Genomic DNA, 144,179 nt, shown 5'->3' with positions numbered 1-144,179 from the left:
TACATTTCACACTTCTTACTTATTGTATTCATCAAGAGAATGTTAAGTGTCAAAAGCACAACTCTAGTCAAAAAGTGACACATTAATACAAAAGTGCAAGAAAGGAAAGCACGGACAATTCATTTGTACAATGATGACAAAGCTCAGGGCTGGACAGGTTTACAAATTGTGACTTGTCTAGATAATAGATAAGGTAAAGATATGTAATGTCACACATTTTTGTACTGCATAAAGAGCTCCGTAGAAGACAATGTCAGGGAATCAGAAAATTTGGACTAAAGTGCTCAAAACCCACCCCTAGAAAGCTGCTCTAGTGAAATTTTAAATATGAATGGTCCGACTACTAAATTTAGCACTAGAACCATAAAAAGACAAAATCAGATCAACCAACTACTGTATCCAAGTAGTTATGGAAGAAAGCAAACGAACTTGAATCCAACAGTGAGGTTTTCAAAGAATTTTTTTGTGAATTCCCCCTCAATGAACAAACGTATTAAAATCTTATGCAGTCCAAAGGAGAAATCCTACTTTTTAAGGTGGCAATATTGGGAAAAAATTATAGCTCACCTCCTAAAATTATTAAAAAAAAAAAAACCAAACCCAAAAACCAAAAAACTCAATCATCACTTAACAGATCAATAAAATGTAATAGTGTCTGTTCAACACCCTAAACAAAATAAATACTGCCTCACAAAACATTCTACTTCTCCCTGTTATCCTGTACCTCACCTGTACCTCACTTGTCAACAATTTACTAGTTTATTTTCTTTGGGGGTGATTGGGGCTAAAGCTTCCTTTAAAAAGAGAGAGAGACGGAGGGAGGGAGGGAGGGAGGGAGGGAGGGAGAGAAAACAAAGTCTTTATAACTTATGTGGGCATGAAGACAACCATGGCTATAGTGGCAAGTGTTGTGATGCCTTTCCTGAGAAAGTAAGCATAATTTTCAGTCTCGTTTTTTTGTCGCTGAAAGTCAATTATTGTTTAACCCAGGAAAAATTTTAAATAGCTTTTTAAGGGAATCACAGTAATTGATTTCCTTTTAATATCCATCACTAAAATGTAATGGGATATGTTTGCTGGCAGCACAAATGTAATCGTGGAATCAGAATGCCCAAGCAGGTTTCCTCTTGGGGCCTCCTAAAGATAACATACAGAAACAGGGCTTTAGATGCACGAAATACTGGAATGGAGGCCAAAGCTCTATGTATTGGAACTTTTCAATATGGATGCCTTCCTGCTTTTATATTTTATTACCTCTTCCAAACCATCTTCCTCCTTTTATATTCAAAGACCAAAAAACATGTTGCTAGATAATGTAAATATTAGGTTTATTTTAACTCAACTACTGAGCTCAAGTGGCCACTTTAATAAAACCAGACAACCAACTACTGGGCTAATGTTATTGCCCATTTGGTGAAGAAATAAGCAGAAACTTACATCATCAACATAATTTTTTGTTAGAACGACTCTAGGGACTACAACTGAATTCAAATAACATTAAAAACATGTACAAATTCAGTAGGTTGCTAACAAGGTAATATTTAAAAAATTGGGATGAGACAAAGAAAAATTGGTTGATCCTGCTATATAAAGGTTAATGCTCATACTAATGGACTGTTTTTATTTTTCTGTAAACTCTACCAGAAGGTTGGGTGGAGAAAAATACTCCAAAGACAGAATATTTTCTGGAAGGGGGAAAAAAAAATCTGACTTACCTATATCAGTTTTAAGCCCATCTCTTGCATCAATAATATTGACTCTAAGAAGGGGCTCATGCATTCTGCAGTATTGGGCAGTCTATATTAATCAAAGTAGAAATCTGAAAATAACCTCCACACCCAATCCAAAAAGATTTTTGAGAATTTAGAAACTCAAATTTGCTATAGTGAACAACTTTTTTTGGCTTGCTTAAAAACAAGACTAAATGAAAACAAGATCTAAAATTCGATGTAATCCATACCCCAAAAAACTAAACTGGATAAAACACTTAAAATTCCTAAACACTAATCACTATCCCTTCTAGAAAAAATAATGAAATACAATTATGTATGAAAACTGAACATAACACAGAATGCTAAGGCTCTAAAAATACTTCTCTTGGGCAAAATGTTAACTATGAAAATGTTAATATTTATCAATTAGGTTTTGGGCTTTGTTAGAGATAAAGGGGAAAGGTGAATGCTATTAATTAACATCTCACCATCTGAATTCCTCTTTAAAAAAACCGTAGTACTTACCTTGTTATCACTTGTAATTTCAGTTTGAAAATGCCACCTTCTAGTTCCAAACAACATTAAAAACATTCTTAGTTAAAACCAAGAAAAATATTCTTCAACCTGGTTTTTTCAAGAGACTCATACCTAACCAGACTCACAGTGAAACAATGCAAACTATTTCCTTTCACTTGACATTAATTCAATCCTTTATTAAAGGAATGTGGTGCAATGGCTGCAATTCTTTAGAAAGAAATAGATTCAGATGGTTCAGTTTTTGGAAATCAGAATTCAGAGTTAGGGGCCAAAAACAAAGACTACAGAAAGACAACCCAAGATTAAGCAGAAGAGAAAAACTGCAGAAAGCTGAAAGGCAGTTTGATGGGATGGTATCTGGATACTACTCATCTCCATAAAGAGTAAGTCTAGATAATGTACCTACAGTGCAAACATTATTTCTACATTAACTATAGCCAATATTCTACCAGAATATGTTCTTGAACTGCTTGCTATTGTAATCTTGACAGCAAGGCAGAAATTAAAACCACCTGTTCATATAATAGTGTTCCCTTATTTAGTTTCTGGATTCTCTAAGTATAGACTTATTTGTAGAAACTAAAAAAATTACATTCATTAGGAAGGCAGAGCATTAAACCAGTGTCAAGACCAAACACACAAACATCGCATACTCTAAATAGAATACTATGACCATTACCAGGCCTTAAAGATTACCCGCCTCAATACTGCTATGCACCTACAAACTAGCCACCAACAACTCTTTTTATGTTATTTGTCCATATTATGACATAACTGCTAGGACTTTTTGCAAAGGGGCTGACTGGTCAACCCTTTTCCCAAAAATATTTGCCAGCAACTTTTGGAAAGTACTGGGAGAAGTGAATTTGGAGATGAAAAGTATTTTATTTTGCACAGGTTTGCCTACATCAAATAAGTTAACTCTAGATAGAAACAGACTTTGAGTTAAATCGATCACATGAAAAAAATCTCACAATAAAGGTAAAAGCCACTCTGCTATAATAGTGTGACATGAACCACAAAAATTCTGCAACGTACCCTAATTATGCATTTAAAAGAAGATAAAAGGACACACTGAACAACAGTTCTGTTCGTATATTCATTCACCCAAGTAAAGCCCTATGGGTGACCAGATGGAGGACAATTTATCACACGCCTACAGTCTGTTTAGGAAAGAAACTTCTGAAGTCTAAAGGACTGGGGGAAAAAAAACTTCCAGAATTATGCTGGGGATATGGGAGTGTCTGGATTCTGGATAGCTAAATGAAGGGACAGGCTGGGGATGGGTGGGGTTCCAGCCAAACTAAAGAGATTTGTATTTTAAGCGATTACATTAACAATACAGATTAGGCTTGTTTTAATGATTTACATTAACAGTTTGAAATGTTTGAGGGCCTAGAGCTGAATTAATTTTTCAGGCTTCAGAGAAGCTATTCATACCAAACATGTCCAAGATTATTACCCTGAATGCAACTTTTTCACTGCTTTCAGGCACTGTCAAAAGAAGGGTTTTTTGTTTTTTTTTTATAGCCAGTCAGACCTACTATATACATCATCATTTTTACAGCATTATATCTAATCTGTTCCATTAAGCTTCAGGGTTTTTGCCAGGCACTCTACGAATCCAAACTTTTTTTTTAGGCCTATTCTAACCTCTTCAGTTTCCAATTCACCAATTGCAAAGCAATCTACACACAAAACAAATGCCAAACAAAACAACATAGAAGTATGCCACAACTTGAAAGTTTAGAAACCTTTCCAGGATCCAAGACTCTTACGTAAGAAATACATCCATTTCTAACATACAGCTTGAAATTATTTTGTAACTTTCCTTCCATAAGATTTTGGTGAATAAGTCTACATAAATAAGATTATAGAAGAAAACAGATGTTCAAAAATGTCAAATTATTTGGATGACAACCTCTCTTGAACGGTCTCAAGCCAGGAACCTACTTCCAACAATTGTTTCCTCCCATATGTAAAATATGCTCAAATATTATTTTGGGGCAAGTTTCGTCTTCACAAGCACATGATTACAAGTAACATTAAGGTATGTTCAACTGAGAGCTTTTCTCAGAAACCGGCCATTTTGCATCTTCTCAATAGTGCAAATAGTACCCAATAATTGTTCAGAAAACAAAAGACTTAAAGTCATCATTTGCTTTCCAGTCCAAATACAGTTCAACAGTGTAGTCAACCGGCAGAAATCAGAAATCACAGCTTTAACCCTTTGTGCGCTCACTCCAAACTTTCTAACCATAAGAAAGCAAAGGTATAAAAATAATCGTACACGTTTTGGTAATGTTGGGATCAAAAGCCTTAGGGAAAAATGAAAAAAGCTAATATTCCTCTGAATAGGGGGTCAAGCCTGATTATCTCAGACCAAAATCAGATTTAGCTCCCAAGTTAAACAGTAATTTCGACAACGTTCCAGGAGCTATGATAGAGGTTTCTAGAAATGCCTTTCTAATGAAAGGCCCCAAATCTTTTTACAAGAGTTTGCTAAGATACTTGAATAGATTTACCTGACGACTGTTACGGAGGTCTTACGATGGCCCTAGAAGAAAAAGAAAACCTACCAAACTGTAAAAGCACCCCCACGTATTCCTACCAAGTAAAAAATCAACTTCCTTCTTCAATAAAGTTCTCCACAACCTCGAATGTTAAGATTCTGGCAAGTTTTCTATTTTTGCATCATTGTTAGTACCCACAGCCTCGCAACCAGCTTTACATCACGTTTTTTAAGCCCGGAAACGGTCTTACTCCTCCAGTTAACATTCACCCAACTCCACATGAGAGGTGGAGGCTTTAAAAAAAAAAGAAAAAGAAAAAGAAAAAAAAAGTGTACCAACAGAGTAGTGGTTCACAGATTTAGAATGCCTCAAAACAAAAGGAAATAACGGCGCCGCAAGTTGCCCGCCAGTTTCTCCTACACAATCCCGTGAAAAATACCTACTCCATTTAAGAAGAAAATCTCAGCGGCCTCGGGGTCTAGTCTATTCGGATACTCCGATAATGACTTTTCGTTTGAAAGCACTTTCGGTATCAAAGAGAAACACTCCATTTAGGCCGAACACAAAGCGCGCGCGAAACCACCTCTATCGGGCCCAGAACTTGACTACCTCGGATTAGTTTCCCCCACCGTAAGAGAGGTCCCAAGAACTTCCCAGATTCCATCACTTCGGGGTCCACAGACGATCCTTTCTTAACCTAAACGCCGGGCGAAAACCCTCTGAGTAGGTTGCCCCTCTTTCTCCCCGCCCCACACGGCCCACTGAGGCGCGGGCCCGCCTTGGACGCGCGGCTTCTCCGCCATTTTGTGCCTCTGGCAGCCCGCCCGGCCCGCCAGCCCAAGATGGCGGCAGCGAGGCTTCGCAGGAGAGCAACGGCGAAATGAGATACCGCTCCCCTCCCCCAACACCGAGGGGACGCAGCGGCCATTTTTAAGCTTTCCCCCTCTCGTAACGGAAAAAAAACCGCCGTCTTGGGTAAGGAGCTACATAACCCCCCACGGCGGCCTCCTTCACGACTAAAGACACTCCCCGCAAGGGTTTTTTAGACCCAACTCCCTTCCTCCCCAGCCTCAGACTTCGGAGCCTAAATCGCCTGTCTCCAGGTCTGAGGCCGACGGGCCTGGAAGAGAAGCAAGCTGGGACCACACAGCCGCCCCCTGCACCATCTCTACGTACCCGCTCGCCGTAATTCTGCTCGCCGCTGTCGCTCATGACTCCTAGCTGCTATCGCCGCTCGACGTGCTTCAATCGAAGCTGCCAACCTCTTGCGCCTTCTATATAGAGGCTCCGCCGCAGCCTCGTAGAACGCACAAGTTCCCGAGCCGCTGAGTATCGAAGCGCTCCGCACCGCCTCCGCACGGGCTCTAAGTCTGCCGGACGTGACGCGGCGCTCCTTAACCCGGCCCCTCCCCCTTTCAGAACGCGCGCTTTCTTGGCTCCGCCCCTCCGCGCTCTGCCTCCTCTTTCTAGCGTGCCGCGTCCGGAACCGGACGTGACGTAAGTCCCGCACCTCGCGCGGCCCTACCCCTATCTTTGGGTCTCAATGAGGCGGGAAAGTGAGCGCGCTGGATGGTCTGACCAAGAGGTGGTCGCCAAGGGGCGCAGTGACACCAGCCACGCCTGAATGTTCTGGAACCTACCAGGGAAACTGTCGTGGCGGTGGGAGGGAGGAGATGCCCTCCTTTTCGCCCATCCTTGAGTCCTTTCTTCTGCTTTATGAGTTTTTGTCTTTTATTCTGCCTTCCTTTGGTTGGAGAGGGTGGATATCCGTATGCTAGGTTCCTTGCTTTACTTTGCATTTATTTAGCTTCAATTGTAGATGTTTTCTTCCTGAGTAAACTTTCATTTGAGCACCTATTAAATGCCAAAGGACTTTATCACATCTTGATGTGATGAAATCAGGCACAATCTCTCTATTCTGCAGAAGTTAGTGGTCTAGTGAGGGAGAACCGTTAAACACGTTTGTAAACTATGATTTTAAGTGCTAGAAGCATGTAGTGCTATAATGATGTAACAGGAGGGAAGATTAATTCTGCTACCCCCCAACAGCATGATCTACAGTTGATTCTTTTTTTTTTTTTTTTTTTTTTTTAAGTTTATTCGTCTTAGGGTGCCTGGGTGGCTCAATGGTTTAAGTGACTCTTGGTTTCAGCTCAGGTCATGAGCTCATGTTTCATGAGTTCCAGCAGGCATTGAGCTCCATGCTGACAGTGCGGAGCCTGCTTGGGATTCTCTCTCTGCCCCTCCCCCACTTGCTCTCTCTGTCTCAAAATGAATAAACTTAAAAAAAAAAAAACCCTACGTTTATTTGTTTTGAGAGAGAGGGAGCAGAGGAGGGGCAGAGAGAGAGAGACAGAGAATCCCAAGCAGGCTCTGTGATGCTAGTGAAGAGTCAGATGTGGGCCTTGAATTCTCAAACCATGAGACCATGACCTGAGCTGAGACCAAGGGACTGACAATTAACTGACTGAGCCACCCGGTGCTCAGCTAATTCCTACAGTTAATTCTTGAACAACATGGGTTTGAACTGGTCGGGTGCACTCCTAACTGGGATTTTGTTTTTTAATTTTTTTAAATATTCTTTTTTGAGAGAGAGACAGAGACAGAGCATGAACAGGGGAGGGGCAGAGAGAGAGAGAGAGAGAGAGAGAGAGAGAGACAGAATCCAGAGCAGGCTCCAGGCTCTGAGCTGTCAGCACAGAGCCCTAAGCAGGGCTGGAACCCATGAACCATGAGATCATCACCTGAGCTATGGTCCAACGCTTAACTAACTGAGCCACCCAAGTGCATATAAATATAAGTAAGTATAAATATAAATATAAACAGTACTGTACTGTTCAGACCTTACTCACTGCACCTGTCATTCCCCCACCCATTAAAAAAGAAGTATGGTACCTGGCTGGTGATGCATTTTGATACCTGTAAGACCTGTGCACAATTCAAATGTTTTTTATTGTATTTACAGAACTGTGCAATCATCACCACAATTTTAGAACAGTTTCATCACCCCTGGAAAAAAAAACCTGTACTCACTAATAGTCATTGAACATCTTCCTCTCCATCCTCCTGCATCCCTCCCAGCTGTAAGGAATCTGAAATCTACTTTGCCTCTATACATTTGTTTATTCTGGACATTTCATATAAATAGAACCATATAATATGAAGTCCTTTGTGACTGGCTTCCTTAACTTAGTGTAATGTTTTCAAGGTTCATCCATGTTGTAGCATATCAGTATTTCATTCCTTTTTATTAGTGAATAATATTTTATTATATAGACATAATCATGTTTTTTTATCCATTCATCATTTGATAGACTTTTGCACCCAAAAGTGCACTTTTCCACTTTTTAGCCATTGTGAATAGTAATAGCTGCTGCTATGAATATTCATGTACAAGTTTTGTCCGAACATAATTTTCAATTATTTGGGGAATACACCTAGGGGTGGAATTGCTAGGTTGTATGGTAACTCTATGTTTAACTTTTTGAGCTACAACATGGATGAACCTTGAAAACATTACACTAAGTTAAGGAAGCCAGTCACAAAAGACTTCATATTATATGGTTCTATTTATATGAAGTGTCCAGAATAAGCAAAAGTATAGAGACAAAGTAGATTTCAGATTCCTTAGAGCTGGGAGGGATGCAGGAGGAGGGTGGAGAGGAAGATGCCATTTAATTCTAGCCACTCTAATGAGTGTGAAATGGTATCTCTTTATGGTTTTGATTCGCATTTCCCTAATTATGACGTTAAGCATCTTTTCATGTGTTTATCAATCATGTGTAGATTGTCTCTGGAGAAGTGTCTATTCATATACCTTGCCCGTTTTTTTAGTTGGATTATTAATATTTTTGTTATTGAGTTGTAAGAATTGGCAATTTGATTCTTGCTTGGTACAGCATCAGTATTTAAGGCACCTGAGACCCAGGGGTTTGGTGATGACTCAAGGTGACAATTGTCCTCTTTTTACATAGTCTCCAGGGTCACCCTCATCTGCTTTCATAGTTTCAATTGGCGACCTACATGCTGATGGTTTCCGATTTTAAATTTACACCTTTGAACGCCCTCCTCAGTCTTGTGCTTAAATTCTTGTTGCCTGCTTGAATTTTTACCTGGATATTTCAGAAGCTTATAAAAATTACCATGCCCAAAACTAATCATTTTAATAATCTGTTCCTCCTCTGCCATCTAAATGTCCCTGCTAAAACTTTCTTCTCTCTTCCCCTCCTTATTTAGTTAACATAGTTTGTCAATTCTACTTCCTGTATAATTTAAAAAATTTTCTTTTCTTCTCCAGGTCCCTTGCCACCATTTATCAGGGCCTCATCAACTCAGTTAGCTAGAGAGTTTGTTTTTTTTTAATTTTTTTAAATGTTTATTTATTTTTAAGAGAGACAGAGACAGAGCGTGAGTAGGGGAGGGGCAGAGAGAGAGGGAGACACAGAATCTGAAACAGGCTCCAGGCTCTGAGCTGTCAGCACAGAGCCCAACGCGGGGCTCAAACTCACAGACCGTGAGATCATGACTTGAGCCGAAGTCGGACGCCCAACCAACTGAGCCACTCAAGTGCCCAGAGAATTTCTAATTATCTTAAAAGTGAGTTGGTGTTTGGGCATTTTCACAGCTTTAAACACTTTATTTCTAATTCTAATAAGAGAAAAGAGTTACAAAAAGATTCCAACCATTACCTTGGAGCTGGAGTCATAGTTCACCAATTTGAAATGATATAGGGTGTACCTGAGAAAAAAATTCTAGTACATTTCCCCCCAATAATTATTTCAAATTTTGCAGATAGCCCTTGTGTTTTTGTGCAGTTATTAATTTCTAGTCATTTTATTGGCTAGCCTATACCATTTCTAAACTTCCTGTATTCTCCCTGGGAGGAAGAGGTTAAATTTCTTTCTCCCTTTTTTAACACCTAGATACTTGTCACTGTGATGTAACTTAAAAATTAGGTCAGGAGCAAAATGTTATAAGTGTTCATTGTACAATTCTCTTCACTATGTTTGAACATTTTCATAATAAAATGTTGAGGGAAAAAAGTAAGTCAGGTCATGGTAACCACATGTTCTGGAACTATCAATGGATTCTCTTAACTTCCAAAAACCTTAATACAAGTTGCAATTCTCTCAAGATCTGTTCCTTATCTGCCACTCTCCCCCTTGTTTGCTATGCTGTAGACACAGTTTCTCACACTCTTTGTATTCTCAATCTTAGACCTTTGAATGTCCTTCCTGGGACATTCAACAACAGCTCTTTCTCCCAACACTCCCCTAAAGCTGGGCTCCTACTCAGATCTCAGACCTTGCCTTGCTTCCTGGTTTAGATTAGATTAGATCTCTTGTTTACATACGCTTATAAGCACCCCTCATATCATTCATAGCAGTTGCAATTAAACAATAATTATATAATTACTTTTGTGATTTTGGCTTTTATATCTCTTCTTCATTAGACTAGATTCCTTGAGGACAAGGCCTATGCCTATATTATCCCCTGCTTTATACCTAGTACCAGCACTTGGCATGTAGTAAGCCTTTAGTAACCCTTGTTGAGTGAATGAAAGACAGCAAAGTGTGAATTTAGAAATGATTGGGAAGGCAACGAGTATCTTTTTAGGTCCCTGAGCATGGGACTGACTTACTGAAAGGGGGGAATATTGTCCTGGCAAAGACATTGAGGTCAGTCAATGGAGGGCTTATGTGCCATTCATGTCTATATCTCCAGCATCTAGTAAAGGGCCAGGCTGTTGAATGAGGGGCCCTGTGGGATGTGGTTCCTGTACTGCAAATACAACGTGGAAAGCACTGGACTCCAGTGACAGAAAGAACAGAGAGGAAACAGTAAGTGAGTAGACTGAGACGGTAGACCTGACTGGTCTTGATGATGGGAATATGTGGAGAAAAGACAAAGAGATGGGGAAAATGACCATAAAAACTTTGTCTCGGTAGGGGAAGTACATGCAAGAGGAAATAATGTGCCTGCTTGGGGGTGCCCTCTTAACTGAGGCTTAATCTCATAGCATAGAGAAAAGCAAGAAGCTGCCCCCAAATTTGATTATTGTTTCTCCTTAGAGACTAGACCCTCTTCCTCAACATATTTTTTTGTTGTTGTTGATATTCAACTTCTGTCCTGGAATTCATGCATTCATTCTTTCTTTGATTTATTGTTTTGTTTTTATTCGTTTAGTCATTCAGTAAACTAGAGAAGAAAGCAAGGGGCAGATCACACAGGACCTTGTATGCCTTTTTAAGGAGTTTAGATTTTATTTAGTAGGGAATAGGGAAGTATTGAAGTGTTAAGAGGTGAGTTATATTGTCATGTTTAGGTTCTAGAAAAATGTTGGCAGTTTGGAGCATGGATTTGAGGAGTGATGTGGCCAAGAAAGACTGGAGTCTAGGGACAGATGAGGAACAAGATCTCTGCTGTCAGCTGTGCAGGGCATACCTAGCAAGGGTCTGTGAAAGCTGAGACCCAGGCAGTGTGCTTTGTACACCCAAAGGAAGGCCCTACTTTTGCAAATTCACACAACATCATCATTTTGGCCAGGGGCAGCCAAGCCAGAAGACCAGTTTCTAGACTCTTCCAATGTTCCAGACGAGGAATAAAAAGAGTGAGCAAGTGAGTAAACCTGAACCAAAGCGGTGGCAATGGTGTTAGAGAAGAAAGAATGGACATGCCTTCCTGTACTAGTTGCCCCAAATTCATCCTTCTTGCCTGCTCCCGTGAAAATAGATATGGGCCCTTTAAATATATATATTCTTTTTGCCAGCTGGCACTGAAGCTTTGTCAGTATAAGGCATTATGCAGGTGTTATAGGAGGAAAGGGTTTACTATGTTCTAGAGTGTTCCGCAGGCTCCTGCAGCACATGAAGCTTCCCTGGTGACCAGCTCCTACAGACATTCAGCTCTCTTCAGCCCTGAATTTCTGCAGTGTGTTGGCAGCGTCTCCAGATCCCAGCTCCTGCAGTGCATGGCTTTAAGCAGCTCGTAGCAGCCAGCAGCTTCCTTTCAAGCACCCACTCCCACCCCTAAGCAGGTCTTGTAGCAGAGGCCTCTGGCTCCTGCAGCATTTGCAGCTTCTCCAGTGCCCTGCCTCCATAGTACATAGCACACAGCAGCACCCAGAGGCTTCCAGAAGCTGGTGGCTTGCCCTGGCACCGCCATCAGGTGGTTTTGTGGGTGAGACACTGTCCCCTGAACAGCTTTCCCTGGCATTAGAGAGCCAATTTCTGAAAAATTCTAGAGGGCAAATTTCTGTTAAGTTCTGCCAGGATGGCACCTCAGCAACATCTGACATCCAGAGAGCCACAGCTGTGCTCTCTGTGAAACAGTCTGGACTTCAGCTCTTGAGGAGAAGAGTGTCTTTTGAGGGGACTCTGACAGACCTAGGGGTAAGGCTTCTCCTTATATCTGCTGTTCCTATGTTCTTCAGAGATCCCTTTACTTCTTACTAGTTATTTTCTCATTGCCTCTATCCCCAGTTATAGTTAATAATTATTTATATTAAAAGTTTGAGATCAGAGTGAAATGGTGTCAGAAGATGTCATCCTGCTGGCTTTGTAGATGGAGGAAGGGGCCATAAGCCAAGGAACATGAGTGGCCTCTAGAACTGGAAAAGAATCTTCTCGAACAGATAGGAAGTCAGCAAGTAAGGCTTGCTGCTTTCCTACCTCAAACCCCATGGTTTCAGGGCTTGGCGTGACTCAGGGGCACAAACTGTGGAAAGTCTGCCCTGGAGTGTGACTCAGGAATTCTTACTGGTCTCACTTGCATGTATCTGAAACTGGGAAGTTTACAAAACCCAAAAGCTTTTATAATCAGAAAAGATAAATTCCCTATAAAGAAGAAAAACACAGCATACAATTCCATGGGAAATGTTTGAAATTGCCTTATTCTTGTATCAGGAAGAAGGTCAGATGTAGCCAGATGGATATCATGGCCGTATTGCTGGACAAAGACTGTCCTTCTAGGAAATAAACACCTACTAGAGAGTGACTCTGGTCATTAAAAGTTGTTTGAGAACCACACACAAACAAAAAATTCCCTGTTCATGTTACCATGTGGTTTATATCTCCTCATTAGACCCTGACTGATTCAGAAGTGCTCCCAGGAGTGGTCCCCTAAAATTCTGCTGGGGCGTGGAAGTGAAGGCAAGAGAAAAGCTACACCAACTTTTAGGTTTAGCGTGGGTGACAAGGTGGAAGGACAATGGTGTCATTAGGAAGGAAAATAGGGTCAAGTGGGCAGAATGATGAGTTCAGTTTGAGACATGTAGAAAATGAGGTATTGCTGGGACATCCAAACAAAGATGCCCAGTGAGTACTGGTTATAGCAACCTGGGACTCAGAGGAGATCTGGGTAGAATATACAGACCTGGAATTACCAGTATAGCAATGGTCACAGAAACCTTACATTGAATAAGCAAGATCCTTAAAGGAGTGATGTGGGGATGTCCTCGGAGAACTAATAGTAGATTAAATGACTCAACGCCTGTCTGTTGCTTAGAAACATGAATGTGCAAGTCAAAACTTGGAGACTTAGTTAAGGCAGATTTTCATGAACCAGTTTAGAACTGAGAGGAAATTACGAAACACTTACTGTGATGACTATGGCTGTATAATATAAATAACTGTGGTGAAGTAACCAATCACTTTGGAGTGTCCTGAGCACTAAACAAAAAGTCAGCTTAAAAAGTAAAATAATTAGAGACCTTCTCCAGCTATCTAGAGAAATCTGGGAAAGAAATAAAGGTAGCAAAAATTAGAATACCAAAATAACAAAATTTAGAACTCAGACATTTAACATACAAAGAAAATGTTTGTATTAGAATTCTTTTTTTTATGTGTATTTTTTATTTTTGAGAGAGAGTAAGAGAGCACACGTGTGTGAGTAGTGGAGGGACAGAAGGAGAGGGAGAGAGAGAATCCCAAGCTCGAACTCATGAACCATGAGATCATGACCTGAGTGGAAGTTGGATGCTTAACTGACTGAACCATGCAGGCGCCTCTGTCTTAGAATTCTTATTATATAAACAATACAGGCTGAAGATTAAAAAAAAAAAAACCCTCAAATCATAAGTGTGCAACGTAAAAAGTGAAAATTCCGGTTTCCCCTACCCCTTTCTTTCCCAGTTTCACCCCTCACTCTCTCCCACTTAAAAATTTAGCATATAAACATTTAGACCTTTGATAGATTTTTTTTTTTACAAAATGCATGGAATCATGCTATCCATATTCTTTTAACATGATATTCTGCAACTTGCTTTTTTTTCACTTAGCAATCTAAAATACACTGAATATTTTTCCATATTGGTAAATATAGATTTAGCTCATATTTTAAAAACAGTTGCATGGTATTCCATTGTAAATATATGCCATGATCTTTATACCATGCTCTTTTTATAAAGATGAGAAGCCAGCTGTTTATTTATTTTTAGTTTTTATTTTTTTTTTTTAGAGAGAGAGAAAGAGAGCACATAGGGAAGAGAGACAGAGGGAGAGAGAGAGAATCTTAAGTAGACTTCACACTCAGCATGGAGCCAGATGCAGGGCTCAGTTCCATAGCCATGAGATCATGACCTGGGGAGAAATCAAGGGCTGGATGGATGCTTAACCAACTGAGCCACCATGGGATCCCAAGAAGCCAGCTGTTTTAAAGAGCAAGAAACTTGGTTATGCATCCAATTTTTTATTTCAGCTCAGGTTGTGATCTCACATCAGTGAGACTGAGCCCCACATCCACATCAGGCTCTGCGCTGGCAGCACAGATCATACTTGGGATTCTCGCTCTCCCTCTGTCTCTGCCTTTCTCTCAAAATAAATAAATAAATAAATACATGTTAAGAAAAAGGTGGGGGGGGGCAAGAAAGCAGTGTTCCTAGGAAGGAATCAGCCAGGGCACAGAGGCATTGAGGTGAGAATGTTTGGCAGGTTCTAGGAGCCTAGAGACCAGACCATGGGATATCAGTGAGTACGTCAGAGTACGAAGAGGGCTTGGTGCCCAGAGCCGATCTACCACATGAAGTAGAATCCTGTCTCCTTCACGACTGACTGAGAGACCCTGGACAAGTTTAACCTCTGTACTTCATTTGCTTCATCTATAAATTAGGAGTTATAAGGATACCTACCTCACAGATTTGTTGTTAGGATTCCATGAGTTAGTAAATATAAAACATTTAGAACAACTGTCTAGTCCGTAAGTTAGCAAGTATTATGTAGGTCATAGAAAGGATGTCAGATGTTATTTATATGCAGTGTGGAACCCTGCAGGGGAATGGCTTGACTCAATTTTTATTTTTATAAGATCCCATTCCCCGTTGGGTGGAGAATGGGATAGAAGGGGGGGAAAACTAGACCAGTTAGGGAGCTGTCACGCTGGTCCAGGAGAGAGACCATTGTAATAGGGTGGTAACAAAGGAGATGGGAGAAATGGACAGATTTTAGATCTATTTTGGAGACAGAATTGAGTTGCCTTGGAGGGTATGGGGATAGGGATGTCAAGAAGGACTCAAGAAGGGTGGTGGTCCTCCAGACATAGGAGGAAACCTGGGAGACAAGGAATTTAAAGGGGGTGAAGAGAAGGGATAAGGGTTGAATTTTGAACTGAGTATGTTAGAGATGCTATGAAACAGAGTGGAAGCTGTCAAGTAGGCAGTTGCATATAGTACAAATTGGACACACATTAAAATCTTACAATACATCTGGTATTTATAAATCATATTTGTTTTCAATCAGGAATTTTTATTCAGCAAGTTGTAAGTAAACAAATTATGCACTGAATACTAAAATATCTTGTTGGCAGTTGGAACATTTTAATTGGATTCTTTTCTCTGATTATAAAAGTGATGTTACAGCTTGCATGTATACCTACTGGCTGTATAATATTCTACCATATGGCTGTACTGTATATAATTTTTTGAACAACTTTCTATGTTTTTTTCCCTATTTTTTCAACATTTCAAATAATTCTTCAGTGAATAGTTTTGTTAATAAATCTACATCTGAATTTAAATTTTTTTTCTTTTGCTTGCTTAAGATAGAGTCCTAGGAGGAGAAATACTTTGTCAACAAGTACGATCTTTTTTAGGACTTTTTTTTTTTGAATAGTACAGTGTCATTGTCTGTATTCATTTACTCTACATTAGATCCCTTTTCCAGGACTTTTGAAACATAATGTCAACTTGCTTTCCAGAGTTGAATTACTTTACATTCCTAGTTCCAATCTACAAATGTTCATACCATTGCAACCCCAATGAAGAACTCTGTTAATCTAATAAGTGAAACAGGACGTCTGGAAGCCATTTAATTTAATTTGCATTTCTTTAACAACCAGTGATAGAGATTATCTCTGCTAATCTGTTGCTTTTTTTTTTCCACGTTTTATTTTTGAGCGAGTGCAAGTGGGGGAGGGGCAGAGAGTGGGGGGACAGAGGATCTAAAGCAGGCTCTGCACTGACAGCAGAGAGCCCCGTGTGGGGCTTGAATTAATGAACTGCGAGATCATTACCAAAGTAGGACGCTCAACCCACTGGGCCACCCAGGTGCCCCTAATCTGTTGCTTTTACCACTGACTGATGGCTGTGGTTCTCCTGGCCTACAGTGCTTTCTCTGCCCCCACCGCCCCTTTCACCTGGCTAATTCCTACCCAGTTCTTCCCTCCACCCTACCATGCCTCCCAGTGACTGACCTCCTCCTCCTTCTTGCTGCTAATATATGTCTATTTTCTTTGAAATATGTTCTCAGAATCAAGTTCCTCTCCTTCAGAGAACTTATTTCTGTTTGTAATTATATATTAGTGGAGGCAGTTTATCAATGCGTTGACTAAAATGCTAAGCTTCAAGAAGACAGGAATATTTTGCTCATTACTGAATCCCCACTCAATAAATAGTTATGTAATGAATGGAGAAAAAAATGAATAGGAAGTGAGAGGAGAGAGGTGCTATGATTGGCTAGCTTGGGTCATGTGCCTGTCCCTTTCCCGGGGTGCAGCTCTTTTACTGGAAAAAGAAATAATGGAACAAACATGGTCAATAGGAAATCACTGTTAGCTCGGCAGCTATCTCCATGTGCGTGGACCACAAGAAATTCTAAATTTTCATGTAATCAGAGCTACACATTTTCTTTGTTAGGAATTTTTTTAAATTATATTTAAGCTGAGAAAATTCTTTCTCACCCTAAGATGAATGTACCCTTACATGTCCCTCTAGGTTTTTCTTCTCATGGTTTCTGTTAAACATTTGACAGCAGTTGTAGTTTTCTTATGAAAACACAGGAGGAGGGGCACCTGGATGGCTCAGTCCATTAAGCGTTTGATCTTGATTTTGGCTCAGGTCATAATCTTATCCTTTGTGCTGACAGCACAGAGCCTGCTTGGCATTCTCTTTTTCTGCCCCTTCCCGCCCCTCTAAAAATAAATAAATAAACCTTAAAAAAATGAAAACACATGATGAAATATAGAAAACAGGGCGTGGCACGCAGGAAAAATTTTCTGAACAGGACCGAAGTGAGAGAGAGGGTTAAAACTCTCTTTGTCTTCTGATGTTTGTCTATTAGACAAATCTGATATGAGAGATTCTCTTTTGCTGATTTGCTATGGAGAAGATGAGTGTCTTAATGTTAATAACACCCTCATCAGAATATTATAGGGCCAATACCATTAAAATTGAGCAGATAGAGTTTTTTAAAAAATTTAACACAAATCTTCCCAGACCACATCAGCATGGTATGGTGAGAGGTCGAATGATCAGTTACAACACAGTAAAAATCTCCAGCTAAATCTCTGGAACCTTCCCTTCCATCCCCAGTCACTCCTGATTTAGTCCAAGAAGGCCCTAAGAGGGTGTCTGTCACTTGCTTCCTCCTTGTGGCATTTCTCTACCACTCCTATCCAGGACCAAGGGTATTCAGGGCTCTGATTTAGGCTGCATGGCTTGTCCCTCAGCATCTGATGGAGATTCTGGTGCTATAGCTCTTTCATTTGATATGATCCCTGTTATGGTCTTAAACTGGCTACCAGTGTACTGAGAAATTTTATTTATGAAGCCTTTCCTTGATCATAAATTATAAAGATATTCTATACTTTGTTCTGTTTACTGTTTTCATTTATCACATTTAGGTTAAATTCCATGTAGAGTCTACTTTTGTGTATGGTGTGAGACATAGATCATTTTACTTTTGCCCATATAGGTACCTCCTGCTTCCCCAATACTGGGGGAAGCACATTAAATAATGTGTTCTTTCCTATGTGGTACTGCTTCCATTGTAAATTAAGTTCCCATTTGTATACAGTTTTATCTTGGAGCTGCCATTGTCCCCCATCCAGGGTCAGCAGTATGGGTGGCTCTAAGCTATGGTGGCTGTGCTCAGGGACAGTAGCCCTTGTATCTTTGCCACACCAGTTCTATAGCATCATTTTGAGGCATGTTCTGACCATTCAGCTTCTGAGTTTGTTCTCAGAGTTTCTGAAGAGTCTAAAATTCACTGATATCTTTTATTTTTATTTTTTATTAAAATATAATTTATTGTCAAATTTGTTTCCATACAACACCCAGTGCTCATCCCAACAGGTGCCCTCCTCAATGCCCATGACTGATATCTTTTGAATAATTTCCATAATCAGTGTCTATGGTTTGCAAATGAGAGTCCTGACAAATAAAATCCTGAATATACTAACATGTTTTTATTAGATTTTATTCATCTTTATTTTTGTTCATCTTTATTTTACTCCTTAATAGCTGTCAAACTGTATGTAAAGAATTATCTCGGGGCGCCTGGGTGGCTCAGTCGGTTAAGTGGCCGACTTCGGCTTAGGTCATGATCTCGCGGTCCGTGAGTTCGAGCCCCACGTCGGGCTCTGTGCTGACAGCTCGGAGCCTGGAGCCTGTTTCAGATTCTGTGTCTCCCTCTCTCTGACCCTCCCCCGTTCATGCTCTGTCTCTCTCTGTCCCAAAAATAAATAAAAGTTAAAAAAAAAAAGAATTATCTCAACTATATAGAGAAGAAAATGAATAAAAGATACGGGGCCAAATATGTCAAATGTGGCTCCCTCAAGGAAGGTAGTGATAGTTGGGGGAAAGTGTTCCTAATTTATACTTACTAGAATTATCCAAATCCTCTTCAGGGGAATGCATTATTTGATAAACAGGAAAAAAAAAACATTAAAATCTGAGAAACAAAAACAAAAGCAAAGAGCTTCATCTAAACTTTTTCATGCTTAAAGTAGTCATGGGCTTGTAAAGCTTTTTATTTTAGCAGGAGTATCTTTCGTAGCCAGTTCTGCAGTCCTAATTCCTATCTAAACTAGCATACCATGCCTTTCATAAGTATTTCCCTTGTTTTTTCCCCTTAACCAGCTTCTCTCCAAGTGATAAGTAATTTTTTCCCTTTTGAAAAGTCCAGCAATTTAGCTTAAATTTACTGTAGTATTGAGAAATTCTTGAACAGTTATCATGTCCTGCTTTTAAAAAACATATATTTTATTTACTTTTGAGAGAGAGAGAGAGAAAGAGCAGGGGAGGGGCAGAGAGAGAGGGAGATACAGAATCTGAAGCAGGCTCCAGGCTCTGAGCCATCAGCACAGAGCCCGACGCGGGGCTCAAACTCACGGACCGCGAGATTATGACCTGAGCCGAAGTTGGATGTTTAACCAACTGAGCCACCCAGGTGCCCCTATCATGTCCTTCATATATAGAAAGGGAGGCAGTGTATTTATTGAAAAGAGCGCGGGCTTTGCAGCTAGACAGAAAGAAGAACTGAATTCTAATCTTGGCTCTGCCAATTACTAGTTCTGTGGATTTAGACGAATCCCTGGAATGTCTTTGTAAACGCACTTTCCTCATCTGAAAAGTGAAGGCAGTAATACCTAAATGACAGGGCTAATGTAAGGGGCAGATATTTTGTTAATATGTAACATAGTGACTGAGATGGAGTAGGTATACAATCTGTGACAGCACTGAATAAAGATGTCTCAGCTGTGTAGACTGTAAGTAGATACTTACCCAAGTTAGGCCAATCAGATTGACTCCCCTGAGAATTTGTCCCCATTGTCAGGGGTGAGGACACACACACACACACACACGCACACACACACTCAAGGCCGGTCTGGGAAATGCAGGACACCGAGGCTAGTCTGCTCCAAAGGGAACCTGCAGAATGAAGGATCCTAGGCCAGGCTCCTACACAAAGGGAGTCAACTAATTTAAAAGAAAATGACACAAATGTGTTTTTTACTAGAGAGCAGTGAGTGGCTGCCTTGTGTAAAATGTGAGAATTTAAGATGCTCTGGCGTCCTATACTTGCTAAGGAGACTTGGCCTCACTTGCCTCACCCTAATCCTGGCCTTATTGGATCCAGTCTTTATTGAATGTTTTGATATATTTTCATCATGGATTTGGGGGATTTTTTTTTATTTTTAAAAGTATCTATCTTTGGGGCATGTAGATGGCTCAGTCTGTTGAGTGTCCAACTCTTGATTTCAGCTCAGGTTGTAATCTCATGGTTCATGGGATCGAGCCCCATGTTGGGCTCCACACTGAGCATGGAGCCTGCCTAAGATGCTCTCTTTCCCTCTCTGTCTGCCCCTTTCCCCACTTGTGCATTTAAACATAAAAAAAAAGTTTTTTAATTAGAAAAAAAATTTTTTAATTCCCCTAAGCTTCAATGTCCTCCTTTATCAAATGGGGGTTATAATAGTGTCTGCCATATATAGGTGTCGTGAGGATTAAATGAAATCAAGCTGCTTAATCTATGCAGTACAGTCAGAAGAAATTAACTGTGTTTATCTCTCAACTGGTGTCTCACCATCAGGATAGTTGCTTCCCCACAACCTGCTCCCTACTGCAGTTCACCTTCCCCACTGCACTAAACGGATATGCGCTCAAAGAACAGCAGTTGGCTTATCAAAAAGGAAAGTATGGAAATACATCTGCCTGGGGGTGGAAAGGTATAAAGCACATCCCAATCCCAATGGAAAAGATTGAGCGGTTAGCCCAGTCTGGGGGCTCCATTTCCCCACTCCCCACCGCAGTTTCTCTGGAAGTCTGAGTGGCAGACTGGACTCTACCCTTTTCCTCAAGTCTTAATAACACCATCCAAGGAAACAGAAGCTTGGGGTTCTGGAAAGGGTGTCTTGACCAGGGTGAGGCAAGTGAGGTACTCACCTCGGTACAAAATTTAAGGGATTGCCAAAACTCCAGGATGAAGATATTTATCATTTTTTTTTATTTTTAGAGAGAAAGAGAGAGACAGAGAGAGAGCAAACAGGGGAGGAGCAGAGAGAGAAGGAGACACAGAATCCCACTTTACAAATGAGGACTTCAAAGCTCAGAAAAATTAAACAACTTGCCTAAAGTCATACAGTTTACAAATAAAGGATCAAGATACTTTAAAAAAAAAAAAAAAAAGAATCCAAAGCAGGCTCCAGGCTCTGAGCTGTCAGCACAGAGCCTGATGTGGGGCTCAAACCCACGAACCTGTGATATCATGACCTGAGTTAAAGTTGGATCTTAACCGACTGAGCCATGTAGGTACCCCAATGCACAGAGGAATTTTGAAACTTGTCTAAGCTCACACAGTCAGGAAGGGGTAGAATTGGGTGTTAAACCAATGGAGTACTACGTGGCAATGAGAAAGAATGAAATATGGCCCTTTGTAGCAAAGTGGATGGAACTGGAGAGTGTGATGCTAAGTGAAATAAACCATACAGAGAAAGACAGATACCATATGTTTTCACTCTTATGTGGATCCTGAGAAACTTAACAGAAACCCATGGGGGAGGGGAAGGGAGGAAAAAAAAAGAGGTTAGAGTGGGAGAGAGCCAAAGCATAAGAGACTCTTAAAAACTGGGAACAAACTGAAGGTTGATGGGGGGTGGGAGGGAGGGGAGGGTGGGGGATGGGTATTGAGGAGGGCACCTTTTGGGATGAGCACTGGGTGTTGTATGGAAACCAATTTGACAATAAATTTCATATATTGAAAAAAAATAAAAAATAAAAATAAAATAAAGAGGGGATGTGGATGAGCATCCAGTACTCATTACATATTCCATCTAGCCTAAAAAAAAAAACAGAAAAAAAAAGAATTGGGTGTTAAACCTAGTCATAGTCCACAGCTTTAATCACGTTATGGAACCTTCTAGCTGACAGTTGACTGGGTTCAGTTAATTACACTTGCAAGTAAGAGACAAACATAGGCAAGAGAGTGTAGAGCTGAACATTAGGAACAGAGAACTCTGCCCATTCTCTTCACTGGGTGGACCAAAAAAAAAAAAAAAAAAAAACCAAACCCACGCTCCTTTCATCAAGGGAACCCTAAATAAATGCTTTGACATCAGCTCAGGATGCCTTCAAACCACAAGAAAAAGGCATCATTGACTACTCTCCATGAGAACATAGTCTTTTCTTTTTTAAGTTTTATTTTGAGAGAGAGAGAGCGAGCAGGGGCGGGGCAGAGAGAGAGAGAGAGAGAGAGAGAGAGAGAAAATCCCAAGCAGGCTCCAAGCTGCCATCGCAGAGCCTAATGCAGGGCCCAAACCTTGGAAGATGTGAGGTCATGACCTGAGCCAAAACCAAGAGTCGAATGCTTAACCAACTGAGCCACCCGGGTACCCCACACATAGTCTTCTTAATGGGTCACTACTTGCCCTGGCGGGGATTAGCTTAGTTACAAAGCCACAGGTTTTTGTTTCCAGCCAGCATAAATGTTTATAGGCTGGTATCTGCCCATTTTAGCTTTCCCTGTTCAGTCACTCTAAACTTATTTTTCCTTAAAACATATTTTTAAAGTAAACTTTCTAATGAAGTATAAGATATATACAGAAAGGTACATGGTACACAAATCTTAAGTGTACAGCTTGATAAATTTTCACACAATGAACATTATCAGCCCTGCAGAAGCCCCTTTTAACCTTCTTTCAATCACTATCCCCAAAAGCAACCACTATTCTGATGCCTATCACCATAGATTAGTTTTTTATTTTGCATTTTATATAAACTGAATCATATGCTAGGCATTCCTTTTCTCTCTCTCTTTTTAAATGTTTATTTATTTCTGAGAGACAGAGCATGAGTGGGGAAGGGGCAGAGAGAGAGAGGGCTCCGAAGCAGGCTCCAGGCCCCGAGCTGTCAGCACAGAGCCCGAGGTGGGGCTCAAACCCACGAACTGTGAGATCATGACCTGAGCCGAAGTTGGACGCTCAACCACTCAACCAGCTGAGCCACCCAGGCACCCCAGTGTATATGCAAATGTGGCAGTACCACAAAGACACTGAAAGCCCAGGGGGAGGGGCCAGTTTTTCCTGACTATTCCCACCAGGTTGCCTCTCAGCTTCTCATGGGTCCCTGGAATGCTTTCTTCTCTGCCCCTTCCCTTCTTTCCTCTTCTACTCCCCGCCACTTCCCAGTGTCCCAAAGTCTATGGCCCTAGTAAGAGCAGGCTGAGGGCTTCGGTATTTTGACATGGTGGAGCTTCTGCTTGCTAATATTGGTGGCCTCTCATATGACACCTTAAATATATTTTGATGCTGGGAGAGCACCCTGTCCAAGGAGAACAGTAAGAAAAAGAGGGGGTGGAGAGGACCCAGCACCCATCCTCTTGTCTCTATGCAACTCTATATAAAAAATTTACCTTTGTCCCTTAGGGAAAGCTGATGGCAGAGGCTGCCAAATGCCTGGGTCTGAAGCATGTGATACGGTGGCCTGGAGATTGTCAACTGCCTGAGTATGTGGCAGGTTGGAGATACCACACACTGATGGGAAGGGAAAGGTAGAGGAGTATTTCTGGTCCATTGGTGTCCCCATGACACTGGTCCCCACGACCAGGATCTGCATGCAGCCTCTTTGAAAACTATCTCACCACGTGGAAGCCCATGATTACTACACCTTGGGCAAATGGAAGGTTGTAGTGTAAGTTACCCTTTCTCTCCTCCCTCTTTCCCCGGCTTCCTCTCTTCAGTGGACACATGTCATTTGAATGCCTTCCATGTGCTTAGCTCTACGTGAATTTCAGAGGGACACCAGGTTGTCCTGGACTTCACAGAGAACGGGATCTTGGACTGGAAACACAAGGGATTACACTTCTTATTGATGCTTCTTATATAAGTAGTCAACTTTGTGACCTCAAGCCTTAGATCTTTCATGTCTAATGGGAAAGTTGGACAAGATGACTTCTCCTCCTAGCTCATCCACCTGACCTTCTGTGGCAGCAGGGAACACATTCTCCTCTTGACCTGGGTCCCATGGTCAGAATCCCTCAAGGTATGCTGACTCCTCAGGGACAGGTTCCCAGTCCTGCCTCCAGAGCCTGATTCAATCCATCTGGGCTGGGGCCCCAAAGACTGTAGTGTAATGAGGACTCCTGGTAATTCCGGTGCTGCCAGTCACTGACCAGCATCCCCCTACCCTTTGGGAGACATTTTCTTTGTCCACCGTCCTAAGTGGCTCTGGCACAGAGAGAATACCACACTGTAGTATCAGTGCAGCAACGCAGTCTTTCTTTCTTGTCACGTACTGGGGACACTTCAGAGGCATAACTAGCAGCAGGCAAAGTAGACTGGAGCTAGAGCCAGGAGCACCTCCCTGAACCATAGACAACTCAGGTGATAGTTCAACAAATGACTAGATAAATGTGTAAATGTGGCCCATCCCTTCACCTCCGTTTCTTCCCATGCCTCCTCTACCAGCTTTCAGAACCCAGCTTATGCAACACTTCCCAGATCGACCCTCGGTGAAAAGATGATGCCTTTAACTTCTGATGGTACCCAGTCCCATTAGGGGCCCCAAAGTCTGTAAAACACAGCCTCAGGTATCCCCAAATCTCATCTTCCACTATAGGAATAACTGACATTTACTAATGTAAATGTAATGACTCTTACTAGGTGCCTGACGCTGTGCTAATTGCCTCCATTTTACAGATGAGGAAACTGAGGGACAGATACACTAAGTAACTTCCCTAAGAACCAGGACTAAGGCAGAACCAGGACTTGAACCCAGGCACTTTGGCTCCAGAGCCATATTCTTTACCACTGTAAATATAGCTGCTTTTATTTTTATTAAAGTTTATTTATTTTTGAGAGAGAGAGAGCAAGTGAGAGAGAGAAAGTGGGGGAAGGGCAGAGAGAGAGGCAGAGAAAGAGGGAGAGAGAGAATCCCAAGCAGGCTCTGTGCTGTCATTGCAGAGCCCCACCTGGGGCTTGAACTCAGGAACCATGAGATCATGACATAAGTGGAAATCAAGAGTCAGATGCTTAATGAACTGAGCCATCCAGGCCAGAGCCATATTCTTTACCACTGTCCCACAGCTGCTTTTAAACTCAGCCCAAGAACTTCAACTCTGAAGTAAAAACAAACCTCAAAGTCAGAACAGACTTGACTCTGAGTGCCTCAAATAGAGGCTTTACAAATAGAAAATTTAATTTAATCTAAGGAATAAGCAGACATTTTGCCTATAAGATATTCAGTCAGGAAGCTAATTTTGTTACAAAACACAAAATATGGTATTTAGTCCCTGGCCGCTAAGCCTGAAGTCACTTTTACGCTGGAATGACATTCGGAGGCCTTGATTCTTCCCTGAGCTGGCTGCCTTCTGGCTGTGAGGCATTGGGCAAGTTAACAGATTTAGTTTCTTCATTTAAAAAAATAAGCACACTGGCGTTAGGTCATGTCTACGCTGGGTTCTGGCCTGGGATTCTGGGAATCTATGAAAAACCATATCACCCCAGAAGCAGGCACAGGCTTTGGAGTGACAGATGAGGGTGTGAATCTCCTTCTGCTGCTTGCTGGCTGAGTAACCTCAGGTAAGTACCTAATATTCCTGTGTTTCAAGGTTGTCTTGAGGATTAAAACAGCCAATATGTTTGTCTGTTCGTTCGTTCATTCATTCATTCAATAAATATTTGAGGGCTGATTTGCTAATCACTCATTGGGGAATCAGCAATAAAGAGTTTAAAACAGACAAAGCGCTGCCCTCATGAAGCTCATATTCTGGTGCAGGAGACAGATAATAAACATAAAACATGTAAGTAAAATATATTGTACATTAGAAGGTGATAGTGCTATAGAAAAACCAGGGTGGGGAAAGTATCTGTGGAGAGAGAGCAGTAAGGATGGGATATGAGATTTAAAGACGACTGGCAAGCCTCCTCAAGAAGGTGACATCTAAGGGGTGCCTGGGTGGCTCAGTTGGTTAAGCGTCCGACTTCAGCTCAGGTCATGATCTCACAGTTTGCGGGTTCGAGCCCTGCAATGGGCTCTGTGCTGACAGCTCAGAGCCTGGAGCCTGCTTCGGATTCTGTGTCTCCCTCTCTCTCTCTGCCCCTCCCCCACTCACACTCTGTCTCTGTCTCTCTCTCTCAAAAATAAATAAACATTAAAAAACATTAAAAAAAAGAAGGTGGCATCTAAGCACCTTCCGATGGAGGTAAATAATGAGCTCTGTGAATATTCAGGGCAAGGAGAACAGTCAGTGTCGTTGGAACAGAGCAAGTGTGGGGGGAAGTAGGAGGTGAGGACAGAGCTAACAGAGGGTCTGGTCCTGTAAGCCACTGGTTTTTCTTCTGAGAGACACAGAGAACCATTGCCAGTATGGACAGACATGACATGAGCTGACTTCGGTTTTTACAGAATCATTCTGACTTTTGTGTGGGAAAGAGACTATGGAAGGCAAGAGTGAAAACAAGGAGACCAACTTTGTAATAATTCAAGTCAGAGAGAAGGGTGGCTTGGACCAGGGTGGTAGCAATGAAGAAGGTGAAAAGTGTCTGGCATGCAATAAATATGTATCATGTCCCTATTATGTCCTGGGGGTATCTTTGAGCAATTTACAGCAGAGGTGGGGTAAAAATCTTAATGCAGATGAAGTCACCATGATCAATACAAAACAGGATGCCATCGGTTGTGTTGGCCACACTATCTGTGCTACAGGTGACCAAAGAAGGGTAGGAGAAGGCTTCATGGAGAAGTGGCCTTGAGGTGGTCCTTGAGGGTGGGCAAGACTGTGTATGGGTGGAGGGAGTGACATGCTGGTCTGGCTAAAATCTAGAATCAACATGAATGAACCAGAGGCTCTTTGGGGGAAGTAAGGAAATCCTGGTTCTCCCCTCATCTATCCGTGGAATTTTGGCAAGTTATGTAACCTCTCCAGCCTCAGTTTATTCATATGTTTAAAAAGGTTGTCACATCCCTCTCCTGAGACTGTTGCACGGATGAAATGAGTTACGCATGGGAGGTGCCTGGCACTGGGTCTGGCATTTAGTGAGCCCTCAGTAGCTGATCAGGCTGGAATGGCCTGGACGAGGGTGTGGCTAGCACAGAGCTTTTACAGACCAGCAAGAGGAGCTGATAACATTAAGCACCACCAGCCATTTCTCCAAGGAAAGGGAAAGAGAACAGAGTTTCTCAGAAGGAAGTGTGTGTTTGTGTGTGCCTCACACAGAGTCTGTCAGAGCTGAAAGGAGGGCCCATGACTTCTCTCAAGCTGGCAGGTGTTAACTAATGCGCTCTTTGCGTCTCTTGGCTGCAGTTCTCCCAGCTGTGAAAAGAGAGTGTTTTCTCATGATTTCTAAGGTCCTATCCAGCACCAAGGTCTCTCCAGAGTAGGGGGTCCCTTCTTCCTTACAGAGTTCAGGGCTGCTTTTGTAAATACTGATTTATTGGAACACAGACACACCATTGTTTATGTATTGCCTGTGGCTGTGTTCATGATACAATGCCAGAGCTGAATATTTAGAGACCATATGGCCCACAAAGACCAAAATATTTATATCTAGCCCTTTAAGAAAAAGCTTGCTGATCCCTGTGGTAGAATGTTGCCTAGAGTTGGGGATAGAAGGTTGGTTTTGTTTTTATCTGTAACTCTTGGTCCAAGTGAGTCTTGAGGGGGTATCAATATTCCCAATTCTGCCTCAGGTACTGGAAATATAAGGAGACCAAGACATTTTTTTTTTTTTGAGGTGGGGAGCTATTACAGCTGTCAATCCAGCTACAAAACCGCATCTGGGAATCTCACTAAAAACCACACACAGTTTCGTGGAGAAAATATGTTACTCCCTGACCCATGCAAAAAAAAAAAAAAAAAAAAAAAAAGGACTTCTGAGAAGATCTGCCAAGTCACTTATTTGTACCTGGGTACAAATTTGCTTCTCAGTGACTGACCCCATTCCCAGGGTATTTGCATTTGGGTATTATACTCATTTTGTCTTGTGGGGTTTGAATTCCTCAAGGGAGAAGGGGAGAAAAGTGAAGGAGTGTGAGCATGTGTGTGTGTGTGTGTGTGTGTGTGTGTTCATTCTCAGAGGACTGGCTAGACATTATTTTGGATGGCTCAGGACCTTCCAAGCATCTTTCCATTGTATACCTGGTCCCTGACTATTCTTAGTACATCAGGTTGTTTTAGAATGCAGCAGAAACTTCCCTGGTACCAAAAGTTTGAGGGTATTAGAGGCTGGGAGTTCTACAGCGTGGTTAATGCCGTTCTTAGTTATTCGTCGGACTTGAAGATGCTCTCCACTGTCTGGCTAGAGTGGGGAAGCCCTTCTGCACCACGCTACTCTGGGAAAGGACGCGTGTGGCCACAAGGTGGAGCTCCAGCCCTGGAAGTCTGCCTTTCCCCCAGTCGGGTCGGAAGGAGGCTGTTTGCTTCATAATTTCAGTGAATGCACGCTCCAAAGTAAACTCCCGTCAGCAACTCTAGTCTGGCTGAAATGGTCTAATCCCAAAAGAAACATTGTTCTCTCAGAAAGTGAGACACAATAGAACAAATCTCTTTCCTTCAAAAATCTACAGAAAAGAATCTTTTATGTGACTGAAGGATGTTAATCAAAATTGCAGGATGGGAGGATGACCCGAGAAGACAGAAGTCATCTTTCATGCCTCTCTTGTAGTGTTCTATTTCCAAACTCACTAAAAATTTAATTTTTTTCTGATTTCAAAAATAACAAATGCTTTACTGCAGACAACTCAGAAAATTATAAGAAAGAAAATAACGATCACGTAATGCAATTTTTCAGAGATAGTAACTGTTAAGATTTGGCACATTTTCTTCTAATGTTTTTAGGGTATTTATGTAATGAAATTAAAATAACACTATATGTACCATTCTGTATCTGGCTTTTTCACTAAAAGTATGCATTTTTCTGTTTTGTTACATTTCTTCAAAAACATTAATTGTAATAGTTGCACAATATTCTTAGAGTAAATGTATCAAAATTTATTTTACCATTCCTTTGTTTTTGGACACGTAATTTGTGTTTGATTTTTCATTATTATAAATGGCACTTGACAATCACTGTTTCAAAGAAGTTGCTTGTGTTGGTTACATTTTTTAAAGCCAAGTGGAATTGCAAGGTTAGAGTTTATCTTTGGGGACTAAAGACAGATTACACTGGATCCAATAGCTAGAAATGGTCTTTGGTGACTTAGATGGGGCAACTATTGGTCTAGTTAGTGTCAGAAGGGACTCAGGGAATGGATTTTGTGGAAGGTGACAGTTAGTGTGTGATCAGCAGAATTTGTTTGGGCCTGGTCTTGGCAGAGGCTGGGATGGTCAAAATGCCCATTTATAACCAAGAAGGGGAGTGATAATGGAAGAAACATCGGCCAGAAAGGAAGGATAGAGAGCCCAGTGGCAGAGTGAGAGAGCCTAGATGCTGCATGGAGAGATGAATTGGTAGAATACCGCAGAGGGCGGCCTGATGAAGGCCATGAGGAAATGTAGCTGGAAGGTGAGGAGGTGAAGGCGGGTGGGTACAGATCCACAGTACCTTATCCAGTACCTTGGTCCCCCTTGCCCCCCCCCCCCTTCTCTGGGGCCAGAAAAGATTTAGCTTTCAGAGTCTTCCTGCTTTTAGATAGGTTATGGTCTACACGTATTATGTAACATCATCAGCAGGGACTGGGGCAGGAACCTGTAATCAACACGTCAACATCTCCGCAGAAAAATAGGTGACTATTTCTATTAAATGGGATAACTGAACACCATAAATAGCTTCACATAAGTTCAGATCAGGTTTTGCCACCAAATTAGCTCAGAGAAGTCAGTGGGCTGCAAAGTTGCTTATAAAAAAATGTTCAGACTTTCTTGAGTTTTCAAGTTAGGCTAAAGAGTTGTGGACCTACATCATCACTAAGGTGAATACTTTCTTTCCAAACTATTTTAAATGTGGGCTATGGCATTCCCCGTCTTTTAACTTGTTCTTAAAAGATCACCCCAGAAGCTTGAGGGAAGCTGGGGTTTCCTGAATCTGAGGAAATGGCCAACATGTGTCGTTTCTATCAAATGAAGCCAGATTGTGATGTCAAGCTGACTGACCGATTAAATAAGTCCAAAGTTTCAGCCAGTTTATCTCGGAGAACCAGGGAGCCTTGAGGGGCATTTAAACTGTTCAGACAGGCCCCAGACCACACAACCCCCTTTCTTCCGGATCCTGGTTCTCTTTACCACACAACATCCACATTTACAGAACAGATGTGTTAGAACCAATTGTTGGAAGGCCAAAGGTTCCCCTGATGCTCTCTTCTCACTAGAACACTGCAGTGGTTCTCTGACATAGTAATTTGACTCACACACAACCTTCCAGCTAGCATTCAGGGTGGTACCCCTGTTTGGTTAAGCAAGAAGCCCCAAACCTACACCCTTTGTAGCTCTCCCTCCCTCGTAGTCAAATTTGCCTCAAAAGGCTCTAGCCTGAGGAATTTGAAACTTCTTCCCTAACATGAGTTGGGGGCCATTCAGCATTCTTGTTTGCCCGCATAAGTGACCCTGAACCCTGGTTTTGAAACTCCTCCATGCAGCTCCAGTGTTTCCAAGTGCATTGTCACATTCCCAATGGACTTTTAAGTAATTTTAATTTCTTTTAAAAAATGTTTTTAATGTTTGTTTATTTTTGGAAGAGAGAGACAGAGCCTGAGCGGAGGAGGGGTAGAGAGAGAGAGAGCGAGGGAGACACAGAATCCAACGCAGGTTCTAGGCTCTGAGCTGTCAGCACAGAGCCTGATGTGGGGCTCAAACTTGTGAACTGCAAGATCATGACCTGAGCTGAAGTCGGACGCTTAACTGACTGAGCCACCCAGGTACCCCAGTAATCTTAATTTCTTAAATTAAAAATCTTTGTACAGGATTTTCTCAGGAACATGGTGTTCAAAGAGCAAATACAAATGTTGGAAACTCTAAAGTTCAGTTTTGCTTCAAGGATGGAAGTGCATTCTCTGATTCATTCATCAAATCATCTATTGAATCATCATTCAATTATTCATCTCTTCACTCATCTACCCTTTATTTATGCGTCCACAAGCTTTATTTTTAGCACCAGCACTGATGATACATTTGTGGACTTCTCTCATCTCCTATGTGTTTTCCTATTGGGGTGGTGCACACTCCAAACGCTGCCATTGCTCCTTTCCTCTTTGTGGTTGGGTTTGTGTCATGCCAGGGCAATGGGTGCCATCTAACCATTTAACTAAAGTGAGCTCCAGAAGCTCTGTAGTAGGTGAAAGCAAGGAGCTTGAGGTGGGGCCTGGGCAAAGGTAGGAAAGTGGAAAGAGAAGATGAGGGAAGGGACTCCATAATATCTTTGTATATTTCTGGCTTAGCATATCCTATGCCATGCTGTAATTGTCTTACTTACTAGTTTCCTCTTGGCTGTGAGAGACTTGCACTCACCTTTATCCCGGCGTCTGACACGTGTTAGGTGATCAATAAGTAGTGATTGACTAAATGAGTGAATAAAGGTAATTGATGACATCATTATAAGAAAAGGGAAATAAACATGTGCATAGTTTGGAGAGTGGTAAGAACCAGCAAGTGGTGCTTAGTGGATGAGAAGTTGTCCACTTCTGGGAGAGGTGAGGCAGGATGGCATGTGCCTGTGTGAGAGCCTGCAGTGGCCTAGGATCTGACCCAGAGGCGAAAGAGCCAGGGCAGTGCTGAACAGCAGCCGTTTTTGTCTCTTAAGGCATCAAGTGGCAAGTATTTATTATGATGCAGGAGTTATTGCAATGAATGAATGATACTGAAGTTACTGCAGACACTTTTGGCTCTTGGGAGGAAGTCACAGTGCATCTGAGGACCACTCTCCTTTTCAAAGGGCACTTTCCTTATCCCCTGAGCAATAAACTCAATGCAGCTCAAACTCTCAACCCTGGGAAATGGGTCTGGATAAATTTCTAAAAAGGGAAAAGAAAAACAAAACCTTAAACTAAAAATAGGCAGTTTATTACTCATCTGGGTGGGCCGGGCAGGAAAAATGGCTGTTCTTTCCTAAATAAACCTCAACATCCCCTACATGGGGAGTGTCTGCAGGCTGGTGTATTCCCTGGCCGCCTTGTGTATTCACTGGGGTGGCAGGTGGGTCCTTTCAGGCCGTGGGACAAAGGTAGCCCTGGGCCAGCCCCACCATTGTTCTTAGAAGGCACATGAAGCGCTTTTTGGGCTTTGAAGCAAACTTTACAGAGGCTCATCTGAAATGGGACTGTTCCTTTAAGGGCTAGTTTGCGTCTTCGTCTCCCATAACCAGTAAGGGAAAAGGATTGTGACAGAAAGTCTACAATATTTTAATATTTGTTGACAGTAGACACGGGAGTCCACTACCACCTTGTCCTCCCCCTCAACAATCTCCAGGCTTAGGGAGAGGAGCTGCTCAGAGTAGAGACATGGGGACCCAAGAAAGGCATGGAAGGTGGAAGCGGGGCTATGTACCACAGTGAACAAAACCATCCTCGGTTGTCCAGGGAGTGGGTTGGGTGAGGGTGGGGCTGGGGGTTATGAAACAGAAGGCGGGCAGGAGATCTCTCTGTGATTTTAGAAAGGTCCCTAGAAACCCGAACTATCAAGTCAGATGATGGTGTATTTAATTCCTGCCTGTGGCACTGACTAGCGTGGGAAGTTGGGCAAGTCACTTGACTTCTCTGGGCTTTAGTTCCCATCCTCACAAGGGCCCACTGGGAAGACCAAAAGATTGAAAGCACGAAGAGCACTTGGACAGTCTTTGGCAGACAGTAAGTGCTCAATAAACAGTAGCTGTAAATATTTTTGGGAATAATTCCTGCCCTTGCCTCCTTCCTATGGCACCCTGAGTTCTGTTGGTGCCCACGGGGTGCTCTGGGTCTCCCCACCCACTGGTGGGCTGCTCCCAGATTGCAGGTTCATTGTACCCAATTGCCGTCTGTCTACGGGGGTCTTGTCCCTGCCCAGCTCCCTTTGCCCACCACTAGATGGCAGGATGAGTCCTCTGTTTAGAAAGGGTGACACCAGCCTTGCCCCACATGAATTCCTTCAGGGGCTTTCTTTGAGGACAAGGCTCCAGCGGACAGTTAATATGGTGTGTATGATAGCCCTTCGGTCTCTCTCTGTTAGGCTCTCTCAGTCCCCCTCCAAGGTCATTTCAACAAACATGTGCTGGATACTGTCTCTGCACCTGGCACTGTGGGATTAAGTGCCTTCTCTGTGCCTAGTTTAGGATTAAGGAAAGGAAGAGCCAGGGTATTATCTGAAGGCTCCCGCACTGGCCTGACCCGCCACGGAGAGAGGCTCTTGGGTGGAGGAGGAACCTACCATGGATAGAGGGCCCTGAGGCCCCTGCCCCAGGAGCATGGAGCACTGCTCTCCAGCCCAGTGGTGAGGGGGCAGAGCCTGGGTATGGGTGCTCCTGGAGCTGGCCTCAGTGTTATTCTCTCTCCTGCCCACAGGACACTTCCAGCTCTGAAGTCCTACCAAAACCGTACAAGGGGCAGAGACACTTCCCCCAATGGAATTCAGGGCATTGTTAGGAAAAGGAAGTGCTTGCCAGGCAGACCCCAAACAAACACCATGTACTCTCCAAAGTAACTGTCCCCTGGCAATAGAGTCAACTCCTGGGCTCGGTGCAGAAGTGAATAGAACAGCAACAGCATGAATTTTAAAACACTCCAGAGAATAAGTTGTAATAGAATTTCTGAAGGAAATGCTCAGCTGGCTCTTGCAAGAGGATTAGAAATGTGCAATCCTTTGACTTGGCAGTATTATTGCTAGGAAGCTGTTTTAAGTAAATAAACACCAATATAGACAAAAATAAAGTTTGCAGGATTTTATAGGGAGGTGTTGTTCATGACAGTAAAAAAAAAAGTGGAAATCATCTGAATGTTCAGCACGGAAGGAATGGATAAATAAATTATTGAATCGTGAAAAAATGTCCTTGAATTTAAAATTCTTTAAAACTGGCATTCGTGAAGAACTTTTACTGACAAAAAGCTTATTATGTGTTAAGTGGAAAATGTTGGATGTGAAATCACATTATAGTTAGCTGAATTCCAACGGTATAAAGTATACATGGACATAGTAAAATACTGAGAGGAAAAATCACCAAGATGGTATAATAGTGGTTTTCACTGAATAGTGCAATTTTGGTTGATTTCTATTTTCTCCTCTTTAAGTTTCTCCTTTCCCCTAGTTTTCCATGGTAAAAATATGTTAATTATATGTTGAGATTTTATGTAAAAAAAAAGTTTACTTTAAAATTTTAACAATCTAGGGGCTCCTGGGTGGCTCAGTCGGTTAAGCGTCCGACTTCAGCCCGGGTCACGATCTCACGGTCCGCGAGTTCGAGCCCCACGTCGGGCTCTGGGCTGATGGCTCAGAGCCTGGAGCCTGCTTCCGATTCTGTGTCTCCCTCTCTCTCTGCCCCTCCCCCCGTTCATGCTCTGTGTCTCTCTGTCTCAAAAATAAATAAATGTTAAAAAAAATTAAAAAAAAAATTTTAACAATCTAAAAAACAAAACAAACGCGCAAGCAAAACAAAACAGAAACAGACTCATAAATACACAGAATTGGTGGTTGCTGGGGTGGGGTGGGGGTGGGGGTGGGAATTGGTGAAATAGGTGAAAGGGATCAAGAGGTTCAAACTTCTAGTTATAAACTAAATAAGTCACAGGGATGCAAAGTGCAGCACAGGGATCACAGTCAATGGCGTCATAATGACTACGTACAGTGACAGATGGTAATTACACTTATCGTGGGGGATCATTTTGTAATACATAGAAATGTCAAATCACTATGTTGCACACCTAAAACTAAAAGAACATTGTATGTCAATTATACTTTAATAAAAAATGAGTAAACGATTAAATGTAATGAACAGCATTGATCAACCTAATTCTTCCTTACGTTATGGCAAACTGTAATAAATTGCTATTTATGAGTGTTTACTTGGTATTGTCACTATGCTCTGATCTATGTATACATATTTTCATTAAATGTTTGTACCAACACTCTAAACAAGACTATCTCCTAACGCTTTCACCCAGATGCACACCCAGGAAAATAATGAAACCAATGCTAAGGAGGACAAGGCAGTACTTGGGGAGGTCAAAAGGAGGGCATCCCCGAAGCCACCTATGGGTACAGAAAGAGAAAGCAGAGCCAAGGAGTGACTCAGGGTACAGGCAAAACCCATGAGGTCTGAATGGCTGACTGGCAATGCTTCCAAGAAAAGGGTGCTGGGGTTGAGAGTGGAAGCCCCGCAAGGAGACCTAGGGAGCCCCCAGGAGGTTTTGGGGGGAGGGTATCAAATCCAAACGTTTCCAAGAACCACACAGGTAAATGCATGAAGCCGGCCAGTTGTGATCCACAGGAAATAGTGGGGACCACGGCAAGGAGAGACTGTGTAACCTACCCACAGGCATTAATAAAATTTAACAGAAACCCAGTAACACTAAACGTAACTTACCTCAACTGTTCCTTAAGAGATGGCTTTCTGACCCTGAGTTTAACTGCCGAAATTTCACATTTTGTGGAAGGGTAGGGACCTGCTGAAGCTGTAAGGACTGGGCTTGAAAATGAGGGGAAGGAGCAAGAACAAGATTTCAGGGTCCCCTGCTTTGGCAATGGGGAATATCGGACGGGGGCGGTGGGGGTCCTGAGCCTGTTGACAGCAGCTGCTCCTATTTGTGCGTCATTACAAATGAAGCATTCTCTCATTGCTTCTAGCAAAAGTTTGGCCGTGGGGAAAGAGAAAGAGGGAAGGAAACAACATGTCTTGAAAGCTGCACTGTTTCATAGTCATTATTTCACTTAACCCTGTTATTGCCCTGAAAAGTTGGTGTATGTGGCAAAGACTAGGTAGATGTTTACCAAACATCTGTTTCCTCATCTTCCTGGGCACACACCTGGACCTTAGTTCTAAGTGTTCTTTGCAATTAATTGCAGCCTCACGCCTGTGATACAGACCCTAGCCCGTGAGTGGAAGTGCTGTGTGATATTTCTAGGCTTAGTAGAAAACTTTTCCACTTGCCACAGTCCTCCATCACCTTCCTCCTACTGTTGGATTGACATCTATAAGCCTGATGACCTTGGGAGCCATGTTTAGAAAATGGCGAAGCCAGACAGAGAAAGGACCCAGCATGTAACTCCCCTCTTGGAGGAGGGCAGCCGGCAGATTAGAGACACCTGTTCTGGACTTTATGCGAATCAGAAATGAACTTCCACAACGTTAGAGCCAATTAACTTTTTTTGGTGTGTGTTTATTACAGCAGCTAGCATTGCTTTAACCAGTATGGTATTTTTAGACCCATGTTATTGAGAGGCAAACTGAGGCTCAGAGAGGTCAAGTAATTTTCCCAAGGTCACACAACTGAAACTAAATGAATTTGAACCCAGGTTTATCCAGCTCCCAAGCCCAGGCTCTTTCTATAACAATCATACTGCTTCCAAGGTAACCGGTAAATTCTGTAGCGCCTAATTTGTGATTTCTCATTCTGTTTTAACCCACCCACCCCCAAATTTGATGGGTGCCTCCAAAATGCAAGCAAGTGGGAAGCAAAACAGGGGCTGGGGGACGGCTGAATCTCCACCTCCATTATGTAGTTGCAGAGGGGGAAGTGCACAGGCAGCTCCCACGTCTTTCTCCTGAGAGCCGGGAGGGGCCGCTGATGGTGCAGAGTGTGGCCTGATAATCCTGGGGAAGGTTTTTGATTCCCAGTGGCACTCTTGCTTGGTCCCCTTGTTCATTAACATCTGTGTCCCTCCAATTTGGGCTCTCGCTTGAACTCTGTGAACTGCTCAAAGAGGCTCTTGCTACCTCTTTGTTCAAACAGACAATGGTTGCAATCACAAAGAGGAAAATCAGATGCAGGTGAAAGTTTATTTTTAACATTTCCAAGGCCAAATGGGGATTTAACATGAAAATCAGAGCCCTCACTTCCGCCTGCCCTGTCCAAAAGTGGCTTGGGTGCTTTTGGCTGGCCAGGACTCCAACACATTTGGACCCCTTCCAAGCAAATGCACCACTCGATGAAGTAGATAGTTCAGGCTTTCTAGGGCCTTCTTTTGGCCAGAAATAGATGTTTTCTTTGGAGGTGGTGTCAAACTTGGGCCCGCAGAGCGCGAGAAGCTTAGGAAGCGTGCTGCTCTAGCTACCCCAAATTTGTGAGGTCTCTTTATATTTTAGTCAAATTAGGATGAAGTCTGAAAAAAATGTGTCATAAAGTGACAATTCTTGGAAACCACCAGGTAGAAGAGTGTGCCCCTAAGCCTCCTGTGTGGCTCCACGGGCAGCTGGCAGATAGCAGAGCCTAAGAGGTTCGTGTGAGAAGCAGCAGGGACCGCGGGGCCAGTGTTCCGGGAGCCCCTGTGCCGGGAAAAGGACCTGACCACGTTGTGCCACGATCATATCCTCTCCAGAGGGCAGAGTCATTCTTGCTGTGCTTGATCAGTGAGGAACCGGCAGTTTGAAAGACGAGTCAGCCCACGAGTGACAGAGCATACCTGAGAATATTTGATTCCAGAGTCTGTTTTTTCCCTGATTGTCCCATAGTGCGGACAAGCATTAGCTTTCTTTACTTGGATTTTCCACCTACCACGGGGAGGCAGAAACGTGCAGAAATGGCTCTGTGCTTTCCCTCTCCTGAGGCCACAGCAGCTGCAGTTTTCCTGCAGAAATGAAGAAATGAGAAGTTGTGCGTTCACAGCAGCCACGGTTAGAATACAATGTTTAGAATACAATGTTTCAAGAAAACAGAACAAAAGTGAAATTCTTTCTGTACTTACTTGAAGCTAAATCGGTTTTCTGATATAGATGGCTTTCCTTTCTGATTCAGTTCTCCCATCGGCAGGGTCTTGGGCAAGTGTGGATGGAGGAGAAAAGAAAGGGGAGTAAGTGGCCGCAAGAGCTAAGCACTGCCTTTATTTAGGACACTTGGTGAATGTGCCTTCCTCTTTGCCTGTATTTTATGTTTTTTCTTAGCAAATCAGAGAAAAGATGGGGTGACTGCTGGAGGGAAGGGAAGAGTGGAGAAGGCCAGGGTGAGGAGGTGGAGTGAAATAGGATGTCTGGGCAGGGCCAAGGGTTGGCTTTAAAGCCAGCTCCACCAGGTGGATTGGGGTGTCTGAGGCAAAAATGAGGCAATACAGGCTGCAAATGATGGTCCTATCGTTCCATCCAATTTTCCTTGTCATCCGCCTGTTTCCTCTCTGCTCTAAGCCTTTTTAGAGTGGGCAGTCCCTACCCACTCCTGCTGCCGTCCCTTTCCTAGAAGAAGAGTCACTCATTGAAGATTACTGAACAGGTTCTTCCCAACCCCCATCCCCAGCCAGTACCTGTTATCCCACACTGCCCTATATTACTCCATTTGCATCACCAGCAACTTCTATGAAGCTCAACAAAGGCAAAGTTATGGCCAGATCTTCTCTCACAAGCCAACGCCTCCTTCTTCCTTCCCATTTTTGAAGGGTCATTGCCAGTGTCCAGGACCTTGGGGCTGGAGTCACCTTTGATCTTCCTTTTCCCATGAACTCCCATAGTCTATCACTCACAAAGACCTATCTGTGCTTTCTTTTGCATGCCTCTTGCATTTCTTATTTTTTTCTAACTCCCTCTCCCATCCTAACCCAGTCTTGCATCTGCCTCTTGCACCTGCTTCTTGGCTGGTCTCCATATAGATTCTTTCCTCTCCAAACTGTCATTCCACTCCATCCATTTATTATTTGTTCATCAAAAGGGTATTCACTGAGTACCCGGTAGGTGCCAGACGATGTACTAGGCACCAGATGCACCAGTGAGGAAGACCAGCATGGTCCAGTTGGGGAGGCAGGCAATTATCGGGCACTTACAGTGTCTTGGGTGACTGGGGGTGATGGAAGGAGCACAGGCAGCTTAGGAAGCCTGCAGGTGGGATCCTGGTCCAGATGGGGAAAAGTGACAGGGGACGCCTGCGTACACGGGCCAGACGCATCATCATCCAACAATGCTTTTATCCTGTTTTAACTAAGATCGCCCTCCTATTACTTTTGCTTCTTCAGGTTTGCAATGAGCTGAATGTGTTCCACCAGAAGCCGTATGTTGAAACCCTAAACCCTAATGTGATGTTATTAGGTGGTGGGAGCTTTTGAGAGGTGATGAGGTCATGGGGGTGGAGCCCTCAGGCATGGGATTAGTGCCCTTGTAGAAGGTACCCCAGACAGCTCTCTCACCTTCTTTCTGCCATGTGAGAACACAATGAGAAGTCAGCAGTCTGCAACCCAGAAGATGATCCTCACCAGAACCCGACCGTGCCAGCACCCTGATCCCAGACTTCTAGTCTCCAGAAGCGTGAGGAGTACATTTCTGTTGTTTATAAGCCACTCAGTCTGTGCTGCCTTGTTATAGCTGCCTGAACAGGCTAAGACGAGGTTCAAACTTTGCCACCTGAGATTCCAGCCTTTCTCTCTTCAGGCCAGGCTCATCCCCAGGACTCACCCATGGTAGTAGTAGTGGTAATAACGATAACAGTGGCAATAATAGCAAAACTGCATTAAGATTATACATGCCCCAGGCCCTCTACTCAGTGCTTCTCTCCTGCTCACTCTTCACAACATTCTCTATGAAGGATGGACTGTTACTGTCAGCACTGACAGATGAGGAAACTGAGGCAGGGGGGCTAAATGGCAGGATCAAATCCTGGTGGCGTGGCTCCAGGCCTGACACATAGGACCACAACACCAGTGAACATCAGTGTAACCTGGCTGTGTGGACCTTAGACTCCATATCAAACACCATAAAGGCTCCCCGAGGGCCTTCCACCGCCCCCCCCCCCCGCCGTCCTCTCTCTCTTGGGAATGCTCTTCTCCTTCTTATCACACCCTAGGTCTTTTACAGAGCCTCCCTCTTTGGAAGAGGAACTGGGTCTGGACTCAGTTCTGTGTTCAACTCTGTTCAACTGACCTTCTCCCTGACCCTCAGTTCCCCCATCTCTACAATGGGAATATCACTGTCCTCCTCACAGGGTCTTGCCGAGCGTGACATGAGAACAATGTATATGAGTACACTCTGCTAGCCCTGGAGTGGTACCCAAAGGTAAGGGAGTCAACATCATTTTTCCCCTTTTGTTTCCCAAAGTCAGAACATTTCTTTACAGTCCATACTTGACCATGATGGAGTTTGCTTACACACTGCCTTGCGCATACAACTCTATCTTTCTAAACCTCAGCTCTGTCATCTGTGAAATGGGCATAAAACCATCTGCCATGTAGAGCGATTTGTGGGGATTAAACGTCATAGTATTTCTAAAGGATTATGCGCATAATAGACACACAGAATGTGCATTGGATGCCTCCCAAACCTTGACTTTTTTCTCAAGCGGCCGGGGATGAATCTTTTTTGTTTCTCCTGAGAAGGTCATCTAGAATCGTGCCTTCTCTGCCTCCATTCTTTTAATAAATGAATCACACCTGTCTTGTTAGAGCCTCTGCTGTAACTCGGCATCAACAGTGGAACATTTACTTACCAAAGAAAAGTACTTTTCATGCTCCTTTTGACCATGTGACACCATGGACCCCACCACCAGCCGCCCATGGCCTGTTCTACGGAGGCAGGACATTTTGTGAGCACAGCAGCACTCTGTGGCGCTCAGAGTGCTTGTTCAGCTGGAATTACTTGCGTCTGGCACAGACCTTCTCTTTTGATTTTGGCAGAACTTCAGGGAGTGAAAAAGCTGGGTTAGTGTGAGGGCTGGGATTAGAATTTGAGACTCAACAGATCATACTGTTAACACTTCTTCTCTTTGCTAACTTTATGAAGTTCAAGAAAAGCTTTCTGGGGAACGGCACCAATTTATTTGCCAAAAGCTGAGATGGGCCAAGGAAGATGTAGTCAGCATTTGGAATCTCCTCGCCTTAGAATGTAACAGCCAAGGAGGGAAGAAGGATATGCTAGGGAGCCGGGGAGCTGGGGGGCTGTGGGGGTAGGTGTGTGTAAAAGGGATTTGGAAGGATTCACAACACTGAACAGGCTTGGCTTCTTGGGATTCCACCCCCACAACATCTCTCAAGCCGTCCCTTCCTGTCCTTCCCTAGTACAACCCCCTGTCCTGGTCCTCGTCATCCTCACCAATGACAGCAATACTTTCTGATATGCCTTCCTGTCCCTCTTGTTCTTCCTAAAAGCTGCTGTCAGTTTTTATTCCTCTGTTTAAAAACACCCAAGGCTCCCCAGTACTTATCAGATAAAAGCCTCACCTTTAGTACAGTGTTCAGGTGACCCTAAACTACCATCTGTCTGCACCTCCTCCCTCCCTTCCTCTCCATCAACCTCGCACACCTCCAGGTAGGTACGTGCTATCACACAGGTGGGACGGTATGCCTGGTCTGTGAGCCTTTGCCCAGGCTGGTCCTTCTACCTGGATTGCTCTCACCTGGTTCCCAACTTTGCTGGTGGGATTCCTCCTTATCCTCGAGGACCCAGTCCAAATATGGTTCATTCTGAGAAGACTTCCTCCCCTCCTCCAGGCAAAGCTGATGCCACCTCATTTCTGCTCCATGGGACCGTGTCCTGCATTTGTTTGTGTGTGCCACTGGTGACGTTGGGGACAGGACTAAGCTTTATTTTGTCTTCCCCATTCCCACCTGGTGCCTTGTCCAGAGTATGTTACTTTATTTGAACCTTTGAAAGCTGATGGGACAAACTCCCATGATGCTAGGGAGGAGCCAGAGCAGTAGACTGAGTTTTTGGCTGGGTCGGGCTCACTGATTCCGCCTTCCCTAATCTCCAGAGACGTGCAGCACACTGGGTAAATGCCTCCTCGTTTACCACGGGTAACTGCTCCCTGAGAATGTGTCTGTCTCTGAAGAGGTGTTCCAACTGGCAGACGTTCTCTGGGGGTGGGGGTGGGGGTGGGATCCTACTATGTCTGCATCTACTCCTATGATGGTTTTCAAAGTGTGGTCCCCAGACTAGCAGTATATGCATCCCAGGAAAATTGCCAGAAATGCACATTTTAGACCCCACCCCAGATCTCCTGAATCAGAAACCCTGAGGGTGAGACCCAGTAATGACCACCAGGTGTTCTGATGCACAATGAAGTTTGGGAACTACTGGGCCACATTCATACAAGAATGAAAAAGAAATGCCATGGTGGCTCAAAGAAGAAGCAATAATGTTTGATCAGAAGATGAGGAAAGCCCTAAGAGAAAAGTCTTTCAAGAAATAACAAGTGTTGATGAAAATGTGGAGAAAAGGAAACGCTTGTGCACTATTGGTGGGAATGCAGTGTCTTGGGGCATTTGGGTGGCTCAGTTGGTTAAGCAACCAACTTTGGCTCAGGTCATGATCTCACAATTTGTGGGTTTTAGCCCCGCATCGGGCTCTGTGCTGACAGCTCAGAGCCTGGAGCCTGCCTCAGATTTTGTGTCTCCCTCCCTCTCTGCCCCTTCCCCACTCTCTCTCTCTCTCTCTCTCAAAAATAAACATTAAAAAAAAAGAAAATGAAAACACAAATTCAAAAAGATAAATGTACCCCTATGTTTATTGTAGCATTAGTTACATTGACCAAGATATGGAAGCAAACTAAGTGTCCATCAATAGATAAATGGATAAAGAAGAGGTGGTTTATATCTACAACGGAATATTACTCAGCCGTAGAAAATAAGAAAATCTGACCATCTGTGACAACATGGAGGAACCAAGAAGGTATTATGCTAAGTGAAATATAGTAGACAGAGAAAGAGAGTGTGATATGATTTCACTTATACGTGGAATCTAAGAAACAAAAGAAGCAAACAAGCAAAAAGAAAAAAAGCAGAAACAGACTCATAAATACAGAGAACAAACTGGTGGTTGCCAGAGAGAAAGTGGGTGGGGGGATGGGCAATTTAGATGAAGGGGATTAAGAGGTACAAATTTCCATTTATAAAATAAACAAGTCACAGAGATGAAATCAGGAATAGGAAATGTAGTCAATATAGAGTTAACAGTGTAGGGAATATGGTCAATAATATTGTAATAACATTGTATGGTGACAGATGGTGCCTATACTTATTGTGGTGAGCACTGTGTAATGTACAGAATTGCCAAATTACTATGCTGTATGCCTGAAACTAATATAGCATTTCATGCCAATTATACTTCAATAATAAAAAAAAAAAAGAAGGGGGCACCTGGGTGGCTCAGTTGGTTAAGCATCCGACTCTTGATTTCTGCTCAGATCATGATCTCATGGTTCATGAGATGGAGCCCCACATGGAGCTCTGCACTGACAGCACAGAGCCTGCTTGGGATTCTTTCTCTCCCTCTCTGCCCCTCCCCTGCTCAAGCTGGCTCTCTTTCTCTCTCTCAAAATAAATAAATGAACTTAAAAAAAAAAAAACCTTTAGAAATGATCTATGGACTCATCACTGTAACCCAATCATCACGACCATTTCCTTCTTGTCTTTCTCCTGTGGCCATTGCTTACCCAAGCAGGATGAAAGCAGAGATGTATTCTCCACAGACACTTCACACTCCAGCACAAGCGTTCTTCATTACTGAGCAGCTCCATTCTGCACAAGAGGCCAGCAAATCAATGTCTCATGACTTATTCAACCCATCTCCTACTATTGAACATTCTGGCTGTTTCCAGCTTCTGCTGTGATAAACATCTTTGTGTATGAAATGCTTCCTTCCACATTTTGAGTTATTTCCTTAGAATAGATTTCCAGAAGTGGAATTACAGGGTCACAGGAACAAACTCTTTTATGGTTCTTGATGTGTCTTGCCAAACTTCTTCCAAAAAGGTTTGTACCAATTTACATTGCCACCAGCAACGTGTGACAGTGCCAGTTTTCCCATATCCTTGGCAGTTTGGGCATTTTAATTAAAAAAATTTTTTTTGCCAATTTAACAGGGGAAGAGCTTTACCTTGTTTTAATTTGCATTTTTATTACTTTACCTAACATTACTTAATAAATATTTTTCCATGTTGTTTTAGTGTTCTTAATATGCACTTTTATGGTTGCAATGTCTTTTTTACGGTTTAGATTTGATGAGTGGTGGGCATTCCAGTTTAGCTGGATGGAACCACCATGAGCCATAATGCAGAGTCAGGAAGTTCACATACAACCTATCAGGAATTGGACTCATTGTTTTCAGCACCCTCCTCCTTCTGAGCTCCCCATCTTAGTAACTGGTACCACTAGCCATGTAGTCATTCTAGCCAAAGCCTGGTGTCATTGGTGACTTCTCCTTGCTCTTCATCACATACATTCGATCAATAACCAAGTGCTCTAAATTTCTCTGAAACCCTACTGCTACTATGTGAGTTCAGACCATATCATCTCTTTCCAAAATTATTGAAGAAGCCTCCCAATGAGTCTTTTTCCCCTCTCGACCATACTCCACATTGCAGGCAAACACATTGTTCTCATATCCAAATACAACTCAAGTCAAGTTTGACGACTTCCCATTACTTTCAGGATTAACGACTTCCCATTACTTCCCAATATTTCTTAGTTCATTTGCATGGCCTCCATGATCTGGACCCTGCCCTACTCTTTTCCAAGTGGTGCAGTTAGAAGGTGGTCTACATCTTTTTCCTGCTGAGCTGTGCAGAGACCATGCCCCAGACCTTTAAGGACCACAGCCACATTCTCAAAATGGCTGGCTGGCCTGGGAACAAAAGGTGGGAAGCATTACCTGGTTCATATGAGCAGACTCACTCTCATACCCTGTATCTAGACCAACCACCTGGATTGTGCTTTATCTGGAGCTTCTCAAAGTAGCTCCACGATTTGTTCATGAAGTGTGTTGCTGGCTCACAATGGGGTGAGGACAGGAACAGAAAATAGGTAGTTAACAACTGTTATAGCAATTTGATAGAGTAATTTTATGTTTAGAATCTAATAATAACAAAATAGTTGTATTTTGTGAGTCTTTTAAAAATTCAATTGGATTTTATTGTATTTTACAAATTATTGGTCTCTCATAAGATTAGTTCGAAATTTTAATTTTTTGTAATGTTTATTTTTGAGAGAGAGAGAGTGGGGGAGGGGCCGAGAGAGAGGGGGACAGAAGATCCCAAGCAGGCTCTGTGCTGACAGCAGAGAACCCAATGCGGGGCTCAAACTCACAAACTGTGAGATCATGACCTGAGCTGAAGTCAGACGCTTAACCTACTGAGCCACCCAGGAACCCTGTTAGAAATTTTAAAATAAAAGCTCTTGACCACAGATGGTTTGACTTGAATTCTCCTGCAAAGTTTAGTCTGAAACAATCTTCCCGTAAGTGTGGAAATACACTTTCTGGAGTAAAGAGATGTTTGAATGTCCCACAGGGAAAGTGTATTTCAAAGATTGAAGAAAATCACAAAGAGAAAGAAACCACAACTTTAATTTATATCTTAACTTCATGAGTTCTTTTCTTTAAAATTTTTGTTTATTTATTTTGAGACAGAGAGAGAGAGAGAGAGAGAACACATGTGTGTGCCTGAGCAGGAAAGGGGCAGAGAGAGAGGGAGGGAGAGAATACCAAGCAAGCCCGCTTGCTGGTAGCATGCTGCCAGCATGGAGTCTGACTCTGGGCTGGAACTCAAGAACTGTGAGATCATAACGTGAGCCAAAATCAAGAATTGGATGCTTAACCCACTGAGCCACCCAAGCACCCCAAACTCATGATTTTCATGGAGAAACTGGTTAAAATAGAAAGCTCTTGTTTCTGACATCAAGATGTAACAGTACTTGATGTATTGAATGGGACAGTAACTGGGAACACCTATGAAGAGAAATTGGTTAAGTAATTCCTAGTTTTCCTGGCCTGTTAAAATGAAGGGGTGGGATGAAAAAACTTCAGATATTCCTTTCTGCTCTAAGACCATGTGATTTGATAATTCTATGCCTGCCTATTTAGTACAACAAAATTTAAAACTTTTCTAATAAAGGTATATAACATGGAATAACGAGAGCTTGAAAAAAGACACAGATAGAGAATCATTATTCTTACTCAAAATTTTTCTTTTCCGTTCTACAAATTCAACAACTTTTTAATGGAAGAAGCTGCCAAACATTTATCATTTATCAGAGACCTGGGTTCCCCACCACTGAGGGGAACCCAGTGGTTCATGTGACCCAGAGTCACACTGAGCTGTGTGACTGAGGACAGATGCTTTCTGCTGTGGAATAAGAAGATTGGACTGTTGCCAGCACCCCTGAAGTGTCGAGGGGTCTCACAGAGGGGGTAAGGGAGGAGGATAGAGAGTAGAAGATTGAGTACTTCTTGGGGTTTTCCCCACTCTCAGCCAGATCAGCTTCTCTTTGTATTTAGAGATCAGGCTTGTGTAAGATTTCATTAGAAGAAATACTCCACTGCCATAAAAAGTTGGGAAAAACTGTCTACATGATTGCCAATTTTAGATTTAGTTCTACCTACTGGCATTGTACCACTTAGTGGCAGATGCCTGACTTACAGTCATGGTTCTAGGTGGAGGGGTTGAAAATTCAGGTGTATAGGAGACAAGCAAGCTATGAAGAAGGCTGGATGTAAGTCCGATAGGGAACAGAGAGGATTGCGGGGAAGCAGGAAGTGCATGCCTTATCTAAAGAGAACCTCAGAAATTCAGTTCCTGCCCATAGTTGCCAAGTGGTGATGTGGACACTCCTCTAGGGCCTGTGCATCCAATATGCACCCTGGAAGCAAAATGTGACTCATTTGCCTTCAGACTGTGGCCACCTGAAATTCTTAGAATTTTTGATGCTAAATAACTAGCCCACATGAAGTAGCGGTCTAGTAGGTAGTGGGCCTGATCATCTTCCTATCTGTTTAGCACTGTAACTGGCACATGGTAAACGGATGCTATCATTATCATCATCATCTTTTCTTGCCTAACAATGATGAAGAAGACTTGGATCTGTTAATAATTGCAACTGAATTATAACATAATTATACAATTTTGTGCTATTCGAGTTTAATTCCTTTAAGAGTCATATCATAAAACGAACATTTTGGAGAATTACTGACAAGAGGAGGAAGGAAATAAAGGATCCCTCACTCTTAACTTGAGTCATGTCCAAGGTAGGCCCTATGCTGTTCTGCCAAGTGTGGTCCTTCAGATGCATCATGGCTCACAATGAAAAATGTGTGGGAGACCAGCATTATTAAATACTTGGAAGTACCTGCTCTCTGTGTGTTTTAAAGCCAGACCTATTCCAGTAATAATAACACAGTCACACTCAGTTAAGGGTGTGGGTTGTTGGCTTCTCTCTCACTCACATATAGATTTAAAAGAAGTTATAATATCTATAGAATAAGGCCCTCTTTCTTACTTTTTTCCAAAAACGTCTTGGCTTGTCTATAAATTTATTTTTATAAATTACTTTTCCAGATAAACTTGCTTACTCATATGGGACATAAATACCCAATGCCTGATTTCAGATAGCACAGTGAAATCCTGTCTGGGCATTTAAGATTCAACCTTAAAAAAAATTGTAAAACAAAACATAAAAGAAAAACATTAAAAAAAAATGTACTCTCAGTTTCAGCAGCCTACTACGATTATTGTCATTTCCCTGTATTCCCTCTCATCACATACTTGTACATTGTCAAGTAAATTAAAGAATCATGACTTTATTGAGTTTGTGAGTGGCTGGTGAAGAGGGTAGGTGATTACAAAAATGAGTAGGACATAATTTCTACCTCAAAGGAAGGGAGATAAAGAGGTAAAAAAATCTTAAGATAGAATAAATAAAGCAAAGGATGGCAAGGTTGGGAGGTGGCTAGGGAGAAGGAAGCATAAAGGAGAAGAGCTGATTAACTCTGCCTATGGAATTATCTAGCCTAACGTTTGCCAAATTACTCTGAAACCTGCTCTAGCTGAAGGTTTCTGATGCTGAAGTCCCACCTGGATCCAGGGACTAGAGTTATATTTATTATTATGTACAGTTTTGTGTTTTCCTCTTATTAAATTTTATAATAAGAAGTAAATCATTTCTCATATTGCTACACAGACTTTCTAATTATTTTTGTAATCTACTGAAACATCCTTTTGTATTAGGTATGTATGTCACAATCAATTTATCACTAATATAAATAACAGTGACAGTCATATATAATAATAATATAAATAACAGTGACAAATATCTTTATACATTTGGTTTTTTCTTCATTATAATTATTTCCTTAGGATAAATTCTGTGGAATTGGGATCTTAGGTTTAGAAAGATAACTATTGCTTTGAATTGTGTCATATTGCCCAATTGTCTTCCTAGAGGCTTGTATAAATTTACATTACTAATGGATTAAGAGGGTTGTTGTTTTTTTTCTGTAGACTCCTGGGGATTTGATTTTATAAATTTTTGTTTTCATTGTTTTAATTTTTGTGTCTTTGAAGACCAGTAAAATAGAGGATCTTTGAAAACCTCTTGTTTGTTATTCTTTCTTCTTGTACTCATACTCCATGTCCCTCACCATTTGTCTAATGGGATTGAGGTGACGTTCTTGTATATATTTTTCCCACTTTCTCTCTCTCTCCCTCTCTCTCTCTCTTTTTTAAAGTAGGCTTCATGCCCAGTGTGGAACCCAGCTTGGGGCCTGAACTCACAACCCTGAGATCAAGACCTGAGCTGAGATCAAGAGTCGGATGCTCAACCAACTGAGCTTCCCAGGCTCCCCTTTACCCGCTTTTATATGGATAAATAATAGCTCTTTGATAATTATTTTTACAAATAGTTATACTTTTTAAATCTTAGTTTGACTGATTTTGTGCCAAATACATCCCGGGCTTACATGTCCTTTGTTTCTGTCTCATCAGGTTGTGCTACAATTATTGGTTTACATCTCTCTCTCTCTCCTAGTGAGCCACAAGTTCCTTTCTATATGCCCACTGTACATAGAATCTGGCACATAATAAATAGTTGCTCAAAATTACTTGTTCGGTTTGGAAGAAAAAGAACACTTGATTGAAAGAAGTAAATGGGGAATGCTTTGCAGTGATACTACCATTTTGAATTTCTAGAACTACAAGGAGACCCGGGTTTTATTCCTTTGGTCAGGAAGATGAAAGGAAAACGCTGGCTGACCCTGTGGGGAGGGCTAGTGGTTGGAGAGCAGGTCTTCCTCTCTCCCCTGGGGCCTCACCCAAGACTCAGGTCTCGCTTGGAGAGTCCCTGGGGGGTCCGGGTGGGCAGCTGCTTTCCTTTGGCGCCACTTTCTGGGCAAAAGGTTCCAGTGTTTGGATTTTATTAGCCAGTAAAATTAAGGGAAAATGCTGGAAAAAAAAATCACAGCATACTGTTGTTACTTTTGTGAATGAATAACATAACTCGCAACTAGACTATTAATGTCTAAATGGATTTTCTGTGCTCCAAGCCAAAACACATTTCATAAAGTTGCACAGAGATGGATGGTGTCCCAGTTAATAAAAACACTTGTGGGCGAAGGATGCGTGGTCTGATGGAAGGGAAGCTGATTGATGCTAGGTTGCGGGGATTGTTGCATTTCACAGGGATTTTATTTATTTTTAAATAAAAAATAAACACTTTATTAAATAGTTGAACTTAAACACTGTTACCAAAACTTAACTCAAAAACGTGAATTTACTGAGCAAGTGTTTGGAGATATAAATACGTAGATGAGATTTTATGAGTTATCTTGAATAATTTTCAACATTGCATGATCAACCACTTTAATCCAATCCTAGTTTGTTTCTAGTCATAAGAAGGGATATTTCTTTTAAATTTACATTTAATTCATTTGTTGGAATAATATCCCTTCCAGAATTGATGTGTAGCTCCGGAATTTTAGTCTATATTTAAAAATTAAAATAAACAGAGGCACTGGGTGGCTCAGTCCGTTAAACTTCCAACTTTGGCTCAGGTCATCATCATCTCTTGGTTCGTGAGTTTAAGCCCCGCCTCGGGCTCTGTGCTGACAGCTCAGAGCCTGGAACCTGCTTTGAATTCTGTGTCTCCTTCTCTTTTTGCCCCTCCCCTGCTCACACTCTGTCTCTGTCTCTGTCTCTCTCTCAAAAATAAATAAACATTAAAAAAATAAATAATGCTACAGATTCTGACAGCTACAGATATCTTAGCTCAAATAATTATTTTTGTGATTATCTTTCTTTACAATCTATTGTGATAATATATTTCAGAGTGTGATTTCTTTAGAGCCTCCTTTAGTCCGCTAAAGAAGAAAAGAAAGAATGCAAGTCACTGTACAGAAAGCCTAAAAACCCCAGGACTTTCATCTGAAAAGGTAACTTTTCATTCTAAGAAAACTTCCCGATTCCAGTGGATCTCTGTGGTAATTGGTGGCTGGTGGCTGGCTATCACCTCAAACTGCAATGGCTTCTTCCAACATAGCTATTTGTAATATGGCTAATTTTACAATTAGTATGTGGTATGGGAGGTATGGGTATGGGTATGTGGTATGGGAGACTGAGTAGACAAAGTAGTTAGAATCATATAAGTATATTATTATATATAAATATATATTTATATTTATATACGATATACATTATTTTCCTTTTTAATATTTATAAGATAAATGTAAAAAAGTGATAGAATATAAAAAAATAAAATGAGGCATATGTGGATATGCACCAAATGTGAACAGTGGGTTACTTCTGTGTCATGGAATTAGGAGTGATATTTATTGCTTGTTTGTATTTTTTCTGCATTAAGCCTGCAGTTCTTGTATTATGGAAAAGGGAGCTATTTTTCTTTTTCTTTAATTTTGGAAAAACTTAAGTAAATATAAAAACAGCAAGACTAGATGAATAAAGCTAGACTATCACCTAGATTTGTGCACTGGATTTCAGACTTGCTTGGAACCCATGGACCCTTTTTGCCTTCTTCTTTTTCACTTTTGGACTGGGACTACCTACCCCATGCATGTCCTACCATTGTATTTTGGAAACAGATAAATTGTTTTCCAGTTTCACAGGTCCTCACATAGAGCATAATTTTGTGTCAGGATGTACCATATCTCAAATCTCACCCCATAAAATGACTTAGATAATGAAATTTGGGGCTTTTGGAGTTGATGATATTTATTTATTTTAAATTTCATTATTATTTTTTTAATTTTTAAATATAAATTATTATCAAATCGGTTTCCATACAACACCTAGTGCTCATCCCAACAAGTGCCCCCTTAATGCCCATCACCCACTTTCCCCTCTCCCCCATCCCCTATCAACCCTCAGTTTATTCTCAGTATCCAAGAGTCTCTTATGGTTTGCCTCCCTCCCTCTCTGTAACTTTTTTTTCCCCCTTCCCCTCCCTCATGGTCTTCTGTTAAGTTTCTCTGGTGAATGGATAAAGAAGATGTGGTTTATTTTTTATTTGAGAGAGAGAGAGAGAGAGCATGTGTACAAGGGGAGGGGAGGGGAGAAGAGAGAGAGAGAGAGAGAGAATTCCAAGTAGGCTCTGTGATGACAGCACAGAGATGGGGCTTGATTCCACAGCCTTGGGATCATGATCTGATCTGAAATCAATTGTTGGACACTCAACCAACTGAGCCAACCAGGTGCCCCTGGAGTTGATGAGATTTAGATGAGATTTTTGGATGTACAGCTGATGCTGGAATAACTTAAAACTTTTGGGGATGTTGGGCTCAGGTGAATATATTTTGTGCATGGGACAGATGTGAATTTTGGGGGGGTCAGAGGGCAGACTATATTAGGTTGGCTAGTGTCCTCCCGAATTCATGTCCTTCCCTGGAACCACAGAATCTGACCTTATCTGGAAATAGGGTCATTGCAGATGTCGTTAAGATGTAAGTTAAGATCAAGTTATGTTGGAGCAGGGTAGGCCCATAATCCAATTTTGTTTGGTGTCCTGAGAAGAAGGGAATATGCATATAGAGAGACACAGGGAGAAGGCCACATGACAAGGGGCAGAGAAAGTAACTTCAAGGACTGCCATTAATACCAGAAGCCAAGACAACGGCGGTGGAACCGATTCTCCCCCAGAGCCTTTGTAGAGAGAGATCTTGCCCACACCTTGCCCTCAGACTTCCAACCTTCAGAACTGTGAGACAATCGATTTCTGTGATTTTTAAGCCATGCGGTAAGTGGTACTTTGTCACTATAGCCCTAAGAAATGAATATAATTTGTTCATAGGCTCCTGTATTGGTATATTATGCACATTCCAAAACATACACAGAAACAGATATTGAAAAATGTATAAAGATGAAAAAGCTAACATTTAAAAAATAATTTAAGCTTATTTATTGTTTGCAAAGAGTTTCGTCTAAGAGAGCAATGGTACTGAATATTTGCCATGTTTAAATAAACTTACCTTGGAATAATTTTACACGTACAGAAAAGTTGTAAAGACAGTACAGAGAGTTTGCCAGAGACTTTCCTGGTGTGGATGGGGGTGGGGGCAGCAGACAGTGCCTGTGACACAATAGGCAGCTGTGATACTTAGGAGAGAGCCCTGACTTTGGTGGAGGAGACCACCGTGAAAGCCTCACTCTGCCACCCACTATCTTCCCGCTTGCCTCAGTTTCCTCACTGGGGAACGAGGACAATAAAGCTAGCTCATCAAGTTGTGAAGGTGAAGTAAATTCTCACTCTGCCCTGTGCTAGCTAAATGAGCCTAGAGAAGATATTTGACCCTAAGCTCTGTAAAGTTGGCAGGGTTCTGTCTTCTCTATCAGGTTGAAAGGGGGTGAGGGGTTGTTCAACTCTACGCCACCAGGTCATCCGTTCTCCCTTTCTTTGGGCCTCTTCCATGTTTTCTAGGCTTTTCCTTAAACGGAGTTCTTGGTTGTGTTTGCAAAAAATGCCAAAAGGCAGCCCAAATATCTGCATGGAATGTTGAGATGCACCATGAAAACTTGCTCTGAAACATACAGCGTGTGGCACTAACATGATTGAAATGTTGGGGGGCGGGGAAGGGGGTGGACCTTCCAGTCTTAGGATTCTTTGTATCAAGAGAAGCAGAATCTAGGCTTGATGCTTTTATGCTGGAAGTAGTCCTCAGCTCTGTCTGGAAAATTCCAGGAGGAGGCTTCTTCAGTACATATGTCGGAGAAGAGCTGATTTGTTCTAAAACTAGCAAGTGCGTGGGTTGCTACGCACCACTGCTCCTCAGCACCCGCCCCTCGCCCACACTTCTGCGACGCCCGCCTTGCCCTCAGCGGAGGAACCTCTGCCACCCCCGCTCCTTTCTCCCCAGACTCCCTCAGGGAGAGGGGGCACTCTCCGGGGTCTGGACTTCAGCCCTTTTCTCCTCTTTCCCCTTGATGGCAAAGATCACGGAACAGGGATTTTAGAGCAAGTTGCTCTTTGATCATGTAGTCTCTGTTTCTCAATCCTGGCTTCTCCTTAGAATCTCTTGGTGGAGATTTTAAAGCATACAGATTCCTGGGTCCCACCCTCAGAGATTCTGAGGAGAAGCCCAGATCCTGGTATTTTTTACAAAGCTTCTCAGATGATTGGGCACCTGGCTGGCTCTGTTGGTGGAGCGTGTGACTCTTGATCTTGGGATTGTGGGTTCCAGCCCTACTTTGGGTGTAAAGATTACTTAAAAGTAAAATCTTAAAAAAAACAATAATAAAATGCTTCTCAGGTGATTCCAAAGTCCAGCCAGGATTGAGAGCCAGTCCAGGGTTTTCCAACCACCTCTTTCTGAAAGCAGAGATCTTGTCTCTCTTGCATTCTACCAGCACAAATATTTGTTGAATGAATGAATGAATGAATGAAACATATTCCTCAGAGCTGTGGGCAGTTTCTTGGATGCCCCAGAGTGTTGGGGAGAGGAAGGCCAGTCTGTTAGGCTCCAGGCCTCCATCCTTACTTCAGCTGGACCCCTCACATTTATCTGTTAATTTTTTGGTATATACTTCCAGGTAAGACATGGAAACCCTTCATTTACTGATAAAGTCTGATTGTTCTAGATAAAAGAACAGGGAAAATTTCTCCTGATGCAACAAAATGGCCTAAGAACAAGTGTTCTCATGATAAAACTGCAATACATGTTCATTAACAAGTTTCGTAATTTAGGAATAATTTAAGAACACATTTGTGGAGTTCAATACAAACTTATACCCATTTTTCCTAACAGACTTTAAGTTTTAGAACAGTTTTAGATTTACAGAAAAGTTGTGGAGACAGTACAGAGTTCCCATATACCCTGTACCCGGTTTTCCCTTACTACTAATATCTTATGTTAGTAATGTACATTTGTTACAATTAATGAACAAACATTGATACATTATCATTAACTAAGGTTCATACTTTATTCTGATTTCCTTGGTATTTACCAACGTCCTTTATCTGTTTCAGGATCCCATCCAGGATACCACCCGGCACTTAGTTATCGTGCCTCCTTACACTTTGTCTCGGCTGTGACAATTTCTCAAATTTTCCAGTTTTGGAAGATTCTGACCAGTTTGAGGACCAATGCTGGTCGGGTTTTTTAGAGTGGCCCTCTATTGGGATTTGTCTGTTTTCCTCATGGTTACATTGGGATTATAGGTTTAGGGGAGGAATGCCACAGAGGTAGAGTGCCATTCTGATTTCATCATATCATGGGTACATACTCTCAACATGACTTATCACTGTTGATGTTGACCTCCATCACCTGGCTGACATGGTGTTTGTCCAGCTTCTCCACTTAATTATTCTTCCTATCCCTGCCCTTTCTCCACTGTTTTCTTTGGAAGGAAAACATTTTGTGCAGCCCACACTTGAGGGGTGGGGAGTTACATAACCCTCCTTGAGGGGGCAGTATCTACATAAATTATTTGGAATTCTACTTGGGAGATTTCTCTTTTTCTTTCTTCCATGCTTCCTTTCTTTTTATTTATTCAATCATTTATCTATGTCAGTGTAGATTCTGGATATTTACTTTATACTCTGGATTATAATGAAATACTTTTTAAATTTTGTGTCTCAAAATGTTCCAGCTTTGGCCATTGGGAGCTCTTTCAGTTGGCTGTAGTGTCCCTCTGACATATGACCATCAGTTGTTTTTTTTTTTTTTTTTCAAGACTTCCTTACTTTCTGGCTCTACAACATGCTACAGGCTCATCATGCATATATCCTGCCCTAGAATATAGCCATTTAAAAATGTATTAATATTGTTCTGTGTACTCGTTAATTTCAGACAAATGTATACTTAAAGAAAAAATTTTTTTTAGCATTTATTTATTTTTGAAAGACAGAGAGATACAGAGCATGAGCAGAGGAGGGGGAGAGAGAGGGAGACACAGAATCCGAAGCGGGCTCCAGGCTCTGAGCTGTTTGTTAGCACAGAGCCCGATGTGGGACTTGAACTCACCAACTGCGAGACCATGACCTGAGCCGAAGTTGGACGCTCAACCGACTAAGCCACCCAGGTGCCCCAAGACTAATGTATATTTTTACCAGAATTGAAAAATTTAAAAAGTATTAGACAAGTATGTCAGGCTGTGAGGGATTTTACAACGTTAGTCAGCTTTTAAATTTTGTAATTTGCTATGATTTCTTTTCTTGGTCAAAATTAATATTATTTTTATACCTAATTCAGTATTCATGATTTTGTTTTTCTTTAAAAAAATTTTTTTAATGTTTATTTATATTTGAGAGACAGAGAGAGAGAGAGAGAGAGAGATAGTGCAAGCGGGGGAGGGGCAGAGAGAGATGGAGACAGAATCTGAAGCAGGCTCCAGGCTCCAAGCTGTCAGCACAGAGCCTGACATGGGGCTCACTCGAACTCACGAGCTGTGAGATCATGACCTGAGCCCAAGTTGGATGCTTCACCAACTGAGCCACCCCAGTGCTCCAGATTTTTCTTTAAAAAGTCCCTCCAATTATAAAAGTTTTAGGCCCTAGTGAGCCCTTTATGCCCCTTGCTTGTTCAAGTGAGCCAAGACATTTAGGAATGAAGTCTAATTCTTCAATAGTCAGGGTCAAGAGAGAGAATGACAGAATAGGAACATGGGAAAAACTGGCCCAGCCCATGGGCCAGGCCAGCTGAGGCACCTTTAAACTGGTTGTTGACCATGGGCCTTTGCTAAGAGCACTTCTTTGCCAGTAATGTAACTTCAGTTGTTATTTTACTAAGCACATGGTACCGGTGACTCATTCAGTAAGTGCTCAGTGAGAACGTCTATGTGTTAGGCATCTTTCTGGACTTAGTTGGAGATAATGATAAGACAAAGTCTCCAACTCCAATGTACAGTGCAGAGAAAGAGAAAAGATGGAAGGAATATGAAAAATTACAAATGCAGTGTGACAGGTGCCATGAAATTCTCCAGGAGAGACTTACTCTATCTTGAGGGGTTAGGGAAGGCTCCATAGAGCAAGGGATATTTGGATTGGGTCTTGACTAATAGATGGAAGTTTGCCAGGCAAAGAAAGGGTCATTTCAGGTTAGGGAGTAGGGTAGCTGCACGAATAAGACTTAGGGCTGTGGAAGGGCCTGCCAGGCACACTAGGAACCTTAGGGAGTCTAGTGCGCCCAAGGGGTAATGAATGATTCTTTTAGTATCCTTTCCTAGATTGACAGTTCCTGTGCCAGATTCATCTTTGTTGTTGTTGGGTTTTTTAGATAATTTTTTAAAGATTTAATTAAGTAATTAATTAAAATGCTTATTTATTTTTGAGAGACAGAGGGCAGCGAGACAGAGAGTATCCTAAGCAGGCTCTGCAACACAGGGCTCGAACCCACGAACCGTGAGATCATGACCTGAGCTGAATCCAAGAGTCAGACGCTTAACTGACTGAGCTACCCAGGTGCCCCTAGATGCATCTTTATAACTCTAACACCTAGATGGTTCATGGTGAAGTGTAGGTGCTCAAGAGCAGTTGTTGAATGCATAAAAGAAAACATACAGCATTCGTTCAAAATTGACTTCTCTAATGTATGTGAGTATTTGGCTATAAAGATGTCCAGTATAGCATTATATATAATATTAAAAATCTCAAAAGAACTCAGATTTCCAACAAAAGTGGATTGGCTAGACCAAGTATGGTATATTCACTAATGCAATAAAATTCTATATAACCATTAATAACAATAAAGATAATATTTGTGAATATGGAACAGGATTTATACTATATTGTTGAGTGGGAATAGGAGATTACAAAAACAAAATAAACAATATGAACCCAGTTTTGTAAATTATATGTGTGCGTATATGTGTGTGCACGTGCGTCGACACACATATATGTATATAATATGAAAGTTGGGCAAGGAGTTTTGCAAATTATAGATTATTTCCATTTCCCTCTTTTTGTTTATTCACTCTTCCTAATTTCTCTATAATGCATATATGTTAAATATTTAACAAGAAAAATGTTTTCAGAAGACTCAGATTTTGAGAAAATAGTGTTTATTGAGAAACCATAAAGCAGTAACCAAAAAGAATTCTTGTCAAATTGCAAATACTTGAGAAGCACCTGCGTGGCTTAGTCAGTTAAGCGTGGGACTTCAGCTCAGGTCACGACCTCCTGTTTCGTGGTTCGATCCTTGCACTGGGCTCTCCGCTCTCAGGGCAGACCCTGCTTTGGGTTCTCTGTCTCCCTCTGTCTCTGTCCCTCCCCTGCTCGCTTGCTCTCTCTCAAAAATAAATAAACATTAAAAAAATGCAAATACTTGTGTGTGCATGGATGGATGGATGCTTGTACACATGGTGTAGCTGTATCAATATTTTAACACCTTGTTGCCCCACAACGAATGGTCTTTTCCTAACCACTGTCTCATTTGATCTTTACTGCAGTCCTGGGTTAGAGAGGCCAGGTTGGCATTACTGTGGGTGAGAAGATGTAAATATTTCAAACTGACTCTCACAGCCTAAGTCCTGCCTGCGGGCACACAGCTGGTAACAAACTGGCTGAGTTGAAACTCACTCATAGGCCTTTTGACGCCAGGGGCCAAAGCATTCTTCTTTCCTTGTCCAGACATTATCTGATTGGGAGAGGGACAAAACCTAGGCATATTAGTACCCCAGAGCTTTTTCCTGACATCAATAGCCTTTAAAAATCATACCAGAGGGGCGCCTGGGTAGCTTGGTCGGTTGAGCGTCCGACCTCAGCTCAGGTCATGATCTCCTGGTTCATGAGTTTGAGCCCCACGTCCAGCTGTGTGCTGACAGCTCAGAGCCTGGAACCTGTTTTGGATTCTGTGTCTCCCTCTCTCTCTCTGCTCATTCCCTGCTCAGGCTCTGTCTCTCTCTGTCTCTCAAAAATGAATAAACATATCATACCATAGACGGGCACCTTGGTGGCTCAGTCAGTTAAGTGTCTGACATAGGCTCACGTCATGATCTCGCATTTGTGGGTTCAGGCCCCCCTTGGGCTCTGTGCTGACAGCTCAAAACCTGGAGCCTGCTTCCGTGTCTCCTGATCTCTCTCTCTGCCCCTCCCCCACTCACGTTCTGTCTCTCGCTCTCAAAAATAAACAAAAAAAATTAAAAACCATACCATAGACTCTTTGATCATATACAAACAGGTCCGTAAAATATTCTTGAGTGATGAAGCCACTTACAAAAGTGTGATCCCATTTTAGTAAATGTTTGCATAAACACAGGAAAAAATCTGAACTATGCTATATTATCAAGAGCAAAATGTTAGATGCACTATATGTGGTAGGCTGCCTCTTGTAGTTTGAGCCCCACGTTGGGTAAGGAAGGCGTCAAACACGAAGTTTTGTTTGTACTTGTAATTTGCATTAAGGAGTGCTACAAGGATACACAAACAACCCAAAAGATTTCACCTAACAGGATGGGAGTGGGTGGGAAACAGATAGATGGAGGTGGGGTGGGGACAACACTCTCAAGGAATATCTTTTCAATACCACTTTGTTTTGAACCATTCAAAAAAACTAAAAATCACGTTAAAAAAAATTGAGTAGACATACCAAAATGCTGATTTTGGGTGGTGGAGAAACATGCCGTGTTTATTTCCTTCTTTTAGTGCATCTGCATTGTCTCAATGTTTTACACGTGTAAGAAAAGGAGTTATTTTAAAACCCTTTTTCTAAACTTATTAAAGTCTTTGTACCCTTGGTTGAAAGAGATGTTGAACGAGATTTCTAAAAGATTTTGGGGAAAAGTGGTTCTGTCAGATACTGTAAACGTGGATCCTTCTTTCACCTGAAGCTTTTAGTACTTCAGGCTGCCAGGTTGCCAGGGAACATTCTGGACCTGGTTTCCATTGTAAGAAGAGCAGTAGTCCCCAGAATTCTCTCTGCAATTGCATTTAAAATCCCGCTCTGGCTAAAAGATGAAATGCAGATTTCCCACTACAGGCCAGTCCTTCCCACTCTCCACCCTCAAACGTTGATTCAGATAATACTTTAAAAAGAATCTCACACCACTTACTTTCAGGGAAATGGAAGAAGTCTAGTCCAGAGGCATTCTCTGGGCCTTTCGCATTTTTGATTGATTGTGAATTCAATATATTTTTAACTCAATTCAAGTGCTTCTCTCTCAAGAGACTGCTCCTCTTTTTCTTGTCTGTGTTGCCTGAGTGGTAGTCGGTGAAGTTTGGCTGCGTGTTTGTTGACACATTTTCTGGGCAAGGCTATTTGAGAAATACTGACATTTCCTCTGACTTTCTCTTTAGGCATCAACCCAGTTTGTCTCCCCATCCCTGTTGGGGCTCCAGTTTCTTTCTTGGAAGAGAAGAGTCCGCTTTCGTTTTCACAATTGCTTTCAGATTTTTTTTCTCTTTCTTTCTTTCCTTCTTCAGACTTGTCTCTATTCCACAGCCTGGGCCTCTGCCCAGCCGGCTTCCAAACCATGCTGTCTTCCTAAGCACGGAGTCCTCTGCTCTCAGATTTGGAAGGGACCTCAGAGATCTTTTTAACTTGCACATTAGGAATCTCCTCTACTACATCTTTGCCAGGTAGTCATTCAGTGTCTTCTTAAACACCCCTAGTGACAGAGAGCTCACTACCTTTCAGACCAGTTGGCCGTCTATTGTTGGTGTTAGGAAGTTGTTTCCTCAGGAAGCTGAGAGCAAGTCTGGGGTTATCTTTCCTGCTCTTTGGTTGATTTCTGATCCTAGCAAAAAGAATGGCCTAAAACAGGAGGGTGGGGGAGAGAGGAGATTATTGCCCATCCTCGACCAAAGGGACCAGAAGACTGGCATTTGTCCCGAGGGCAATGGTGGGAGTAGGGGTGGGAAGGAGGGGGTCCGAACTTGGCCTCAGAAGACAGGATTTCATCCCTGCTCCATCTTTCACTTACTGACCCGTTATCTAAGGAAGTCATTTTTACTCTGAATCTAATTTCTCTCCTTTATAAAATTGGAGCTGTAATAACTTCTTCCCTGGGCTAATGGAACGACTGAATGAAATAATCCAGGTGCAAATACTTTGTAACTGTAGAGCTTTACAGAAAGCACAGTTATCATCTAAATTCCAGATGTGTAGCTTAGGAAGTCTGTGAACGAGCCCAGCCCAAGGAGGTTACAAAGTGGAGGCTTTGGGGATTTACTCGGCCGACACCTGTGTATCATTGGCGGAATCAGCCTGGTCTCCTCTGAGGGGCTGTTGGTCTCCTCTGAGGGGCCCACCCAATGTGATGACAGAATCTGGGCATGTCTGAGGCTGAAGGATGTGAGTTCCCATTTGGAACAAAATGCTCATTTTCAAGATGAATGAGAAGAATTGGTGCCTTGCCCAGTCACATGGCTCAGTAATGGTGGGCTGGTTGACTGTAGACCCCAGAAGACTGATTTTTAGGCACAGTTTTTCTGACAAAGGTGCAGTGGTATTTTGGATAGTACCATCTTCATTGTGTAGGACTTCTTGGATCACTGTAACAAGTTTAACATCTCAGGTCCCCATCCACTAAATGGCAGTAGTATTCCCTCGTCTTACGATGATTAAAAAAGGATCTCCCACATCTGCCATCGCTTCTGGGGGCAGAGCCTCCCCTGGCTGACAACTCCTGGGGGCTTTCCTCTAAAGTGGAAAGAGCACTGGGTGGGGAATTAGAAAGTGACGTTTGCCCTCAACCAGTTCCGTAATCTAAAGGAGATAATTTGTGTCTCTGAGCCTCAGTTCCCGCATCTATGAAATGAGAGCCCTGTGCCTCCTTCTGGCCTGCCTGTGCCAAAACAAGTCCATCAGTGAGCCTTCGTGTTAGGTCTTGTTATGATGGGTGATTTGTATTCTTTTATACATACCTTTCCATGTTTACCACATTTTCAGCTTTGAATATTTATTTTTTAAAAAATTTTTTTTAAGGTTTTATTTATTTTTGAGACAGAGAGAGACAGAGCATGAACGGGGGAGGGGCAGAGAGAGAGGGAGACACAGAATCAGAAGCAGGCTCCAGGCTCTGAGCCATCAGCCCAGAGCCTGACGCGGGGCTCGAACTCACGAACCGTGAGATCATGACCTGAGCCAAAGTCAGATGCTTAACCAACTGAACCATCCAGGTTCCCCCAAAATATCTTTTTTAAAAAAAATTTTTTAATGTTTTTTTTAAATTTATTTTTGAGACAGAGAGAGACAGAGCATGAGCAGGGGAGGGGCAGAGAGAGGGGGAGACACAGAATCTGAAGCATGCTCCAGGCTCTGAGCCATCAGCCCAGAGCCCGACGCGGGGCTCGAACTCACGGACCGCGAGATCGTGACCTGAGCCAAGGTCGGACGCTCAACTGACTGAGCCACCTAGGCGCCCCTACTCTTTTTTATAGTCTCAAGCATTTCCTCATCTTCTGTTCTCTCACTCGTTTGCTCTTCCTCTCATGAACACTCTCTCCCCGTTTACCATGTGCTTCCCACTACTGCTATCTTTATTTAAGTATGCTCAAGTTTCTCTCATTAAAAATACCCCAGGGGCACCTGGCTGGCTCAATCTGTGGAGCATGATGACTCTTGATCTCGGGGTTGTGAGTTCAAGGCTCATGTTCGGTGTAGAGCTTACTTAAAATTTTAAAAAGTCTTACAAGAATACCCCAAACCCTCCAAACGTTTGACCAACTTCTCTCTCCTTCCTTATCATAATCAAGGCTGTTTAAGAAGCAATACAAAGAATTCCCACATAGGTTTTGCCAAGATTTCCCAAATGTTTCCAGCTTACCACCTTTGCTTTCTCCCTCTCAATCTAATTTCATTTAAACAAATAAATATATGTTTACATTTATATATTTTATTATTTTCCCTTAATTTATTCATTATGCTTTGATTTATTCTTTTTTTTAAGTTTATTTGTTTTAAGAATGAGAGACAGAGAGAGTAGTGGAGGGGCAGAGAGAGACGATCCTAAGCAGGCCCGGTGCTGTCAGCACAGAGTCCAATGCGGGGCTTGAACTCACAAACCTTGAGATCATGACCTGAGCTGAAACCAAGAGTCAGATGTTTAACTGACTGAGCCACCCAGGCACGCCTATTTGATTTATTCTTAATTCTACTATTTTTCTGTTTTCTAACACATTGATTTATTCTTACACATTTTTTCCTGAACCGCTGCACACAGGATGCTACTTTACCCCTATATACTTCAGTATATATTTTGTATAAACGTAAGTCAATGATAAAAATCAGGAAGTTAACATTAATATGTTATCTGATCTATAGACCTTATTCAGATCTATCCATTGTCCCAATAATGTCCTTTATAGCAAAGGAAAATTTTGGATCGTTTTGGATTCATTTGTCATGTTTTTTTAGGTTGTTGTTGTTGTTTATCTGAACATACTTCCTCAGCTTTTTCTTTCTGTTTCACGATACTGACGTTTTTAAAGAATAGAGACTGGTTTTTTAGTAGAAAGTCCCTTAGTTTAAGTTTGTCTGATGTTTCCTCATGATTAGGATAAGGTTCTACTGCTGTGAAGGAATACTACTGAAGGGATGCTGTGTTTTTCATTGTGTCATACCACGGGGTGCTGATTTGTCTTGTTATTAGTGACATTAACTTTCACCGCTTGACAGTGTTAACCATCTGTTAACAGATGGTTTTCCTCTGTAAGGTTACTATGTTTTCCATTGCAATTAATAAATATCTTTGGGGAGATGCTCTGAGACTATGCGAATATCCTGTTAGTCCTCAAACTTTTCACCTACTAATTTTAGCATCCACCGATGGTTCTTAGCTTGCATCAATTATATTATTGTAATGGTTGCTGAATTGTGAGTTTCTAATTCCTTGACTCCTTGTATACTTATTAGTGATTTAAATGCATGCTCTTTAAATTTTGTCAAATGCCTTTTCAGTGTCTGTGGGAATGGTCATATTCTTTTTCTTCCTAGATCTGGTAATATGAATTATACTGGTTGATTTGTATTGAACCATCCATGCATTCATAGTCTATTCTCATGTAGTTTTTTTTTTTTTTTATTCTGTTGTGGTCTGTTAATATTTCACTTAGGATTTTTGTATCTATATTTATAAATTTGATTGACCTGTAGCTTTTGTGTATGTAATCTTTGTTATTTATCTGTATTGGTGTTAATTCTCACTATAAAAAAACATTTATAAGGTTTTAATTTTTTCTGAAGCTGTGGAACAGTTTAGATAACATTGGCATTGTCAACTCTCAAGAAGTCTGGTAAAAAAAATTCCCTGTGGGGGGTGTGTGTGTGGGCGGTGGGGGGGACTCCCTATGAAATTCTCTGAGTTTGCTGCTTTTGGAGGGAGTAGCTCTCTGATACATTTCTCACCTCCTTTTATGGAAATTGGTCTACTTTTCTTTTCTACCTGTTCTGGGGTTGATTTTAGGGAATTATATTTTCCTACAAGTTTATCAATTTCATTCAGTTTTTCAAAGTTATTTGCATTGATTTAGCAAATTAGCCTCCTGATTTTTAAATTTCCTCTAATTCTAAGGTATAGTTCTGCCCTGTCAGTTTTTGTTTGTGAAGTTGAACTTCCTCGTTGTTTTTTAGTTTTCTTTTGTTGCTGTAACAAATTACCACAAGCATAGTGGCCTATTATCTCACATTTCAGTAGGTAGGAAGTCTGACTTGGGTACCACCAGGTTAAAATGAGGTTGTTGACAAGGCTTTGTTCCTTTCTGGAGGCTCTAGGAGAGAAGCCCTTTCTCTGCCTTTTCCAGTTTCCATAGGCCACCTGCATTCCTTGGCTTATGGTCTCCTATTTCCATCTTCAAGCCAGCAATAGCATACCAAATTCTCTCATACATCTCTCTGACCCTTCACCCATTGTTACATCTCTCTCTGATCTCAACAGGGAAAGGTTCTCTGATTTTAAGGACTCATAGGATTAGGTTGAACCCACTTGGATAATCCAGGATACTCTTTCCATCTCAAGGTCTTTCACCTTAATCACATCTGCAAAGTCCCTTTTGCCATGTAAAGTAAAATATTCATAGGTCCTGGGGATTAGAGTGTAGACATCTTTGGTTGGGCCATTATTCTGCCTACCGTACCTGCTTTTTTACTTAATAGATTGGCAAATTTAATCTATTTTATTATTTTCCCCTTAATTTATTCATTATGTCTTAATTCATTCTTATTTCTATTATTTTTTTCTCTTTTCCAACATTGATTTCTTTTTCTTTCTAGTTTCCCATAGTTTCTGTTGTTCTTTTTCTAATTTTGAAATCAGATGCTCAATTGTTTTTTCTGTCTTCTTTATCAGTATAAACAAAGTTATGGAATTTTCACTGAACACTGCTTTAAATCTAGCCCATAGGTTCTGGTATGTTGTTTTCATTATTGCTGCTTCTAGATAGACTAGAACTTCAGTTGTCATTTTCCCTTAAGCCCAAGAAATGTTTAAGACAGAATTTTAACATTTAAAAAAAATTTCTGAAGGTGGAAGAGTCTTTTTATCTTCTGACTATATTATTACTGGTATTTTTTTACATCGGTCTGAGAATGCTTTCTGATGGTCCAATACCTGATCAAGTTTCATGAATGTTTCATGGACCCTTGGGGGAAGGGGAATGTATTTTTTATTTTCAGGGTACAGAGTTGAAATTTTATCTATCAGAACTTCTTTACTAATAATTATATATGTAAGGTCTTATCTATCATTGCTCATCTATCATCATTTATCCACTTGACCTGTCATGGACTAAAAGAGGTGAATTAAAGTCTCCTTCTAATGTATTTGTGTTTATTTCTTCTTGTATCTTTTCTAACTTATGCTACATGATGGTCATTATTACATTTCTTGGTATATAGATTTTCAAACTATTATATCTTCATTGCAGATCTTCCTTACCTCACTCAGTGTGGTATTTCTGATGTACAAAAGCTTTTAAGGCTTTATGTACTCAACTTTTATCAATAAAAGTTGATTTCTGTGTTTTGTGTCATGCCTAAACAGTCTATCTCTATTCCCAACATTTAAAATTATTCAGTCATGCTTTCTTCCAGTCCTTTTGTGGTTTTGTTTTTTACATAAAGAATTTTAAAATCATCTGGAATTTGTTTGGATGTGAAGAGTGAATAGGTGCCTTGCTTTACTCCCTATTCCCCAACGTTGGTCTTTTCAGATGGCTTATCAGATGTCTAAACATCTTTATTGAATAATCAGTTATAGGAGACATCTGTTGTTTCTGCCTCCTGCCCAGCACCCTTTGCCTCTCCCTTTAATAACAGCCCCTCTGTTTTCCTTGGGGAACCACCTCTCAGTCCATATGGTCTGTTTGGAACTGAGACACTAGCTCCTGCTCCAGGACTGGGTATGTAAATCAAATGGTGTCATCACCCTGGCCACAGGCATTGGCTCAGAGATGGGGCATGACCCAAGCTATGACAATCAGAGTCAAGAAGACTTTGCTCTAAGACTTTTATTGGTATTATTTCAGAAGAGGTAGTCTTTTTCTATTGGACTTGAAGCTGTAAAGTGTAAGCCTGGGCTTTCAGGGACCACCATCATGTGTAACCCATGAATGAAACCAACAAAATGAAAAGCAGAACCTTGTGTGGTAGAAAGAGACTAGGTACTGGAGAAATTATCTGAGCTTCTGGATTCAACTATGTGTTACCCCTGGATTTTTCTGTGATATGAGCCAAGAGGTCTACTCACCTTTCAAGATATACCAGGAAATTGACATTGGACAACATCCAATGTGTATATTTATTTACTCAGGCAAGATCATCAGAGGATGATAAAATCATCAGGCAAAATTTAATTGGGGAATGGGCTACTTGTTAATCACATAGGGGAAAGAGTAATTTTATAATAGAAAGAATTGGCATCATCACCTTAATCAAGTGATCAGATTCAGCGTCAGTATTATCAGGGCAAACTGACATCATGTGCCTCTCGAGGTGATGTGATAGGCAGTACACTAACGCTTAAGTAGTATTCCTGCCAAGAATGTCTAACCTGAATCTAATTATGAGAAAATGTCAGACGAATCCAGCTTGTGACACATTTTCCTAGACAATAGGCTTGGTATAGTCCTTGCAGCTCAGGAGCTTTCATTTTATATACCTTTATGAAAAGGTAGAAGGTTAGATGAATTTAATTGAAATGTTTACCAGTGTTTATTGTATTATTCTTCCCACTTTGCATAGGTTTGAGATACAAAAAAGAAATTTGCAAACAAAGTATCCTTCATGCAAGCACACAAAATAGGTGCTATATAAAAATCTTATGTGTTTCGAATTTGCCATGCCTCGTTCAATAAAATAGTTCAAACCTATTTTGTCAAATCATATTATGAAATGTGCATTGCAATTATAGCCAATACTCATCTTATTTCAGCTTATAATGAGATTTTCCAGCTCTTATTAACAAAAAATAAGATTATATGCTAGCTGCTGGACCAATTAGTTTTAGCAATATATACCTTTCTTTTTCATTAAATACATGTGAAATTTAATCATAATGTCTAATGAAATTAATGGAGCTATTTTGGCCTTTATAATGCATCATTTTATTGCATTATCCCCAGAAGCTGTCCACCAGGGTTCAGTACCCACATGGATATACACTTACTGAAGGAGTACCTTGCCTTCAGTAATACTCATCACATTAATAATAACTGGTAGCTTTAGTCACATATCATACTGAATAATTATAAAGTAATGAGTACTACCCTTATCATCTTGTTCTGGTAACTTAGATGTGATCAATTATATTAGATATGCATCTATTTAATTTTGACGTGACTGCTTTTAGTAATCTATCTTACCATATGTGCTATAGAATGTATTATTCCAAGTTGTTATGTTATTTCTTAAATTTCAGATTAACACACTTATTTGAACTGAAAAATGACACCTGACCTTTTCTGACAGAAAGTAAGTCATAGTCAGGGTTGGCTGATTGGATTGACCATGAGGCCCAGCTTTGCAAAGATTATTCTAGTCAATATTTTTCAGAATGTTTATTATTGAATGACCTAAATGGTACCTCAGAAGTTTGGTAAAATAGAGTTAAAGCATGTGATGAAACAGAGGCACTTAAACAAAAAGTACTGAGTGATGTAGCAGACAGGCGATCCCTACTTCCTGGTATTTTTGCCTCCATGTAATATCCTCCCCTTCAGCGTGGGTGCAATCTAGAATTTGCTTTTAAGTAAGAGAATAGGGCAAAGGTGATGAGATGTTTATATGATTTTGTTACATGAAAGTGTGACTCCAATTTTGTTAGGAGAGACTGCCTTGCTGGCTTTGTAAGGCAAATGGCCATATTAGGAAGACCTCAAAGTGGCAAGGAGCTGAGGGTGGTCTCTAGCTGGTAGACAGAAGAGAACTGCTCCAACGATGATGTGAATTTAGAAGCAGATCCTATCCCAGCTGTGCCTCTGATGAGACTGCTGTCCCAGCTGGCACTTTGCAGCCATAGGAGACGCTGAAGGAGGGGACCCAGTTAAGTCATGCCTGGACTCCTGAACTGCAGAAATTGGGAGACAATAAATAGGTGTTGTTTGAAGCCACCAAGTTTGTGGTAACATCGTTATGCACTAACAGATAACTAATACAAGTGGCAAAGATATGTTAAAATGAATATTTCAATATTTGAATGCTTTTGGAAACTATCAGATTACATACAAGTCCAGGAGAAAGAATTACAGGTGTAGCATATGGTAGGGATTCTTAAACTTCCGCAACAGAATCACTGAGAGAGCTTGTTTGGTAAAACACAGACTACTGGTTTCATCCCCAGAATTTCTGATTCAGTAGGTCTGGGTGGGGCCTAAAAACATGCATTTCTAACCAGTTGCCAGATGATACTGATGCACTTGTCTGGAATCCACACTTGGAGAACAATTGATGTAGAAGCATTTGGTAGCTAAGTCTTGTTAAGAATTTTTTTGGTATACTTATCAGAAATTGAGGAAATGATTAGATTCTAATGACTGGTAACTTCTGGTTTTATAAGTTAAATTGATTCTAATCTTTTGTTTTCAATGAAGTTGAAGGAGGACCTAATAGAATTGTCAATTGGTAGGTCATTTAAAATAATTTCTGACGAATAACAGTATGTGAAATTTTGGCATGTAACGTGGGAGGACTTCTAATAATGGAGTGATATTTCTACTAAAAACACACACAGCTTGGACTTCTAGGTGGCTCAGTCACTTAAGCATCTGACTCTTCAGTTTGGCTCAGGTCGTGGTCTCATAGTTCATGGGATTGAGACCCACATCAGGCTCTGCGCTGACAGTGTGGAACCTGCTTGGGATTCTCTCTCTCCTGATCTCTCTGTGCCCCACCCGTCCCCCACTCATGCTTGCATGTGCACGATCTCTCTCACTCTCACAATAAATAAAAATTTTTAAATATTTTATTTTTGAGAGAGAAAGAGAGAGACAGACAGACAGAGCATGCGAGGGGGAGGGGCAGAGAGAGAGGGAGGCACAGAATCCAAAGCAGGCTCCAGGCTCTGAGCTGTCAGCATGGGCCTGGATGTGGGGCTTGAACCCACGAACCCGTGAGATCATGACTTAAGCCAAGGTCAGATGCTTAAGTGACTGAGCCACCCAGGTGCCCTTCAATATAAATAAATAAACATTAAAAACAAAGAAACAAAAGCATTCTCAGCTTATTCCATTCCTAAGTACTTGTTTAAATGAACAAGGCATATTAGTTAGGGTAAGTTAAGCTGCTGTTACAAATAGATTTAAACATGGTTCAAACAACCAGTGTGAGTTTAGACAAGTTTTAAAAGTCCCCTAAGCTTTGGGACACCTAAGTGGCTCAGTCAGTTAGGCGTCTGACTTTGGCTTAGGTCACGATCTCATGGTTTGTGGGTCTGAGCCCCGCATTGGGCTCTGTGCTGACAGCTCAGAGCCTGGAGCCTGCTTCGGATTCTGTGCCTCCCTCTCTTTCTCTGTCCCTCCCCTGCTTGTGCTTCATCTCTCTCTCTCTCTCTCTCTCTCTCAAAAATAAATAAATGCTTTAAAAATTTTTTAATAAATTAATAAATAAATAAAATCTAAAAAAAAAAGAAACTTTGATTATGTTTGAATCATCTTTAAATCTATTTGTCAGATTTGGACATATATTTATGTTGTTTTGATAAATTGTGAACTATTAATTTAGTAATCACTCAATACAGAATAATTTTTAACATCTAAAGCCTTATTGCCAAAGGAAATTATTTAAAACAATTTGTTGTAATAGGTAGGATAGAGTAAGATTAAAAGGCGGATAAAAACTTCCAAGCATAGGGGCGCCTGGGTGACTCAGTCAGTTAAGTGTCTGACTTTGGTTCAGGTCATGATCTCACAGCTTGTGGGTTCGAGCCCCACGTCGGGCCCTGTGCTGACAGCTCAGAGCCTGGAGCCTGCTTCAGATTCTGTGTCTTCCTCTCCCTCTCTCTGCCCCTCCCCCACTCACACTCTGTCTCTCTCTCAAAAAATAAATAAACATTAAAAAAAAACAACAACAACTTCCAAACATAAAAATATATTGTATCAGGATAAAATTCTTTTGGGGGGTGTACATGGAAATATGGATTTAAGGATAAAAAAGAATGACATGGGATGCCTGGGTGGCTTAGTTGGTTAAGCCTCTGACTTCAGCTCAGGTCATGATTTTGTGGTTCGAGCCCACATAGGGCTCTGTGCTGACAGCTCAGAGCCTGGAGCCTACTTTGGATTCTGTGTCTCCCTCTCTCTGCCCCTCCCCTGCTCACGCTCTGTCTTTCTATCTCTCTCAAAAATAAGTAAACATTAAAAATTTTATATGAGTAAATAAATAAAGAAACAATAAAAGAATGACATAAAAGTCTGTGAAAGAAGAGATTGTGTAATTTGGTGATAATGATGAAAATTTAGTGATGGTGGTAATTAAATTGCTAGCATATATAGAATCCATTGTTAAATTGGAATAAGAATATTATAAAATGTAAGAATTTACAATAAATTAGAGATTATATCCTTTTCAACCTTTCATAATATAATAGAAAGTATTAAATGAGTTATTAATTTTAGCCATTCTAATCAGTGTGAGGTGGTATCTCATTGTGGTTTTGATTTGTATTTCCCTGATAACGAGTCATGTTGAGCTTCTCTTCATGCGTCTGTTGGCCATCTGGATGTCTTCTTTGGAAAAGTCCACACAACCTGTTTTTCCCATCTTCTCTTCATGGACATTTGTGTTGCTTTTGGTGGCTGTTGCGAATAAAGCTTCTCTAAATGTTCTCACAGAGGTCTTTTTATGAATACATGTCTATATCTCTCTTGAGTAAATACTTAAGACTAAAATTGCTAGATCACAAAGTGGATGTATGTTTACCTTTATAAGAAACCACCAGTTTTCCGAAGGAGTCATACCATTTTACACACGCTCCGCAGTGTGTTCTTGCCAACATTTGGTGGTGGTAGTCTTTTTAAATTTTAGGTGTTCTAGTAGGTGTCATTGAAAAGGCTTAAGTGAAGGAATGGCTTGGGCTTAAAAATCATCACTCTGACTAGAGTAAGGAGAAGGGTCGGAGGAGGTAAGCATGGATGTGGTGAGATATGTTAGTTGGTGATGGTAATAGTCTGTGAGTGGTGATTGTGGATGAGTTATGACAGGTGACAGAGCTGGATTTGAGAGATATCCAGAAGGTAAAATTAGTACTTAGTTATTAATTGGGAACACAAGAAAAAGACCCAATTCTTATTTTTTGTTTGTTTGTTTGATTTTTGAGGATGGAGAACACTTGGATTGGTTTTGGATGTATGTTTATGGTACCTTAATTCCCAGCAAAGGGGACTGCTCAAAAATGCTGTAGTACTTATGTACTATGGAACACCATGCAGGCATTAAAAATGATTAAATACTTCCAGGTTTGGAAAGATGTTCAAACTACAGTGTGGAAAAATAAGTAACAAAACTGTGTTCACTGTATAGCATGACCTTATTTTTATAATTAAATAACAGTACCGAGAAAAGCCATGTGGAAAGATGTACAATAAAGTTTTAACTGTGATTTCTAGGTGGAGTTCTCAGAATAGTTTTAAATTTGGGCTAAGGTCTTTTTTTTTTCTGTTTTTCTACAAAGAACATATGCTAATTGTGTAATATGAAAAAAAGGTTATTTAAAAACAGTTAACATTTCAAAAAAAGAAATTTAAGAGCACAAAACAAGAATAGGGTCCCATAGGGATGGCAAAAATGGTGGTAACAGCATAGTAATCTTTCCTCCTTTATCCTTGAATGGCTTACCCAGTACCTTCTGGTCAAGACACCTGAGAGGGATGCCCACCCAGGGCTCTTTCAGACTTTGAGAGTCAAGGAATGGAAAGAAAGGCTAGGGAGAGAGGCTGAGCTGAACTCAAGCCCAGGATTCTGAATCCATGGAGACTTCTCTGATCTCTGCCTCCAACTGAGAATAAACTTAACCCCCCTTGTATTATTGTATTATTCAGTTCTGTCTCTTTCTTTCACTCTGTGGAAAGGCACAAGTAACCTATGACCTCCAGGTTGCCAATTCAGTCCCCGTCCTCACCCTACTGACACATCAGAAGCATCAGCCATGTTAATTTCTTTTTTCTCCTGGAAATACCATTCTGATCATCACTATTTGACTAGTCACTTTTTTCCCTTCTCCTCTGATGGTTCTTTTTCATCGCCTCAGCCTCTTCATCCTGAACTTTTCTTGTGAATTTTTCTTTTTTTTTTTTTAATCTAGGTATATTCCCTTAGTGATCTCATCAGCTCAGCTTTATATACTCTCTTACACACTGATGACTTCTTTCTCTAGTTTGGATCTCTCTTCTGAACTTTAGACTCGTATATCCAAACCAATGCTCCCATCTGGATTTCTAATAGGCACCTCAAAGTTAATATGTTCAAAACAGGATACCTGTTCTTCCCCCCACTCCCACCCCAGATTTCTCCTCCTCTATCTCAATAAATAGCTGTAAATGGCAACCTCACACTTCCTTAATGCTCGGACCAAGAAACTTTGAAGCCATAACCAACTCCTCTTTTTCTCCCACTCTATACATCTAAAACCTATTGGCTCTATGTGAAAAATATATCTAGACTATGGCCTCTTTGTGCCCTGGACCAAATCACCATGTCACCTCATCTGGATTACTGTCTAGCCTACTACCTGGCTGTTCTTCCTCCCCTGTTCTCCTACCATCTATTTTCAACTCAGCAGCCAGAGCGAGCCTTTAAAACAGAAGTCCGATATGTCAAGGCTCTGCTCAAAACCTCTAACAGCTAAACACGAATAGAGCAAATGTCAGAGTCCTTAAAAAGCCTACATGGCCCTTGATAATATAACCACAATTTATTCTTGCTGCCTTTGTTTCTTTTTTTTTTAACGTTTATTTATTTTTGAGACAGAGAGAGACAGAGCATGAACGGGGGAGGGTCAGAGAGAGGCAGACACAGAATCTGAAACAGGCTCCAGGCTCTGAGCTGTCAGCACAGAGCCCGACGCGGGGCTTGAACTCATGGACCGCGAGATCATGACCTGAGTCCAAGTTGGCCGCTTAACCAACTGAGCCACCCAGGCGCCCCTTGCTGCCTTTGTTTCTTACTACACACCCCATCACTGTGACTCTGATCTGGAGTCACAGGCCTTGCTATTTTCCATAAATATTCCACGTATATTCAAGTTTCAAGCCCTTTCACTTGCTCTTCCCTCTGTCTACAAGCTTTTGCTTCAGATGTGCATCTGGCTACTTTAATTTTCTCAAGTCTTTGCTCAACTGTGAGGTCTTCCCTGATATCTCTATAAGCGCAACCCATGCACCTTACCATTCACTATTTCCCTCTCACGCTTTATTTTTTTCCATAGTACTTACCACTGTCTAATGCATGTCATCACTTACTTGCTTCATTTGTTTTTACCCTCTTCCCCACATGTAAGATCCCTGAGAGCAGAGACTTGTCCCTATTTTTTTTCCTTCCACTAGTCCTAGAGTGATGCCTGGCACAGAATAGGCACTATTTATTGGATGAGTAATAGTAACTTATAACTTGTATTCTAGTTTCATGTAGAAAAATGTTTTCCCCATTTGCCTGTGAGCCGTTTAAGGGGAGGGTGGGTTTCACTGTGGGACCCCCACCCCCACCTCAAAGCGTCTATTGCAGTATACAAAAAAGATGCTTGATATATGCTTGTTAACAGAATGATGGAAGCAAAGAATCACTCACCTTCAGTATGGAGACAAAGAAACAAGGTCATCCAGGAGAGCCCTGCTGATGTGGAAGATAGGTATAGCAACCATCACGACACCTGCTTCAGGTCCCCGCAGCCCACCTGCATTACTGCATCTGCAAACAGCTCCCAGCTCATGGACATCTGGGCTTACCCTCTTCTCTTCCTGGTAGGAAGTACACCAAGGACTTAACATCCCTGGGAACAACCCTCTACCAGCAGTGGCAGTAGATAAATGCCCAACCTCAGCCTCTGGTCAATGTGGTCAGAATAAGATGGTGTCAGTTGTGTTTAAGTATGAGCAGCTGTGAGCTGGTGAGTAGGGCATTTAAGGAGTCATTGCATGTATCATCGTGTCAAGAACAGGGCTTTATATAAAAATGCCACCTTCAGTCATTTATTTTCAGTATCCAGCAGTGCCTGGCATCTAGTAGGTATTCAGTGGATGCCTGGGAAATGAACAAACATATACCTTTAATGGTGGGACTCAGCAGTCTTCAGAGCTTCCTTAATGACTGGAGAATGTCTTTAACTGTTAAACCTGTGCACCTGTGTTTCCCAGGCATCCTTTGGCCTTGAATTCCCAAAGGAACTCCTTCTCCCCTATCTCCTAAGAGCTCTGGAAGTAGCAGCTCATCAGTGCCCTCCCTGACCTGGGAGGTTAGGCCAGGATGCCCCTGAGATTATCTGGTTAATCCAGTCAATTCCAGAGCTGGGGCCAGAACCCCTGTGTCTAGCCCTCTTCCCACAGTGGCCACTGTGGACAATCCAAGAAAGTACTTGGGGAGGCTAACAGCCGTATTTTCAGATTCAATTTCAACAAAGTGTTACCATTTAAGAAAGCCTGCCAAAAAGATAATGGGGATGAAAGAGTGCTCTGTAAACTGTAAAGTGCCATTCAAAGGTTAGCTATCTGAGGTTCACTGCCAAGGTCAATAAACCAAGGCCTGGGTGTAGAGCCAGGTTTTAAACTGGAGGAGCTAAAGAAAGGCTGGTCGGTCGCTCACTGACCAGTGTATGGGACAGGAGTGTATCTGCTGGGACGGGGACACAGTGGCTTGTCTGTATGCCACGCCCGCCCCCTATTTTAAGTACCAGTGCGCTTAGGCTAAATAAAACCAATGCTTCCATATATATGTATTATTAAAACTGATGATTTTTATGGCTTTTTTTTTCCCTTTTGCTTGTGTTTCAGAGGCTGCACACTGAGCTCCAGCCACCTGCACCACTGGGCAACGGATTGTCTAAGGTTTCCAACCGTCTGGGTACATGAGTGTTTTTCCTCCACATTAGTTTACATTTGTCCCAGCTGCATTAGAATTTAGATTCTGCACATACTCTGGCTCCCATAACCACATTCTTTTGCCCTCACACTACCTCTTTGTCATCTAACGACTGAGTGAGCATTGTTTGCCTGGCTTGGCTCATGAAAGGGGACCTCGACGAAGAGTAAACTTCACATTTTCTGGGCTTCCTTATCCTCGCGCCCGACACTGGAAGGGCGGCCCAGTGTTTGGTGACCTCCCGCATTAGGTTAACGATCTGGGTCTGGGCCCAGGCTGGATAATGAGCCCGTGAATAACGGGGAGCTGATTGTCAGAGCCTTATCTTGGTGAAGCGGAGAGGCAGAGCTCCCTTTGTCCTGGGCTCCCCTGCCTTCTCCCCAAGCATCTTTTCTTAATCTGTCGAAGCTAATGGGTTTATGTGGCAGGCATTCATTCCTCACAAGCTCCGATTCAAGCGGCTGTGCACCGATTCAGTCTCAGATGTTTCTCCACTTAACGGCTTGTAAAACAGTGGAAGAAAGATAGTAGATAAACTTACAGAAAGGCTTCTGTTATAGGCCTGGAAAAAGGCTCTACTTATTCCTCTACAGTAACAGGAGTCTTGAAAAGCCCACATGAAGGTACAGAAAAGAGAGTGAAACAAGAACACCACGGGGCCTAGCACTGCACGCAGTCTGCAGACTGTATTTTTCTTCCACACTTTCCCCAAGCGATATATGCCCACAAGAAGGAGACAAACTTGTAAGAAAAATTCTTACTGCTGCACGGCTAAAAACAATAACAGAAAAAAAAAAAAAAACAGGCTAGAAAAAAACTTCCTAAGCTTTTGTTGTAATTTTCAGGGGAACAGCCTGATTTTAAAATTAGGAACAATTTCACTTCTTAAGATCAAAGCTTGTTGGGGGAAAATTAGTATGTAAGAACTTCTTAGGTTCTTACTGTTTTCTCAAGTATGTATCCAAGGGGCTGAGCTAGAATCACTCTGGAACCCCTAGTCCTAGCCTAGTTAGTAACCTTTCACACAACCCAGGGTCCAAACATGAGCTACACTTTAAAAAATTGTTACTAAGAGGGGTGCCTGGGTGGCTCAGTCAGTTAAGCGTCCGACTTGGGCTCAGGTCATGATCTCATGGTTTGTGGGTTCAAGCCTCGTCCAGGCTCTGCGCTGACAGCCTGCTTCGGATTCTGTGTCTCCCTCTCTCTCTGCCCCTCTCCCGGTCACACTCTGTCTGTCTCTCAAAAGTAAATAAATATTAAAAAAAATTGTTACTAAGAGTTGGCAGGTAGGTGGGCTTGAGGGGGTGGGGTGGTCTCAGCTCACCACTGGCTGGGAAGAGGACTTCTCTACCTCCTACTCCTTCAGCTCTAATTTTTAGCCACAGTTTAAGAGGGGAGGTGAGGCCAAAGAGCACTGTGCACTAGTTCCAGGTGACAGTTCCTTTAATTCCTCTCTAAATGTCTGAGAGAGGGGGGTAATGGATGGAAGAGAGAGAGGGGGGGAGGGGGGAGAGAGAAAAAGAGAGAGAGGAAGCCAGGTGGCTTCTGCTTGCTTTAAAACTAGAACACTGAGGGGCACCTGGGTGGCCCAGTCGGTTAAGAATCCAACTCTTGGTTTTGGCTCAGGTCACGATCTCCCAGTTCTCGTGTTTGAGTCCTGTGTCCGGCTCAGTGCTGCTGGTGTGGAGCCTCCTTGGGATTCTCTCTCTCCCCTTCTCTCTACCCCTTCACTGAACTCTCTCAAAATAGATAAATTAACTTAAAAAAAAAATTAGACCACCGAGGGCAAGAAAGAGGCAGGTTTCAGGCACTCGGTAAACTGAAAGCAAACTTCTTTATTGTACACAGTACAGAATATAACGCAGCTTGGCAGGATGCATACGGCCCTGCGCAGGGGAAAGTATTTCAAATCAACTGGCAGGTTAAAGCCTTTCTGCACTGTAGACTTTCCACACTCTGGAAAAGAAGCAAAAATAAAACAAGAAAACAAATAAAAAAACCAAAACCATCCGGGAGGTGCATGAGTCCGATGGGAATGCAACGGTGATGCCGCCATCCTAGGTCCCGTGACAGCACAGGCCACGCGGTTACAGCCGGGGAGAGGGGAGCTCGGGCTACAGAGGGTTATTTTCATACTTGCTAAGACAGCGTAAATTCATCAAAAAAAGAAAACCCAAACCAGGATAAGTAAAGAAAGAAAAAACAAATCCTATACAGCATTTACAACAAATAAATCTCTAGCCAGCTGGGGGTAAAATATGCATCTATATATAGACTATGTGGAGGTTAGAGAGCTATAAATATGGTCTGGAAAGAGTCCTTTGATTAGAGTACAATGCTAATTAAGGCCCAAGCTAGAGGTTCAATACCTTTGTGGGCTAATTAGCTTCCAATAGAGGAAAACCTCCTGTTTTCAGAGCTGTAAAACGCACCCCCTTATCCCTAGGACCCTCTTCACAGACATGCTGCTGGTCTTAAGGGGGACTGTTTGAGACGGTAGCGCACCCCATTCGTAGGAAAACAAATCAAAGCCTGTTTCTTCCGCTCACCGTGTCGGCACGGTCTTCCCCGTGTGAAGAACAGCAGTCGTTCCTGACGTGCTGAGTGCCGCGGGGAGCACGGAATCCTACCAGCAGGGCAGGTAGCAAGGTACCACCACCTCCTAAGAACTTTTCCTCTACTTCGAGGCCAACTTTCACATAGCTTTAGCTGGGTTGTTTAAAACTTTTCCAATATAATACAGCAATCCGAATAGCTTTTTTTTTTTGAAGGTGGCAAGAAACTAAAACGCTAGCACTGTTTTTACCTGTCAGTGTCACACGTACATCTGAAACCCTATCGAATCATATGCAGGGTTTAAAGTCCAAGGATTAAAGGAAAAAAAAAAAAGAAATGAAACAGACGAATGAAATGGAAATTGTCATCAGTCACGCCCAGGGAGAAACCCCCAGGGTTCCCACCAGGTGGCCAGGTTTCAAATGGACATGATATGTATTATGTACATATGCTTTCCAGAGAGGGCGTGTTAGAGAACGCGGGGAACTATACACATAGAATCTCAGCGGGGTGTCCAGGCTGCCCTGCACACCTCAAAAATGTACAACTCAGGTGCAAATGTTCTGTCAGGCTGTCTGGTGCAGAAAGCACAAAGCAGGCAATAAAGTGGGCTTGGACACTGCTAAGGGCAAGCCCCCAGCAAAGCCCCTTTCAAGCTGCAGCGTCTTCATCGGTCGGCACCGCCCTGCTAAAGGACGCAGTGCGCAGTTACCAAAAGGTTTGTTTTTTTTTTTTGCTTTAAATACCAAAACTACAAAAATCAGTTTATAAACTGTTTTTCCAAAACAACCACCAAAACAAAACAATCCCCCGAATCAAAGCAAAACAAAATACTGTCAAAAGTGTAAATCACCCTTCTGAAATGAAAGCCATCCACACACGGCCGTGTGACTGGGAAGAGAAAGGGGGCTTGTTCTACTTGGTGACCACATGGCTAGAAGGTTCCCAAGAGTAGCAATGGTTTATTATTTGAGAACCATGGAGTGGGTAACAGCTGTTCTGACTTCCCCCCCGCCCCCATCCTTCTTTCTAGACCAAGGGGGAAACATTTCAGATTGAGCTAGAAGAACTCTCCAGATTTTAAGATCTATTTTTAACCCTTCATGGTTTGAGCCTCCCCGACTTCGTAGCCTACCTACTCTTCTACAGGTTTGTCATTTCTTGTTCAATAAATTGTGCAAATCAGAGCCCTTCTACGTAAAGGCAATTAGTAGTCCGCGATCAATGCAGATTGTCACACACTCCATCCTGGTTTGTGGGCACTAACCTGAACAAGGTATTGCTTTGCATATATTGTCCATGGGAAGGAGGCTCCGTTTCAATCTCTTCCCAGAAACCTTGTCAGGGTCAGAGCTGAGGCACCAGCCTTTTGGTGGTTTCTCTGCCCCTCCCTGTCCCCACTCCCCAGCCAAGGTATCGGTCTTTAAGGGTGCCAATCCAGAGACAGCTTGAGTTCTCCAGATAATACTCAAAGGGCAAGCTTTAGGAACAGCCAAAAACACAAACAAAACCACTGCCCTCATTTGCCTGAATGGGAACTGCTAGCTCTAGGGTTTGGCCGCTTAGCCGCTCAGAAACTTAGTAAGCAAAGCCCTCGGCATAGGGGAGGCTGCTGCAGCGATCCACGTCCAGGAGGTAAGCCGGGTTGTCTTCAAAGTGGGTCAGTGGCAGGGTATCCTCCTCGTTGAGGTGACACTCAGACTCTGCCTTCAGGAACGGACGCTGGTTGTCAGGGAAGGCCATGGAGAAAAGGGCATCCGGGTCACAGACAAATTTATAGACGTATCGCTCCCCAGCCACCTGAGAGAGAAAACATGCTTTATAAGGCCCAGCTGGAACAGGGCATGGGGAGGATGGGAACCAAGGGTAGGATAATGAGATAACTGAACGTCATCAAGTTCTCAAGGAGCCAGGGACCAAAGGAGGCTCATTAGTAGTTGATTGTCCGAATCATTCAGATTTACTTTGATCAATCTTGGGGACCTGTTAGCTGCCAAGCGTTGCGTTGACACCACAGCTCGGCACTTGAAAAAGAAGATGCCCGAATTTCAAGATCACACTAGATAGGCTATTTTATTTATTTGATAGGCTCTTTTATTTTAATTTTTTAAATGCTTTTTAATTTGTTTTTGAGAGAGGGAGAGGGAGAGAGAGAATCCCAAGCAGGCTCTGCGCTGCAGAGGCTGGCGTGAGGCTGGATCCCATGAACCTGTGAGATCATGACCCGAGCTGAAATCCAGAGTCGGATGCTTAACTGACTGAGCCACCCAGGAACCCCAAGGCTTTTATTTAAACAATTTTTTAAGGGGCGCCTGGGTGGCTCAGTCAGTTGAGCGTCCGACTTCGGCTCAGGTCACAATCTCGCGGTCCGTGGGATCGAGTCCCGCATCGGGCTCTGGGCTGATGGCTCAGAGCCTGGAGCCTGCTTCCGATTCTGCGTCTCCCTCTCTCTCTGCCCCTCCCCCATTCATGCTCTGTCTCTCTCTGTCTCAAAAATAAATAAACGTTAAAAAATAAAAAAAAAAAACAATTTTTTAAGTTTATTTATTTATTTTGAGAGAGAGGGAGAGACTGAGTGTGCGTGAGTTGGGAAGGGACAGAGAGAGAATCCCAAGTGGGCTCCACGCTGTTGTGCAGAGCCGGACATGAGGCTCTAAATCAGGAACCATGAGATGGAGACCTGAGCCAAAATCAAGAGTCGGACGCTTAACTGACGCAGCCACCTAGGCTCCCCTAGATAAGTTCTTTTAGAGAATTCTCACTGTGTTATACTCATTTACCTAGGAAGAAAGCTTACGATGAGGCTGGTGCTTAGTGTTACAAGGGGGATTGAAAGGTTAAATGCAGCACAGGGATCACGTTTTCCGTTACCTCCAAGGCTCACAGTCTTCACAGTACAGCTTTGTTATTCTGAAGGGCTAGGAATTTGATCAGAGACCCTACGTGGGAACTTAAATTTGTCCTAAGCCAAGTAGAGTTGCTTTTTGGCTTACCTGTGGTTTTACATTATGCATTCCATGGCTGCTACACTGAAGAACTGCTAACTACCTTTTAATGAATTTTATGCATGATAAGATTATTAGAACCAAAAGGTCTTGATTCAAAGGCCTCACAATGCAGTTTGAGGAGCCATCTAGGTCAATGGGATCACCTGTTCTCTGCTGGTTGTTTAGCATCAGCACAAGAAGACACACACCACTCAAAATCAAACCTGATAATGCGCTTCACTTGGGTAATGCAAAGGGGCAAGGGAAGGCAGCTAAAATTACTGATAAAATAAACATTTTAGGCTCAAAAATTCAAAAGATTGAGTTTAACCCTGCCCTTCAGTCATTCTGTTGTGATTGTAAAATCTTTTTTTGAATTTTTAAAAATCTTTATTTATTTTTGAGAGAGAGAGTGGAGGAAGGGCAGAGAGATGGGAGACACAGAATCTAAAGCAGGCATTAGGCTTTAACCTGTCAGCACAGAGCCCAGTGTGGGGCTGGAACCCATGAACTGTGAGATCGTGACCTGAGCCGAAGTCGGACGCTTAACCAACTAAGCCACCAGGCGCCACATAAAATCTCTTTTTAATTGCAGAGATATGCCTTTGCTTCCAAATCTTGGGCTTAACAAATCTGTGGCTACAGAGGCAGGTTGTAGAGGTAACAGAATTATCCTAATAGGTCTCAGGTGCCTGGGTGGCTCAGGCAGTAAAGTGTCCGACTCTTGATTCTGGCTTAGGTCATGAGCTCGTGAGATCGAGCCCTGCATTGAGCCACACGTTGGGCTCAACGCTGGGCATGGAACCTGCCTAAGATTCTCTCTTTCCCTTTCTGCCTCTCCCACACTCACGCTGTCTCTCTTTCTTACTGAAAATAAATAAATAAAACTAAAAAAAAAGAATTATCCTAATAAGGCCTAAAAACTTATTTTATGGTGATACTTCTGTCTAGTCACCAGAACATGGCTGTCTGCACCAACGCTCTTTGGAACTTAAACACTAGGAGTTAGGGGCTATGTATGAAACTGGACAGTTAGGATCTTCACCAAAGCAAGACTTAAGGGTGGCAGATGTACACAATTAATCATCCCTATTTAGATTTTTTAAGCTATAGATTTACACTAAATCTTGGATTCCCTCCCTCAAAAGCCAGTACATGTATGTAGAAGAGTGAGGCAGGAGGGCATAGTGGAAACATAAGATCAGGGGCCAGGACTTGATAGCTTCCTATCCTGGTTCAGTTACTAATGAGTCTTAACCTCTGTGAACCTCAATTTTCCCTTTCAAAAATTGAGGGTATGGGACTATAGCTTTTTAAAATTTCTCCCCACATGGGCATGCTATCATTCATCTTTAATTAGTTCTCATTTACTCATGGGTCATGTGACCAATACAACAAAAATCCCTTACACTGACTGGATAGTGCATTACCATCTCTGGAACATTTTCCCATAAATTACCCTGTGAAATTGCTGCAACATTTTTCATCTCCATTTTTATTGGGAATAGAGTCTTTGGGAGGTTAATACAAAGCATACAACTAATAAATGGGAGTGTTAGGATCTGAACCCATCCAAGTTCATTCCTGTGCCTTCCTTTACTCTTTGCCTGTTTTATTCTCAGAAATGAAGTTCTCTTCTACTTCCTTAAAAAACAAGGACCTAGTCATAGGGACAACTAGTTCAAGTTCCAGATTGGATCTGGAGTTGGAAACAGCAAAGGAATAACAGCTCTTCTTCCTGAATTTAGGATTCCACCTGATAGTATTAACATTAAAATGGTGGCGGGGGAGAGGAGTATGTGTATGTGTAAAGTTTGGGGGAAAGCGGAAAGTGATTGCTAATGGGTTTAGGGTTTCTTTCTGGGGTGATAAAATGTTCTAAAATTGATTGTGGTGATGGTTGCACAACTGTGAATATATTAAAAAACCACTGAATTGCACACTTTACAAAAAGGGGAAGTAGAATAGAGTGATTGCCCATCCTAGAGTCTCTATCAACGCTGTGCCAAGCACTGAAGTGAAACCCTCAGCCCTGTCCCAAAGGAGCTTGCACTCCTGTGAGGGATACTGACAAGTAGTGAGTAACTTAGAAAAAAGAGACAAGGGCCATGATAGAGATACATGTAGGTGCTACTGGAAGCAGGAAAGGGACCCAACCCGAGGACTTCAGATTCTTGGAGTGTTAAGGTGATTATTGGCTGGCCAGGCAATGAAGGGACTAGGAATGTTCTAATTCTTAAATAGGATGATAGTTTAATGTGTTTTTTTTTTTCATTTTTTAATATGTCTGATGAATTACATGCATGTGATCTGTATTCTTTGGTAAACAAATACTACATTAATTAAAAGAAGATGGCTGTGCAAGTGACAGAGGTCAAATGCAGGTAAGGAAACAGATGTTAGGTGATGGTGCCCAGACTGGGAATAGCCTTATAGTCTATATGAAGCACTAAAATATCGTAAGACTTTATTTTTATCTTTACCTTACGTCTTTATCCAGAAGACAATGAAAAGCTGTTTAATATTTGTTAAGCTGGTGAGAGGAATATGGGGTCACATTACCACCTGCCCACGAGAAAGATAAACCTGGCTTCAGCATAGCCAGGTTCTCAACAGCAATGGCCATATGCTTCTGCCAAGTGCATCTTATCGGCTACCACCAGACTGCCGCGATGTGTAAATGTTAGAGTCTGGGTTATAGCACAGCATAAAATATGGTGGCTACGAATGATGAACCAGTGATCTGCCATTGCCATCTTCTGCCTATCCATAGGATTTTCAGACTGTGGTCCTCTCACCGGCCACCCCAATAAGTATTTTGTGCTGGCTTCCTCAAAATACACTTCATCCTTTATTCTGCAAACAACCTGCTACCAGGTGATTCTGTTGCCATTTTATAAACCTTGGGTCTTTAACTTGAGTTCCAGTTTCTATAGGTTCGGAGAGAGAAACAGGATTTCCTTATTCCTCTAACACTATTGAGAATATTAAACCTGCAGCTGCTCTGGAAAACAGTGTGGAGGTTCCTCAAAAAATTAAAAATAGAACTACCCTATGATCCAGCAATAGCAATGCTAGGAATTTACCCAAGGGATACAGGAGTGCTGATGCATAGGGGCACATGTACCCCAATGTTTACAGCAGCGCTTTCAACAATATCCAAATTATGGAAAGAGCCTAAATGTCCATCCATTGATGAATGGATAAAGAAGATGTGGTTTATATTACAACAGAATACTACTTGGCAATGAGAAAAAATGAAATCATGCCATTGGCAGCAATGTGGATGGAACTGGAAGGTAGTATGCTGAGTGAAATAAGTCAGTCAGAGAAAGACAGATACCATATGTTTTCATTCATATGTGGATCTTGAGAAACTTAACAGAAGACCATGGGGGAGGGGAAGGGGAAGGGGAAAAAGATAGTTACAAACAGAGAGGGAGGGAGGGAGGCAAATCACAAGAGACTCTTAAATACAGAGAACAAACTGAAGGTCAATGGGGGAGTGGGGGAGAGAGGAAAATGAGTGATGGGCATTGAGGAGGACACTTGTTGGGATGAGCACTGGGTGTTGTATGTAAGCCAATTTGACAATAAATTATATTAAAAAAAGAATTAAATCAAGATATTTAGAGGTCTAGGTGTTTTGACAACTAAAGATTTCAACTCAGCACTTATGGGAGTAAAGACCTTCAAGTTGATTCCCTGATGTACTCATGTACTATGGATGTAATAGTTGGCCTAAGTTTCTGGACATTTTTGTAATTAGAGGCAGTTTAAATAAAGCAGAGGAGCCTAATTTTCCCATAGTGTGCTCCACATGCAACCTCTGGTTTCTGTGTACCCAAGAGCATTAAGAGTGCTCTTTATATCTCATTTGACTCTTATCTTAAGTTTGTTTTTCCTACAGCAGAATCATTTATGAGGCTGACATTTTCTCCCAGCCATTATAAACAGTCTTATTATGGAAGCCCTTGGCATTTTCTTTGAAAGTGGTCAGAGCGGTCTAGGTGTCTCTCATCATTGCTCACCTTCTGCATGATGCCCTTTTCGTAGTAATAGCGTAGAGAACGGCTGAGCTTGTCATAGTTCATGGCTGGCCGGTTCTTCTGGATGCCCCAACGCCGAGCAACCTAAAGAGACAGGAAGACAGAGAGCAATGGAAACTCATTCCCTGGGCCTGGTGGTTTTCTCCCAATCCCAGGAGAGCCAGTTCTGTAATTTGACTGCTTTGGTCAATGATCCATTTCCCTGACCTGGAAGCAAAATCACTTAATTCCCTCAAGACCAGATGTTCAACAAAGGTGATGATTTAGTCACAACTGCTAAGAGGTGAGATCTAGAGGTGGAAGAATCCTAGCACTTTAAGATTGCAGAGGGCTTGGCTAAGGTCCCAGAGGAAGCAGGCTCTCTAGTGTTTCTCCACATATGAATTATTGACCAATACCCATAGACCATTAACATGTTGCCATTAAGTGCTATGGCTTCTGTAGCAGTCAATAAGGAATAATTAGAGTGGTCATTCTTGAAACATTAGAAACACACTAGTGAGTTGCTAATGGGCCAGCAGAGCAAAAGTTCAATTCTAATAAGATTGGCGAGGGGCTGGGAGCTGTTTACTTACTGCAGCTCATGGAGTAAGGGGGAACCGGATCATTCCAGCCCACTGCCATCCAATCCCCTGCTCCCAGCAGACTTACAGAATGGACATTAAGACATGCGGCACCATTATCCACTTAATGAAAAATTAACAGGGCTTCCCAAACAGTTATGAAGTGCATTATACCCAACCCAGGCCACCTGAGGTGCAGTGATGGGGATGTAACTGGAGCTTGGGGCGAAGAAGCCTTACAGCAAGAAAACTTCCTAGTAGACTTTCCCAATCATCAGGACAGCCAAGCAACTTCTGTTCTCAAGTATCTCAACATCCAAACCCTACCTGTAAGGATGACTGGTCAAGGAGAAGAATAACTCCAGAAACATGAGTCTCCTCAGAGGTCTTTAAGTGTATGTAAACCAGGGGCTCATGTTTTGAAAATCTGAGATCGCTTTTGGAAACTTAAAAAAACAAACAAACAGAATGACTGTATTCCTTTGATCTTTAAAAAACCAGATGTTACACACAAAATGGGAAGTAGGAAGACTGCAAACGGGAAAGTGGGTCATAAAAAACGCATTTCACTTAAAGTTATTTCCTTAAAGTATTTGGGCAGAATGAAAGCAACATCTTCTGAAGTCAGGATTCTAAGCTGACCTTTAAAAAAATATCAGAAATGATCTGATAAGCAAGGAAGAATGCGTCTGTCCTAATTACATTAGAATAATTCAATAGCCATGATTCCTCTCTGCCTTGCAACAGACCATGTGAAAGTTAACTTTCCATTTGTTTGCCTCACGCCCCTATGGCAAACACGATGTCCCTGGCTCTCCTTTCCCCATACTGCACCCATTCAACTCCATCTTTGAAATAGCCAAAAAGGCACAATTAAGCAAAAATCCATCCCTTGGTTAGAGAAGATACAACATTTTAAGCCGGAAGAAATAGTGGTAAAAGGGAAACCTGCTAAACCAATTCAGGTCTTTCTACCCTGTTCAAAAGCAATGACACCATAAAGCTGTCCTTGAAGTACTATGAGCTGTCAAGTGACACAGGGGGCCTTACAAAAGAAGCCCAGCCTCAACGTCTTACTGTATTCAGTGGTGGAAACCAACTCTTGAACATTCTCCAACTTCAGCCTTGGCCTCTCCTTGCTGTCACTTGCATATGCAATAGCTTACTGGAGAGAGGTTGTGCATATGCGCTGACTTTGAAGCAGCTCTGGTAGCCATAGTTACTGACTCATCCTCTTGGGCCAGGGCCCTGTGATTCAATAGCCCTCCCCAGGGCTGCTCCTTCCACAGTAAGGCATGATACGGCACACTGAAGGCTGCTGGAAATGAGGGCTGCCCCATTTCTGGGGGAAGGGGAGCAGGCAATAGCTTGTCAGCAGCTCTTTCTTTCATTTTTTCCATTCATTACTTCGATAACGTGCCTCTTGAGGACGGAGGCTGAAAGAGTTAAAAGACTCACATTTCTTTTCCTCCCTTTTCAAGAGAGAGCAAGCCACAGCACAAGGAGCGGCTCTTTCTAGCAGCCCATCCTTTTAAACCTCCCCATGGCATCAGTTATCTGCCACATGTTCAACAAACAACCCTACCCCCCAAAATATTCATTAATGCAGATTCACAGTTAAAATGGCTCCAGATTAAAGCCGAGTCAGTCATAATTGAGAGGGTGCTAAGCTGGATGACTATCAAAAGACATTTGATTAGGGGGCCTGCCAAAACGCAGTTCTAAAACCACAATTTCCATGCACAGTGTAATGGATATTATGGATAATTACCCAGAGTGCACTACTCAGCCACACAGCTGCCTACAATTACGTCCCAAACAGCTTCCTCCTCCGCTTCACCCTTCAAGCTCCCCCCATGACAACGTCTTACAGCCTTTTCGAGGAGTTGGTATCTTCCTGACTTTAACAAAGAGTAGGGATGGCCAAAGTTATACAACCAGTAGGTTAAGAAAACCAAGGCTGCAGGCTGTGTGTCCTGAGGCCCAGTGCACACACAGAACAGAATCGGTCCTAGAACATCAGAGAATAGAACATTCAGAGTTCAGGGAATGCTGGGGGATTTCAAGGTGGAGTGGAAGGAAGTACTTCCTGAAGAAACAAAGCTGTCCAGTCAGCCGAGGGAGGCGCAAGGCCACCACAGGCCTCTGGTGCGACCTGGCTACTTGACATTTATGAGCATTTTGCATTAATATTAGTTTCCCTATTAAGTACGAAAGCAGGGGCCCTTTACCATCTGTTCATCGTTGTCTTTACCACTGGTAGGAGAGCAGAAGATTCAATAACAGCTTTATAAAGGGTCATAACCAGGTTTACCTGCAGCTGCACAGCCTGTGCTTAGGCCTGAGGCAGTGGCAATAAAGTAATAAAAGCTCCTGCTTGTGAAATGAGATAAATCAATAAGGGCTGCCCACATGACAGATTTGCTTTCGAAAAGCCTCAGTGAGTCTAGGCAACATGCTTTCCTCAAGCGTCATATAAACCTGGCTGTGATATCAGGAAAAGGATGTGGGGTGGGGGGGCTCTCCAGTAGGGCTCCATTTGTACATGACTTAGCCCAGAAGAAACCTTAGAAAAACACAGTAGTACTAAACTCTGGCTTTGAAGGGAGACTGAGTCTTAACAGAAACTGTTTACGATAGATGTTGACACATTTCCATTTTCATGAATGATACAAGACAGGGAACGCCATACAGCTTCTTTTTATAACTGCCTTCAATGAAGCCTTTCTTATCAGTCCTATCAGTCAGGATTCTTTATAAATTCCCAATCCACATAGTCTCCTTTTCTCATCTTAACTTTCAGATCATCTTCTTTTTCTAAACCAAGTACCAAGTGGTTACTTCCTGCTGTTAACTCCCAGACCAACTATCCCCTTGGTGTGCTGAGTGAGCCTTGGTGTTAATCAAACAACATCTAAAACTGTAGTTCTTGCTCAAATGCCTTCCAATAGGACTGTTCCCATTTCGATTAAATCCAACTCAAAGACAACTTCTGCTCTGCTGGTTTAATATATAATGCCTAGGTATATGCTACCAAAAGAAGCATATGTCAAGATCTTCAGGGCAGGGCTCCCCCCGCCCCCCATTTATGATCTCTTTAGATTTTAAATCAAATAGAAATTTAAAATCAGCGCTTTTGGAATATGCCAAACTGAAACCATGATTTAGTTCACTTTGTTATGTGATATTCAGGAAAGGCATTTTGTGTATTTTCTCCATTGAAGAAATGGTATTGGTATTATCTGTAGGCCTATCTGTCAACAGTTCTGGGCAAAGGACAGTAATAATGTTTCTTTGTCTATTAAAATAATGAAGGTTTGGGGTCACCTCTCAACTATTGTGATGCCATGTGATAAGCTTAAAAAAAAAAACTAAGCTCATAAGACTGACCCATTTCTGATCACTTTATTTGTCTAGGTTAGAGCCATTTGAAATATGCTGTGGGGAAGTTGCATCTTATGTTACCAAAATGTCATACAGTGTGTCCGTGTAGCCTCAAATGTAGCCTGACTCATACAAGGACCAACACCAAAACAAGCTGGTATCACGAAACAACACTTGAGAAAGACTTTCCAAGATGGAAAACAGACGTTATCTAAATGCAAGTCTTTGTGGCCTCACTCTATAGATTATGCAGATGTTTAACTAATACTTTTTGTGTTTTCTCTAGTGGAGACCCCTGCGTGTCCCTGAACTGTAAATTGTCCTATCGATAGGAAAAGAACTGCCAAGCCCATTGGCCAGGTCAGAGCGTGAATGAGAAGGAAGAGTGTATTTCACATAGTGAAAAGCCTCAATGGAGAACTAAACGAGCACCCGTCACCATCACCATCATCTTCATCATCATCATCAGTGGGTCAAGTATCATCCAAGTCTAGCCAGTGCTTACCTCCTCAGGTTCGATCAGCTTAAACTCCATGCCACGACCCGTCCAGGCAATGAAGTGGGCATTTGCTGGGTCATCAAGCAGGGTAACCAGGAACTGCCACAGCTGAAGAGAACCTCGTCTCTGATAAGGGGGCCCCTCCCGATACATGGTGGGCTCTTGTTTGACTTTGCCTATTTGGGACAAGGATATACATGCAATACTTTAGTCTTAAGTTTCTCAGGTGTCTCAGGCATGAAGGAGTTATTCTCGCCGACTCGGTGTTAACAACACTGAGGCGCTCTGACATCTCCAACACTCTGGCTTAGCAACAAACTGGAGAGGCTACTTACCTTCCAGTCTCTCAGGAACAACACAAGTGTCGTCAAAGTACAACCGGGGATCTTTTTCATATGAAAAGCCTGAAGGAAAAGTTAAAAAGAAAAACCATGTTGCTTGACAAACTCTATCTGTATTCTATTAACACTCTGGATTTAAGGACTAAAATGGAATTCTACTATTTCAGGTCCGAAGCCGTATTAATTGCGGTATGCGTGCCAGTCTGAATTTGGGGGGCTTCAAAAGGACTTAGGCATTTGTGTTCTGATGTCTTAGTCAGAGAGGCATCGATTCCTGCTATTTGAGCTAAGACTGCAGGGAAGCGCTGAGTCACGGGTGAGTTCCTTCACATCTTGTTATGAGGTCTGTGTGGGTCATTGTTGCTGTGGCTAAGCTTTTATATCTGAAAAGGCATCTCATCTATTTCCATTGGCCTAGCTGGGAGGATTTGGTTGATCTGCACGTAGTCTTGCCATTTTCCTTCTAGCAAATATTAATTTCAACTTTTCCTACGAATCGTCAAGACTTCCACTGTACCCCATTCAATTATGAAGGAGCTTACAGGGTAGACGATGTTGCCAAAATGAGTAAAGACATGGGCCTGGGGAGGACTGTGACCAGCAATAAGTTTAAAAGCAAGTTGGCGGTATTATCACCAGACATAATGGAGGAAATCTGAAGATTTCTTCTAGCAAGAAAACTTATTCATTGTCTAGACAATAAAACAGAGGTCAAAAAAGGGGAGCTGATGGGCTCAACACATGGAAATGGAAATGAAAGGAAGGTAGGGCAAAAAATGAAAGGGGTCAAGGAGAAGGAAGGATGGCCAGCACTCTCGGTCCACAAACCCTTAATAGGCATTCGATGCTGACCACCACGTCACGTCACCAGGCACCCTGACAAGATCACTGTTCAGTTCAAAGCCAGTTAATAGACAGGCTTGATGAGGACCACATCCTTCTCTGTGGCCTAGCCTGGGTCTGACGTGTGAGCATGCCAGCGCGCCTTCAGGAGAGAGCCCTAGCAGCTCCTGTGTGCTAAGCCATGCGCCCGTTCCATTCATCTGGCTGCAGGGTACAGGCTATGTGTGTAGGGTATGTCATGGGGAGAGGCCAGGGGAGCTGCTCTGCAGTGAAGGACTGGCATTAGATGCTGAGAGGGATTTGCTAGGACTTGAAAAACCCACGGGGAAAGATGCCAAGAAATAATCTGCTGTTCTTTAAGATCAAGTTCTCGGCAGGACCAGCACCATTTTTAAGAGGCCTGGGACGGGAAAGCACTGCCCAGCTTGGAGGAAACTGAGATTATTTTGAGGTTTGTATTATTCTCAGCCCCAAGCGCTATTTCTGTTTATTTAACAACATCAAAGGAAGCATATTTTATTAGCATTTATTTATTATTTAATCCAATAAATATTTATGCCAGGCACTGTGCTAGAAGGGGGTAGATAAGAAGAATACAGACTCGGTGCTTGCTCTCATGGAGCTTGTATCTCGACTGGGGGACACACACCAAAAAGGCGGGGGGAAAAGTGAGACACAGGGTAGTGTGGAGCATTAAGGAGTGTGGGCCCTGGAGCCAGACTGATGCACCTAGATTAGCTGCGTGACCTCTCTGTGCTTGTTTCCTTATCTGCTGACAGGGGAAGATAGCCATTCCTACAGTGTTGTGTGAGAATACAATGAGTCAATATATATTCTGTTACATTGATCTGTTTTATCTTTATGCCAGGGTGCCAAGAGTAGTTCCTGGCACATAAATGTACAATAAGTGATAGTTTAAAAAAATGAAGAGAGTAGTTGTACATTGTGATAAGTACTATTAAGAAATTAATTGGATAATGTGAGAGCTTTCTTTTAGAATTCTCTGTCATGGATTCTAAATTCCTTGAGGATAAGGACCATGTCCTGAATATCTTAGTATCCTCATATCACCTTGTACATAAGTGCTCAACAAATCTTTGAATAAGTATGAAAGAATCCATTACAAAAAGATTTAAAAATACAATACTAACTTTTCTGAGAGGGAGAAAGAGCGCACACATGCTCGTGACAGTGGGAAAGGGGCAGAGGGAGAGGGGCAGCATATTAAGCAGGCTCGATGCTCAGCCCTCCATGCAGGGCTCGATCCAACAACCCCAGGATCATGACCTGAGCTCAAATCAACAGTCGGACGCTTAACAACCTGAGCCACCCAGGCGCCCCTACAATGTTAACTTTTAAGTCAGGGATTCAGTGACTCCTATGATATATTTATTTTCCAATCTGGCACTAGGAAACTGACTTTATGACAAACGGTTATACTTTATATTAGCAACAAGAATTACATAACCCCTCATGTTTCTTTCTTCTTCTTTTTTTTTTTTTTTTTGGCCTTGGCTGCTAGGAAGCTATATATTTCCTGACTTTCCACATGGATTTTAACACTCCAGTGATGTCTTAATGGCCTTGTCAAGTCATCATGAATAAACTCCTTCAATGTTTACACATCTGTCAAACTTGCCATGCTATTTTTGGCACCGTTCTTCCTCTAGGTAAGGATACTACATTCACAGCAAACAGGAAAAAAAAAATGTACATCTAGATGAAATCCTAGGTTTGGCTTTCAAACCAATCAGATGAAGGTCTGCCGGTGAGAGTCGTTTTGGTGTCTCTGTGGTCACTAGTCCCTGCCACACGAGGTTCTCTAAAACATCTGCAAGATGCTCTTGATTTAAGTGAAATTTAAGTCAGTTAAATTTGCACCAGCAGTTACATCAGTTGTGGCCACAACCACCAACCACTCCACTGAAGGTGGCAGGAAGGAAGGACCTGTGTGAAGAGCCAAGTGGAAACGAAAGATTCACGCGCTCTGCAGAGATTCCAGGTGAATGCTAAGGCGGGCCGGCTATCTTAGTAATCACAGATGCCAATCAGAAACACTTGTTCCACTAACTGGCGCCTGTGGTCAAGCACATATAAATAAGAAGGAGAAAAAAACCCACGCCACGGTAATTTAGGGCAATTAAGAATGCAGGTCTCTTTGCAAGTAGCTTCCCTGATGTGTGTGGGGTCAGGGAAAGGAATGGGAAAGAGGAGGGGGAAAACACATAAACTCGCCAGATATTCTGTGTGTAGTAAGCAGCCCAAAGCTTTACTAAAAATATTTCCTTTAAGAGCATGCTCCTTCCTAAATGTTGTAATTATGCAAAATGTTTTCCTCCCTCTCTTCCCCCACTCCCTCCCAGTCTGCCTGCTGCAGACATCAATTGCTGCCGCAGAAACATTCGGGAACCTGGAAGAGAGCCCCGCACAGCTGTGCCGGTCGCAGTCAGAGGTCCGGTAGACAGCCCTTCCTTCCCAGGGCTGGACACGCACTCAGAATATTCTCAGGCACCCAATGCAACCACACTGGGTCTTCTCTCTCACCAGGACAGTGGGAAGCAGCTACCCATAGAAATCATGCTTGTAAACCGGTAGCTTACAAAAATGAGCAGATGCTTCCTAGTGCTGTTTTATTAGCTTTTTCAACCTCCTCAAAACCTCTAGAGAACAGTGGTTGTCAGCCTTGGATACACATTGGAGTCACCTGGAGAACTTTAAAAACTAATGCCTAAGCTCCACCCCGGAATTTCTGAGTTACTTGTTCTGGGTGAAGCCTGAACACCAAAAGTTTTAAAAGCTCCCTAGCTGGGGGGCACCTGGGTGGCTCAGTTGGTTAAACGTCTGATTTTTGGCTCAGGTCATGATCTTTCAGTTCGTGGGTTCGAGCCCCGTGTTGGGCTCTGTGCTGACAGCTCAGAGCCCGATTTGGATTCTGTGTCTCCCTGGATCTCTGCCCCTCCCCCAGGCGCGCGTGTGTGTGTGTGTGTGTGTGTGCTCTCTCTCTTTCTCAAAAGTAAATAAACATTAAAAAAAATTTAAAAGCTCCCTAGCTGATTCTAACATGCAGCCAAAGCTGCAACTCATGACACTATAGTAGTTCTAAAACTTGAGAGCCCATCAGGATCACCAGGAGGGCCTGTCACAACACAGACTCCTGGACTCCAGCCCTGAAGCCTCTGATTCCATGGGGCGGGGCGGGGGGGGGGGGGTGGGGAGCAGGTCCTGAGAACCTGCATTTCTAACAAATCCCAGGTGAAGCTCATGCTATGGGTTTGGGGAATCACACTGCTCTAGGTATTTGAAGACAGATATATATGACAAAAAACAAGACAAACTTCTGTGGAAAATGTTCTAAGAAAAATACCCATTTCCTGTTTAAGTGCCCAGAGAAGAAGTCCTAAACCCACCATCTCAAGTTGTGACGTAGTTCCCCAGTTCCAGTTTAGGCCAATAATGTTATATACAGCCATATAAAACCTCCTTGAATGGAAATGTGGAAACCAGCTTGGTTTACTTTTTCTTCATGTTATTCCATAAACTCTTACAAGTTAGAGTCATTACTATTGAAACTGATGGTGGCGCTCACTGTGTTCAGGAGTGTGCCCCAAGATAACTGAAGATTACCATCAATTAGCTCTCATTTTCATGACTTAAGAAAGGCTTAACCTCGGATCTCACATCTGAGCCTGGAAGCTGAGCATGTTAAGCTTCCTTGAATATTATTTTAAAAAGCATTACTTGCCTTCATGGTTGCTGGAGAAATACCCCCCTCTGATATAGGACGACTGGCAGTTAGGCACTTCTGAAAGAGAAACAGACACACACTTTGTCAATAGTTTCTGCAGGTGAATCAGCATATGGGTTGAACTGCAGCTCTCCAGTAAGGCCCCCTAAAGCTTCCCCTACCCCAAGGTCATGTCTTTCTGGTCCTGTCCTAGGAAAGAGGTACCACCCTAACAAGTAACATGGGGAACACTGTCACCCACCATTTGAAAGTAGGACTCTTGACTCCTAATCAAGAGAACTAGGAGGGAAAAACGATGCTTCATTCTCATAACATTTTGGAAATTTGCTAACACAGTTAATGGTAGAAAAAGAAACTGGCTTTCAAAAGGCCAAGCTTGGCCTTCTGTTTCTAACTGACTTGGGAGCTTTGGGGTTTGGAGAGGGAGGAGGGGTGCTTTAGATCTTCCCCAATTTGCCCCCCTTTACAGCGGATGGTCACATTCAATTCTACTCTAATGGGTGAAGGTGCTTTTTAGGCCCAAGAGATGAGGGGATTTGAGGTTAGGAAGCTAGGACAAGAGCTGGCAGGAGGGAGGGGATTGTTGTTTGCAAGTACATTTCCCCATGTTGGAGCTGGTAGAATCAAACCCATGCTCAAGTGAACTCTTCTTCAAGCATTACATTATCAAGGTGTCTATGGAGAGGAAAGCTGGTGAGCTGAGTTGTGCCCAGTTGGGACACACAAATTACAGATATGGTAACATCTGCTGAATGTCTTGAATTCAGGGATAGTCTGGGGTGAAAAACTTGCCAGGACAGATTAAAATGTCAATCCCAAAGGAAAAATGTTGCTGGTCATGCCTGCTCCTGAGAAAAATACATCAAAGCCTTCAGAAGGAAAGCCCAGTGGGAATTTTATAAGCTATCAATACCTATACACTTGATTTTTTTTTATCATAAAGCAACAGATGTCTGCCTTCTGTCTACCTCCCCAGGCTTTCTCATAACCCATTTCTGCCTGAATTAATCAATCTACATATTATCTCCCAGAAGGCCAAGAGCAAATTCTATATCCCATTCCATTTGCAAAAACCATTCAAATACATACTGCCCCACCCCTCCCCAGAGCCTTCAAGAAAAACACCCATGGAAAAGGCTGAAAACCCACACACCACCCTCAAATTCCCTTAGCACCAACTGCAAGAAAAGAGTGAAAAAGTTTAAGCAATTTCTGAAAGAAGAGGAAAAGAAGAGGAGGAAACAGTTTCTAAATGTGCAAACTGTAGAATTCCCACCCTCCTCTCCCCTAATGACCTCATTTAATGTGTCTGGCCTATAAGGTATGTAGTTAGTGAGCAGTGTGGGGGGTGGCAGGGGGAAAGCTCCCAAGTACAGCTTAAACTTCCTGATATGCTTCCATTTCTAGACGAGAGGTCCCATAACCAGACAACAGGTGCCCTAAGTGTCCAAACATGTTACCTCTCCCCATGTACACCAGCAGCCTCTGAAGGTTACCAGGAACTTCCCCCAATGAAAGCATAGCAACAGGGCAGTGAATCCCGCGAAGCAATCAAGACCACCTTTTCCATGGTGCGCCCAGCACTCTGTACTGCTATGTCACCCCAGGTGTGTTCTCAGAGTACCATTCATTCCAAGAACAGAAAGAATCCCACCCTCCATGTGGACCCTTTTCCTTATGCTCACACTGGGAGTTTATGAGTCTACTGTATTCAAAAAGAAATCCATGAAACTAGGGGCAGGACTAAAATGCAGAAATGGTATTTCCTTTGTCCAGTGACCCTAAGATAAGGGGTCTTAAAAAGGGCATTGCCAAGACTGGAGCTTCAGTCTTGGACTCGGACGAGTACTCCCTACCACTTTTGAATGCCTCCTGCACTTCCTACCAACCGATGGCTTTTCTGTTTTGTTCTGTATTTGGTTATGCATCAACAAGTCTGCTTCACTAGCTCCTAAGTTCTTAAAGGGTGATTTTTATAAAATGATTCCCTACGGCCCTGCACACAGAAGACAATACCGACCAGACAGATAAATGAGAGAATGAAGAAAGGAGTGGCATGATTTTATGCTAACCTGAATCAACGCAGTAATCCCGGGGCTCCTGCTTGATGCCCATTGGTGACTGGAACCCATGTGTTGGGGGGCCTGGCATGCCTGGGACCCCATGTTCATAGAGTGGATCATGGTATTCTTGTTTGAATCCCTGAGGGGGTGGGGGAGCTGCAGGGACAATAGGTTCGGACATTTGCCGGTGGTAATTGGGGCGATTATCTCCAGGAACTCCTGACTGAGGAGGGAAGGGGTGGCAGGGTTCAGACAGTTGTCTCTGAAATCTGTAAGAAGAAAGTAGTTACAGTTTTTAACTAAGAACACGATAAATACCTACTATGATTTAGCACTGGGAATTAGAAGTTCAGACACCCTCTTCCCAAAATTATACGGCATATTTCAGACTTCTTGAGTAAGGGAGTGGCAAAAAAGCAATCAAAGCAATGACATGGTAGCCTCTTATCTCCCATGCATGTTTATTTCATGCACAGTCTATTTGTACAGTTGGGCCAGATTATGTACCTAAATATATCAGACCACTTATCTGCAAATAGTACTAACATATACATATGTTTACTAGTTCATTCATTCTTTCCCCTGTAGACAGAACTCAATTTTAAAGACCAAAGAGTACAAATTCACCACTTAGAAAATGTAATTTAAAAATCCCATTCATAATAGCAATCAAAAACATAAAACCTCAGGGATAATCAGGAAATGTGTAAGCCATATAAGAATAAAAACCTTAAACCTGGGGGTACCTGGGTGGCTCAATCAGTTAAACATCTACCTTTGGCTCAGGTCAGGATCTCACAGTTCATGATTTTGAACCCTGCTTCTGATTCTCTGCCCCTCCCCTGCTTGCATGTTCTCTCTCTCTCTCTCTCTCAAAAATAAATAATAAAAACCTTTAAAAAAAACCCTTAAAACTATTTTTGGAGGAAAAGAAAGAAAATTTAATTAAAGAGGAAATATTTAGGATTTTGAACCTATTGGTTCCCTGAAAATTATTCTGTTAAAGCAATGCCTTCCCAAAATCAACCTGACAAAACGATTCTAAACTTTATTTAAAATATTCAATAATTGTTGAAAAGAAATAATGATTTTCTATTTCTATTAGATATTCACAACTTTTGTAAAATTGCAATAATTAAAACAGTAATACAAGGAATGAAAGATAGGCATATCAAAGGAACTGAATGTGAAGTTATAAAATGTCGAGTGTATTCTAAAATCTAGTACTTGCTAAAGTTTTAGCATTTCAAATTAATGGTGGAAAAGTTAGATCCTGTTTTATACCATATGTCAAAACCAATTTCATATGGATTCAAGATTTCAATGTGAAACCTTAGTGGTAGAGTAAATATATATATGAAAATATATGATCTTGGAGTGAGGGAAAACCTTTCTACACATCATACCAACAGCAGAAATCATCAAGATAAATATGGATATTCCTCATTGTATAAATCTCTATAGTTCAAAAAACACCAGAAACAAAATAAAAAGAAAACAAACTGAAGAAAACATCTGTAACAGTCAGAAAATATCAGAAAAAATAAACAAAACCAAAACTAAAACAAGCTGGGGAAAAGTCTCTAACAGATACAGCACTGTTAAATTTGTTGACAGAAGCAGCCTTTAAAAATCAGTAAAGAATGAATATCCTATGGCGCCTGGGTGGCTCAGTCGGCTGAGTGTCTGGCTTCAGCCCAGGTCATGATCTCGTGGTTGATGAGTTTGAGCCCGAGCCCTGTGTCGGGCTCTGTGCTGACAGCTCAGAGTCTGGAGCCTGCTTCAGATTCTGTGTCTCCCTCTCTGTTTCTGCCCCTTCCCCGCTCACGCTCTGTCTCTTTCTATCTCAAATATAAATGAACATTAAAAAAAAATTATGAATATCCTGGTAGAAAAAAATGGGTTAAGAATACAAATAGGAAAATCAGTAAAGAAGAGACACTAATGATCATAAACAAACAAAAGGTTCAAGTTCATTAGTAATTGAAAAAGTACTAAGAGAGAACAAGTTTGTCCTGGTTACTTGGAGGATGAACAGGCAGCTAATAAATCTGTGCCTGGCACATAAAAAGCGCTGTAGCTACAAGGATGGGCACCAATGTGGCTCAGTACATTATGATACGGCTACTCAGTTGAAAGCAACAAATATGATGTAATATACAAATATGTAAGAACCTGGAAAGGTATTTTTGATATATTGTGAAAAAGTACGAAGAACATCAAGTTTTTGCAAATATAAAAAGTACTTATGAAAAAAAAAGCATTTGTGGTGTCATACAAAATCCTGGGAAGAGCTGCACCTAAATGTGTGAATACTGCTTATCTTTGGTTGATTATTATTTTAGGTGATTTTTTTTTGTTCATCTACAATTTAATAAATATGATTATTTTATAATAAGACAGAACCATAAAACGCTTTTATTCTTAACTGAATATCATAACATCCTTTAGCTGTCGGAGGGACGCCTGGGTGGCTCAGGTCGGTTAAGCGTCTGACTTTGGTCCAGGTCATGACCTCACGGTTTGTGGGTCGGAGCCCTGCGTCTGGCTCTGTGCTCACAGTGCAGAGCCTGCCTCAGATTCTGTGTCTCCCTCTCTCTCTGCCCCTGCCTCGCTTGTGCTCTCTCTCTCTCTCAAAAATAAACAAACATTCAAAAATTAGAAAAATTATTAAGAAAATACCCTTTAGCTGTCAGAAAAATCTGAAACTGTGCCAACTGGCCTTTCTTTGTTGGAAAGGCAGTGCAGTAAAAAGGAAAGTGACAGAGGGCAGATTTTCTTGGCTTCAGTTTCCTCCTCTGTAACATGGGGGTGTATTAGCCACCAAAATGCTGCTGGAACGATGAAATAAAATCATGTCTACAGAGCCTGGTTTCTGCCACAGCCATACGCACTGACACACTGGTGTAGACTTCAGCGGTGCCGGTGTAGAAGTCAGAGAGTGTAACCCTCGAAGAGAGATGTCAGTCCATGAAATATGTATAAGGCACTCATCCACGTGTTTAAGGAAAAGCATTTCTGAATATATGCCCTCAGGTAGAAAGCAGGAGCCAAGGTTCAGGGAAAAATAAAAAACTGAGCACTAATTTCCCCCAATTTCTAACAATAGAATCCTGTCATATTAAGGCCTCCCTCCAAATTTAGCTTGAACCCTATTAATAGTTTTCCTGAGATGATTTAAACTTGATTTGAATCAATCTGTGGCAACAGGTGGCCAATAGATTTGTAGAACATCAAGATTTGAAATCCTTAACTGAAGAGATCAGGATGCATATAAAACATCGTTTAGATCGGGGTTTAGCATGGCACTCACTCTGTGTGACTCCTTACTACCTTACCAAAAGCAGCACCGGAAGATCATGTCACAACATGAAGACCACCAAACAATTTTACAAATACCTATCCTTTCACCCCAGACACCAAAGGCATCAGGATTTGTCTGGCCAATATATGAAGCAAGCTTTACAAACTACGGAAGCTTCGGCGGGCTGAGAGCCTTTCACCGGGGCGCCGACTGCATTGCGGTGCAACTTCATCAGGAATGTGGATTTTCAAGGTTGCTGTTATTTAAGGAAACCTTCCATGGTCTTTGAAGAAGTGCAAATTTGAAACCCGGGTTTAGGCTTGACATTTAGAACACAGGCCCCAGCAGCACACTGCAAACCTGAAATTTCTGAAGCAAATTCTGAAGAAGTGGGCAGAAGAGAAAGATGAAGATACTCAAGGCCTTATTTTTATCAGGTACCAAACCTACTGCTAGCAGGAAGGAACAGTAACAGGGGCACGTCTTCCACATTCTCTCCTCTCTGCCACCATCTTCGCACCTTCAAAGGTGACCTCCACAAGTCACTTCCTTTGATGGCGCCGAGAGGGCACAGAACCGCTCAGTTCTGTAACTAGAGCCTCTGCTGGCAGGCCCAAGCCCTTCCCTTCCTCTCGGCGCCTATCTTCTCAGCTTCCAGAATGAAACTTTAGAGTTGGCCTGGTGTGGTCCCTTCAGGAAAAGGTACTTCCATATGGGCACCAGCCAGCAGCCCGTCCCTCCCCCAAGCCGCACTTGAATGGTGCACGGTGCTTAAGGGCCCGGGATCTGCAGAACAGAGTCTATAATTGGGATGGTTCAGGCCGGGTTTGTTTTGAGGGAGTGGCAGTGGCAAAGGGGATCTTAAGGGTAGGTCACAGAACCAACATACTTGGAGAAAGATTCTCTCAGAGCTTGCTGTTGATAATGGCTTTTATTTGCAGAGATGAGTAAAGTAATTCCGTTCTTGTCCTTAAAATACATTCCGTGACCTTTACTCACTGCCCTTCATTTGAACCCCTTCCCCTTTCCGCAATCCTTTTGAAGTATCTAAGAATGTGTTGTATATATAATACAGCAATGACAAAGATGCCTCTTGTTTACTGAGGCAGGCAATCATTTTCAATGGAGAGGCAGCTTGGTTCCTAACAAACCCCTTCTCCTGCTCACCCCCCTCTCCCCCCTTCCTCCCCCAACCCGTCATCCCAAGAGAACTCCCCAGGCTGTGGTGAACTCACAATTGGTGAGCAAAAGGAGATTTCTGACTATTGGGTGAGCTTAAATTCAATAGGTTACGGATTAAGGCTTTTTCAGTGCCAGTTTATTTAAAGAAACAGTTATTTATTTATTTGTCAGATTTATATAGCGCCTTTCCTCCCAAGAGCTCACCCACGCTACCAACATTTGGTTTACGTTATGAAAACCGTTAGATGCTTTTTCTGCATTTCCTTTTCGGTTTCTGCTGCCAACACACAGAGTAAACACAATGCTTAGAGGAAGAAAGGAGAAAAGTGTGGATCTGATGAAGGCTACACAGTGGCTATGGGTGCCAGGTAAAGTAGCCATGGTTCAGAGGCCAGCTGGGAGAGGATACATAAAATCGGCCAAGAAACCAATACCATGTACTTAACGTTTCCATTTAGGCTAAGAGAAGATACAACAGGAAAGCAGCATAGCTGGGTAAGAGGCTGTGGCTGTGAAGGCAGAAGATCCTGGGCTGAAATCCAATCTTTACCACTTATTGGCTGTGTGACCTTGGGTGAGTTATATAACTGCTCTGAGCCTCATTTTCCTTGTCAATAAAGTAAGGACAACCCGGATACCTCTCCAAAGGTCTGTTGTAAAGATTACATAAACCAATGCATGAAACCACCCCTGGCACACTGTTAAGTTCTCAATATACACTACCTTCAAACACCACCATCAACTGCCCCATCTCATCCCCCAACCCCCAATAAACTAAATTCAGAAGCTATACAAATGTAAGGGGAGATCTTAAGGAACTGGGAGAAAACTATCACATGCACATAACAGAGTCCACTAGCTGCCTACCCAAAATCCATTCTCCTTTCTCACAATGAAAGTGCTGATTTTCATTCACATTTATTTCACACTAATGTTTATTTTCCTGCCATAAACCAAGAGCCAGACACTGTTGCAAAACAAAACTCAAACACTCCCTAAAAGCACAGCACAGAACTCTGCAAAAGCTCTCAGGGCTCTGTGAGGTCTGTCAGCACTGTGTACATGCAAACTGGACCATCTAAACTGTGATAAAACATTGATAGAGGAGGAACAAAATATGTCCTTTAAAGGCCTGGATGTTTGTCTGGTTTCCCAACATCAAACATGCAAGAAGGAAGGTGATGGAAATACAAGATGTCCCCAGAGTATCAGCTGCCGAAAGTATTAGTTTTATATGTACAACACTAATAAGTCTGACGATGAAAAGATTATAGATAAAGGGAGTTTCACCCGTTAAAAACCTAGCATCGACTGATGAAGCATCAGAAGTTCCTAAGTTGTGGTATCTGTATCATTTTAGGAAGATTCCTTTAATAGCTTTCTTTATGGATTATAAAAGCAATCTTTAAGAAGTAAAAGTGTCATAGAAGCTAGCATTTATTGAGTACCTTCTCTGTGCCAGTATGATTTCATTTAACCCACCCAATGTTTCTATGTGGGAAGTTATCTACTCTTCTTCCATTTTCACATGAAGAAACCCAAGCTTAGACAATTTAAGTGCCTGCCTGAGGTCATACGGATAGGAGACAGCAGAGCTCCCGGGACTCAATCCCAGGCCTAACTCCGGAGCCCATACTGTTTCTATAACTGCTTTTAAATACTCCCTTGATGGTATTTAAACAAAAATCATATAGTCCAGACAGCTAGAAAACTCCCATGTTTGGAAATTAAGAAATATATTTTTAAAGAACTACAGGATTGAGAGAACAATAGGATTGAGAGAGAATATTTCTATTGAAATAGAAAACACTTAGAACTGAGCTTTTAAATCAAATCAGAATTAATTTAAGTCAGGACTTGTGGTATGCAGCTGAAGCAGGACTTGGGTAGGGAAATCAAATAACTGGTTATCCAAATCAGGACATTTCAGGGAGTAAAAAGGAAAGGTATGAGTAGTGACTTCCAGATAAGGCATAAACCATATTGACCTGGGAAAAACTGAATGTATGGTCACCCCAGCCTTAGGAGAAGTTTTATTTGGTTATGTGTTTATACTATAAAGACAAAAAGCTAAAAAATTAACGAGTGAATCATCCAACCAAAGCAGTTAGGAAAAGAAAAACAGTAAACTGAAAGAAAGTAGAAATAATAAAATTATTTTCATAAGAGCCAAGAGAAATCAATGAAATAGAAAACATCTAATAGAGAGGATGAGCAAAACTGAAGCTGATTTGTTGAAAAGACAAATGATATTGTCTGCCAAGGACTAACTAGAGATTTCACGGCAATTAATTTTAAAACTCACACCAAATGGAAAATTTCCCAGAAAAAGTAATTTATTAAATTCACTCAACTAAATAGAAATTCAGAGCAGGACTAGAAAAGTGAAGACGCTTAACCAGTAATTAAAAATCTTCCCACAAAGAAAATACCAGGCCCAAATGGTTTACTGGTAAATTCTTCCAAAAATTCAAGGAATAAGAAATTCCAATTTCACATGCGCTATTCTAGTATACATTAAAAGGAGGACACCCTCTATTTATCTGATGAAAATTACTTTAATGTTAAAACTCAACAAGGATAATACAAGAAAGGAAAATTATACATTATCCTCAATCATAGACAGCGATGCACAAGTCCTAAATACAGGGGCACCTAGCTCAGTCAGTTGAGCGTCTGACTTCAGCTCAGGTCATGATCTCGCCGTTCGCGAGGTTAAGCCTCGTGTCAGGCTCTGTGCTGGCAGGAGCCTGGAACCTGCCTTGGATTCTGTGTCTCCCTTACTCTCTGTCCCTCTCCGACTTACACTCTGTCTCTATCAAAAATAGATAAAACATTAAAAAATTTTTAAGAAATCCTAAATACCATACTGGAATACAAAGTCCAGTGATGTTAAAAAAGGTAACCCATAACCAGTAAGTTGGGTTTATCACACGAATACAATGCTGGTTGCATATAAACCAATGTAACTCACCACATTAAGAAATGGAAGGAGAAAATTCATTTGATCAGGTCAACAGAGGCAGAAAAAATGATCAAATTCAATATCCATTCATATTAAAAACTCTGAGTAAACAAAGAATACAAGGAAATTTCCTTTAGCTTGACAAAAGGTAACAACAACAACAACAACAACAAAACCTCTAGTAAACACGGTGAAATGCCACAAACAAGCCCTCTTAAGATTCAGAACTACAAACACCCCACACTGTAACCATCAGAAGTACATTATTCAGCCTGTCAAAGAAGGTTCCATTAAGCATCTCAGAGACTCAGTTTCGGATCCCAAAGTGAATGTGTGCTGCCATACATAACATGCTATTAACAGCCGTGTGTGGAGAGGAGATGCGTCAGACACATTCACTTCATTCCAGGCCAGGCTACAAATATGACTCACAGTCAAGTTCCTCCCTCTCTAAAAACTACAAAATCTAAAGGACAAAAATGAATGGCAATTTATTGGGGATGGACTTTAAGAGAGGAAGTACAAACAGCAGAAAGACTTGAGTATATTAAACATAGCATCTTCAGGGAATGAGTAGCTATCTATCGAATCACAATTCCAGAAAACTTCAGCTCATTCCTTTAAGCTTTGAAACCTTGATCAGAACCACTGAGGGAGAGAACTTTCTCAAACGGGTTAGGCGATTTGCTCTTCTAGAAGATGCTGTGCCTAACTGACCCTTTCTTGAGGACTTGGGAGCACTCTATCAATTTCAGCAGGATAGCCTATTACAACGCTGATGCCTCTGGGGAACATCAAGAAGTAGGAGATTCTTCCACTAGCAGTACTCTCTTAAATGTTGTGCTTCTTGATGCTGGGTGAGAGAGCAGGGTATCCCAAAATTCTTCGACGATAAATTTCCTAGTGGAGCCCTTTCAATGGAATTGTGGGGACTCCTTCACCTTGAGTTGTAATGAGAAATGGTATATAACGAAGGACAAAATCATACCTGACCAGTACAATGGGTATATAAGGTAGGAACGTTTTCTAAATTCTTCCACCTAGCCCATGTAAACATCATAAACAGTATGATGAAAAAACTTTTGAGATCAGGATGGCTGAACGAAAAACACACCCACTCTTTAAGGAGCGGCTGGTCTTTAAGGATAAATGGAACATGTTTCAACATGCCAAATTACATGGTTTGTTTTTTTTTTTTCCCCTCCTTGTGGGGGAGGAAATCACAAATATAAATCATGGCTTCCAAACACAGTATTTATCTTCTAAAAATAACTTATGAGTTGTGAAGAATTATATACTAAGATCATTCAGAAAATTAAGAATATACCTTTGCCTAGATTATGTTGTTTAAAGTATAATCCTAGCAAACTGCTATCACTATCAATAAACATACACTGAGGACAAGTAAGATACCAGGCCAAGAAGGGTCTAAAGCATGGTTTTTAAACCTCAAAAAGTTTATTCAACTGCAGAGATAAGGCATACTGTGAGCAAAACAAAAAAGATACCTGTCACAACATGAGTTTAGATAAGTGAAGTAGGAATTTAGTAGGATTTTGTAATTTAAGACATGGATAAAGTTCTGGCAGTTAGCAACGCTCCCCCCCCCCCCCCCCCCCGCCCAGCCATCATAACCAAAACAAATGGTGCAATTATGAATTAATGTTTTGGTTTCTAAATGTAGGCCCTTGTATTTGGCTATGTGACCATTAGGAAGTCCCTTAGCTGCTCTGAGGCCTAATATTCTTATCTATGAAATAGTGTATTTCACTCTGCTCTGTTACAGGACTGTTAATAAAAAGCTCAAATAAGACTGTAGTTCCTTCTATCCTGCAAAATGCCATATATTTTTGTTAGGGGGTTACTTTTGAAGTAATATTGCTTAAATAAAAAGCTAGCAAAGAGCAAACTACAAAAAAACGTAATCTACCCCATTTCAGGCAGGCGTAACAATTATTAGAGGTGGGATTATTAAGCTTGTTCTCACACACACGCAATTATTGTTACTTTTACAAAATCAGACCAGAGATTTTAGTTTGCCTCATTTTCTGTGTGCTCTCCACTACCTACAAGCAAAATCATTTGCCACGTTTCTGATGTATTTTGCATCACACAAATATCACGTGGACACCCCCGTTAATAACAGACAAGGGCAAGAGAACAAAATTCAGAGTACTGGGTACTTGATGCTTAAGGAAAAGGTGGGGTGGAGTAAGGATGGGGGCAGAAGAGACAGCCGGATAGTGATTTCTCCAAGTGGGACAGTGAAGTATCCAGGCTATGCCCCAGACACACCAAACTCAAAATCAAGGGTGGAGTAAGGAATTTGCATCTTGAGTAATTCCACGGGAACTCCTGTACCCTTGCAACTTTGCAACTACAGTGCCCTGGGGTAGAAGACTAACTGCCTCAGTGGTGCTTTTACTTCATCGATTTAGGACTTTGCCCTTCACCCCAGTTCTCTCAAGGATCTCTGTACCCGCCCAGTGTGTGCAAGGTCTTTTATTCTAGACCCATATTCCCAATGGCAGCGTGTAGGGGAGGTAAATCCAAGACGGACAGGCAAAGTTCAGGGAGGAATCCCCCCTAAAAAGAAACACCTGGTTTCTGGTCCCTGCCTCTGTCTCTTTGGACCCTTGAGGGAAGACACTCCTACATCTCAGGGATCAAACCTCCCCCTTTTGGGAGGGGGCCGGGTAGCCTGGTGACAAACCTGTCTGCCGGGGCTGTGGGAGGACAAACATTGTCTTTACACAAGCCCCCTGGATAAGAAACAGGGATTGAGGGGGGACTATGAATCAAAGAGATTTAACATGAAATAATTTCCCCTTACACGTGGTAGAACGTTTGTTTAAGTATTTCAAATACCAAATCTAATGCTCCACCTCATCCCTCCTCCTTACTTAATAATCCCTGCAGACACACCAGGAAGATACTGTTTAAAAACACAACACCAAAAAAAAACTATTGAAATAAAAATGGTGTCCAGGCCTGAGTTTACCAACTGGCAGGCCTGCAGAGTGATTCTGCCCACAGGGAGGTTTTGTTTAGTCTGCAGAGAGTTGCTGTTGTTTTTAATTTGAGTTAGTTGCCAACCTAAAAAGAAATACCACACAACCTGGGGTTTTTACACAAAAATCCACATTTCCAAATTCTCCTGAAGAAGTGCAAGGCTGTTAACAAGGTAATAAACTGGCAACACTTCGTGGTGGCTGTCTCCTTCAGATGGGCTCTCTACTGAAACCAGGGCCCTCTGCTGAGCCAGTCCCCCAGTCAGCGCTCGCCCCCTGGGGCCCTATGTATCATCAGCGTTCACGGCTCTTGGCCTCACGAGGGGACTAAAGACTAACCAGGCAAATTATGTAGTTCTTTAGGGTGACTTTCACAGCAGGGGCGGGGAAGGGGATCAGAACCAAACAAGAACGCTTGCTTTTTTTCTGTATTTCATCTAGAAATAAAGTGACCCTCAAACAAATTTTGGGAGGCATTTGGGTTGGACCAGGCCTGGGGAAGGTATACTCTTCCCTCCTCCCTCTCCTGCCCCTCACCTCCACACCCACACGAGGCAGAACAAGAAAGACAGAAAGGAAAGGCAATGGTCACCACCTTGCAACCCCTGGTAACATCCTCACTGACGACTCTTCACCTATATACATCCCAGAGAGACTTGAAAGAAAAAGACAGGTCCCGGAACACCCTATGTAAAGGAGGGCCGCACGCATCCACAAAATTCTAAAATACCCCAATAAAGGACTTACAAGGCTGGGACCTAAAACATTAAGTTTGATGTTTGCAGGTAGGTTACCTTCCTACTGGAGTTTGTTCGACAAATGAATGACTCTGATGCCTCAATTTTCTTATTAGGAATGTAGAACTACCTACCTGGAATGAAACCAGGAGATTTCTATCTCAAAAGTAGGTAATTACAGATAAGGTCTTTAGCTAATTCCCTGTTAAAATGTGTTAAAATCAGATGAGTGATAATACCTTTTATAATTCAGCAACCTTCTGTAATACACAAGTAAAATGTTAATAAAGTATTTATGGGTAGCATAAACCAAGGCTCAATTCTAGTAGGCAGGATCCAATGAGGAGCCAGGAGACTTGCCCTCAGGGAGGGTCAGCAGGTTGTGTATCCTGGTCAAGCCACTCTGTTTCTACCTGCATAATAGGGGGATAGTACTAATGATCTCTCCCTTATCTACTTCATAAATCATTCGGAGTGCCTCAAGAACAGGTCATATTCATATCATCATTCATCTTACCTCACAAGGGGCTTCGATGCACTGAGATCTTTATAGGGACCTGGTAAATAGGACTATCTGCTTCCTCTCTCCCCACAGGGCAAAGGGGAGGCGATGGAGGCGGTGAAAGAAGCTCAGATCAGTACCCACCTCTGTTCCGACGGATACTGGTTTTCAGGCATCATCTTTGGCATCTGCAGGGGCTGATGGGGTGGCCGGGGGACCGCAAAGGTTTGCTGCTGTGGTCCAGGTTCAGGAAGCGAATGAGGGGCGGGGGCGGGGCCCACACCTTGTACCGGGCCAGCTGCAGGGGCATGTGCAGAGGTGGGCAGAGTTGCCTGAGGTGGGGGAAATAGGGAGTTCTGATGGGTGGGTGACAGGGGTGTGGTGGGAGGGGTTAATGGCTTGAACCCAGAGGGAGGCTTCCTATCATAGGCACTGTAAACAGAAAAAGAGAAGGAACCGTTAAGCTGCAATGAAGCCATTAGCATGGTCACCAGATCCAGCAGAACAGCTAGGCTAGGTTGCAGTCCATGTTGCCAGGAAATGACAGCATTAACATAGTTAAATTGCTGGCAGCCCCGAGGGAATATTTGTACCTCTGAAAAGTGACAAACACACTGCGTCACAGGGACTTGTTTAACACTTCTAGTGATTCTTCTCAAAGATAATTTTAGCCTCTGTTTCCGGTTTCCTTTTTCCCCCTTCTAACAGAATTCTCCATGTATGCGTGTGTAGGGATGGATGGGTGGGAGAGGGGAGAGTTTACGCTCTGGGAGGTTTCTGGCCCACTTTCCCAAGTATTCCAGGGTTCCCAGGAACTAGTCAGAATCTCTGTTGCAGATAAATTTCTGCTGTAACATCACTTGAATTAACGACTCTTCTCCCCCTTTCAGGCAGATCTATGTTTATCTTCTAGAGCAAAGAATGATTTAAAATTAAAGCCTCATTCCTGGGGCCTGGATATTCCTAAGTAAAGGGCACAAGCCTTGGGACTTTTTCATATATTCTGATTTGAAGATTACTTCTTTGGTGCTTAAAGTTCACATTAACATATGATAGACATGAAGAAGTATATATTCCCTCCCTAGAAGCCACAGATCAAATATCCCAGTATTCAAGGTTCTTTCCCTTAGGAGGGCTCAGTACGCCATGAACTCAGTTCCCCCATGGAGCCAGTTTAGCAGTTTTGCTTTTTATGTGCAGCACAAAGGCCCCATTTGGACTGGCCTACACTACGGGATTACGTTGCCATGAAAGACCAGGAACGCTACGCTGAGTGTCTGCTGAATAGTACTTGAAACAGTCGGCCCGACGGCTCCTTTCTGGCCAGCCTCGCTCTGGCTCCACTTACCAATAGCTGTAGAGGCACTTTTCTCCATAGTTAGCACCGAGAGCCTGCTCATGGCTACAGGACGACAGCTCACAGGAGGGGCTGTGCAGCTCCCGTTTGATCTTGGTTGGAGGTGGGGCATGAAGCACCACTGCAATCAGAAGAGGGACGAGGGGGGAACGGAGAGAGGACAGCCGATTAACAGGGAGCACAATGCTTCCTTCTGCAAACCCTGGAACTAGCTGATTGTTCTTGGGAGTCAGGTCAAGTCTCATGCCAGAGAAAGCCAAACACTTAAACACAGAGCCTTCCATCTAAAACCAATAAGAAGTTCTGTAAAGTCACAATTCAACATCATTTTGAATAGCCATGTCTTTCCCCCCAATTTCTTTGGTGTTAGGTCTGCTTCCCAGAGGCTTTGAAATCCTTAAAAATTCCTGCAGGTGATGGTTCGTCAAGAAAAATGCAGGTGTGAGAGAATACCAAGAGTTGCAGACAGGAAGAATTTTGTTTCCAAAAAGGGCAAAAGAGCCAAAAATACATCGGTGGACATTCCACATTAGCTTATCAGAGGCTTGAGACTGCCCTGGCAAACACATTTCTTACTCAGAGGCATATAAATTAAATATATGACTTTTTAAAAGTCCTTCCTAGAGCAGCTTTAAATATCAGCTCTGAGTAAGAAATACTCAACTTTAAGGGCATTTCAAAAAATTTAAAAGCAAAGGAAGACAACAATGGACTAAACCATGATCTAGGAAAGGCTAACTGCATAAGGACAAGTCCTGGAAACCTTCATGCTTTGTGCTCATGTCTGCTCTGTGCCTTTCCTACCGACCAACCAGGAAGGGCAGGTTTCATAACCAATCCTTTGAGATAAGTGCCAATTACTTTTCCAAAACTGATGAAATAATACACAGAGCTCTTGCGTAATGTTTGGAAGTCAAGGGCATGTTCCATATGTGATTCTGAGAGGACAAATTTTTTAAAATCAAGATGACTTACATGGTAGCAAAATGAAACAAAATAAAACCAGGTTTTCCCTTTCTGTCTTATCTAGGAGCGAAGTCATTTTACAGAGGGCATTTTACCCAAGGTAGAAGGACAAACTCTAAAAGACGCTACACCATGGGGGATGCCTTCTTCTACCGAGGAGTTAGAATTGCTGTTCTCTGTCCAGCTATCTTGAAGGGTGGGGGAGGAGTTAAGTTTTGTGCCGGCTACTCTCCAGTGTATCAAAGGTCTCATTAGATAGCTAACCACAGTCAGTGCCCTGGTGACCCACTTAAATTTCTGTATGACTCAGTGCTTACTCCTAATATACTTTCAGGTGTTTGGTTAATTCTTAGTGATTATATTAGGCAGAATGAGCGTAGTGATCATCTGTTTTCTTCTGCTAAGACTGAACAATCTTCTGGCCAACTGATTTCTCAGGTGCCTTCTCCAACCCCAAATTTGGGTCTCAGAAGTAAGCAAATGAGACAGGTGACTATCACAGATGATACATTTATAAAGCAAAGTCCTGCCAATGACTGACTGGAAAGGATAGGTTTTTATCTTTCCTTTCCTACATAATGCCAACTGCTTTTCCTAAATACATGAAATAAGCTCGGAACCGTAAGATTATATTTAGAAGTCGTAAGAGTCTCATGACTTTTTGATGGTGACATCATGGCAGCTACCCCTCAATTGTTATCAAATGTTTTTGGACATTTTAGACAGAAAATGACTAAGCTTATTGTTGGCAGAATGTTGTTAGTAAATGAAAAGGGAGAGTCAGACAACTTGACATAGAAAGCACTTCTTCCGGGCGCCTGGGTGGCTCAGTCGGTTAAGTGTCTCTTGATTTCAGCTTAGGTTATGATCTGGTTCATGAGTTTGAGCCCTGTGTTAAGCTCCACACTGACAGCACGGAGCCTGCTTGGGATTCTCTCTCTCGCTTTCTCATTGGCCCTCCCACCTGCACACTCTCTCTCTCAAAATAAATAAACATTAAAAAAAAGAGAAAAGACTATGTTAAAAAAAACAACAAAGCACTTCTCTAATGCAGTGCGTATTCCGGTGGTTCTCAGCACTGTCCCTTTGTCATTCGTCACCTTTCCTCTCATAAAGTTTTGGAAAAGTAATAAAGAAAGGTGTTGATACCCCAGTGTAAACAAAAGTTACATGTCCTTGAAAAGTCTACTTTTCTTTATCTAAAGAAAATCATTTATAATCACTATTTTACCTACGTTTAGAAAGTAAGCAATTATGGTATCACTCAATTTTCCTATTTAAGCTTTTGGAAATGTCTTGACATTTTCACAATGTTATTTAAAAAGTTACCAGTTCTGCTGACAAGACTAACACCAGAGGATAAACCAGAGTTGTCCAGAAAGAAAAATTTTATAATGGCTTCAGAAACCATATATACCCATTTTAAAAGAGAATCTAAATTGCCAGCTAGGTCTAATGTCTTGATTTCTTCAAATCCAGTGTGTATCATATCATTTTGCCTGCAAAATATATGATACTTTTTACTACCCTCAAATTGTCTTCTACCTGAACTCTTATGTTCTCTACACAAAGGCGGAGTTCAAGAAATATTTGATGAGTGCTCTGGTCTGAATGTTTGTGTTCCCCCCCGCCCCAAGTTCCTATGTTGAAATCCTAATCCCCAATGTGGTGGTATTAGGAAGAGAGCTTTGGGGAGATGATTTGGTCATGAGGGTAGAGCCATGTGAGGACAAAACGAGAAGAGAGCCTTCACCCCACCATGCTGGCACCCTGATCTCAAACTTCCTGCCTCCAGAACTTGAGAAATAAATTTATGTTGTTGATGTTACCCTGTCCGTGGTGTTTCATTACAGCGGCCTGAATGGACTAAGACATTGAGTGACTGAATGGATTATGTTTCCAATGAATTCTTAACCTTGAAGGCTGGGACTCCATTTCCCCTACAAGGCAAAGCAGTGTTAGTCATAAATATTTTTTCCCCAGGAATGAACCATTTGAAAGAGAGAAAAGAATGTGGAACACGGCCAGAGTGAGATTTAAAGTTTCTCAGATCCCTGACAAGAAAATCATTAGGGGCCGTTGGAGTGGTAAGGAAGAAGGCTCAGCTCTCTACAGGGACCAGGGGATGTGTGAAGGAACCTAATTATGGCATGCATTAGTCAGAGATAGTGGTGTATTTAAAGCAGGAACTTAGAAGCCCAAGCAATGCTCCTTGCTTTCAGTCTGTTCCCTCCTTTGTAAAATGAGATATGTGATGCTGCCTTGAGAAATAAAATGGCACAGCACCTTACAGATGGTGCAATGATGTTGTGTATTAATACACTGTGCTTTCAAAAATAGAGTATTTAACTTCGCACAGGCAACTTACTAAACGATGACAGAGACCCAGGACTACAAAGCATGGTAATGAACTGGAATTTAAAAAGATCATGAACTCCTGAGGAAATTGGAAAAGAAACGCCAAAAAAGTTGAGTATGTAAATTGATAAACATTTTCTACAATTAAAAACCCCGAGTTTAAGCTCAGAGTTATAGAAGATGGGCCCATAAAGCCAATGGTGCCCTGACAAATATTCCTGGTGAGTATGGAACCATTCATTGTTGTAAATATTTCATTATTCATTCATTCATTCATTCATTCATTCATCCATTCATCCATTCACTGAGCATATTCTATGGGTCAAGCATCCTGGAGATGCTGAGGCCAGGACGGTATGCCCAGCAAACATGGCCCTTTCTTCATGGCATGTACAATTTTGTGAGGAATCTGACTTTTAGCATCATCTCATAGATGCGTGCATAGTTAGACCTCACAGGGCCTCACAGTTCACTTCATTCAGGCCCCTACATTTATAAGGACACTGAGACCCAAAGGAATTACAGTAATTGTTCAAGGTCTTGGAGCTTCTGCTATTAGAGAAGAGAGGAAGCAAGAGCTTCTGTCATTTCAGTAATCTACTGCACTGACAGAAATGGGAGACATTTCACTCCTCCACTTTGTACATTAAAAATAGAGTACATAAACCTTTTTTCAACAAAAACAAAAATATCACATTACACCTGGTTGAGAGAAAGTATTCTAGAACAAAGGAAAAAATGAATAAGAACGAACCTCTGGAAAAGAACAAGGTAGACAGATCAAGACAGAGGCAGCCACATAGACTCCTTAGGATTTACTTTGCACCGAACTGCTCCTACATACATTATTTTATTCGATCTTCCCAACCCAGTGAGAAAGTTACTTCCAGTGTCCCCTCTTTATAGATGAGAAAACCCAGACTCAAAAGGGTAAGTAATCTGTCACAGTCTCGTAGCTGTAAGTGGTCAGGATTCCTACCTAAACACTGCTTAGTGTTCTATCACATTGCCTCCTAGAGGGAATCTGAGAGAAAAAGACTAAATCAAAAAGGACTTAAAAGGAATAGGGAAAGAGATGGAGAAGAAAGACAACACCAGAGAAGAGAGTGGAAGAATACTTTCTGCCAACTCTCAGGGTCTGTATCCTCATGTTTACTCTGCATTCTTCAGCTGGAGAATACAGCTGATACACCTGCATCCACTCGACTCACACCTTCCCTCTCCCTAGGCCACTAAAATGCCCAGAATCCCTCCCCCACTCCTACTGGCAACCAACATTTCCTGACTCCAGTAGCCTTTACTTATTATCAGTCCTTGCCTCCCACTCTACCTAAAAGATCTCATTCTCCCTTCTATATTCCAGTTGGCCAATATCTTCTGCTTATTTAGACAACTGCAGGAACTTTGGAGACCTGGTATCTTCCACAGTCAGTCACTGACTGGCCAGATAACACATTGCTACCATGGATACCATTTCTCTCCCCAAATGTCTTGTCCCTCCTGAAACTGACTCTAGACAATGCCCTCTCAATGCCACGTGTGAGGCAAGAACACTTTGAACTATCTGTACTCCTACTGGAGTACAAGAACTCTGTTAAGGATCCATGCACAAATATATATGGAATATTTATATATCCCATATAAATATGCGATTTATACCTCTGCTTGTCAGGGGTAGGAAAGACAAGGACAGCTATCTGATTAGATTTAAGCCCACATCTGTGGATATGCACCATAAAGTACAATGTATTGCTTTGTAGACCAGCATAACACCATTTTAAATTTAGATATTATAGTTCACAGATCAATCAACTTAACTTATTAGAAAACTCCTTGGGAGATTTTTCTATCTGACACAGTGATCAAAAATCAGGCCTGATCCTGGGGCACCTGAGTGGCTCAGTCGATTAAGCATCTGACTTCAGCTCAGGTCATGATCTTGGAGTTCATGAGTTCCTGCCCCACATCGGGCTCTGTGCTGAGAGCTCAGAGCCTGGATGGAGCTTGCTTTGGTTTCTGTGTCTCCCTCTCTCTCTTCCCCTCCCCCATTCTTTCTCTCTCTCTGTCAAACATAAACAAACATTAAAAATTAAAAAAAAAAAAAATCTGGCCTGATCCTAGCCAATGCAATAAGTCAAGAAAAATAAATAAAAGGCAAAAGGATTAGAAAGGAAAAATATAACTGTCATTATTCACAGATGGCCTAATTGGGTATGTAGAAAATATAAAAGTATCCACAAAATAGAAGAATCAATAGGCTAATTTATGAAGATGATTGGCAACAAGGCTAATATGAAAAAGAACTATTTCTGTAGACCTATGAAATCTAAAAAGTAAATTTATAATAGCAACAAATAACATCAAATACCTGGAACACATCTAATAAAAGACATGTAGGATGCCTCAGCTGAAAACTACAAAACCCAAGAAAATCACAGAATTCTCAATAAATGGAGGACTATATCATGTTCATGGGTTGGAAAGCATAATATTATAGAGATATCAATTCTTCCCAAATTTATCTATAGGCTCAATGTAACCCCAAACTAAACCTCAGCACCACCCAGAAATGAGAATAAAGAAATTACAACTACATGGACAACATGGAATCTCACAAATATGTTGAGTGAGAGCCAGACACAAAAGATTTAGGCACCATTCAAAAGGAGATGGAACCAATATACGGTGTTTAAAATCAGGATCGAGGTTACTCTGAGGGTAGTGCCTGTTCAGGGGCCACAAGGGGTCTTATATTCTGAGAAGCTTTCTGGGTCCTGATCCAAATGCTTGTACAGCTTGTCAAACTGTACTCTTATGATTGCTCTACATTATTTCAAGTCAGTTTCTTTTTTTTAATTAAGTATTAGAATTTTAATACCAGGATTGTTCACATACAGTGTTATTTTAGGAAAAATATGGAACGCTTCATGAGTTTGTGTGTCATCCTTGCACAGGGGCTGTGCTGATCTTCTCTGTATCGTTCCAAGTTTAGTATGTGTGTTGAAGTGAGACCAAATTCCTCGTTTTTAAAGAGAGCAGCCCTGTTAAACAGCATCATTGAGTTAATACTTATGAAGATTTCTCAAATTTTAAAAAATCTTTATTCTGTGAGGGTAGAGAAGCAGTCTTCCAAAGAAATAGCCCAATTGTTTTAAAATAGAAAAAAATAGACAAACTGGCCCATTCAAGAGAAATAATAATTCCCTCTGCTGACAAAATCTGTTTCCTGCCCACAAGTACAGGCTTGTGGACTCTGTCCAAGGGAGCTACCCCATGCCAGTGCTGGCAGTGAACTTCACTATTACAGCACATACGATCAAAACAAAGGAAAACACTTTTGTTGAATGTTATGATGAACGACAGTTTGATTCAAAATGAATTTCTTTTTTTAAGAAAGACAAAACCCACCTCGTCTAATAAGCCTTTCCTCTAGTGTTTCATAATCACCCAAGTTTCAATTTGCCACTGACTTTGTTGTGAATACATGTAACATTTAGGTAGTTGCTGAGTGTTAAAGAAATTGCCAATCAGTTACACTGCAGTCTGGGTGGGGTGGGGCGAAGACTAGTCGTTTCTCCTGCTTCACACACAGGCTTTGCCCACCTTCCCCTGGTAATCGTCATTCAGGTTTTGCTTTGGGGTTTTCCTCCTCCCTTCTTCAGTTTCAATACCTTCATCTGGGGCAGACTAATCTTTCCCAAATCAGCTGTGCAGGCCTGCCCTTGGGGGAGGACCTTATTTGGTCACACTCGACAGCCACGATCTTCTTACTTCACATGGAAAGTTGTGTCTCATGACGGAAGTTGACCAGAATACCAACACCTGCCTCCAAATGGCATGTCCACGAGGCTGTGTCTGGGGTGGCTAGCCTATGTCTCTCGAGCCTCTCAGAGCCCTTCTGAACAAACGTGATGTGGAATATAGTCGTGGTCAGAGACTTCTCGAGATTCCAGAGTCGTAATCCTAAAGTGAAGGTCTATTCTTAAGCTTACTACTCTCTTTGCCGCTGGCTTTAGGTCACTGTTCCTCACTTAGACCACTACCATCCCACTTCACTTCCCTCCACAGAAAGGAAATATGTACTGTTTAGTTCAAGAATGGGGGCGGGGGGTGGAGAGAGCCCAAGACGTCTGCCCATACTGTTCTTCGGTTACGGCAGTGAGTGGAGCATGAGGAAAGAAGGCAGAGGGAAGGACCATCAAGCAGAAGGACGTGTGAGTATGAAAAGGACACTGGTCAAATAGAACCAAAGAAGCCACCCAGAAAGAGCAAGTGTGATCTCTTCTCTTCTCATTTACCCTCTACTTGTCAGAGTACCCTACTGGCAAAGACTGGAGGGCTTTAAGTCACCAGATGTAGTGTCCCTTGGGACCTGTGGTTTGAACAGCACAACAAAGCCAACAGGCCTACTTTCCAATATACCGCTGCCTTTCCTTAGCTCTCGCCTTTTCTGGACAAATTTTGAGACAAAGCGCAAAATAGCTAGTTCTAAGAAAAAAAGATTAGATACAATTAGGCTTAGTTTTTATATCCTACCATATTACCAGAAGAGGTCAGAAAGAGGTCTTTATTTTAGGGCTGAGTAGATTAAAAATTCATTTCAAGAATAAAATATATTCCTAATGTCTCAATATTCTTTGTAATTGCTATCGCAGTCCTGGTGAATGACAAGGACAGGAGATAATACCCTGTTCTGGGAACCGAGAAGGTTTAAGGCAGATAAAGTAAGTGGATAAGTTCTGGCACTTCAAAAGAGCATCTGGAAAAGGAGATGCCTTTTGGATTTCCAAACCAAATAAGAAACATACTCAAACCCACTGTAATAGTTAACGTTAATTTTGCCCAGCAACAGTTTCCAAAAATAAAAATTTGAAATGTTATCAAATGCAGTTAGGGGGCACAAGATCCAAAAGCAGAATTGGAGGAGGTATGGGAGAATGTGCTGTTTTCTTTAATATCTAACACAGCTAACCTTGGTAAGCATAAATTTAAAAACTGAATATAGTGAAAAATCATCCATAAATAGTAAAGTCAACTATTTAGTAAGCTGTGCTAAAAAATTTCAATGATTCCCTCAAAAGCCCTCTCCTCAAACACGCACAAACTATCTCTGCCCCAAATATCTCCAGCTGACTTGCTCTGTTCTTTTACCAGTATTTTAAAGTCAACACAATAACATGGATGTAAGAGTGAGAGAATCAGCACCCTATAGGACATTTCTGTGCCTCAGGCCAGCATTTCTATATGTTTGCATTTCTACATACCCTTTAAATGCACCCCCAAAAGTCAACAGCTAAAAAACAACTGTCTAGGGCCCTTCAAAAAAAGGTCAATGTTATGGGGGAAAAAGGGATAGATTGTTGTAAAGAAGATAAAAAAGACATAACAGTAAATACAATAGATGATTCTTACTTGAATCCGAGAACAAAGTCAATGATAGTATCAGCTAGAAAAGACATTTAAGGGACAACTGGGGAATTCTGAATATTATTGAATAAAAGTTAATTTTCTTAGGTTATGTAGAATATCCTTAATCTTTGAAGATGTACACTAAAGTATTTGGGGGTGAAATATTATGTCTACAACTTGCTTTTGAATGGTTCAGAAAGAAAAAAAAATCTATACACAGAGAAATGAAGCAAATACAGGAATATGTTTTAAAAATCAATCAATAAGACAGATATTATACCCCATCTCCTCTGAGATACTCAGAGGAAAAAAACGCCTTTCTTATGGTTGACTAACAGGTCAAAAGTAGATGTGCTAAGAACTTCAAAACCATGCATTCACACACGAAGAAAGCTACCCTGGGCCCATTACCAAATTGGAAGGATACTATCCTGTTTATCCCTGACCATGTTTGGGTGATGCAGCCCAGGGAATCTAAAATTACACAAAGACAAATGTTGGTTACATTCTAACATCTAAGCCAGTAGTTCTCAAATACTTTTTTTGGCCTTGGTCTACTCAGGAGAAGAGAACACCCAAGAGAGGGTAAAATGAAAAGTGCCACTGCTATCATCATGACTATGGTCCATGGCCACCTCTACCATTGCCTGCGTAAAAAGACAGTAATTACACAAGTACAAAATATTAACAAAAATGAAATCTATCAGTAATTCCACATACACATTAATACATACATAATGGGAACTAAAACATATGCCCAACTCAAGACCACAAAGCATTCTTACTCCTTGTAAACACATGTAAATACATATGCACAACAGGTTTAGAACATTACCAGAACAGGTGGACAACTCCTTAGATTTTATCCCTAGAGTCCTCAAAAGGACACAATGTCGTCATCACCAATCTGTGAAGGTTGGGAGAATGAAAAAGAATTAAAGTTCTCTTCCTTGAGGTTCCTTCATTCTCTTCCCTTCTAAGCAGCTAATTTGGCTCCTTCTGTCCATAAAGGGTGGGCAGGGCCAGGAGAAGAGGCTTGAAATGGGCAGCCTTGGCCTTTGGTGCTCTGAGCCTTAGAGAAAAAAGGCACAAGAGTTTCTGGAGGCTCCAACTGGTCTAACTTAGCCTACCAGGCTAGATCAGAAAGGTATGTGGACTAAAGACCCAAGTTGTATTTTAAAAGTATGTTGGCTTAGAGAATCCCCTGTGCATTTACGTTTTAGGAATCAAGGATGGCAGTAGGACTCTGCTGTGGAATCAAAGCTCTCTATATAACTCATGGGAAATATGACAAACATCTGGTACAGCCAGCATCTAGGTCAGCATACACATGCACGGACTAAGATTTCAGGACAGACTCATTCTGCAGTCCCAAACTGTAAGAATGGCTGCATTTGTCCTCAGCAAAATCCCACATCGAGAAAGCAAGGCTGCCTCTCTGGGATTGAATGTGGTATCAGTAGGTACAGGGAAAGTTCTCTTCAGGATTAGCACAGTGGCAGTATTCAGGGTTTTAGATTGGTGATTAATCATGGTGGTGGTTACGCTGTTGATTACTCCAGGTTATATTTTCCTACTTGTCAAGTTGCTTGTTGGGGACCAAAGGACTGAGTATCATCACCCTGGTGGTCTATTTCTGGGCCCCAAGGTATAGAACCAACCATGAGGTAGCAGAATTCATCAATTAGCAATTATAGAAGCCCTTCTTATATGACCAATATTATCTTCTGTACGATAAATAACGCAAGAGCCAAATTAGGATCTGATAAAGCTAGTTCCTGGAACATCTGGCTTCAGGAATCAGATTTCTTCTATGCAGTGGGGAAAACGTACAGTCAGCAAAAGAGAGGCTTCAGGAATTGGGTGTGTGGAAAACAAACAAACAAAAAACCCACTCTATTTTTTCATGATTTAGAGCTAAAAACTTGGGGTAACACAATAAGCCGAAGGAAAAAAAAAAAGACTTTGACCTTACTATCATGACATGAATTATGGAAAAGGCAGATCCAAAAAGTAGGGTTAGGGTTACACTGCTATTTGAAAAGGGCTAACCTAAGAGTGAGATTCAAGTCTTATGACCCTGCATGAACATGGCTGGGGAACACTAGAGTGAAATAACAACAACAACAACAACAACAACAAAACCCAAAAATGACGACAAAACAAAACAAAACCCCAAACAAACAAAAAAAAAAACCCTGGAGCCAGGTCTTGCTCAAGGAAAAGGGTGAGGGAAGAAGATACCTTTCTTTGCCCATAAGAGTGGATGAAGTTATATCAAATATTTGGAAATTCAAGACCTGGAAACTTTTTGGGGATGCAAGCTTAGGAATCCCATTGGTGAGCTCTTATTAAAGATGATAGGTACTTACTTGAAAGACAGGGTGGAGATTTGGTCTCTGGAGAACTCACTCCCAATTCACAGATGGGGTGGCAGAAAAACAGGGTTAGTGGGGACATCAAAAGATTACTTCAGAATTCTGAAAATGGAAACCCAGAGGCCTTGCATACAAGAGTTAGAAATTAAAGGGAGGAAAAGGAGCTTAGAAAAGAACTGGCCCAACTTTGAAAATGTATAAATAGCTTTAGTGGAGAGTGGTATCTGAAATATCTCTAAGTGGCCACCTGCAAAGGCAGTAAATTCCTCCCAGGGTACAGGAATTAGAGTTATTGATAGAACTGCTTCCACCTGGGTTTCAAATCAGACAACAGAATTGATACCACGAGGCAGTTAAAACCACGAAGCCAGGCTGTGTAAGCTCCTCTTCCATTTTCTGTTTACCTTGGCTATCCCTAAATCTCTAGGGACTGGAGCTGATGGCAACATGGGTCTAGGCCGTGCCATGGATACACGTGGAGCTTGCAGAACATTGCTTTCTCTGGGGAAAGGCCGGCTGTACACAGGATTGGCATCGGATCAGTGACAGGATGCTGCAGCGCTCACACTGGCTCTGGAAAGCGAAGGGTTCCTAAATTTTGTTTTGTATAGGGCCGGCGTTATGGCATTTTATGCCCTCACTACTCCCTGGAATGTGGAATGTATGATACGAGACAGATTCAACTACAGAGAAATCTAGTTCCAAGGATGCTGAACCACATCTGCAGTTCCAGCTCAAGGGGCCCCCCAGCCTGTAGCTTCTGTTAGACCCTCACACAAAGCCCTTCTGGCTAGGGTAAAAGCAGGAAAAGACAAAAGAAAAAAAAGAAGAAGAGAAAAAAAACCACGGTGGTTTTACACTTACAAGAGGTTTTAAGTTTCTCTGTAGGAAGGGGGATTGACTTGACAGGGATTATGCTTCACAGGAAAGGGCTTTACTGGGGTGTTTTCTACTGTTGGGATCATATTATTTGAACTATAATGTTTATATCATCTAGTGACTTCATATAATAGGGAGGGGAAGGGGGTGGTTTGGAGGTTTGCCTCTGCTAGGCTCAGCTCAACAATTACAACATCCCGCAAATAAATGGCCTCCCTCCCCTCCCCCTTCTTCCACGGTCTCTTCCAGCAATGGCAGCAGCTGGCTGGCAGAACTAGCACGTGGTATCTCAGAATCAAATCACCAACCGAAATACTACTTGCCATAAGATGAAAAACTAAATTTCGCCCATGAAAGTCAGTTTGGGAGGTCACTGTGTAATGTACAACTGTATTACCTCTCAGGCCGACCACTCAGAATATGGGGGCGGGAGGCACCCTAGCCTCCAGGCGGGGCTCAAGGCTTCCCCTGCCTCTTTACTCCCCCTCCAGAGAGGAGAAAATGTGATCCAAGTCAAGGATGACACCCAAGTTCTATAGGAGAGACAGCGAGGGGGACAGCTTTCGCTCAGAAGAGCAGAAGTGATCCTCAGAGCTATTTTTGTCTTCTCTTGCAAGGGGCTGGAAGCTACTCTCCACCGGCAAAGGCTGAGTGGGCCCCGGGAAGAGCTCAGGTCGATAATGGCCTGTTATAGGCCTTAGGAGCAAGAGTCCTCACGGCTGACCTGTGGTCCTGAGGAGAGTTTGCCAGGGTAAAAAGTTGGCTTGTCATGTCTTTCTTTGGTCATCTAGGAGGACCAGTTGCTAAACGGAATTTGGGATACTGATCTTGTCCTTTCTTTACCTCTGTCAGTATAACCATAACGACACAGGTGATTTTTAAAGGTTTCTATTCTAAATCTGGCTGAAACACAAGGAAATCGATTCCGTATATGAATCCTCCTTAAAAGAAGTGGTGGTGTTAGGAGGAGGAACCCACTTTGGAGGTAGGTACTGAATCAGGAACGTCCTGATTCACAGATGGGAAACTGTGGGTAAGAACAAGTGTCTATCACGGAACAGCTCCCTCTTGTCCTCAGCACAAAATTGCAAATCTTCCGAATAGTCATTTCTAAACAGAAAACCTGCTATCAAAGAAGGAAGATAATTTAATGCCAACAGTAGCAGAGTTGTTGTTGTTGTTTTGACACAGATGAATTAGTTGCAGGTTTACTTCAGGGTCACATTCTCCATACCACAGTATTATTTTTGTAACAGCCTGGATCTGGGTAGTTCCTTCTCTTCAAAGGACGCATTTATCCTAACAATTTAGAATTGTTACTTTAGAATTTGAAAATGGAAACCCAGAGGCCTTGAATAGAAGAGTTAGAAATTAGACGACAAGGAGATTCGAAAAGAACTGGCCCAACTTTGAAGGAGGGCTTGTGTATTAACAGATATGAGGCTCTTTCACAGAACGAATATATCTAATTGCATAAATGTGTCACATCCCCAAATTTGTGGGCCGTGGAGAAACCAAAGCATCTGACAGTCAAGTAAAAGGCTTATGCGAGTGTACAGAGCTGACTCAGAGGAGAGTCAGGATAAAAATAAGCGGTTCTTCTGGCTTTAAATGCACCACCCCGTTACAACTACCACGGGGTGGGGCTTTTTTAGACCCACAGCCTGGAGAACTGGCTTCCACCTGGGGCATTTGGTTACTTTCAAGCTTAAGAGACCAGCAGGAAGGAGCACCTGGGTGGCTCAGTCGGTTGGGCATCTAACTCTTGATTTCAGCTCGGGTCATGATCCCAGAGTCGTGGGAGCGAGCCCTGCATTGGGGCTCCGTGCTGAGTGTAGAGCCTGCTTAAGATTCTCTTCCTCCCTCCCTCAGTCCCTCTCTTCCACTCAAGCTCTCTCTTTCTCAAATTAAAAAACATAAAACAAAACACAGACAGAGAGTAGTAGGATAAAAAGGTAGCTGACTGGCCTCCTTGCCCCAAAAGGAAAATTTGAACATTGTTCTTATTAATTCCTTTCCTGGGGCAGCTGTTCAAAGAATTTTAATATTCGACTTTTGCCAATATGACAGACAACTTATTTATTTACTTTTCATTTGTGAGAAATAGGTCTAAAGAGAGCCTTGGTGGGGTGCCCGGGTGGCTCAGTTGGTTACGCATCCTACTCTTGATATGAGATCAGGTCCCAATCTCCAGGTCGTGAGTTCAAGCCCCATATTGGGCTCCACACTGGGTGTGGAACCTACTTAAATAAATAAATGAAAATACTTAAAAAATTTTTTTAAGTAAATAAATACTGAGAGCCTTTGCAGCAGAGATGACAGGATGGCTTCCTCTACTGTGGGCCTTACGTCAACCACAGCAGATTTTACCACGGAGAGCTGCTCATCGGGCAACACACCAGCAAGAAAAGGGGAAACAGGGCATTTTTCCTGAATGGTGAAAAAAATGCAAAACTAAACCTTCTTCAACATCCCTCTTATAATTTATTCCCAGTTTACACGATTCTTCTCTAAGCCGGCATTAAAGAAAAGTGCTCATAATACTTTTATTATCATTAAAAAGTCTTTTAAGTGGGACCTAGGCACTGTGGACAATTTCATCTTTGACTTCAAACTTAGAATCTGACAGGAGAAAATCCCAACTCTAGAGAAATTAGGAAATCAGCTTCTCCGAGAACTGTTCTATCTATGGCCCTCCTCCTAAAAGCAGAAACTGGGCAAGTGCGTCAAGGGTGCCTACACTGTGACTTGTTCTCTAGCACATGCAGTTTTACTGGGAAACATAGCATTAGCTGCACAAAGTCTAAATGCAGCCTGGGAAGAGTTGGCTTGAGGATGTGTTTGAAGGAGGAATCAGAAAATGAGAACTAGTCCTAACTAGTTTTTTTCCTATTTATCTCTGAGGTCATCCCAAGGACTCTCAGAACTGGGGTTTTGAGATCCTCTACTGCTCTAAGCGGTTAGAGGCTGGTGTTGGGGGCTGTTGAAAGAGGGGAGTGGGAAGGGTTCATAACAGAGAGCGGGCTGGTGTGCAAAATGCATTCACCAAGTAGTGGCTGTGTGCAGTGCTCAGTGCTATGGCTCCAGCAGTTATAAAGAAACGTAACACAGGGATTCTCTGCTTTTGGAGACACTTAGAGCCTAAGAGAAATTGTTTCCTGTTTCAACAAGAATGTGAGTCGGGAAGCAGGGACTAAGTTTAATATTCATCAAAATACAGAAGACATTAAAACCCTATGCTGCTTTTTCCTTATTCCTCAAGAAAGATTCCTTGGAGAGGGAAAGGAATTGAGGGGCAGAAATCTTCTGACTTGAGTAGCCCTCGTCACTGTGATGTCATCACCACTAAATTATTCTATATTAAGATTCAGATTTCAACACTTGGGGTAGGCACTCCAGGATCTGGTCTTTACTGTGGGCCTGCAGCCACGTAGAAGACACAGCCTCCTCGTCTATTCTACCTTTTCTATGGGAAAAGTATAAAGGACCCTCATTAAGTGCCCTTTCAGGCAGTCACAAAGCATTTCCAGGCACTCAGCTGAAAAGTGTTTATGTAAGCTGAAGTCCTCCTCAGCCCCTCCGGAGAAGCACAGATATCAGCATCCTCTTACACAGCTGATATCTAGGGTTACCTCCTGAGAGGTTTCAAAGTCTCTCACAAAAGAACAATCTGCCCAGGCCTGTTCTTTTTTTAATGGGGAAAGGAAGACATTCCTGCAGGCCCAATTTATAGTGAGGGAAATATTTCAGGAAAAAAAAAAAAACACCACGTTATAGCAAAACACAAATGCAAGTCTCATCTCAGTGGTGAGGATGAGGGATAGGAACTCAGAAGAGCTCTTTAAAACCCTGAAGCAGCTGCACTGAATCGTTACTACTAAGTTTTGGGTTGCTTTTTCACGGATTGTCCTTTTCATGCTTATCCGGTGGCCCTGGTTTAGCCCGCACGGCCCTTGTCCTGACCGCACGTGTCTGTGAGCTGTTGGCCAAGATGGTGGAGGATGTCTCAGGTGGGTGCAGCTGAGGCAAGCAGACCCCTAGAACCTGGCCTCACTTCAGGGGAGGAGGCCTCTCGGGTTTTGAGGTTGCACAGAGGCTGGGTTCTTTCTGGTACTTCCTGTGATGTTCATTTGAGGAGACAAGGCATTTGATGAGTGCCCAGCGGAAGGGTCACAGCCGGAGTGAAGCTCCCCCGTAGCTGAGTAACAGTCTGGGAAGTATCATTTTAAAATGACATGTATCCGACCACAGTGGCAAATGAAACAGGACAGAGAAGGCCAAGGAGTAGGGAAATTACAGCTTTGTCATTCCCAAGTCCAAATGTAAGCCTGAGCAGGAGACCTCTGCTGCGCTGTGGCAGGCAAACACCCGAGCTTCAGTCCCGGAGGCCCGGAGGCGAGGCTGGAGCTTGGAGGGGAAGAGCAGGCAGCAATCTTCACTAGGAGCTAAAGCCACAGCCCCACGGCGAGCGGGAGATAAAAGGGTAATATCCTTGGATCAAGTCTCAACACCTCTCTCTCCAGGGAAGCTAAACCACCCTCTCCTATTAGCACCCCCTTTAGACAGCTACAGAGACAAACAGAGACAAAGAGAGGCGGGCGGCCTCATTGGGCAGTAGCAGCCCTACCCCAGAAGCCCAGGCCGGCAGCCTGGCAGTGGCGGGGTTAAAGCCAGCACTTAAAAGAAAACTGGAACCCCATTAAGCCCGGGCTCATTAAGCCCAGGCTCGGAGAACAGGGAGCAGCGGGGAAGCCAAAGGAAACTAATTTTGGAGGTTCTCCAAGCTGCCAATCACAAGCATATTTCTAACAGTCCCAGTGTTGTTTGAGTTGGTTGTTTTTCCACAGGCTGCACAATAGGGTCTGGTTATTCATTGAAAAAGTCTGCAAGGGAGCCCCGCCCTCCATTCACAACCAATTTGGAATGCTCCATTCAGGCAAGAGGGGGACTCAGCAGCTCAGCTCGCTGGGGCAGACGGAACAGAGCCCAGCTGTCGCCACAGGGACGCTTGCTCACCCAGTGCGCTGTGTTTATGTAAGAAATTCAGACACTGCAGGCGCCTGCCTGCTCTGCACCCTCCCTAAGATTCAGATGGCCAAGACCCTGGCTGAAATCTGAAATCTGCAAGGATGTGCAAGTCAGTTGTAAGGTCAGCAAGTGCCCTCTGGCAAAAGAAAACTATCCAGTGCTGCCCTGTTCAGAATCTGACTATAGCTACCAGCTGAGAGAAACAGACTTCACAGGTATTTCTCCTGCCTCCTGGGGGCAAGCTGGTTTGTATTAGAGGACAGCTCTCTATGGAACTCAGCCTTTCCAGACTCCCTGCTTTTCCATTCACTGCCAATAGCTACATCAGGAGCCACCTGGCATCCTCCCCAAGGGAGAGGGTCTCTGGAGACATTACTAGATTCTCTGGCTGCAGAGGGGGGGAGGGTGCAAGCCACCTATTAAGAACAGCTTCACAGTTCTTTTACTGGTTTCACATCGGGCTTGGAAGGTTTATAATCTGTACGTGCTCACACACACACACACACACACACACACACACACACCATGCCCAAGAGACATCAAAAGGGAAGAGCATGAGTATCTGGGGTTGGCGGGTGGAAACTACTCCAAGGACAACGCAAAGTACAAGGCTAAAAACTGGTTAGGTTTCTTCGAGATTTTTTCCCAACTTTTCAATAATTACCCTGAAGGAGATCTGATAAAGCCAGTCTGACAGCCAGAGTTTATTGCAAGAAAAGCATACTACTTTATGAAAATCAAATCCATAAATTAGCTCATGGTTGTTTCTTTTTTTCCATAACACATTTGGCTATTTTCAAATACCTTCTGTTTACCTCTTCTCATTGCCTGCCCCCATTACCAACACTAGTGAACCCAGATGGGGACATGGGAAGCATTCCTCTATAGTTTTTCTGACCACAGAATCCCCATTTGGTTCCTTGGCTGCTCTGCAGACCAGTGGCAAACTCCTGGCCTCCTGATAGCTAGATCTTTTCTTTCTCCCTGGAGTCTTTGCACCCTACACTGCCGCTTTCCCCCAGACGCTTCCTCCTCCTGGGCAGGGGAGCCCCCTTTATTTGCTATAGAGGGGCTCTTCTCCTTGAGAGGAGCTGCTACTCCATTGTCATCTACCTGCCAAGCCTAAAGTGTTCTTATATTGTGGTTACACACACACACACACACACACACACACACGCACACGCACACACACATTCACACGCGCCCACCAGTATCTACACTAGGGGCCAGCATCTACACTACGGCCCCTCCTTTAAGCTGAGCCTCTCAGAAGGCTGGGACAATGACAGAAACCGTCGACCAAAGCCTCTGTTAAATGAGCTTGATGAGTTCACAAAATGAATTTTTAAAAAAGCAACCTAATCCGGTACTGGCATCAGCATGCCTGGCACTTGTCCAAGAGCTGGGAGCTGCAACATGACAAGACTCTGAGCTCCTTGGATTCCAAGAGGAGAAGCACTGTGTGCCAGGGCACAGATGGGGCCCAAGCTGCCTCAAGGGCAGCCATGTGCCTGAGAGGGGGCTGTCAGCCTCTGAGCCTGGAGGTACTTTACCACCACTGAAACTGGAGAAACATGTGGAGGGTACAGTCTCTGGGTAGAGAATCACACACCCCACCCAACCCCACCACCACCACCGTTTTTTCCTGGGACTGAAATTAAAACAATGATACTCTAAGATGGGAGAAATGGCAGATAATACAAATTCTCAGCTGTATCATGCTATCTACGTCTTAATCTTATAAAAGTAAAGAATGCTGAAAACTGGGGATAGATGGTAATTTCTCAATTGCTACCAGGATTTTGTTACCTCTGGAATCTACATAAGCGATCTGCCTGGGGCAGACACACATGTAATTCCCCATCCCAAGTCTTTCTTGCCAAGCACAAAGGTCTGGGAAGGTTACTGGGTCTTATTAGAGGCCTAAGAGCTGTAAGACATCGAAGAGGAAGAGAAAAATTCACTGGTTTCAGTACGCCTGACTGAATTAAAATGAGATAAAATGGATTCTGTGTGAACATATGGCTCTCTTAGGTAACTGGGAACTCTAGGTCTTGGATCCTTAAGAGTCCTGGTCTAAGGATCTTGGAGGCTGGCTATCAAAACAGGAAGGATTTCAAGTCACTTAGCACCCTCTCAGTGGTAAGGTAGTGGGCTAGCTAACAAAGACTTTGAAAGTTACACTGTAGCCTGGAGTCAAATAACCTCTCCCCCCCACATATCCCTCTGGCGTCCTGGATGTAGCCCTCTTCTGTCTTCTACCTTCAGAACTCTCCAGAGCTCTTGAAAAAGACAAACTGATAGCCTTGACTCCTTCAAATCTCTTATTTTCAAAGTGCCTACTGTTGTTTTCTTACTTTCCATAACAAAAAGAATTTGGGATGATCTTTTCAAATAAAAATGGCCCAAGGCCACACAGAAAGTAAACCCAGAGTTTTGTTACAAACTGGGTCCAAAATGATGTGCCCTTTACAAAAGGAAGGCACTGCCTCTACTATGTCAATTTCATATGTAGTAAAAAAAAAAAAAAAAAAAAAAATCCAGTTGAATAATCTCATATTGAAACAAGATTAAGATCAATGTGTTTTAGGATCAAGGGCTGCCATAACAGTTCATTCTATTTTCCCAGCCACCTATTACAATGTATTTATGAAAAGTCGATTTTATCAGTTAATTAGCCAGTCCTTAGGAAATTACTAGTACTTCCTTCAGTCGGTCCAAATTCTTTTTGAAACACAGATCTAAAAAAGAACACTTCAAGGGGAAAATAAGGTCATTTGGATTTTCCAACAATTCTCTAATTATATTTGCTATGGAAGCCATGGTTTTTATTTATTTAAAAAACTTTTTTTTAATGTTTATTTATTTTTGAGAGAGGCAGAGACAGAATGTGAGTGGGTTAGGGGCAGAGAGAGAGGGAGACACAGAATCTGAAGCAGGCTCCAGGCTCTGAGCTGTCAGCACAGAGACCGACGTGGGGCTTGAACTCACGAGCTGTGAGATCATGACCTGAGCCGAAGTCGGTTTCTCAACTGACTGAGCCACCCAGGTGCCCCCAGAGGCCATGGTTTTAAAATAAGATTTTTATCATGCTTTTTCCCCAGTGTAAAATATTTTTGTTGTTCAAGATGCTGACAGTTAAATATTCACAATATCACAATTGAAACAAATGCATGAGATTAAAAATAAAATTAGAACTGAAATCTGCATTTAAAAAATACTACTATGAATATATGCTAAAATCTAGTAATATCCTTAAATGCCCAAGCATTTAGCCCAGAAAAATTAATGTAAGCCCCCCACAAATCTGAGCTCTTTGAGTTCCAATCTTATCCATGGCTTTGATTTATAGTTAATTCTATGAAAGTGTGTGGTAAAAATGTACACACATCTAACTGCTGACCCAGATTTCCTGGTTTGTAACTCTGTGTGTTAATATACGTATCTAGCTACACACACATTTATATAGATATACATGCATTCACACACTTATTTATATTATATAAGATATATACACACAGCTTTATCTGTATGCACATTAAGGTGTCTTGTAGAAAAGATGTCAGTTTTGTAATTTTTCTGTTTTATAGGTCTCTTTCTTCCAAATCCTAGATAGAAATACTCAAAGCACCAAGATATTTAATCCGTCTCTCAGCATCATGGAATGAAGAAATCTGAGGTGTCAGACTGGGTAGCCGGCAGTCTCCCTAAGTCTTTCCTGAGTGCTGGCTCTAGGTCTTTGAAATAATGAGGGAGAGCCCAGAACTCACCTGTACATGCCAGTACCCCCTGGGTCTGCAGCTTTGTGACAGTTTCTTTAAGGATCTTATTGTGTAACTTTTTCCTCTTCATTTCACCTAACCTCTCCATTTGCCTCAAACCACCAGTCAGTCTCTCCAGTTACCTGGACCTTATATTAGCCCCTCTGTAAAATGAAGGAGTTGGGCAAGACTATCTCTACAAGGGACTTGCAGCACAAACAATCCAGAATCTTCAAGGTTACTTCTCAGGACCAAGGAACAATGGGGGACACTGGTAGAACTCCTATGGTCTACAGGCTGTCCTTTCTGTTCCCTTGAATTTGACCTTTAAGAGTTTCCAGTGGGGGATGCTTTACTAATGTCTGTATTTGTGATGTAAAGTGAAATCTATACAGCTAGAAGTAAGCTGAACATTTCTAGAAGACAACAATGGTTTCATTTATTCAAATAACACTTATGGATGGATGCCTATGGGTAGGAACCCAAATCTGGAAAACTTACAAAATATAATCTCTTTAGAAGCTGAGCTCATAGCACTTACTGAAAAAAGTAAGCTATAATCTTCAAAATTGACATTCTGAAATAAAAACAATTACCCAGATTACTTAGTATTTCTTTTTCTCTCATACATACATACACACAGACTCTCACTGCCTCTCTCTCTCTCTTACACACACACACACACACACACACACACACACAGTAATCAAATGATCGTTAAAAGGAAAGGTAGACTATAATCAGTGGCAGGCCACAGAAACATACTTGTTACAAATGCTTTTGCAACTACAGGGAAAAGGTTTGTTTTACTGGGCAAGTGCAAGTTTGGTTTATAGTTCATTGATTGGCTGATTCAAATCAACTCATAAGATTTTATTAAATTTGAGTGAGTTTCTCCCCCCTCCCCTGGCATAGTCATGGGCTCTTCCAGAAGGTGACTACAGTGAAAGTTAATCCACAATCCAAGGCTGTGACATGTGCTACCGGGAGTAAGCCCAGCCCAAGGCTCTGCCAGCTCCCATGCATCTACACTGGCCATCCCACAACTGAAGGCAAACCAGTCGCACTTAACAGTAAGGAGGAACAGCTCAAAGACATCCCACCCCACACTTGTATTTTTACCTAACCTCTAAGGCCAGGTGATCTATTTGAAGCTATCCTTCTTAAGGCTCTATCTCCCAAAATAAGAGTCAGAGAGGGGGAAAGAATTATTAACAGACTTTTTGAGGCTTCTCAACCATCTGTTTTATCCTTAAAGTCCAGGAAAGCTCAACCTGAAGAAGTTAAAGCAAAATGCAAACAAAGTAAAAAACACATCACACTTGGTAAGCAGAAATATCTCCCAAAGCATGTCCATTTTAGGTAGGTATGGCAATTTAATTAGAGTTTAGCACATTCTATTCGTTGAGCAGGAATTACTTCTAAGGAGCCAAACAAAACACATTTATTGATTCCTTCTCTTTAGCCTAACATCTCTCCAAATATAAATCTTGTTTATGGACATCTTTCTCTCAAGAGTCTACCTTTGCTTCAGTTACATAAAATAAATTTGAATGCAGTCACCTCATCTCCCTTTTAACTCTTTGGGTTACGGAGAAACAAACAGAAGTGTCATAAAAGCATTTCAAAGAACTTCTGCCAAGAAAGCTCCCAGGCTGCAGTTTCTGCTGCTCTGAGCAGAAACGGGAAAGGCTGGGCCAAATTGTCAACACAGAACAAAGTGGGATTACAAATCCTGTCTTTTATCTTGCAACACACACACACACACACACACACACACACACACACACACACACACATCTGGGTTATCTTTAGCCTTTTAGTGGCAAGCTTCCCAATCACTTGAAAGCAATCAAAGGGCAATAATTAACATGCACTTACTTTCCTATAGAAAACAACTATAGCAAGCTGTGACAACGCTAAGGTAACTATGCATCTGTGGGTTATAGTTTATCCCCTTTAAAAGTTTCATGGCACTGTGCCTTGAAAAGGAGGTCTATCATTAAAGAATGTTTAGATGGTCCATCTGGTCTTTCATCTAATGACTCAGAACACCCAGCTTTTACTTCGATACAAAGATACCCCCTCTTTCCAGTGGCATTTATGCACACACACGCACACACACGCGCGCACACACACACACACACACACACACGATAAAACAAAAAAACAAAGCCAGGAAGAAATTTGTTGGTGCAAAATGAGAAATCGAATCCTTGCCTGGCTCAGGTGTTTGCTATTATAAACTATGACTAAGAGACATGAATTTCTCTATGATGCAACTCTCAAGAGAGGCAACGTTTTCTCCAGGCCTCTCTTAAACCTGCTCACTCGCCAGTGACTAATGCTCTCTAGAGCTGCCCTGTGCCACTCACATTTCATCAGCCGGCTTTGTCCTTGATAGCTCTGCCTAGACCATAAAAGCTCCCAAACCTGTTGAGGACAGCCCTGAAAGATCAGTGCAAAGCTAACCATGTCCTTACCAGCGCCCAGAGTCATCTTTTGAGCTTCCTGCTGCATTTGGTATCTCAATGATAGGAGCACTTAATGACCATTTGAAGAAAAAGTTTTCACTCCCCTCTGAAAGATAAAGTCCTGACAACTGTATGAAAAATAAGGGTAAATCAGGTCACGCCGTGACCACCCTCTGTCAACCCAGAAGTAGAAACAAAATTGACAACATGTGGGGAAGCTACAATTAACTGGAATCTTCCATTAACTATTTTCTGCACCTTTTAAAAGAGAAAGAATGTCAGGTTCATGATCTGCATCAAGGACTTAATTTATAAAACAAACAAAAAACACCATATGATAATGTCTGGTTAATGGATGCTAAGGCCAACATCTTATATATATAATGTCAATCGATTTATAATTTTGAGTTTGAAGCCTTGCAATATTCTTAGGCAAAAAGAAATTTAGGATGAAACTGTGTTCAGTAAATCTCACCTGCAATAGAATAAAAGCAGTTTAGAAATAACTCCAACAAAGAAAGAAACAAAAGTTTTGGGGGTTAACTTTGAATTACTAAAAGAAACTAAATGCATTCCACTGTCTGAATATGCTGGCGACGGCCGAAAAGAGTTTTCCATGCATGGATGTTCCAAGACCAAACATTTTCAGAACAAATGTGCCGCCACCAGAAAGGTACTTACAGTTATCAGACTGGAAATCTGGGACAAACTGTTCATCATCAGGAACTTGTGCTGGAAAAGAGATTTTTTATTTTAGACCTTGAAGTTTTATTAAAAAGCACAGGAAAATGTTTTCTATGGAAACTCAGACAGCCAAGAAACTTGCCTTCAGCTAACCAAGCCTCTTGAAGTTGACTGAGATCCTGAAACAACTCTGGAATTGAAAACAGAAGACACCAGCATGAGAACTCCTGGGGGTGGGGGTGGGGGTGGGGGCAGAAGACTGAGGGCGAGTCTGCGCTCCATTCACAGAGAGCTGTTCATAGAGGGCCTTTGGAGGAAGCCACAGCCCCAAGGGAAAGCTTCACTACCTTCAGAATCATGGGCCAGATCTGTGTCCAAAAACTTCCTCTTTCTGTCAATCACAGGCCGCCCTCTACATTCCTCTGACCGAGATTTCTGAAAGAGGCCAAAAGACAGTGAAGGCTCAAGGGTAAGAAAGGGGTCAAAAAAGGGGGTTGTGCCACTAAACCAATAAGGAGAAGATTCATATTCCAAGAGGGGGAACAAAACAAACCAAAGCCACATAAACTTACCCCTGGGACCATAAAAGGGACTTGCTGATCATAAAACCCATCCATGGTGCTTCCAACGCCTCTAATATCACTTTGAAAGGTTTCAGCATTGAGTAATTTCTGGGAGGAAAGGGGTCCTCCTGTAATATGAATTTGGGAGATTTTAACTGAGAGGGGGGATGGGAAGAGAAATGAAGTAATTACTAATGCTTTCTTTAGGGATTGTGCAAAATCACTACCTTTCTCTGAGGTACTTAAAGCCTGCTCAAGGTGTGAGCTTTACAGACTAAAAGTTCTCTTGGTTAAGGGCATCAAAGGTTCTTCACGTACTTCGAGTCACATCGATTTACCTAGCTATTGTTCCCTCTCTCTGTTATCATTAACATGGTAAGTTACCTGCTACTAACTGCTCCCTATATAAACAAAGCCCCAAACCCCTTATTTTCATTATAAAAGGGTGATTTCAAGATTCTCTCCAATAGAAGATTCTCCTGGGCATTGGTAATGTTAGGTCTTTTTTTTTTTTTTTTTAAATAAGTTCATTCTTGACAGTACAGTGACAGGAAGTAGAGAAAATGGGTTTAAGCATTCCAAATTATTGGCAATTAAGAATCTGACATACATAGTGTTTCTAAAAGTAGTTTGTAGGTCAGTGGTAAAACACCGCATATAGTTCCAGGGATATATCGATCAGAAGTATACTTAATCTTCACACAACACTCTTTTAAAACCTAAATCTTCTATGCAAACAGATATAGTGTCTGTCATGTCACAAATACTCCTATGGCAACTTACAGAAATATCTATGATACCACCAATTTCTAAAATAAATAAGATAGCTACGAAAACTAAGGGATAAAGGAAACTAAATTCCACCACACATATTTTAAATGCATCTTTACCACAGGTCTTTAAAAACAAACATTAAAAGCAAAAGATCCATGTAAAGAAAATTCAGTTTGTTTCTTATCGTGAAGTCAATTTTCCTCAAACTTGCCAAAAAAAAAAAAAAAATTTTAAACTTGTTTCAGCACTGTCCAGTCTTGCAGCTAGGAAAACAGGCTGAAGGTCAAAATGGAAAGGAGGGAACTATTTTCTAATTTGGGAAGAATCAAGTAACAATTTTAGGAAGGTACCATCTTTCCAAACACTTTGTTTCATTCTCCAAACAGAGATGCAGTTAAATCAAAAAAATGGAGAAAACAGGAATTTCATTTACCCCATCTCTAAATAATGCAAAATGCTTAAGGATAATTCTTTTGTTTGCCTTGTATACAAATTTTTAAAAGGGAACTTTCTCTCCGTGGGCAATTCGTCCAGTGTGTTTTTCACTTTGTGGACATCAATTTTTTTAAGTGAGCAGGGTACAAGAAAACCCTTCAGGGCCAACGTCCTCTCAGCACTGGGGCCCAAGTAATCAGGTATTTTCAAAGTCAAAGAGAAAGAAGGAGAGGAGCAAAACTGCACACAGTCCATAATTTCCTAGAAAAACACTCGTTAGCCTGCCTGCGTGCCTTCCAAACAGCGCTAAACGCTCAGAATAAAGCCTCTTTCTCAAATGTCACCAACCCGTAGAGAAAATCTGAGAAACATCGGCAGTGAGTTCAGGGCCATGAAAATGAGTCCTCTGTAGCTTTCAAAATCTGTCAGATTAAATCGTGACCTTAGAAATTCTTAAATGTCTATGGGGAAAGGGGACAACGGGGAAAAGATCGGAAGGGGGACATGTTTTCAGAGCCTCACGATGAAATCAATTGTAAAATACTTCACCAGGAAGAGCAAAAATACCTTTTCAAAAATCAAGTAAAAGACAGAAGCTACCATAAGCGAACCCAAAAGAGGCATCGAGGATGTTTAAAGCAGCTCTCAGAGTTCAAGGGCTAGGAAAATCGTGTTCAAAGTATAATTTTTTAAAAACCTGAAGGGAGTTTAAGCCACTTCCTTTGTGGTCCCCCCTTCCCAGTGCCCCCAGGAAAACTTTAACGCGGCGCAGCGGCGCGATCGAGGCCCCTCCCCCGCGGCGCGCAGCGGGCCTGGTTTTATGAATGGGAGAGCGAGCCGCGGCCGCCACATCAGGTAAAGGCTGTAACTGGATCCTTCGCGCTGGGCCCCATTCACAAAACAAGACACACTTCCACCCAATTCCCAGCCTTCCCCATTCATGAAAACTCCTTCAGATGCACCCCCGCCCCCACTCCCAACGCACGCCCAGCCTCCGACGCAGGCCCCTCACCCCAGCGATTTAGGAAGAAAGCTCAATGCTTCATTCACAAAAAGGGATAGAAAAAAAAAAAAAAGCCGCAGGGAGCAACGAGCCAACGAAAGAAACCCGCTTCATTCATAAAGTCATCCACATTCATAAATCCGAGCTGCGGCGCGGGGCGCTACCAACCTCTTCCAATGCCCCCAGCCCTCCAAACCTCCAAACATCTCTCCTTGGCACTGCTCCTCAATAGGAGTTCGGTTCCCCCCAGAGGTCTCCTCTCTGAAAATGCGGACAGATCCCTAATCCAGTGCGAGGCTCCAGCATCTCTCCATCCCCCCCCCCCCTCCGCACCCGTTTTCCCCACTATTCCCAGGCCGCTGCTCCGATGCTCCCCGATTTCTCGAGAACCGCGGTGCAGCCTGACGCCCTCAAGCTGCTGGGGGTGGGAGTTGGGGGATTGAGTGTCCACTTTCCACAATTTGAAACTTGCAAGGCCTGCCTAAGTTCCTGGCCAACCCCCAACCCCCCAGGCTGCACATGCCTGTGTCACTTAACCCCTCCCGGTGCTTTGGGGGACATCACCTCTCAAATATTCCACCTTCAAGCTGCTTCCCGCCCCCTCCTCTCCACTGCAAAGCTCCGCCGGGCGTCTCTTCTCGCGAGCCTCCAAGTCTCCCCCGGGTTCTCAGACCTCCAGAGATGGTAAAGCCCCGCAACTCTGCACCGCCCCCCCCCCATCCGCACCCAGGAGCCCCCGCATCTTGCACCCGGACGCGCCTCGGGGCGACGTGCGGAAACCCGCTCTCTGCGCGCTCCGGAACCGTTAGCCCCCTCACCTCCTCCCAGAAACCGAACCGGACCGGGCCACGAGAGGAGGGGGGGCCCGGCTCGGGGGGTGGCTCAGTTGAGATAGAAAGTGCACCCCGACTTTGAGGATTCTGAATCAGCCAGTGAACTCTCGCCGGCTGGGCCCTTCGGACCCGTTCCAGGACACCCCGATGCCCCCCTGCCTCCTCGACGCCCCCTCACCTGAGGCAGCCGCTTTCCTCCCGTTGCAGCGGCCCCGGGGCGCAGGCGCGCTCACGCACGCGCGCACCGGGCCTGGGCGCCTGGGCGAATGGCTGGGCCGAACCGCTCCGGGGACGCTGAACCGCTCCGCGCACCAGCGGCTGGACTCTGCGCCGCAGCTGCCAACCAGGCTGGAGCGCTGGCCCGGCCCCCTGGGGCCTGCTGCTCCGCCCGTCACCATTGGCCCGCACTCCTAGCTCAGCCTGGTTCTCATTGGTCCGAGGCCGCCCCAGCGCCTGTCCATCACGTCTTGTTTACCCTGTCTGCGGGCAAATCCAGCCAAGCCGCCCCATCAACTCCAGTTCCCATTGGTTAATATTGCCTCCCTTCCCACCCCCTCAGGGGTCTGTTTTACATAATTTATGCACCGGGGGCCATTGGCCAATCAGCACAGGCTTGTTTATATAATGAATGTAAGGACGTTTTTCATTCATAAAAAACGCGACCTGAGGGGGAAGCTTAGCTGAGTCAGTGAAGCACTTAAAGGGGCCGAAGCCAATAAGAGTCACGTTTACTTTCCTCCTATCAGCTCTCCCAACTTTTCACCGAGGGATGGCTCTTCCCCGTCCCCATTTACCCCTACTTCTCCACCCCCCCAACCCCCACCCCCCGCAACGCCACCGCCTGGATGGGTCGCTGGGCGCCAGACGTTCGCAGCTGCAGCACCAAGCAAAGTTATCATTTTAGAATTCAGGCGAGAGGAATTCGTCATTCCACCCAGAGAGAAACTCGCTGACCGACCTGGGCGTTCGGCCCACAGAAACACAGAAAACGGAAACCGAGCCCTCTAATCTTAGTTACCTTTAAGAGAGGCCTTAATTTCCTTTAACCAGGTTTCCAGTGAGGAAGAATAAGCAGTATCTCCCTTTAAAATCTGAGCTCTCAAATAGATTTTAGGTACTATTTTATACTGGCAAGGCCTAAGGCCCAACTAAATTCCGTTTTCTCCCCATGTTTAATTGCAGTTTACAACCTCCGCCAGAGTGAGTTCTGGAGCCCAGACGAGATGAGAGAGGGTCGGCGCTCAAAGAAATCCTCTCCGGGGACGGCAGCACCCGACCTAGAAACATAAATCCCTCCGAAACGGGCCTGCAGAGTTCGACCGCCTGCCTCCCTTCCGGGGCTGCTTGTTTTCCATTTAAGTGTTGAATGCAAGATGGTGCATTTGCGAATTAGATCCCGTGCAGCTGGGAACGACGAGAAGCTACTCCGCTTGCCAAACGATCGGGCACTAACTGCAATTGCTGAGATTCTTAACAGGGTGTTCCAGGAAACAAATAAATAAGCAATCCTCTCCCCTCTCTGCCCTTGCTACCCCCTTCTTTGAAGGCTGGGGGCAGCTCTGCGCTCCCCCAGGATGCTGGGGTGCCCTACCACCATTCACCCAGTGAATAGGGAGGAAAGACATCAAGTTAGGAGAAAGCCCTAGTGAAGGAGGTCCCAGGGTAGCCAACTGTGGGGCTTCCGCACCACCCCCCCCCCCAACATTCATGAGGAATGCAGTGTGGTTTTTTAGAAAAAAAATTTTTTAATTTATTTTCATGTTTATTTATTTATTTTGAGAGACAGAGCGCACTCTGGGAAGAGGCAGAGAGAGAATCCCAAGCAGGCTCCAGCACTGTCAGCACAGAAACCAATGCAGGGACTTCATCTCAGGAACCATGAGATCATGACCTGAGCTGAAATCAAGGGTCAGATGCTTAACCAACTGAGCCACCCAGGCATATCCCCACCAAAAAAACATTTTAAGTCACAATTTGCCCACCTTCTTTTCTGCTTCCATTTGTGTATCTTAAAGAGAGAAGCCACTTCGTTGGTCATTTATAGTCCAAGAAATGTTGGGCTTCAGCAAAGCGACCTGGAGTACCTTGATTGAGTCCTGGGCCCAGCACTGGCAGGGTGTGAGCTACTGGCTTTGCGAGAGACTGGAGTGGGCATGAGCTGCCGCGTGGGAACGTGCTCTGAACTTTTAACAAGCAGGTCCATGATACTTAATTTCCTAGTAGAGCATTTTGCTTCTGATCCCAGCTCTAGTAGTTTTTCCCTTAGCGCCTCTCTTCATTCCCCAGGTAGTGCTACTTCTGTTTGGTGGCTGGAAATTTTACCCTAGTTCTGCTGTGCTTCCAACTGGTTGCTACCAGCCCTGAGGGCTTTTTCTATCCAGGTAACTCCCAACCCAAGTTAGCCACCCATCTTCTTCCTGCCCAGCCTGGGCTGCCTCCACCCCACCTCCATCCCACCCCATCTTCTTCTGCTTTCTGATCTAGTTTGTCCAGAAGAACTTTCCTATTCCTCTTCACTTCAGTCTGTTTCTCACGCCCCAGCCCTCCCGAAGGCCTGCAGCCCGCTCCACAAATCCTTACCATATTAGCCTTAGTACCTCAATCACAGTGTGACTCTGGTTATGGGGAAACAGTGAAGGACATTTCCCAGCAACTTCCTCCACAGGGTCGGTCTCGGTACCTGGAATGTGACTCGTGACCTTTGCCTCAAGGCAAAGCCCTCCAGCCCACCTTGGGAAGAGAAGTTGGTATTTCAGGATTAAGTAGTAATAAAGAGTGGCTAAATTAGGGACAGCGGAAAAGTTGGGGGATGGGTTTTTATAAGAAGGTTGTCGCAGACACGAGAGCACGTATAGGGATTTACACCAGAATAGAGTTACTGCCAATTAAACATTTGGTTATTCAATTGGTAAACATTGATTTTGTACCAAATACTCAGCCAGACCCCGCACTAGGCAAAAACGTTACGGAGATGAATAAAATCTAGTCTTTGTCTTAGAAGATCCTCCAATCTATTGCACAGTTCAGCAGCTGGAATTTACTGAGCGCTTAATATATCACTTGTTCATGCCACATACAATTCTCCACGGATTATCTCCCTTAATGCTCATAATAGTAGTGCTGGAGTGGTCGCTACAACTACTATCTGCATCTTGTGATGAGAAACTGAGGCACAGAGAGATTAAGTCACTTGCCAATGGCCACAGAGCTTGTAGGATGCTGAACCTGGGTGAGAACTAAGGCAGGCAGGCTCCAGAGTCTGTATGTGGGAAAAATAGCATGTACCTCGGCAAACCACCAGGAAATATCATTTGAACTCCAAATGGTGGAGGACAGAACTGGTTGATATCACAGGGAAGCAGATTTTAGTCTTCTAAATGATAAAGCTAGATCATTAGGAAGGATTTGGGATGTTTAGAGTGGCCCAGTGAAGGAACACTCCCACTGGTAATGAATGAGTGTCCTGCCACAGGACAAAGTTACACGGAAAGATTTAGGGGTAGTGCAGAGGAACCACCGCCCTGGGGGTGAGAGGTGAACCCAGAGGAGTGTTCTAGCTCTAAGAGTCTATGATTCTGGAATTTGGAGCTTGTGTTAGACAGGGAGGTCCCTGGGCCCGGGCACCGTGGCTCTCGTGTGAGCTGTGAGGGTATAACTCATGATGACCCATCTCATCAGGCTGAGTCCTGGGCTCAGAGTTGGTTCCTTTTTGTTTAGTGTTTCTGATGTTTTTCCTTCATGTCTCTTCCTTCTTTTCTTCTGCTTCTCCTTCTTGATGATTTATGTCCTCTGCTCCCATCCCCATCCCACTCTCCATCTTCTCTGGTTATCTTTGCTTTATAAGAATTAAGGGTCAGTATTTAGAAGTTCTTTGTCTGGTACATTGAGTCTTTCCTCCTCAAAACATTATTTATTGGAAGTGTGGTTCAGCATGTGTTCTAATGTACCATTCCTTCTGCTCCAGGAGAGTAACGGGACTGCAAAAGATAACAAAAAGAGCAATCAGCCTCTGGAACGCTCATCTCATCTCATGTCAACATAGCTATTGTCCTCCAGTGGTAGCAAAACTCACTTAATTACAATAGGACAACTCTCGCCTTGTTCTTCAATTTGCAGTCTGTCTTCAGGGAAACAGCATGGAAGGATGGAAAAAGAAGTCCCTTGCCCCAAGCCTGAAAATTTCTGTTTCCCTTAGAGGACAGCTTTTAAAGTTTTTCCTACAATTCCAAAAGTAAGTTAAAGTTTAAGGCAGGCAATCCTGCCTCCAGCTGATTGCCAAAATGGCAGTGGGAAATGTGTCTGTGTCCGGCTCTTTGTCCCTCACACTGGGAAACTGCTTCGCCTTCCTCTGTTAGAACTGTTGTGGTGAGTGTAGCCACGTGAAGAGGACTCCTTGTGGGCTACATGGTCCCTGGGGCCCTTTTCCATTGTGGTATTAGTAGGAGGAAGGGACTTGCGGACAATGTCAAAAAGGTAAGGAAATGTTTGTTTGTTTCGTCTTCAAGGGAGAGACAAAGAACTCCCTTTGGCTAGCACATCTTCCTTCCTAAAATTCAGGAGTAAATACCCTCAAAACAGAGGAGAGGAAAGAAAATGTTTTAGATTCAATGTCTCTTTAAGCAAATAGGGGCCATATTGCATACAGGGTTCCTTATAGCCAGGGAATAATAACAGCTGACATTTACTGAGTGCTTAATATGAGCCAGACACTTTTCCAAACCCTTCACATGTGTTAGCACATTTAGTCCCAACAACAGTCCTCTGAGGGAGGTCCTATTATTATCACCTCCACTTTTCACAGATGAGGAATTTTCGGTACAGGAAGGTTACATAAGTCACTCCAGGTCACAGAGCCAGCACACAACGAGAGGGAGAGGGTACCTAAGGGGGCCCTTCCGGAGCCCCCCATTACCCACTCCGCTGGGCTGCCTCAGCCCCGGGGAAGGAAGGGGAATGACCACAGCCAGCACTGAAGGAGCACTTCGCTATGCCGGGCCCGTTAGGGGATTGGCTTATAGTGACCCACTTGATTCTTCTACCAACCTGTGATGGAGACACCATTATTATCCCTATTTTACAGATGGGGAAACTGAGGCACGGAGAGGTTAGGTAATTTGCCTAAGATGTAAGAGTTGGAGTTGGAGTCAGGAGCTGATGAGGATCTTACTTACACAGAGTCCTTGCTCCAAAATATGTCAACATGAGGTCTAAGTTCCTGCAATCTCCCTCTGTTGATTTCCTTCACCCTGCCTTCACCTTGCCACTCCCATGGAAGTCCCTGTGCTTCCTCAGGAACTTGCTCCAGTAACCCCCACGTGACCTGGGAATTATTATCCTGGGTCAGCAAGACTTGGTCCCCATTAAGGACAATTTAGAAAGAGAATGGAAGTTACCTTCATGGTGCATCCCCTGTATGCCAGGCTCTACGCTAAATGCTTCACAGACGTCATCTTATTTAATATTCCCGACCGTCCTCAGAGGCAGTACCAATACCCAATTTGCAGCTGTGAAAACTGAGGGTCAAGGTGAGAGGTTAAAAAATATATCTGAGCTTTCATAGTTATGAAGGAGCAAGCCAGACCTCTGACCAACTGGCCTCCTGGAACGTTAGTCTTCTCCTGGCTCATTTCCTAAGCTTGAGAACATCCTCTCTCCTGCTTCCTCCTCCTAACTTGAATTCTTAGATTTTATAAAGCATCTACCCTCAAGGGGCACATGTCATATTTAATGATTTTTTTAAAAGTTTTATTTATTTATTTTGAGAGAGAGAGAGAGGGCAGGAGAGGGTCAGAGAGAGAGAGAGAGAGAGAGAGAGAGAGACAGTCCTAGTCAGGCTCTGTCAGCACAGAGTCTGATGCAGGGCTCAAACTCCCGAACCGTGAGATCATGACCTGAGCCGAAATCAATAGTCCGACACTTAACTGACTGAGCCACCCAGGTACCCCGCATATGTCATAATTAGATTCCTGGTGGCTGAGGGATTTCTCCCGTAAGCCCAAAACTTAAAACACACACACACACACACACACACACACACACACAAACAGTAGGGTGGAAGTCTTTGGAAACTTCCTATGGTTTCCCACAGCCTTCAGAAAGGAGTCGAGCTCTGCAGTGGCATCCCCACGATGCATGGCACACTGTCTTTCCCGAGCCTCCTGGGCCCTTCCGTGTGACCATACAGGACAGAGATGCCTGTTCATTGAACCAGTCACATGATGGCATCCAATTTTACCTCTGAGGCCCAAGAAGGATTGCGTGTCCTCACACGAAGGAGATTCAGGCTGCTGCAGCTTGGGGGGAATCCTGTGTCTTATCTTTAAAGTTCCCTTACTCCTTTTCCACCTTAGGTTGTCAATAAGAACTTCTCAATATGTCCAGAACACGCTTCTCCAGCAGCCCTTCACATCTACCGTAATTTTCTGCTTCTGATCGCCAAGGGCTCGGAAAGCAGCAAACCATGTGAGGTAGAACTGGGCGTAGAGAAAGAGTCCGTGGGTTCTGAGTGAGAGCTAAAGGGCCCCTCCAATGGGGAAGTGGATGAAGTTGAATGTGTAGACTTGGCAAAGTCTATTTTGACCAGTCAGAGGCCTCTTTTTGCTTCCTTGTATGCGTTAGTGGGGAGTTGTGTATGGCCAGGGGTTAACACGGTGACATTCTCAGTTTAGCCCCCCCAAAGTGTGAGTAGCAGGCTAACTCAGAACTTGCCCGCCTCAAGCTCTGCGAGGCCTCACTTTGGCATCGCCCGTTGGCCCCAGGGGAAGAGCAGGCTGGCGGGGCTGGAATGTGGATTCTCTCATGGGCCTGCTTCAACGTGGCAGCTGGAGAGCGGGTGGTAAGGAGGGCGGTTCTTTCAGTTCTTGGCTTGGTTTGTTAAGCACCCACCTCTGCTTCAGCTCTGTCAGGCCTGTGGAGGGGGCTGTATTTATTTTGAGTTGGACAAAAGGAAAGATCAAGTATGGCCAGCTGGTAAGGGAGCCCCCAGGTGAGATGCCCCATCAGTGGATTTGGTCACCTGGCTTCAATCGGGCATCAGCCTGCCCTTTCACTCTGGGGCAGCCCTCCCCCTGATTGCCACACGAAGCCAAACAATCAGAGTGTTTGAAAACAAGCCGTGTCCTCTTCTGGCCCTCCTCCACCGTGATTCTTGCTAGTCGTCTCTCACCTGCCCCTTGGGCTCTGACTTGGGGCAGGACGCAAGCGCTGTAGGGAGCACAGCTTGGCTCCGTCTCCCCTGTCCTGTTGCTGAATATCTAGGAGGCCGGAAGGTCGGCATCCGCCCCTTAAGAGAGATTGTCAGCTTGGCGTAAGGGAATGCTCAGACATCTCAATTGTGACCTATTTTGTGTGTTTGTTTACTTTTTACTGAAGTGTAACATCTAGATAGGCAGGTACACAAATCATATTTTTACAAAGCAAGAGCCTCTGTGCATGCAGACCTGGATTATAAGACAGAACATTATCAGCTTCCTGCTCCCAAAAGACCCCCTCGTGCCCCATTCTCCTCACTAAGTCCCTCTCCCCCCCTCCCCACAAAGGTAGCCACCATTCTGGCTTCTACTATCATAGATCAATCTTGCCTGTTTTTGTACTTTATATAGATGGAATCCTATAGTACATACTCTTCCATGTCTGGCTTCTTTTCTTCAACATTGTATTTGGCAGAGACATTCGTGCTGTCGTGTGGAATTGTGTGTCATTCATTCTCTGCTGTATAGTATCCCATTATATGAATATATTAAAGGTGACTCATCCAATTTACTGTTAATGGACTTTTAGGCAATTTCTAGTTTTTGCTATTACTAATGACACTGCTATGAACATTCTAGTAAGACTCTAGAGTGT

The 144,179-nt window shown here is 42.6% G+C and overlaps 2 protein-coding genes and 1 non-coding gene across 6 annotated transcripts in view; all 3 read right to left on the bottom strand.

The window, feature by feature from the left end:
- Positions 1–6,152, bottom strand: part of TRA2B (transformer 2 beta homolog) — an 18,857-nt gene extending 12,705 nt beyond the window's left edge. For 2 of the 3 annotated variants that reach the window (XM_007083603.3, XM_042999083.1), the window contains exon 1: positions 5,939–6,152. In XM_007083603.3, the coding sequence (XP_007083665.1) occupies positions 5,939–5,974 (36 nt within the window). In that variant the 5' untranslated portion in view covers positions 5,975–6,152. The remainder of the gene's footprint in view (positions 1–5,938) is intronic. The other variant, XM_042999084.1, reaches the window with a different exon arrangement.
- A 70,364-nt stretch (positions 6,153–76,516) lies between these two features.
- ETV5 (ETS variant transcription factor 5) lies at positions 76,517–136,797 on the bottom strand. 2 transcript variants are annotated; one of them, XM_042956514.1, is made up of 13 exons: positions 136,513–136,797; positions 133,299–133,417; positions 133,074–133,161; positions 132,869–132,916; positions 132,724–132,774; positions 108,781–108,910; positions 107,577–107,864; positions 95,741–96,000; positions 93,666–93,725; positions 89,075–89,143; positions 88,746–88,915; positions 84,276–84,377; positions 76,517–79,057 (listed from the first exon to the last, which is right to left on the bottom strand). In XM_042956514.1, exons 1-13 carry the CDS (start codon positions 136,730–136,732, stop codon positions 78,836–78,838), a joined length of 1,827 nt encoding a protein of 608 aa, XP_042812448.1. In that variant the 5' UTR covers positions 136,733–136,797; the 3' UTR covers positions 76,517–78,835. The 2 variants fall into 2 exon arrangements, with proteins under 2 accessions (XP_042812448.1, XP_042812449.1); XM_042956515.1 differs by lacking the exon at positions 136,513–136,797 and adding an exon at positions 136,066–136,197.
- On the bottom strand, positions 115,023–115,125 carry LOC122230796. Its single transcript, XR_006207881.1, has one exon. It is a non-coding gene; the product is annotated as a U6 spliceosomal RNA (small nuclear RNA).
- Positions 136,798–144,179: the final 7,382 nt, after the last annotated feature.

This window comes from Panthera tigris, chromosome C2, assembly GCF_018350195.1.
Source record: "Panthera tigris isolate Pti1 chromosome C2, P.tigris_Pti1_mat1.1, whole genome shotgun sequence".
In the NCBI taxonomy this organism is placed as follows: domain Eukaryota; kingdom Metazoa; phylum Chordata; class Mammalia; order Carnivora; family Felidae; genus Panthera; species Panthera tigris.
Note: the sequence above shows the minus strand (reverse complement) of the source record. Positions and strands in the feature narration are given on the sequence as shown.

Coding starts and splice junctions, on each gene's coding strand:
- ETV5 (XM_042956514.1), bottom strand. CDS start 136,732: ATGGTGACGGGCGGAGCAGCAGGCCCCAGGGGGCCGGGCCAGCGCTCC. Junction 96,001..107,576: donor CAGTATCCGTCGGAACAGAG/GTGGGTACTGAT, acceptor TTCTTCTTACAG/ATTTCAGAGACAACTGTCTG. Junction 79,058..84,275: donor AAAAGGGCATCATGCAGAAG/GTGAGCAATGAT, acceptor TTTCTCTCTCAG/GTGGCTGGGGAGCGATACGT.